Source organism: Bipolaris zeicola (genome assembly GCF_000523435.1).
Source record: "Bipolaris zeicola 26-R-13 unplaced genomic scaffold scaffold_78, whole genome shotgun sequence".
In the NCBI taxonomy this organism is placed as follows: domain Eukaryota; kingdom Fungi; phylum Ascomycota; class Dothideomycetes; order Pleosporales; family Pleosporaceae; genus Bipolaris; species Bipolaris zeicola.
Genome location: NW_006912127.1, coordinates 1 through 111,752, shown reverse-complemented (window position 1 = coordinate 111,752; position 111,752 = coordinate 1). Strand labels below are relative to the sequence as shown.

Here is a 111,752-nt window from a genome sequence, read left to right as displayed (position 1 = left end):
GTTCATAAAGGTGCGCAAACTTGGTGGGGTAGCCAACTCGCTTGCCTGGCCAACTCGCTTATCCAGCACGTTATTGAAAATGATGGTCAAAACATATGAAAATTGAGAGACAAGAACATAGGTAGTGAAATATCAAGAAGCACGTTTGAAGCTAATCACGCCCCCCTCTAGTTGAGCTGGGTATACCCTAGGATTAATAGTCAGCGCGGAATTATGGCTTGAGCTACACATTAAGAGACATATCTCAAATGGTAGCACATAGCATGCTTGTGAAATGTTTCTGCTTTCATGCCGATTATCAAAATTGTAAAACAACAGTGGTAGTGTATTGAGTACCTTTGTTACACCAGAAAGGGCAGGTAAAACTTCGGTGTACACCATCATCCACTCCTGGATCCTGATTGCATCCAAAAGAGAGTTACAGTGCACTCATCTAGCCAGTTGCTGTCTTAATACTAAGAAGGTATGAAGTATAGATCTCCCCAATGCTTTGGCAACAGCTAGCAGCTGGGACTTACCGCGGTTGATGCAGTTTATTTCGAGACACGCGATGCTGGAAACATAGAAAACAAATCTATCTGGAGACTGTGGAAGCAAGAATGTATCCTAGAAACGATCACAGGACTGAATACCCTGGAAGCGTTCTCTGACTCAGGTACCTTGGCGATATGAACATGCCGCACGGCACACGCGCAAAGTGCGGCTAGACCCGACCTATACTCAAGATCGTCCAACGGTCGCTTAGAGCTATCCGATACCGGTCATGCAGGGCATAATCAAGCGGAAGATCCTTTGGCAGGCTGTCAATGCGCGGAGTACTGAGGTTCGAGCCAATCACAGGGTAGTAAAGCTAGTACTTTTGGGCACATTTGGAGCCGATTCAAGTGAGGACTGCGCTGGGCGCATAGAATAACGTGGTCTGACGATGCAAACATGCGGAGGATGCAGAAAGGGGGAAGTCGTTACCTTCTCAAATGCGATTGAGACTAACCTGTGTGACGACAGATTGCGATACGCAGGCATAATCTCTTGATGTCAGATCCACAGAGCGTTCTACTCCCGCCTATTGAAGACAGTAATGATTAAAAGGTATGTTTTCGTAGGAGCAAGTGCCGATCTTTGCTCAATTGTTTGCAATCCGAAAAGTGGTTTTATGCGAGGTACTTCCCAGTCATGTTACACCCACTACGTGGTATTGATATGCGTTGCATAATAAGTCTGTAGTCTGGACTCAGGGAGACGAGTGCAGCAGCGAAATCTTGACCTGGAGATTTCATGAAAGAACTTAGTGCGCACTTCTCAGCCTTGATTAGTTGTGGGGTTGGTGTTCTGGAGGAACATAAAAATCACAGCGTGGGACTAGATTTTGCAATGGAGCAAGTATTACGGAAAATTTGGTGTTTCGCTTCGCTCTTGCAGCGAGCCAGTATCATCATCCAGATTTTTCTCGGCATCATGCGCATCCCGGCCTGTTCCTGTGGGCCAACGGGGCTAGAATCTGGGGGCTTTCTTATCACAATGGGATCATGGTCGGTGTTCAAGCCGCTTTGAACAGTCGCTTAACCTGACATCCAAGCCTTGAGAAGAAGACAAAGGCTAAGAATGGATAATCTTGGCCAAATGCTACGGGTAAACATGCATCTATGGTTGCTCTCCGATGTTAAAACATGGAATCTTAATAATATATGCAAGCATAAGTGGAGGGCACTCAAGAAACTGTAGATGATCATGCCTCGGATGATGAATATGACTCGACATCAATTCAAAGGATCGGTAACGGAGACGTACGGGGAAAATGTATATATACACGTAGACAGCAAGCTGAAAACAGGTTTCTTTTTACTCACCACTCGTCTGTGCTAATCATCCAAGCCAATAAGTAACCTCACTTACTTTCAAACGACATTACCAATCGTCATGAAAGCCTTCTTCGTTACTCTTGTTGCTCTACCTGCCGTTCTGGCTGCCACTCTGCCCTCCTCCCAGGCATCGTACGAAACATCCCTTAAACTCTATCAATTTTCTTTCAAAAACTAGCTAACAAAGCTAAAACAGAGAGTTCCCTATCCAGAGCCAAGAGTGTACCTGTCAGAATGCCGCTGGGGCAACCAGGGCTTCTGGACTCTGCCAGCTTATGAGAGGCTCACTCCGTGGCCCAGGCGAGTGGGTAAGTCTAAGTTTTCTGCTTGTCTATCATCATACCTTTTTCCTCTCTCTCTTTTCTACATGGACCCATATGATCATAGTACCTGTTCTAATCAAGAGTCTGTTTAGTGCTTCACAGGTACCTCAAGCACCCCTGCCATGAACACGATCTTCAACAACGAGAAGTGCGCGCAGCCGTGGGGTTCTGAGTGGAGCAAGGGTGTTTGCAGGTCTGTCTCGCTCTGCCAGGGCGCAGGTGGCCCCAGCTACTACAAGATTTGCTAAGAGAAACGACCGGATATGAGCGATTGGGTGTATAATCTGGGGTGTAAATAGTTATACTATCTAGTATTTCTCAATGTATATGAATACTCCGTGGCTAGTCATATCTTGGATGTTGAATGACGTTTGGTATTGTAGTAAGCCTTACTGTAGTGAGCCTAGCCTATGGACACACAGTCTGTCTATCAAGCTGCTCCTCATACAAGGGGCAAAGGTCCAGTAGAAAGATTGCCAGAAGGACTTTTGTTGGGAGGTATTTTTCTGCGCCGATACCTGTTAGAGATATATCTCAAAATGCATAAGTATTGATAGAGATTAGATGCATCAAACTCATTGACATGGATGCTTTACGAATTCAGTACTATATCAATATGTGGAAGAAATCGCCAGACAGAACGATGCAGTACCATAATGCCTCCTCCGGTATACCTGATTCCCATTGGTAATCTCGGGCACAAACTTCCAGCTATATCATGCGGTTGACGCTTGCTGTGAAAATTCCCCAACTCGAGTTCTGTTCTATCATATGCTCTGCATAGTTCTCTAAGGACTACAAACAATCTAGTAAATTTAAGTTAAAGTTACATGATCCATAAATGGAGTAATCTGGCAGAGGCTGGTTAAGAACAATAATATCCTCTAGCTCCTTTATTCAGCACTGTCAACAAGGCTGTTACAATGGCGGGACCGCATGATGACATTCCTTTGAACAGGATCTCGTGGCCTCGACACGTAATACTACGCTCTATGTTTCGATCGGTCAGATACTAAAAAGTGTTCGCTACCAGCCTTTGAGGCTGCAATGACCAAAGACCAATTAGGAGACAGAGCTGGACTCAGCCGCGCTTTCCGCCATGCATAGACACCAAGCTGGTAATTTGGGTTCGCACAATCGCAATCGCATTTGTCATAAGACAATGCAATCAGTTTTCTAGATAACAAGTCCGCAATTTCTATGATAGGTACGCGGAGTGTGTCATCCGCCGAACCCTGCATGCCGCCCGGTGTCTCCGTCTCTGTCGATTCCCACAAACGGCCATTTTCCATCTCACCAATCGGCCTTGGGAATCTAGCTAACTTGAATTTTGGTTCAAGCGGGGGTGCAGAAAGTCTTGGTAGATTGAAGACGAATGAGCTGGGCGATAAATACCAAGGCCTTTTCACATGCTTCTTTCATGCGCATAAGCCGCAAAACTAGATCCAACTCGCGATTGTGACTCCTCTTTTTCTCTAGCGCAGAGTGCTTACATGGCTGAACCGGTCAGACTCTTCAGTTCAGATAGCCGCCCGCTAGTGAAGTGCCCAGTCCTTGATATTGGAAACTGGTACACCGTAGAGGGCTGCCAACCGGTCAAGAGATGGTGATTGCAAAACGATGACGTTTGTCATGTATACGGTACATTCATTGACAAGGGTGTGATTGGAGAGATGAATGCGGCTTACAGTACACCCCGGCCTACTCACTTCAGACCTGCCGTAAACGCTCCAAGGCTCGGATCTGTCCGTTATCACCAACGTTCTTGTACCACAAAGCTACCAAGCTTTGCGACTGCCAAAAGCCCTTGGGTGATTCCATCAAACGTTATGCATAGAAAATGCATGGGCACCCCCGCTTTTGTAGCTGTCAAATCCGAGCGTTCGGTTCTTGAGCCTCCTGCCTGCATGACATGTCTCGGTCTTGCTACAGCCTTGCATGTCAATCACTAAGGGCCGCAGTAGCTGTTAGCGTGTACGGAATCACCGAAGCATGGTGTCAATGTGCCAAAGTCGTTCTCAACCAGTTAACTCCTTCATCACACGATTTAGATAATGCCGGCTTAACGGCTGTAATCAATGCTGACCCCCATCCCATTTGTCTTGCATCAGAGAAGCGGTTAAACCCATCAGTTATTGACCGCACCTCATGAACATTAAGCGGAGATTCAGTTGTTGGGAATATCTCTTAGTTTACCGAGAATAATACGTGCAGTATGTTTTGATGATGAGTAGCGAATCAGCTAACTTGCGATGGTGACGTACTGGGCTTGCGTAGTTGGGAATTGAATGCCTTCGCCGGCGCCAGGATTGCCACTCGGAGTTGGCCGTCTAGTAAGGCCCGTACCCGGCGGATTTATAGCTTTAGCGTAGCATCATCGCATCGCTGTTTGTGCCAGCGTGTCTTGCCATGCAGCTTCAAGGCGACCAAGGAGGCTAGGGGGGTCTGGCCCGAAGGTTTGGTTACGAGTAACGGCGAGTCCGAGTCTCTGTACTTTTTCTTTATCTTGATTCTTTGCAACAATGTCGGCGACGATGCGTATTGGTACATGTTGATACGGACACTGCGGCTATGCATGCGAATCATGGTCTTTTGGCGCACTGTGTAGACTCTACTTAGTATTTAGATCCTTGTGCTTGATCGTTCTTTCGGGGGATGTCAAAGAAAAATGCAATATTGTAATCCCATTCATTCTCAGAGACATATCTTCTGGGTCAGCGACTAGACCCTGGCCATCGCCTTACTCTTTTTGTCGGTTCTTCTTACCTTACACTTGACCACTACCGCATGTTCGCACCCAGTACCAGTATCACAATACAAAGTCTGCAGATATCATGCCCACCAGCAGTGAGGAGTCGGACTTGAGGTGGGACAGAGTTGAGGCACGTGAAGCTCACTATCGCCAAAGTAGTCAGGGGAACCCCCAGCCACCGAATGCAAAAAAACGCATCGACTCGATTGAGCTTGGCTTGATGGGTACTCACTTCGAGGTCGTTTCCGAGGATGAATCATTCCCTGCGAGAATTGATGATTTCACCGACAATGAAGCTGCAGGTCCTAGTTGCGGCGCTGAACTGAAAGTCCGCCGGGATTCCATTTACGATCAACCCGACTCGGATAGCAATGTCGCAAAAAAACCGATTGCGGAAACTGGGTTTACTCCTAAGTGGGGTCCATACCTTCCGCTGTCCGAGATGATAGAGACTCGACGGCAGTTGTTGAGTAGCAGTAAGTCTGCCGAAAAACTTTCAAGGGTGACGAATCAGGCCTTATAGCGCCTCGGTGTATTATCTAGGTACTAGTCAGAGTCAAGCCTCGCTGACTGCTCCACAGAAAAGCGACCACCGTCTCTGTCGACCACTATCGATCCCGGCGTACACGAGGAACAGAGTCCGACTCCTGAGCATGAAATCCACATACCTTTGGTGACTAACCCCACACCATCCAACCGCTCCATGTGTACAACACGTGAAGGGAGCTGCAAGGGAGAGAAGGAGTTTTTGCCCCCGTACTCGTGGTCGTATTACGACATCAAGCTTGGAAGGCTGAATGGGAAAGAAGCAAAATGAACACAGCTGCTACTCACTTCTTTGTGGGTACCAAGTTCGGTTGGTCTATTTAACTTGGCATGTAGGTGTAAAGTGGTAGGCGTGTACATCTTTGCCGTTTTTTGGGCCGCGGAAGAATCGACAGCGTCTATTAGAGTCTGCTAGTTGTCTCATTCTATATTTCTTTGCGTACGAAGACCTGTATGCAACCAAACAACCCTTCCTAGTTGCTTTTTTTGTATGGAAATCGTGTATCATTACTGAGTCCAATTTGTCAATCCGCTAGTATCTCTTTGAAATTTCCCCTCTTTGCTAATTTCCTTATTTTTTCCCTGCATCGGAGGCTGCTGCTCGTTTGATATCGATCGTCCTCAATAGAAGCAGGCGTACAAGCTTGAGACCTTCTTTTTCGATCGCCGTTGTGAACTGCCCTTCGCTCATGCTGTGGGCAAAAGAAATAGCTAGGTGGGCTTCCGTTGTAGGGGCTTGGGTGTCATGTGTTATACAGCCACTGATGTTTGCGGGGGGACCCTCCTCGGGCGCGAAATGCGGGGCCGTGGACTAGTGTTGAAACGACTTCTTCTACCACATGACACCAACTTAAGCCCCGATGAAAAAGGAAAGTATACTATTCCACCTCATCTGACCAGGCCATGATGGGAAAGTCAAATCGCATGGAAAATGCTTTTCTTTCCTGCAGTGGATATGTGGAGAAAGCAAAGGTTATAAACGCAAGCGTGGAAAAAGGACATCTTACGCGCGCAATAAATGCATGATCTACAGGGCAATACCCTCTTCGATGTCTTGCCGATTATGTGGGCCCAACAGGTTGCTTGAGCGGAACAGTTCGCCGAAGGGATGGCATGAGGTACGGCATTCGCGCTGATGACGGCTTCATTTCGGCAATACGGTACACATCGCACACCGATCAGGACCTCATGCTACAAATCCTGTGCAGGGACTTGTCCACAATATGCAGACTGCTGGATCGGGATTGAGTAAGTATGCGGCAGGATTTTCGGAATCGGCACACAGTTTGGGTGGCAGAAACAATTTTTTCAGAAATACAATCTTATGACACGTGTTCGGTGAGCGTAAGCCAAAGTCTATTGAATCATGTACAATCTAATGATCATATGCCATCGCATTCATGTCGGTCTCTCCGCTCAAACAAAATAGTCTCTTGAAGTAACCGTCGTCGTAACATGAATGTCCTTCGGCTCTCTTGTCCTTGAAAGCTGATCCCATGCGCTCGCATGATGTCTCGATTCGTTGCAATCTCTCAGAATCGTCTCCTCACTCGCAGCATCACTGCCCATATGGACAGTTGTCTGCAGAACGCTCTCACCAGGGCCCATGTATATCTTATTTCCAGGCTGACTCCCATCTCCACGGCTGCTTTTTGACTTCGAGTATTCCTTGAGGTGATACGAGTCCTTGTTTGACGAATCGCCGCGCGAGCCGTACTTGACGCGTACATATAAGGGACGGAGGACGGGGATACATGCGCAGACAATAGTCATGCAGACTTCTGAAGAGGACCAAAGAAGCATGCTGGCAGTGTCGTATACATAGTTCTCCATGGACGCAAGAGATTGCAGCTCAATGGTGCGAACAACAGAGCATGCACCAGCGAAGATGCCAAGTGAAAGACCGGATGCGATGGTAATCTTCTCCTTATGCTTCATGTTGAGGCCCATGAGAACGTGCCAGGCTGTGATGGATCATCAGTGTTCGAACTAGTGTTGTACTCGTTGTTGACTTACGAAGGATGGCAAGAACAAAGTCCATAGACGCGGACCAAGCACCCATGGTCAGACCGACTGGAGTGAAGTTGAGCCAACAGTGGCCACCTTCAATTGTGCGGTCCCATAGAAATGCTGTTGGTATACACTGGGCGTACAGGAGCGCCGTGGTAATAACGCACAATATGGTAGTGCTTATTATGCAAAACCAGAGGATGCCGACATGCCACTGCTTGACAACGATGCGTAAGAGAAAGAGCGCCACCGAACCTTTGGAGGCAGCGATTCCCATGATACATATTCCCTGGCCTATCGCCTCCCACATGATGGCTTTGGAGTAGTCAAGGTCGAGACGGATAATGTCAGCCGTTTTTTTTCCAACTCCGTAGTTGACCCCGATGGATATGCAGGCTACATAACCTATAAAGGTAGCCTAGAAAAGTTAGAAGGCGATCCTTGTAGACGGTGGGAGAATGCAGAAAAATTGACTTGCCAAGTTGACCAACATCAATACATCGTCCCATCCGAAATTTCGTACAATCCACTGTCGGGTATAGAGGCGCAGTGCAATGAAGACGGTAGCGAGAAAGACCTGAAACCACATGACTCCATTGAGTATGTCTGCAAAGTCTGCTGGTTTGCCCATGTTGGTCGCTAGTGGCTCAGTGGTCCTGCCCGCAAATGGGGCTGATTTGTCTTTGTCTAATGACCCACGGCTGGCGTGAGACACTGCCGTGTGACTCCAGTGATGGGTGAAAGGGTGTCCGTCTTGAAGTAAACGAGAAACTCGAGTAAACGCTATCTCGAAGCTATGGCGGTATATGCAAGAAAGGAGTGAGACAAGACGGAGAATTTAAAACCTGCGACTATGGGCTGTCTCGTCGAAAGCCGGTCCGTTTGGTGGGCAAAAAGCAGGAGTGCGTCGCTGTTTCTATGCCTCCTTTCAACGAATACGATGCCCACGCTGAAGAAGAAAATGCATCTGCAAACAATTCCGAGGGTCTGGTTGATCGCTGGGTCTCCAACACCCACTCCAGGCAGAAGAAGTGGCAGCCTCCAAAGCGAGACGAATAAATCTCACCCTGGGCTATTTTCGGGGCCCATACGCGGTGCTTTTCTTACTGCGCTATTCCTCTCACAGCCCTGTCGAAAACCATATGATGATGTGGCTCAAATCCTGCTGCACAAAGATTCAAAGACGGAATCGGTTACTTAATCCAAGCGTGGCTTGACATGGAAGAGATCAACCCTCTAGGCTTCTGACCAACCTTTTGGCAGCAGCCATGTGAGAGACGGACACCTGCAGCTTGGATCAAACCTAGCGCCGGATGTCTGTCCTGCTTCCCCGGGCGCTGCATCCAATCTCCATTTTCATGGAAGGCTTGGCGACAACTAGCTATGCCGTCTTTATGTAGCCAGTGCGCGTGGACGGTGAAGTGCCCTGAACAAGCGATGCGCTAGCAACCCCATCTGCATCGACTGCACCGTTTCCCAAAGCTGTTGTCAATCTTCTTTCCGCTTAACGCGAAGCTTGAAACAGCACCTTGCTCCGTACACACAACTGCTATGAACGGCGATTAACTGGGTAGGCTGCGCTGGCGTCGCCACCAGCTCTGTATATGATCCGTGTCGAGGGAGGGGGGCGGGCTGGAAGAAAAAGAATACGCGGACGAAGAGGATCCGACGCTCCGTACGGCAGATCTGTGACTACTTATGTATACCCTAGTGCCGCCGCAGTGATACAAAAGATAGCACCCACTGGTGAAGGCAATGACAAGCGTAAGCCTCCTGTCATATGTATGCGAATCGTAATCTCTAAGACTCGGTAATCGACATGTACTAAGCGAGCGTGGTACTAGATGGCGTAGTAGACAAGAGCCACGAGTGCATAGCTTCACATGTTGCTGATTCCGCGGGCCTGTCACTATTGGCCGATCAAGAGAGATGGAGGAGGGGGAGGTGGTGAGGGGGGAGCATGTCGATTTGCGCGAAACCTACTTACTGTGTACGAGTTATGGGTTAGCACGACAGGCGAAGCTCCCGCCTCGGGCCGTTGTACGCGCTTCATCGACTGGGGCCCGCGTCTCCATTTGGACGGATGCAGGTGGGGAGGGGCCAGCTTGTGTCAGTTCTCATTTGCTTTTTTTTGTGGCTTTTGGCCCCAGCTGTACTACGCGACCGCAGTAACGAGGCGTCGTCTAGTGGAGTCGCGCTCCCGTGTCGCTCAATGCCGCAGCAATTACAGATACCCTCTTCTTATCCCGGAAATGTGGCAGAGGATCTGCTATCTGGTCGGTTGGGAACACACTTGGCGACGTTGGTCAGATCCACTAATCACGGGATCCTGACGGAGAGACTGCCTCCCCCGTCCCGCAACGCCTAGGGTGTCGTCCGGGAGCACCGGCCAGCCTGACATAAGTCGGTAAACCCTGGCGTGTCAATCACCAAATGCACACTGGGATGGTGGGGTCCCATGCAAAAGTAATGCATCCTTTCAAGCGAGCGTGGCGACGTTTCCACCTCACAGCGGTATACGGCCCTTTGTAGTAGGAAGAATGTCATCCGGCCATGCGAAGAGACGGGATGCTAGCCCCACAGGATCACCTAGTTCGCCCGAGTTATAACATGTGCATAGTTAGCAGAGAGTGGCCATTCTTATGTAGAGCGTCTTGGTCCCGATTTCTCAGCTGCCCTTGCAAATCTGTTTCATCCCTTACCACGGTCCCGATCACACTACAGGATACATACATCGTGTACACAACAATGGGGTTAGTGGGGCTACTCGTAAAGGCAATTGGCCTGGGAACTGTCTTTCTCATCACCCAATACGTTCTGGCCTACCTTCAATCCCCACTAAAGAAGATTCCCGGGCCGTTCCTAGCCAAGTTCTCCAACATCTGGCGCTTCTTTAATCATTACGGCCAGACCCACATTGAGACGCAGAGGAAGCTCCACGACCAGTATGGTGACGTTGTCCGACTTGGCCCCAATACGGTCAGCATCGCAGATGCCAATCTAATCAAGACGATCTACAATACCCGTGGAACCTTTTTGAAGGTAAGCTCACAAAACCCTGTATAGTTGGGACGTGTACAACCGCTGACTTTTCCAAAAGAGTGATTATTATGTAAGACAAGCTCAATGATGTGCATGACATAACAATGGCAATAGTGTACTAACTGTGCTTCGGACCATCAATGATGCCCTTCAAGATGGCCACATTATCCAAAATATCTTCAGCACACGCAGCAATGAGTTCCACGCTAAGATGGTCAAGCCCGTCCAGAAGTTGTATAGTCTTCAGAATGCGCTTCAGCTCGAAAGCATCATGGACGAAAATCTCCGTGTCTTGTGTGCTCGTATGGAATCCCGCTTCACTGAAGGCGCCAACAAAGGCAAAACCTGTGACATTGCCGATTGGATCTCATTCTTCGCCTGGGATTTTCTCGGCGACATGACTTGGAGCAAGCGAATAGGCTTCATGGACGAAGGCAAAGACATTGGTGATATGTGAGTAGCTTTACGAGCCGAGGTATATGTGACATACATGCTGACTCGACATGCCAACCTCAAGCATAGCTACTGCTGAGCGCGTGATGCGTTATTTCTCCGTGGTACGTGAATGCCTAGACTCACAGTTACGAAATGATATTCGAGCCGATGCTGATCCCATCCAGGTCGGCCAAATTCCCGCTCTAGATAAATGGCTTGGAAAAAACCCATACTGGCCTCGTTCGCTGTACAAGTTCGATGACTTTTCCGTAGCTGCTGGCTTTTCTGTCGAGCGTTTCATGGAGCGCATGCAAAACCCTGGACTCGGTCAAGGCAGGAACGACTTACTCAATGGCTTTCTCGAAGCAAAAAAGGAGCATCCCGAGCTTGTTACCGATAACGAAGTCATCGGATATATGATTATCAATGTAAGTATCATGTCCCCTACCAGGTTGCAGTGGGAGTGCTCCTAGACGCCGAGCTTCCGCTTAGATCAAGTTACTGATATTAACGGTCCTTTGGCATAGGTGCTTGGTGGAGCTGACACACTCGCAATCGTTATGAAAGGCATATTCTATCATCTTCTCAAGACTCCTGCCTGCAAGACGCGTCTGGTACAGGAACTTCACTCTGCACGAATACCTTACCCAACCCCCTACAGCAGCATTGAGCAGCTTCCCTACCTTGATGCCTGTATTAAGGAAGGTCTTCGCATGCACCCCGTCGTCGGCCAACTCTTTGAGCGAGTTGTAGCTTCTACAGGTCTCGCCTTGGCTGATGGGACAGTCCTACCGCCGGGCACAATTGTTGGTGTGAATCCGTGGGTCATCCACTACAAAGAAGATGTGTATGGAGAGAAGCCGTACGAGTTCCGCCCAGAGCGCTGGCTGTGTGGCGAGAAGGAGGACGCGGCCAGCTACGAGGCTAGGATCCGGAGAATGAAAGATGCCGACATGGCATTTGGAGGCGGCAACCGTGTCTGCATTGGTAAGGCGCTCGCTCTTGTAGAGGTGTACAAAGTCGTTGCAACTCTATTTGGAAAATACCAGGTACGTCGCTTTGTAGCCGGCAATTTCAACTTTTTAGATGGAGTTTGTGCTAATGGTGTATCAGATTGACCTTGAGGATCCTAGCAAAGAGTGGGATTTGCACAAACAATGGTTTGTGTGGCCACACAACATCAAGGTCAAGCTGAACGCGTTCGATAGCGCCTAGTCTGATATTTTGGCCATATTAGTTTGGGAGGAATACTCTTTCAACGTGCGTTACCCTGAAATCTCTAGCGAATGGTTATGTTGCGACGCAGTTGGAGGTACCGATCACCTTGCCCAGTCGTGGCATTTGGCATTAGAGGAGCCAGTCGTTATTTTCTTAGTACTAGTTTGAATGACCTACATGTTTTGAAAGTAGTATACAACAATTGGATCTGCGGAGATTTATTCGAGTGCGATGCCTTCAGGAGTGTGTCTTGGTTTGAGGTGTTGGGGTTGCATGCATTCACAACAGCGATGCCTGCATCATGGATGTCAGCCTCAAGATCGCGTCTGTTGCACTAGCCGTATTAGGACTAGGTATTAATTCGCCACAGTCCTTCCAAAGGTTGTAAGTTCACAACCAACATCAATCTCTCTACAACCACAAACGTCGGATTACAAAATCATGGTGAGATTATCTGGACTTCAGAGAGATGTGTTGTCACTCTACCGGCAATGCTTGCGAGCCGTGAGACAAAAACCAATCGTATGTCAGCTGCGTTTTGAACATAGTACACATGCACCCTCCTAACGTAGATGCAGGAAACGCAAGCCAACTTTCGTGACTTTGCAAGGTGCGAGATTATGTGTCCAATGAAGCATCAATTGGCGACTGATGTCGAGTCTAGATCACAGTTCCACAAACACCGGGATGTTGGCAAGAAAGATTTTGGCACCATTGAGTATCTGCTGCGCCGCGGAAGGAATCAGCTGGAGTCGTGGTCAGAGCCGGGTATCCGGGATATCCACAGGTAGCAGTAGCAGCAAGATGTATTGATTCCGGGATGTCTGGCCAAGGAAGATGGGCGCTACCGCAGCAACAAGAGCAACAACGCGCCAAGCATGGAGACAATGGACCATGACACAGAACGATTGGCGTCTACTACTACTACTCACGTACTAGTATGTGCTTCTTTGGGAATCTGGTGATATGGCGTTTGAACAGAAATGCAGCAATGCTGGCTCATCCCCGCTCGAGTGTTGGCGTGGCTCGGTCACGTGACATGGGCTGATGTTAGAAGTTTCGAGCGGGTGCGCGTCCCTTCTGCGGGCGGGGTTGCTGAGGCACACAACACAGTCTTTCCTCTCTCCACACGATATCCCGCCTGCCACATATGCCCATGTGGTGTGATGGAGTTACGTCTTCATGACGGCAAACACGATGCTCGAAACCACTAGAAACGCCCTGAACCATCTCCGATGCTCCTCGCAACCTTGCGCTGGAGCAGTCTCGATACTTCGACGAAGCCATCTTTCACGTATAAAGGGCCCATGAATCCGCTCACATAGCTCGACATCAGAAACAAGCCACAACAACTCTCTTATGCAATCACTGCGCTCAACAATCTCACGAATTCCACGACAACTCAACCGTATCACAAAGCCTACAACCGTTCGACACTTCTCAAACACTCCAGCAATCATGTCTCTCTTCCCAAGGTTTACTCAGGAGTTTGCTCCCATGTTCCGTCTCTTTGACGAGTACGACCGTCAGGCTTTCCGCAACCTCGACCGCCAATTCGAGAGCGTGCGGTCCTTCACTCCCAAGTTCGATGTCAAGGAGACCAAGGATGCCTACGAACTTCACGGCGAGCTTCCTGGTGTTGAGCAAAAGGACGTCAACATCGAGTGGACCGACAACAACACGCTAACCATTTCTGGCCGCCACGAGCACGTCCGCGAGGAAGGCCAGCGCCCACAGGGCTTCATCGAGAGTGGCGAAAAGTCGGACCAGAAGAAGCTCGGCCACCAGCCCAAGGTCGAGGATGATCCATCCGAGTCCAACAACAAGGTCGCAAAGCAGTCGCAGGAGAAGGGAGTCACCAAGCACGACGACACGCAAGCCAAGTACTGGGTCAGCGAGCGCTCTGTTGGCGAGTTCCACCGCTCTTTCGCCTTCCCAGCGCGCGTCGACCAGGATAATGTCAAGGCCAGCCTCAAGAACGGCATCCTGAGTATCGTCGTCCCCAAGGCTCAGGCACCCCAGCCTCGCAAGATCAACATCGAGTAGGTGAAGCGGCATCTTCCGGATTCTTGCGAGCACGTACTTTATTCATCCTCGACACACGGCGTTTCAGTAACGAATAACGACTTTCACGTTCCTTTGCGACATGGAGATGGTGTCTGCTAGTCAGGGTCTAGCCAAGTACTATGGAGCGTCAGATTATGATAGTAATGTCTTTTAGCGCAAACACTCGTCTAGACTGGCAGCAGGAGGACTGTATCTAGCATGGTTAATGAATGAATATACATTTTTCAAATATACAAATAGGAGTAGTTTCCGTGCCTCGTGATGTGATGTTTTCCCATGTTTCGATATGTAATAAACATTCATGTCTGGAATAGATGGTGGCAGTAGTAGAAAGCGTCGAGTACCTGAAAAACTGTTTCTCGGTCCGCACAAGCGCGAGAATAGAGTTTCCGGTTATCAGACGTCGCCTGGGTGTTCCCTGCATGCTCCACCGGATGCGACAAGAGGCGGTGTCAGACCCGCCGCACCCGACGGATGGAACTTCGGACGTTGTGACTGGCGCGTGGTGCGAAGTGCGGGGGGGCAACCTTATCGTTCCTCATCTCCAATCTTTTGCCCGTCGTCGCGACGAATGCAGTGCATACCGTGGTAATGTCGCACAAACCGAGCAGTTGAGCGTGGAAATGATTTCTTCGCGTTAGCCATGCAATGATCAGCCCTAGTCGCCGAAATCACACGATTTGTGCAGCCAGCCTAGCAGTCGTATGCCGGATTCGGAAGCTTGGTGCATTCAGCGCTCGCCACTATTCGACCAGCGCCTTGGACTGTAGAGACAACCATCCATACTAGCCCTCTTTCGTGTCACGCGCATAACAAACACCTAGCATTCTACTACATACAGACGTCGCTTGTAGTGTCTTTGCTTTCTTTGTCCGACCCACGTCCAGCAAATTGACCTGTGGACACGATGCCTCGCCCGAAGAAACCAGGCGTCGAGCCGAAAAGGAGATCCCGAAACGGCTGCTGGTAATTCCATGACCCCCAAGTATGCGCGCGCATCCCCACTAATCATGCATAGGCCATGCAAGGCTCGAAAAGTAAAATGGTAAGTAGCTGTCCAGCCACTGTTTATCAGACAGCGACAGTAACCTTGCCTCAGTGGAGAAGAAAAGCCATCGTGTATAAATTGTGAACGGCAAGGTGAAGCATGCGACTACAGCATTCGACTCATTTGGGGAGGTCGTGCAAGAAGGGATAAAATTGATAGCTGTTTGGACGCGTCGAGCGCCACCGAGGACAGCCCATATGAAGCATGCTTTCAAGTCGAAGATACTTCCCGAATGTTCATGTCAACATCCGAATCACCGATGCAGTTGCAGCATGTAAGATCCCCTTCGATCATCGCCCCTCGTATCACTACCTAGGACATTGACCCAATCACGATGCAGGCCATGCTCCCTAGTGTCACCAGTGCAGGTTCGATTGAAGGCAGCTCTTTTTTCCAGAGCGATATGCCCTCACCAGCACCATATACACAGTCACATTTTCAGAACACTTTTGATGGTCAATCATCTACCACATCTGGTTTCGGCACGTTCAATACTAATGCTTCGGCCCTTACCCCCACAAATACTACAACACCGCCCCAGCAAATACCCACAGACGTCATGTTCAGACACCAGAGATATAGGGCCTTGAGCGGATCGCCTGGACCGACATACTCAGACTCGTATTCGCCAAACACAGCTTCGCCAACTCCGCATAGCCCTTATCGTAACTTTCCTCAAACACCCGCATCAGTCGGTTCTGAAGGAGTTATCTCACACGCAGCATCTGCATCACAAGACCCTGCTCTCTCACCTCCAAACCCGTGTCGTGTATCTGTGCAATCCCTCATCCACGATTTTCAAAACACTAACCAGGGCGAACGTGGAACACAGTATCCAATAGCTGATTCAGCTTCAACGACATACGGCTATGACCTGGGTCTTCCGGACTTGGATACTCCAAGGAACAACGACTCCGCAGCCATTGCCATGTACAGCCCGCAAAACAACACAGTCAGTTTCGACGGAGAAACTCTGTACGGCAGCGGAGAATCCGAAAGCAAAGTCATGGCGTTTGAAAAGGGAGGATACTACGCAAAACCCGTACCCATCAGGATTTCCAAGTCGCTAGAGCCCCTGCCGGCTCTCCTCATGGAGAACCAAATGAACCTCATCTATTTTCACCATTTCCTCAATCATACAGCTAGGGTTTTGATTCCACATCATTGCGAAAGGAATCCGTTCCAACAAATATTACCCCAAAGTGAGTATTCACGGACATGATGAACAAACCTGCTGATGTTTCGCAGTGGCTGTCAAGGATGAAAACCTATTAAGTCTTCTCCTCTCTTACAGTGCTTCGCATCGGGCGCGCATGCTCAACCATCCCGAGCCTTCAAATCGCATCGCAGTCTGGGTACAAGACGTATTTCCCAAATTGCGACAGACGCTTCAAGAAAACCCAAATGAAGTTTCTGACAACACTCTGGCGTCAGTCATTATGATGGCGAGCTTGGAAATCATCTCCCCGGGTACATTTGAAGTACCTATATCCTGGAAGGACCACCTCACTATGGCGCGCCGGATGATCAATCAGCGCGGTGGACCCAGGGGTATGAGGCGAAGAGATCTCGCAGCCTACTTTCTCTCGCGCTGGTTCGTCTATCTCGATGTTGTAGGCTCGCTGAGCGGACACAAGAACGACATGCCACTTGGATCTTTCTACTGGTCGAGTGAAAACGAATCCGCAGACGATGACCTCGAGATCGACTGCGTAATGGGTTTCACAACCCGTTGCGTTTGCAGTCTGGCGCGTATTTCCGAGCTGTCTAAACGCTGCGAACCGCATCGTATTGATGAACACGGTAATATCCGTGAAGATTGGGTACCGAGCCAGGACATTGTGGAGGAAGCGATCAGCATTCGACGCACGCTAGAAGATGGGCTGTCAGACCGGAATATTCGGACAGCATGTCTTCACGGCTCAGACGCCGTGTCGGAGCCTGAACAAGGGTGGGACACGACAGGGTTTCATGCTACCAACAAACTTTTCCATTGGGCTGGTCTGATCCAATTGCATCGTCGTGTGCTGGGGAAATCCGCGTCGGATCCAGAAGTGCAGCGTGCGGTTAGGGCGATTGTAGAGCTATTGTTCAAGATCAGGAAGGGCAGTTCGGCAGAAGCTTGCTTGCTATTTCCCATATTTACTGCGGGCTGCGATGCACAGGATGAGGAGCAGAGGGAGAAAATCCTGGATCGGCTTCGGGGGGTGGAGGGCTTTGGACTCAACCAGGTGAGTGGTTCCCAGATACATTTTTGGGTTTGGTCGTACTGACATTGATGGTAGGTGCCAAAAATGAGCATACTCATGAAGCGTGTGTGGGATACCGGAAAGCCATGGGAGTCCTTAGTATCTGGCGAGTTCGTCGGTTGAGACTTTTCGTGCCTGGAGGAATACGAAAATTTCCTGATATGCAATCGCCCACACCGTTGTGTACCACTTTCGGAGCGACACACTTGTCCTGGATTTTTGAAGCTTCAAGCAGCGGCATGTAGAAACCCCTGTTTTGTCGGTACGCACCAGAGAGTACTCAAAGCTACTGCCTTTGTTGAGTATGTGGAAGTAGCTGTATACACTCGAATTAGCAAAACTACGACAAAGATTGAGGCAGCCGAGACGGCATTTGCATGAAAGAGGACGATGCAAGAATGAAGAAAGAGAAGAAGATTGAAATGAGAGCGAGAACAGGCGATTCAAGAGAGTGTCGACACAAACAAAGGGAGCTCGAGGGAAGCGAAAGTTGGCAAGAGAATCGATAATATGTCCATGTACAACACAACCAAGGGTACTGTTGCAGAGAAGGAAGGGTATTGCCCATGCATCAATTACGCATCCTTATAATACTACACATCCATGCACCTCTCCACACGCCGACATCACCCCATCGTCACCCCATTACCAAGGCCACCAACCCCCACCCGCAACCTTCCCCACCGCCCTGGTCCCCCTCCCCACCTCATCCGCCCCCTCCCTCACCTCTTCGACCACGGCGTCCACCGCCTCCCCTAACTCATGCTTCTCCCTCTGCAACACCTCTGCTGCCCTGTCCCACTTTTCCTGCGCCGCCTGACTCTGCTTCTCGAGCGCTTGCTTTAGTTCTTGCTGCAACTCAGCAATTTCCAAGCGCGTTTCGTGCCGTTCTTCGACGGTTTCGAGCTTGTACCAGAGGTAGTAGGCGAGTTGGTATGTGAAGAGGGCGCCGAGGAAGCATTTGAGGAGTGGGGAACCGAAGGTGCCGTAGTATGCGCCCTATTTGAGCTTCGTCAGTACACAAGATTGAAGGGAGGAGGGGGATGTGGTGATGTTGAGAGGGCTTTTTTGGCCAACTTGCGGAAGGGGGGAGGGTTATGACGTACTACTCGCGATGGCTCTTTGCGTGGCGGCGGTGGCAGCGGAGGTTGTGTCTCAGTTGCGAGATTTCTTCGCGAAACTCGTACTGCTGGTCTTGTGTGCATCGCTGCTTGCCTCCATAGCGACCGGGTTACTCGAGCATTGTTCATTGCGCAGCTGGTGTCTTGTGTTGAGATTCCCCGCTTCGCACGCTCGGCGAAGGAAGTGGGATTGGGGCCCAGGAAATCGGCAAGAGAGATGCAGGGAAAAAAAAACGAAGTCGGGAATATCTTGCGAAGATGCAGTGTTTAGCGATTATGCGATGCGTAACTCTTACGCGAACGGCGATTTGATGTAGAAATGGGTTGTAAAGCTCTCGTAACCGTGCCTGACACAAAAATCACAAATAGTAAACCTCCGCGCTCCATCTCCGCAATACGCGAACCACGACGCCGCAACCCTGCCACGTCCTAGCGCCGCCGGCGGGAACGCGGTCCGTGCGTGGGTCTCATTCCAAACCGAACACCTTGCACAACCCGACCACCCTCTTGGACCCTGGAATTGCCGCCCACAGCCTCTCTCACTCACTCCTCCCTCTTCCCTCTCCTTCTCTCTGCCTCGCCACACTTTCCCCGCCTCTCTTCTTGCTGCATCACACCAACTTCGCCCCTTGGAACAACACCAACACCAACCACAATGGTACGCAACCGTCCCCTTCCCCTCCCCCTTGTCCTTAACCCAGTTTCCCCCCCGAATCCAAACTCCCTCGAGACCCTCGATTTCCCCTTATCCCTTTCCTTTCTTTTCGCAACACGCAAGTCAGATGATATGGAGGGAAATGGGCTAACAGAAGCGAAACTACCATAGGCGCAAACACCGCAGCAACGACAAGCAAACATGCGCTTTGCCAAAGCGCAGGAGAAGAAGATGGGCAAGCCCGAATCAAACGTGCCAGTCGTCAAGAAGCAAGGGCCCCAGAAGTCGCCTATTAGCAAGCCATGGATTAGTACGTTTTTTTTTCCTCTTGGAATTCCTCCTCCTCTATCTTTCCTTTTCGAGACGGGCGCGCGCGCAGAGTAGAGAGAGAGAGCATTGTGGCTAAAACATGTGTGTGTTTACAGTTGTACTGGCATTCGTACTTTGCGGCGGTTTGCTGTTCGAGGTTCTTCGACTCTTCTTTTAAGAGATAGAAAAGACTAGATACGGGTCGGGCGAACGCCACGCATACGAATTTCGGTATATCGATGAGACGGGAGTTCGATTGCGAAGGAGAAAGTGGAACGTACATATGTGGCAATAAGGGAGATGTGAAGAGGATTCAAGAAGAGGAGGAGGCCAATTGGCATATTCTTTGGTACAATTATCTAGGGTGACAATGGCGTTATTTTTATACAGGGAGGCATGCATGGTACACCCAAGATACCAAGTAGCATTTCAAGGCTTTGTTTAGTCAACAAGTAAAAAAGTCGCCTTTTCACGAGTTATTTGTTTGACAGTACTCTACTACTCGGCGGGCGCATCTCCGCCCTCATCCATGACTACCGTCCTCTTCTTCTTTTTCTTCTTCTTGACCTTGGTTTCGTCTTGGTCTCCAGCCTCGGGTTGCCCCTGACCATCCTTGTCCTGTCCATCACCGTCACCCTCAACAGCCTTGACCTTGTTCTTTTTCTTCTTCTTGACAGGCGTCGTCTTTGCCTCTTCTCCATCTCCTCCTTCACCGCCACCAACACCTATAGTAGTCTCCGGTGCCATTTCATCCGGCTCGTCTCCCTCAACAGCAACTTTTCTCACCTTTCTCTTCTTCTTCTTCTTGACTGCAACTTCCTCCTTGACCAATAGTCTCTCACTCGCGCGCTGCATCTCCAGTCGCAAGCGCTCCACCTCTTGTAGTGCTCGCTTCATCTCAGCATCTTCCTGCGCCTTGCGCTCCATCTCGAGCGCCGTAAGCTTGCGATTCGACGGGGCGTCGTCGTCGTCCAGACTCAGCGCACCGAGACCCGAACTGTCGACTTGGAGGAGCGACTTCTTCGCTTTACCCGGGCGCCCTTGCGTACTGTCTTCTCTGCTGATGGAAGGTTCTGGTGCAGCAGATCCAAGCGTCTCGTCGCCCATGATATCCACTTTGCGCACCGGTTTGCGAGGGCTCCGTGACCGCGGAAGGTGTTCAGAGGAAGAGCCTTTGCTGTCAAGGTTGAGCTCCATGATCGGGATGGAATCAATGTCCAGGTCGTTGTTCTCCCTGTTTCCATCGCGTACGATTCGACTCAGAGGTGTCACTGGTCCGCTGTTGTCCCCTTCAGGGTCAATATAGAAGGGGTCGTCTTTGTATCGTTCTCTACGTTCTGCTTTCCGGCGAGCAATGATATCGGGATCCAGATACTCGTCTTCTGTAGCATTTTGATAAGATGTTGACTCCTTTTGCGAGCCATCGAGGCGGTCTGCCGCTGGCGCTGAAACGGTTGGTGCTTCTGTCAATGCGGCAACTGGTTCAGAGTATGCGGCATAGACGTCATCTTCTTCTGTCTCAAAGCCTTCCGCATCGACTGCAGAAAGCAGGTGCTGCAGATTGGGGTTGATGGGCGTATCGAGATCCAAATCCTCGGGAATGGGAACCTTGCGTTGCGCGCCAGGGGCCACTGGATTCAACTCAGCTCCAGAGAAGAGGGCAGGGATGGCTTGTGTAAGCAGAAGAGGTGGATCAGTAAACTCGTTCTGATCTGCACTAGCAGCAGTACCCGACGCGGCTTCTGCGGCAAGGCGCATTAGTTCCAGGTACTCAACCGAACGTTCTTGCACCTCAAGGCTAGGGTGTGTAGACAGTGGCTCAAGAAAGTGGATGATTCGTGCCATGAGAAGAGACATTAGTGTCTTGCGTTCCGGAGTCCATGATATTTGATCGTTTCCAGCCATGCTGGAGAAGACTTTGGGTATTGCCTGCAGGTAAATGGCGAGGGTTTTTGAAGGCAGCTGAAGCGAAGTAGGATGCAAGAGGGAGGTCATGACAGGTTCCGGTCTAGTGAGATAGCGGGCATACTCGCCCACAAGCCAGCCAGCGTACTCGAGCACGCCTTGACCGCCATTACCTGAAGCAGGAAACATCTGGTCCCGACGATCAACAAGGACAAGTGACTGTGCAGCCTCGACAGCTTCTGGCCGAACGCTCTTCACCCGTATGGCGACATTTTGTAGCTCACGCCCAATGCCAGCACCAATCTCATCGGCATGTTCTGACTCTTCCTCCTCCTCTTCCATCACCGAAGTTGCCTTCGTAGCTGGTGACACGCGGACAAGCTGGGTGAGAACATCAATGTACCATTCAAAGTCGCTAATGTTGCTGTACGTATCACGCGAGCACATTTCCAGAATCCTCCGAATCACGCTTGTGCGGTAGTCATCCGGCAAGGGTGGTGGTTGGTCTGATTTTTGTTCGTGTTGTGGTAAACTATCTTCGGCATCTGAATCGTCATCGCCATAAGGTGTGACACCAGTCAATCTGCCTCGGTCGTTGTTTGGATCGTTTACTGCGGTCGCAATTGGCGCATTACGTAGTTGTCGCATCAATCGTCCTACAATGGCTGTTAAGTTATCGGCATTGACCATGCCAACTACAAGATCCAGGGCGCGCATCCGTATTGAAATGTCGGGATCGTCAATGCATTCAAGAATGACGTCTTGTTGCTGCGAGACAAGATAGGAATGGGACGTGACAATCTTTTCGAAAGCAAGCAATGCGACGTATTTTACTGCAGAATGATGAGAAGTCGAACCTTGTATTTCAGTATATCTTCGCTTACAATTTGCGTCACCCTCTATTATCATCATGCCGCGTAGTTTGCCAACGCACAGCTTTGCAACCTCTTCTCCTTCCGGGGTGCCTTCAACAGCTTCTAGAATGCCACCTTGGATGATGCCACTGATACATTCGTACAGCAAAGACATGGCAGATGTTTCCCGAATAATTTTGGTTAGAGGGGGAAGGAGCTTCTTGATCAATCGGGGTTCCAATGGAGTCAAAGTAGCAAACTGGACGCTTTTTAGCAACGAGTTGCACCGGTACTGTAATGGCACTTACAAGTTTGATAAGCTTAATGGCCATCCAGTTGTTTCCTCCTTCAACCAAGAGATCGAACAACCTAGGCGCCAGCGGCAGAAAGTCTTGGGGCCGCCTCCATCCCAACTCGCACACGACATTGACAATGGCAGCCGTCACGCTCGGATCCTCATTGTCGTCCAACAAACGTTCCTTGATCTTGGGCCATGCTGGTCGCAGTGTCTCGGGATATACCAGGGCTAGTCTGTACAGCGTAACGACAGTCTTCTTGCGTATCATTGCGTTAGAGTGGGTGAGTCGCGGTATCAAGTCCGACAGGACTGAATTGGCCATGCTGGGATTGATGACGTGCGGGATGGCGCCAAGCGGAAGCGCAATGTACTGGGGGCTCGAACTCATAATGTCCTTTTTAAGCTGGTTCTCTGCTAGCACCAGGACCTCGGTGTCCCTGCGGAAGCTCTGTACGGCAGCCAGATATCCTGTGCGCTTTTGCTTAAACTTTGAACTCGACATGACTTCCAAGACGTTGAAGCTGGCCCAAGACATGTCGTGGCCAAACATCTCGAGGTAAGTGAGCTTCATGAGGGCCGTGGCCTTGAGGTCCATGTCGTTTGTACGAATTTCCTTGCGGCATTCTTTTATGCTCTCGGCAATGTACTCGCGCTCGTTGCCCTTGTGGTTGCGCAGGCCTCGGATGAGGTCGAAGAGGGATTTCTCGAACCTGAGAATCGATTAGCGTGCGTAGTTGGAGGGAAGAGATTGGGGGGTGGTGAGTACATGTTTGCGGGCGCTCAAGGGAGCAGGCGCAGTCGTGTGTCGAGGTGTAGGAGGGCGCGAGGAGGGGTAGTTTGGCGGGAGGGTGTGAATGGTGGTGGGCCAGCCGGCATGATCATTGGGATGGGGCAGTCATGAAGGAAGAGGTGACTGATGGCATAGGCGACGGCGAGAAGTTGTAGTAGAGCAGCAGTTTTTTTTTGTGTGGAGGTAAAGGCCGCTTTCCTCTCTTTCTTTTTCTCTCTCCGGAAAGTCAAGGACGACGTACAGTCGTGAATGGCAGTGGAGACGCCGACGGCGGGCGGCAGGACGCTACCTAGTTTGGCCGAGCGGAGCTAGGACAGGGCGTCCAGCACAGCTCAACTCCACATTCCACCTTGCAGACCATCGCCGGACCCCAACCTTGACGACGCCGATTGCAGCCATGTCACACGCCAATCTGCTCTCGCCGCCCTCGCAAATACCGCCGCCCACTGCTCTGGCCCTCTCGCAGAAAGCGCCCCTCATCCTATCATCGAGTCCCACATCATCGCTACCCTGGCCGCTGTCACTGCTCTTCTCTCGGGAAACACCGGAGACATGGACCATCCACGAGAACCTGTTCCTCTCGACGCTGCGTACCGGTGACGAAAAGGCCGCTCTTGATATTCTACAACTGCTTGAGGCGCGCTTTGGCGACCACAACGAGCGCATCATAACGCTGCGCGGCATCTACAATGAGGCCACGTCCAAGACAGACGCCGACCTACAGAAGGTCTTTGATGCGTACGAGAAGATCCTCAAGGACGACCCCACCAACATGAGCATCCGCAAGCGACGGGTTGCTGTTCTCAAGGCGCTGGGCAGGACACAAGACGCCATTACGGCAGTAGCGGCACTCTTGCACAATAGCCCCACGGACGCCGAGGCCTGGGCCGAAGCAAGTGAGCTGTATGCCAGCACCAGTGCCTGGGGGCAGGCCATCTTCTGTGCAGAAGAGGTTCTGCTCATCACGCCCAATGCCTGGACTGTGAGTTGAATCCCATTTGTCTCCCATTGGCATTGTCCCCCCATTGCTGACCCTTGGATTGCCAGGCCCACGCCCACATTGCAACACTCCACTATCTCTCTACCGCCGCCAACAACCCACCCAACTTCTCCTCATATGCTCTAGCACTTAAGCACTTCTGTCGCTCCGTCGAGCTCAACGACTCGTACCTGCGCGGCTACTACGGCCTCAAGCTCCTCACCTCCAAACTCAACAACACCCTCCTCTCCGACCCCGCCACATCATCATCAGCAACGACGCGCCGCGACGACTCGGACGACGTGTCGCTACCCAGCCCCGAAATCATCCGCAAGCTCGAGGAAATCGCAACAAACAAGCTGGCCGAAATGATCCGGAATTACAAGTCCGGTAAGAAGGACTGGCAAGGGTTTGAGGAGGCAGAAATCATTGCTGCCCGGGAACTGTTGGATCGAGACGGTTAGATCCGACCCCGGTTGTGTCAAAGCAAAGCAGGACAGGAAGAGAGAGAAAAGAAAAGAAAAAGGAAACAAGATGATGAGGAAGAAAGAAGGAAGACGTCCTATTGATCATGACATGATTATGTAAAAGATATGATCACGAATCAAGGCGTTTCTACGCGGCGGCGGCGGCGTCTTGATTATTATTCTTTATTTTTTTTATTGTTGTTCTCTCTTGTTGAATTTGTAGATCCCCTCTCCCCCGGGATTCTACTTTTTCCACACCCTCCCCCATCTACGTGTGTGTGTGTATCTTCTCAATGAAGAGATGGGGTTAGATGAGACATGAGCGAGTACAGCAGCGGAAACATTAGAGCAGAGAGAGAGAGAGAGAGAATAATGAACTAGATATCCCCCCTTTTTTTCTCCTTCTTCTCTGTCCACTACATGATTCCCCTTCTCCCGCTCTTTTTTTTATAGTTAATACATGCTTGCATTGCTACGTGCTACGTGCATGCCTATACACAAAACTTTGCAAAACATGCACACATGCATCGTGTCTGCGATACTAATATCATGATTTATTCACTCCGGGAGTTTTCTTCACAACAACACCAACAACAACAACGTAACAACTAATACTGTATAACCCGACACGATAAAAAAAAACCCCACACATATTCATTTGAGAGACCAAAATCAAAAATAAAACGCATTTTTTATACATCTCTCTCTCTGTCTCATCAGCTAATTTCATTTTTTTTCTCGCTCTTTGGTCTCTCTGCACATTCACCTTTTTCTATTCCCAACTCGGGCACTCTCACTCGAAATAAGAAAAAAAAAAGGAATTTCCCCCATTACATACATGCCCAACGTCTATATGCAAAAGGATAGAATAATCCACATAAAGACCCTGTGCATATACAAGAGATGCGAATACAACAAGTAAAGAGAAGCCGTGTGCCAAAATGAAAACGACGAAGAAGAGGAAGAAGAAGAAGTGAGGTTTGGACCATGAAAAATGTGAGGTGCAAAACAACAAAGATCCCGCTACATGATTACATATTTTTTTTGTTCCCTCCCTCTCTCCATCTGTCTCTCCCCTCCCTGCTTCCTCTCCCCCGAACCTCTTCATCACCAAATTCCCAAAGTCCCCTTTTCCTTCTCTACTCTCATTTCTCCAAAGCAAAGAGAAACAAGAATTTCCCCTTAAAGAGAAAACCAGAGAGAACAAGAACCTTTGTAACAAGAGAGAGGAAAAAAAACAACCGAAATGAACAACAGATGTGTGTAAAGAAAAATAAACGCCAGGTGTAAATGCAACATTATCCAAATGTACAAAAGGTTTCAAGTCCTAGGGATTTTTTCCCCCATAAAAAATTCCCAGGACCCATGGGGACACAAAAAAAGGGCCCACGAAAAATCGCTTCCGTGTATTGTCAAAAGAGTAAAAGGTTTTCTTTAAAAAAAAAAGAAGAAGTGTTTCCTGGATCGCATTCTCTCCATGTCCATTACATCCGTATTATGTTGCTGCTTTTTGGTCTCTCTCTCTCTCTCGCTCTCTTCAAACATGCGTTGGGGGGGTTATGTGAGGGGGGTAAATAATCGAAATGCGTATATGTGCGTGAGCCGTGTACGTACGACGTCTATATGTTGAGTCCGCGGGTAAGATCCTCGAGGCCTGAACTGTTGTTCTCCTTGCCTCGCGACTTGTTCTTTCTCGCAGCCATCTTGCTCCAATCTTCGTCGCCTTCATCAACTTCGGCGACGCTGACCTGCGGCCCAGGGCTGCCCTTCTTCAGTATGCCTTTGATCGCACCGGCTCGACTCTGGTTGGCGCCTCCGCCGACTTGCAGGGTCATCGAGGTTCCGTTGGACATGGCGTCCGAGTGATTCGCGACCGGTCGATACCTAGCGGACAAACCAACGTTAGAACGCTCGGATGGTGCGATGGAGGGAGTGTACCCTGGATGAGGGCCCATAAGGGACATTGTACGCTGCTGCTGCTGCTGCGGCGGTGGTGGTGGGTTTCCGCTGCCTCCTACAAACGACATTGTTCGGCTTTGGTTACCGGGTACGTTGAGGTAGTTGGCGGTGGGGCCGCCACCAATGGTGCTGGCTGCATAGCCGTTGTTGGACATGGCCATGGATATGCGAGGATCTTGCTGGGGCTGCTGCATCATTTGAAGCTGCATCTGCTGCATGGCCATCATCTGCTGCATCTGCTGCATCTGTTGCATCTGCTGCATGTAGTCGCTCCCTTGTACCATTGGGTATCCCATCTGACCCATGCCCATGCCCATGCCGCCCATACCCATTCCCATTCCCATTCCCATGCCGCCCATGCCCATTTGGCCGCCCATCATGTTCATCATCGGGTTCATGCCGTTCATGCCATTCATGCCGTTCATGCCATTCATGCCGTTCATGCCGTTCATCATGGGCATGTGTGACATGCGCATGGGGTTCTGGGCTTGGCCGTTGGCATTCATCTGCTGGCCAAGCATACCAGTAAAAGGCCCAGCTTGAGGCTTCTTGGCCGAACCACCGCCCATGTACTTTTGCTTGGTCATATCCCGCATCTGAATCTGATCTACAAGCGAGGGCTGCGATAAGCCGGCCTCCTGGTATACCACGTTGTGAGGCATGGGCATGCCGCCGCCAACAACCGAGTCACCGGCAACCGATGCAGGGCCTTGAGCAAAGCCGTTGAAACCCATTGACTCGCGATTTGTCGGTCGGATCAAGCCACCACCAATGACGGAGTTGCTGTAGGGATCCTGGGGCAAGTGTCGGGCAAAGGCGGGAAGGCTCATGTTGTTGGCTCCACGCTGGCTCATGGCTCCAGCAGAGGCTGGACGATCTGGTATATAAGACGGCATGGCGTTTGTCGGCTGGCTTGGATGCCTGTTGCGGGCTTGGCTGGGAAAGCCGTGCTGAGCAAGGATACCCAAGGGCACGTCCTCGTCCTCCCACTCCTCTGCCTTCATGGATGTCTCGGATGGGAAACCCATGGCGTCGGGTCCAGACTCAGCGGGATTTCCCGAAGCGGTAGTTGAGCGTTTCATGGCCTCACGAGCAAAGTGCATCTGTTGGTTCTTCCGCCTCATGAGCTCCTCTTCCTCTCGCCGCTTGATGGCGTCCTCCTCGTCTTCGTAGTCTTCCTCTTCGGAGTCTTCCTCTGGCGGCGGTTGCGTCATGGCCTTTTGTTGATACTCGCGGAACTCAGCTTGTGACATGACGCGTCGACTGACATCTGAAGCAGGGGCAGACAAGGCCTTGTTTTGAGAGGGAAGAGCCGCAGGCTTCCGTATTGTGGGTACTTGGTGCGGTGCGGGTGCAGGTTTTGATTGCGAGAACAAGTCTTCATCCTGCTTGTCATCGGACGACGACGATGGTCCTGCGGGTGCCGGGGCAGCCTTTGGGGTGGCGTTGTTATTGTTGTTGTTGTTTGTGCTTGTGACGGATCGTGATGAGTATGGTGTCTCGTAAGAGTTTGCCGATGACGACGACATGGAGTTTGGCTTTGATTCAGGGGGTGTATCGTGGTACGAGTTTCTTTCCATGAAGGACTTGCGGACGGTTTGGGCGTCGGGGTCGTGGAAGGTAGAGCTGGGGTGGAAAGTAGGACTCTCGGAGGCGACAGGGGCGTAGGCCGAGTATTTGTGAGGCGGAGGCGGAGGCGGTGAGGCCTCGCGGTCCGAGTGTGACGAGGCCATGAGGTTGTCAGCGGAGTTGCGGCTGTCCCAGCTTTTCATCGGTGGTTCAACGTCAAACTGTGACTTGATCTTGATGGGCTCTGGCTGAACAGTGCGCTTCTCAGCGAGCAACGAGCGTCCCGTTGGCTCGCGTTGTGCTTCGGGTGAGCCCTTGCGTTGGAGATGGCTGAACATGTCGTCCTCGAAGCCACCAAAGCTGAGGTCTGCCTCGAGCTTAGGGGGAACAGCAGTGCTGGCATAGCTGGACGTAGTCATGGCCCTATTTCGGCCACTCCACCCTGTGTTGGATAGATCCTTGTATGACGACACGCCCGAGTTGGACTTTGGCTGTGGAGGGAGTTGCTTCTTGAGGGCGGCTACTGCGTGGGGGCCGGGAGAGCTGTTGTGTTGGTGGAGAGCAGGACGGGGAATGTTTGTAAAAAGGTTGTCGTCAGAACTGGCGTCGGTGGAAGAAGGGAGTGTAGATGTGGAGCCATGCTGCCCATTGGCATAGGGTCTCGATGTGGAAAATTGAGTCCCACTGCTTGACTTGCTGTCGCTAATTAAAGGGTCAGTCCGGCCGACGCTATGACTTAGCGGGTAGAGACTTACCGCTTAGACGAGCCTGGAGAATCGTCGTCAAAAGACTGGTTGCGATTCTTGCTACCCAAGCTGCTGAAGCGAGGGAACTTTGAAGAACGCTCCTTCTCTTGTGTTTTGCGCTGTTCTTTGGCTTTTTCCACTTCTGTCCTGCTCAACAGACGGAAGCCGCCAGAGTCTGCATGTGCCGGCTGGGGCGCAGGGGGAGCCGTCGTGTCGGGGCTGGTGGCAACGTCGACCTCTTCGAAAACATTGCCCTGCGACTTGCGGCGGGTGGTGAAGAGGCCGAGACCTGGCTTGACCATGGTGGTGCTGCTGCTTGTTGTGAATTTGCAGTGGAAGGAGCGCCCGCCACTGGCTACAGCGGCCTCTCTCAAGCGTGAAGCGACAGTATCATGCAACCAAAAGGCAACTCGGCGAAGGCGGATGCAGTTGGGGGCAGTCTGGGGCGGGTGCGATGGATGCGATCAGGAGCCGAGGTGGTGTAGCGGCGGCGGAGGATCAGCGGGCGGACGGGTGAGGGAGCGAGTGGATATCTTCTACAGAGTCGAATTAGTTGTGCATCAAACGAGTGTTGTCGCGTGGCGGCGTGGTATTGACCGATAGAGGTGACGGGGGGCGCAGGCGCATGCGGAGGGAGGCGCAGACGGTGAATGGTGGTGGATGAGCTGAGAGGGACTGGTGTCTTCGTATCGCCGTGTTTCAACGACGGGACCGTGCTGGCTAGGCACGAATGGCACCAGGGCCGGGTCGGCCATCGTCATCATCATCATGGCAACACGGGGGTTTGGATTGTGGCCAATTAAGCGGGAGGCTGTCAAGGCTGGAGGGGGGTGAATGCAAATGGATGATCCGCTCATGCCGACATGATGGAAGGGTTCCTGATGGATGGATGGATGAACGGCGACGGACTTACCGGGTAGGGGTGGTGAGGCGCAGGAAGCAGGAGCAGGAGCAGCGAGCGACAGTGTCTTGCAGCAACAGCAGTAGCAACAGCAACAAAAAACAGAAGGGTGGATGTCGACGAGGGCAGAGGCGGGCAGGTGGAGCAAACGACTGGCCAGCGAGCGAGTAGAGTATAAGAGAATGAGTGCACGGATGGCAGTAGCTGGCAATGGCTGGGGTAGGGCAGACAAGTGCAAGCAAGCAAGCCGGTAAGTAGTAGACAAGCGGGTGGGCAGGCAGACAGACAGATGGTGGTAGTAGCAGCAGTAGCAGCAGTAGCAGCAGCAGCAGTAGCAACAGCAGTAGTAGCAGCAGCAGCAGTAGTCAGGAGTGCGCCGCCGCCGTCAGCCAACCGAGCAACGAGCCTACTGTGTACTAGGGACAGATGGGGATCAAAAGGTACCGTTCTATAGCGGGGCGCCGTACGAGGCATAGTGCCGCTTGGACTCCATCGACGACTGCCCTTCTTGGGCACCGTCTGATGTTTCTCAACTCGACCTGCAGTCCATTGTGGCCCTGGCCCTGGCCCTGGCCCTGGCCATTGTTGTTGTTGTTGTTGTTGTTGTTGTTGTTGCTGTCGGGTTGCCATTCACCATCATCACCATCGTGGTCTGGTCGTGAGCGTGCGGCGTCAAGAGGGCCCGTCTGGCACGTTGCCGTGTTGGTGTTGGCGGGCGCTGTCACCCAGTTCCAGTCCCAAACGGCAAACTGCTGGTCGAGGGGTGGTGGGACACCAAGTGGGCGGCTGCTAGGATGTCAGGATGCCAGGATGCACATGCACACAGACACAGACTCCATGTCAGGGACCCTCCTGTGCACGCCAAAATTAGCCTGCACGCCTCCAGCCCGGCCAGCCTACCACACTCACGCCCCACGCCCTCAACGACAATCGTCGCATCGCCGCATCGCCGCATCGCCGCGTCGTCATCTGGCCTGCCCTTCTGCCGCCCGCAAGCCCATTGCCGAAGACTGGATAGCTCCCCAAGGAAACGATTGACACAGGCATGCCTCGTTGGCTGCACCTCATGCACCACCGCTCGCCGCCGGCCTGCTGGTATTCGCTACCCGGTGCCACTCCACCCCCAGCCACAAAGCAATTCCGATAATTCATAACAAAAACACGCCTTGGCACCCGCATGCCTGCAGCAGCCGGACTCACGGACTTTGCCTGCTTCTGCTTCTGCTTCTGCTTCCGCCCTGTACCCTCTCCTGCGTTACCTCAACTCCCTACATGCCCTCCCTACACACGTGTCGACATGGCCGGCTGCAACACGCCTCTTGTCAAGCCAGCCGAGCTCAGGGGGGAGCCGTCTACAGTGGCGTGCCCCATCCATGCCGCCATCATGGCCCGCACTGACGCTGCTGCTGCTAGCCCTTTTGTTCTCGACTGTATTGTACTTACGCCTGCGACACGCATCTGCTCTGCTGCTGCTGCTGCTCTGCATCCTCCCATCGCCGCCCTAAAACCTCCTGTCCCCTCTGCTTGGTACTACTCACTTGCTAGTACACTATTGTCTACTCCATTCCGCCATTTCTCCTCCAGGTGGCTGGCGCTGGCGCTGGCGCTGCATACACTACACACATACCACATACATACACCTACTACCACCACGTCCATCCACTCACACATATACGCGCACACGCACATACTTACAATGTCGCAGCCGCTTCTCTCCGCACGTCATGCTGACCACCACACTCTGGCCCTGCCCTCACCCAAACCCTGAACCTTAGCCTGTTCCTTGCTGCCAGCCACCCGTCACGCATGTTTTTGCCAAATTTCCTTTTGATTATGCCTCTCGATAGACTGCTTCCTCCCCAGCCCCAAACACGCCCTCTGGTTCGCTACTGCACCCGCCGCCCAACCCCGTTGCTCCGATGCATCGCATTGCTGCACAGCTCGCTGCAGGACATGACACCGTCATCCCTTAGCCCTCCCGCCCCTCGCTCCCTCAACACCCTCCAGCCTCTCTTGTCTCCCCGTCCATGTTTTGCTCCAGCCTCCACCCCGCTCACGAACGCGTAATCTACTGTGCCTACATAGATTTAGAATAATTCTCGCCAGGGGAGGCGGGGTGGGGCGGGCTGGCTGGCTAGCTAGCTGGGTCATGCCATCGTCACCTGCATCTCCTTCTCCGTGCGTCCCCCAACACACAACAGCATGGCCTTTGATCGATCTGCACTCTTCAGCCCTCGACCTCACCATCAGCCCTCGCAACTGTTGGGAAGGCCTGTCCGCACGTATTACAAGCGGATGATCGCCAATGCTTTTCCCCATTGTGCTTTGCTCTCCCTTCGGCCCTTTGTGCCCGTGATTACGTGTTCCGCCCTACCTAGTTTATTTTCAATCCCCCGATTCTTACAATTCCCACTCCCCCGCCCCGCTCCCTCTTGCCTAATCTCGCTTGATATCCGCATTCCATTTTATCGATACTTCCTTCCTGGTCCTTAACAACCTACGCACTGTCGACTTGCAAATTCTCTTCGCCAAAACCCCTCGACATCCACTCACGCTGCCCACGCTGCTAAACAACTGGTTACCTTTCCTTTCTTTTGCCTCTCTTGCAAAATAAGCAATCATCGGCTTCACCGTTGGCAGGATCATCATCCTCGTGCGCGACATTCACCATCCTGGTATTAATTCTTGTCCAACATGTCTTGCTTCTTTGCCTTGTTTTATCCTTTGCTGGCCCCATACAGTAAACATGCCGAAAATCTTCGGGCTGGAAAGAGCTACCCACTCAAAAACATATCCCTTCTGAATTGGGCAACTTGAACCATTCTTCACAGTTTTCCTTTAGTCTTTGCATGTTACTTGGACATGCAGCCTTGCTGTGCACACTTTCAAGCCAACGTCCTCACGTTGATGTTCATGTCCACACCCATATCTATATCATACCACCATCCATATCAACCAGCCCCGCCTGTCTATATCACTCAACCTCCTAAGCTTTCACATGAACAAAAATCAAGACTTATCCCATGCTTCCAACACGAGGCGCAACAGTATACACATGGATACAATCATACTCGCAAACCTTGCCAGACACAGAAGAAACAAAAAAGAAGTTCACTTTACTTAGCAGACATTGCGACATCAAGACAAACAGTAACTCCACTCAAACTATTCAATACCCATCACATGCCAGTAGAGAAATTAAAAACTATGCAACAACGCTTTAACCTCACCCCATGTCACGTGTCGTATATTAACCAGAATCACGTCATGACATCCCTCAATTTGTCGCATCAAGCGGTGAACATGGCGTGTTTCCCAGAAACAACAGCAGAGGTAGTAACACTTGACACTACATCTTTGTGTAACTATGCATAAAGAGAAAATTCCAGACATGTATATAGTAATACCTAGGTATAGAATCTTAGCTCTGAAATTAGTTTTGCAGTTAGGTGATTAAGGGAAGGAAATGTCAAGAAAACTTACTCAGCAATAAAACTTTATATGAAAATCTCTTCATGTGCTGAAAATTGAAAAGGGAATGGGATTTAACACTCCTTTGCGTTCAGATATCACGTGGTTTTTCTGGTTTTGGAGTGGGGAGGGATGATACAAGACGAACCATAATTATATTCACTACCATGTCAAAATGCAAAACCGTGGGTAATTTCAACGGTTGCGGAAATTATATCTTGGATAGATGGATTGCTGTAGTAAATGTGGGTATTTCTTGGGATACCACTGCTTTCAACAATCTGCCTTCGCGATACCCACTTTTCTAACCACGGATACAATCCGTCGCATTTCTACTATGCCCTCGAAAAACTCACAACCATGGTTACAATTTTTCGCATTTCTAACATATACTTTGAATTTTGACCCTCTCCCTTTATGCTTTATATACGCCTGTTTTCCTTGCCCAAAGGACTCCTATCATAACTTCAACATACTCTCCAATTTCCCCCCTTCCAAAGACGACTACTACACCAAACCAACTTGCAAAAAACAACAACAACAACAACAACAATAGAACAAATATGGCCTCAACAAAGGGTCTTCCAGTTGAAATCTTCCAGCAAATATATGGATACCTGGGACCAAAGGACTTCAACGCTGCTCGGCGCACATGCCGAGCATGGATGGAGGCCAGTCTGGATAGGAGTCTGCTGGCGGTAATGCTGGAGAGGGGTGGATGGACGGGCGAGGATACCAGCAAGGGATGGCAAATGCTCAGCTGCCAACTTGCCAGAGAATGTGCCTTGGCGCCAGGCCGGGCTGGGGTGGAAACAGAGGCAGTATTCACCAAGAGCTCAGAGGTGGATTTCAGCGGGCTGAGGGACAGCCAAGTCGGCGGTAGTAGTAGTGAACTAATATTCACCACAAGTACCTGCTCGCGGTTTCTGTGCGTAGCCCAGGGAGCGCTGATCCGGATTTACCAGCTCGACGCTGGCCGTCCGGTATACATGGCAAGCGTCGAATGCCCAGGACGAGTACTGGCCATGACCATGGGCCCATATGGCGGTAGTAGTAGATACGCCATTGCTGCCATCTTGGAAGGCCGGGTGGGTATGGTGCGAAAACTGGCAGAAGAGGTGTTTGGGCATGGCCCATAGGAGGAAGAGCAGGAGCGTACGCAGTTCAACACGATTGATATCGTGTCAAACAGCGAGAGGATAAGCATCACGGGCGCCAACAATAGTGCTCTGTATGAGCACAACCTGGTCAACCAGACGTGGAACTTGGTCGAAGACGACTCGACCATTTACAGCCATCTGGGCTCCGAGGATGACCCACCACGGAGCGTCGCTCTATGCCCCCAAGGCCAGTGTGTAGTTTTTGGCTGTTCAGAAGGGCTGGACGTACAATGGATCGACTCCCCTTCAGGCCAAAGTCTCCATCGCTGGGTTCCCTCCACAGCCCCAAACGACCACGTCTACGTGCGCCCACGACGACGACCAGCCCACGATTCGTCAAACATACTGCGTATCCTGTCCAGTCCCGCCCACCACGCCAACCGCCCTTGGCTAAAACGCAGACTCTTCCCCAACGCCCACTGGCACGGCTCCTCCAAATACGAAATTGCATCTCGCCAGCCAAACCCCACAGGCTACTACGACTACGACTACGACTACTACAACCGCATCCCCCTGGACGACAACGGCTCCCACGTCCTCTTCGTCGACCAGATCAGCAACCGCCTCGTCCTAGGCACCGACGAGCTCGTCCGTAAAATCGAATTCGTCCCCCCGACAAACGGGGAAGCACCACCAAAGCTCTACCGCGCTGCAGCAGACATGTCCCAGGGCGCACGCATAGTGGCCGTCTACGACGATACCATCATGCTATACTCCGTCCCACGCCGTGTATGCCGCTTTTCTCCCACCGAGGACCAACCAGATGGTTCGCTCCAACATGATACTAACCACTGGCTCAACTGGTGGGACGAACCGCGTGCGAATGGCGAGACTGGCGCGGTGCATCATCAGGAGGGACCCACGTGGCCGCTTTCTCTACGCGGTACCCGCATAACTACGCTGGCGAATATTTGTGAGATTTCCGTGCAGACAAGTCCGTGTCTTGTTATCTCGGCGGTTACGGATGCAGGCAAGTGCAAAGTTTGGAAGTTTTCCGAGGACGAGGGAGGCATTGGGGGTGGAGAAGATGGTCGTGTGTCAAAAGGGGCTCGTTGAATCAGGCTTTCCAAGGTAAAGATTGTTCATAAAAACTCATAACCAATTTGCGTTGCGTACGAGGGTATCAATTAAACACAAATGAGCGAAGGAACAAAATCACAAAATAAGCAAGCGAGTAAAAGCGTATTACAGGAAATTGACATCGTGACGTGATACACAAAGGGGCGTCGTGAGCGTAAACACCAAGCAAGGTGCAATCATGTTAGTTCCAGTTGCCGTCAGCACCATTGGCCGCCGAACTATCTGATCCACTTGGAGATGTTGCGGGTTTGTTGGTGATCCAAACATTGTCAAGCCTGGACAAGGTCAGCACCAGTAGTCAACAGTGAAGAAGAAATACATACGGCATAACCAGACTAGGATTCTCAAAACGTAGACCGCTCTCGCGGGCTTCGTCCAAGGTGAGTCTGCCCATGATCCTTCGGCCATTTCGCCCAGGGCCAAAGGATTCTTCTTGTACATCGCGACCCAGGTCAGATTGCTCTGGCCTTCGCAGGCTTTTGAGAGCAATAAATTTCATCAGTGGCCGATAGGTGCGTGCAAAAACAAACAAAAACCACAGAGTGCCAACCACGAGCGGGGCTATGAGCACTGCGCGCCTGAAAGCCTTTTTCAAAGCCAATTGACCAGCGACAGTGATCTGAAAGAGGACAACGCCGACAATGACGCGGTCACACATCATAGTCCAACCTTTTCCAGTTGAGTGCTGGCGGTGCTCCATAGCATACAAAAGCTGATATTTGTGAACGTAGTGGCCAATCATGAAGTAGACTAGGCCAGTAAGCAAAACCTGCCAAGAGTCCTTCAATACACTGTAGACCATGCAGATGATGAAGATGAGAATCGTCTGCGGCAGGTAAAAACCGTAGCTGAAGACTGGCGGCTGCACAAGCTCAGCGTAGTCCCGAGGTGTTTTAGCACCCATCAAGTAGACCGGGTACAGGGAAAGAGCGCCAAATTCCAGCAGTCGGAACGGAAAGACTCCGAACCCTTGCAACATGATGAAGTTGGTGTAGAAGCCTAACAAATTGGAAAGTGAGGTAGCCAGAGCATATGCAATCTCCGTGGCACTTGTGAGTTTTTCGGCAAAGCCCTCAAGGATAGCCAGGAACCCGGACGCTGTTCCTAGGATAGTGAAGAGTATGAAGAAGTTGAAGAAGGTGTAGAAGAAGTTTTTCGAAATGACTGATAGCTCAACATCACCCTGCGAGATCATGCCTTGCTTGTTTGCAAGCCCTGCAAATCGTTAGCGTAAGTGGTAATCACTGGTGAGAGCCAGTCTACTTACAGTCGTATAGAAAAGGAACAGCTACGTTGATAAGAGTCAATGCCAGCGTCGGAAGTTGGGTGTTGACAATTGATTCAAGAGTTTCATGCTTCTCCAACAGCTCCGCAAGCCCAGGGAGAACCCCAGCAATAGAACATGTGTTTAGAGCACCGGCAATGGGCACAAAAAGAACCGTCCAGAACACGCTCAGAATGCCGATGACGACTGTGATGGACCAAGACCTGAACGTCCTTTGAGAACGAGTCAGATACGTGTTTGACCAGACAACGTCTGACGGTGCTGGACAGTTTCTTGCCAAGAGTTGCAATGGTGAAGGGTCGAGTACGGCCTGAATCGCCATTTGAGCACTCGCAACGCTGTCCATTGTCACAAACGCCAGAGGCATTGGTTCAAACTCCTTCTTGCGCAAAGCTCTGATTTCATCGTCGATTCTTCGCAGCTTCTCTTCATAATAGTCGATGGCATCCACTTTCTTATATCTTAGCTTGAGAGGGCCGTACCATAGTTTGATTTTCGGGCGCTTCTTGGCATAGGGGACGATGTGGCTAGAGTCGCGCTCTGTGTCGCTCAGGAAATTGCTTCTCTCGTTGTCGTTGTTGCTGTCATCGGCCAAGGGCTCTGGTGGTTGTGGTTGGACTACCGGAAGAGTCTCGAGGCTGCGTTCCACCCTTCGGGTACCAAGATGAACAGTCCAGGCTTCCTCGAGCTTTCTGACGATGCCACGCCTCTCAATAACCTTGCTATCCAGCTCCTTCCAGTTCTTGCATAGCGTTACACTCTCCACCGTTCCGATACCAAGATCCATGATGAACGCCTTGATCTTGTCTTCCGAGCGAAGATCGACGGGAATACCGGAAAGCCGGATGGTTCGGTCGGTGATGGTCGTCTGGCCGCCAAGGTACTCTTGTCGAATCTCAATAATCCTTCTAGTTTCCGAGACAATCAAGTATAAGATAAGGGCGGTGAAGAGGTAGACGAAGACGAGATACATCCACAGATAGTCGGTGTAGCGTTCATATTCGGCGGCAAATGTAGTAAAGGTACTGCGAACCTCAATGTGCTCAGAGCCTGGGTCGATGTGGATTGGAGATTTCTTTCCCTCTTTGTCCTGGTGGGTATCATGTACTGGCTTGATGACGACGAGGGCGAAGAAGAGGGTGATGAGCAGAAACTTGATTGCCATTTTGAAGAATGCAAGGTATACGTAGGCATCGAGGCCAGCCGAGGCCAGCACCTGTTCGTCGGTGATGTTCCATAGTGGTATCATCCAGCCGAAAAAGCTGTCGGGGAGGTCGGGGAGCGCCGTTGCGAGGTTCTTCTGCTTCTTGCGCGCAGCGTAGAGGCCTTTCCATCGTGGGCGAAGAAACTGATGCAGCCAGTTAGCAGGCATGCAGCCGTTTGGAAGGTGCCAAAACATACGCAAAAGATAAGAAATGCGCCCACGCCTAGGCCTAGGGAGAGGTAGAGTTGGAGACGGACATCGCGTGGGCGCAAAGTGCCCCAGGGATCTCCAGTCTCGTCGGGACAAGTTTTGTTATGTTTACTTATAGGTAGCATTGCCAAGATGAAAGTTGAATCGCCATAAACAGCGATGGCGTCGCTGGTTGTGGGTTACACGTGAAGGAAGGAGCCCACCAGGGTTGGGCGATGTCATTATGCGCTAGCGGCCCAAGCGGCGCAAGCCTCAAAGCCATGCCGCCTCACTATCTTGGAGTTCTTTATCAAGTTAAGCCTTGACCCGACGCCTCCTAGCATTCCGTGAAGTGTGAACTGCTTGTTGCAGTCGATGCGACATGGTTTATTGTCATCAATGGACAAACCGCAAAAGAATCACGCGGGTAATTGCTTTTTCGGGCAGCATGTCAGCCCGAAGAGAGAGGCTCGGAAGGTCCCATTGATTGAGGACTCGCAGCTCGAAGCTGATTGGCTAGGACGTATATACTCTTTTCGTAAGCCACGTGATTAGCACCAGCACCAACCTGCACAACAGCTGCTATACCACCGCAACTGTCCGAACAGTAATATAAGCAGATGATTGGGCGATGTTGAAAGCGCCGAACTAACACTCGAATGGAAAATGGGATATATTGCCATGTTGCACTAACACTGAGCTGTATGTCCTGACATGGAGGGTTAACGCTATTGTGGATGCATTCTCCGCTTGCGTCTGTGTCCTTTCTGTTTCCGTCTGACAGATCTAGTACACAACGGTGAGATTTGGTTTGTAACGTCTATTGATCGAACCGCAAACCGTGCACCTACGGAACGTTCTGCGGTCTTACCCTAATACATGTGCGTGTAAGATTTCTATCGGCGGCCCTGCCGATCGGGTGCACGTGACTTAACGCAGCAAGTTGGGTGACGACGATCTTTATGTAACTATGAGTATGCAATGGCGCCCAATGTTTTGTCAGGATGTTCCCTCCTGAAGGAAGGATTCGAGTTTATCAGCTTAGTAAGAGTACGAGCATGAAGACCAGGATTTTGGTAAGGGATATATCACAAATGTCCCAGATGTGCCTCCAAATAGCCAACCGCATGCAGCAGGCGTAAGCGTAGCGGCATTACTGTTGTACAGCAGGATGGGTGCCGGGAACAGGACATCCGGTGGAACCCGTACAGACTCGGGACAACATGCCCCGTTGACGTGACGGCCCGAGAAACATGTTTGTGCTAGTACAAAAGAGCAGAGAAGAGGGTGTCTGTACACTGTATGGGTGGAGTCAGAGAGACAACGCAAAGGAGAGTCATGTGTCAAATGATTGAATGTGCATGATTGGGGACATATCCGACGGTCCCTAGCTGATGTCGAGTAGGTGGTGGAGGGGATGCTTGTAGCGCCTCGTCATCGACGGTGGTCCAGTCTCCGTCAAACATGCATAGCCAGTGTTCCGGAGCAAGAGTAGTATGGGTCGTCAGCAAAAAGTTTCAGCCCCTTTGTCCCCGTAATGGTATGTAATAGGACGAATCCAGGTGTCGCACTAACGTGCCACCAACAAGCCTTGCGGCCCAGCTTGGCACCGAAGCTTGGCTCAGATCGGTGCCAGGGTAGTAAGGGATCGCGATGGCAGACGGAAACAGGGCCGAAGGTATCACGACAAGCGCCCGGCTCGGACAAACAGTGGACGGAAGCGCCATGGTGGAGTTGGGCACAGTGTTGACAGTGTTTGCAATGCTGGCCATGGCAGCAAGACAAGGAGTGTAGCAGACGTCGTGGAGGGGGTTCAGCTGGCGGTGGTGCGAGGAGGCGTGAGGAGGGGAAACAGAGTTTGCAGACGCCCCTCCCATCAAGCGTGACAGGCGAGGGGAGGATGGGGTTCTCTCGCGGCGACAGCCAGTGGGAGCAGCGGTGCCGGGGGGGCGCAATGGACGGGGAAGCTGGGCCGGCGTATTTACAAATGCACAGGTGCAGGCATGGGATGGCGTGCAGGCTGAGGAGGGCGGCCTAGTTCAGTCTCGGGTAGAGGGCAGTGGGCAGTGGGTGGGTGTCTGGCATCAAATAACAGCTGGTAGCCGCCCCCAAACCGTCGAGAGCCCAAAGCCGTCCGCCTCCCCTCGCCCACCAAAGACGCCGCAGCACATGCTCCTTGGCACGCCGGCTCGACGACACTGTACTGCGCCAAGAGCGGTGCGGCTCTGAACAAGCCTTGTGCAGCGATCCAGGCGGTACGTAAGAGCGACGATCCGTCCAGTCTTCCTGCCAGTCGGCTACCCCACCTTGAGCTGGTGTGTGGATGTGTGTACTCCATGTTCAGTGTAGTATACATACACTTGGACATATGCATGCCATGTGGCCGCACCGTGCTCGTCGGGCTGGACTGCCCACAGCGACGCTAGAGAGCACTGCCACCATCCCTCTCCCTCCCCGCGTGGGTCCCGCGATGCCTCCGCAGCATACCGCTCCTCCTGCGCTTCACTGCTACCGTCCGCAATGCTGACCACACCCAAGCGCTATCCAGTCTGCCATCATAGTAGAGTACTACATCCCACCCGCAACAGGCCGCGCCACAGCCCCCAGTCTACCTGAGACGATTGCGCGTCGCCACCGTCGAGGGCGCCACTCCCCAAGCCACTGCTGCTCCTGCTCGCGCACGCATACGCATACGCATACGCCCTATGTCCTCGACCTGAGCGCGTCCCCTGTCGCTGCTGTAGTCCCTTTTTCTCTGCTGCCACCCTCGACCCCTCCAGCCCATTCTCGCGGCCGACTCCTGGCCTGTCGCCCTCCGCACCCCCCCTGGCCGGCTGCTACCGCCCATTAGACCGCAGACACACAGACTTCGCGGGCGGCCGCACAATGCGCGCACCACACGGAGTATGACTTCCAGCCAGACACGCTCCTCCGCCACGCCGTCCTCGCCAGTCTCCGCCAGGTCCTTTCTGTCCCGCTTCAAGTCGCCCTTGTCCTCCAAGTCGCGCAACTACACCGAATTCTACATCCAGTCCGACGACCCCCACCGCCACTACACGCCCGGCGATGTCATCAGCGGCACCGTCATCATCAAGATTGTCAAGCCGCTAAGGATCACCCATCTGGTCGTCTCCCTGCACGGCTATGCCCAGGTCTTCAAGAACCCAAACACCCCCGGCGACGCCTACAAAAACTACTGCTCCAGCGTCGGCAACGGCAGGGCGAATAAGGCAGGCAGCTACTTTGGCAATGGCTTCGTCTCCCTGTTCGAGGACGAGGTGGTCTTGTGCGGAGAAGGCAGGCTAGCCGAGGGTATATACCACTTCAACTTTGAACTGGAATTTCCCTCCAAGGGTTTGCCTAGCAGCATCGACGTAAGTCGTCCCTGACGTGCAGTAACTGACACGCTTGCTAACTGTAGACCGCAGTTTGAGCGTGGAACTATATCTTACATGCTTAATGCTACCCTGACCCGCCCCACCACAATTTCCCCAACCGCTTCATGCGACACCAAGGTCTACCTCACCGACACAATCGACATTGCGCCGGTTCCACAGCTCAAACCCCGAGTCATCTCACTTGAGCCTATATCCAGAAGAACACGCAACAAGCCCTCGCGAAAACGGCCAGCCGAAGGAGGAGTACCACAAACACCCGATGGTAGAAATCCTCCGCCAGCCGGATCCGTTCTGGACCGATCTACCACCGCCGATGAGACGGAAGGTGCACGGAGTCCTTCGCCAAGCGATGTAAGCTATGGGAGCCAAAGAAGCAGCGGAAACGCTTCTGGGACAGAGTATGGCGTTCGCTCAATCAACACTGTCACAGACGGATCGCCTTCGCAAGCTGGCAGTCGGACGAACCCCAAAGGCAAGACCATTACGGCAACGATTGACGTACTCAAGGGCGGTTTCCTGAGGGGTGATCAGATACCAATCAAAGTCACCGTCAATCACACAAAACACATCCGCAGTTTGAAGGGTATCATAATTACCTTGTATCGCCTTGCACAAGTCGACATGCATCCTGCACTTCCGGTTGTTGCTAATAGCAAAGGAGACAAGACCAAATCGGAGGATTACTATCCAAAATCCAGAACCGGCCTCGGCGGCTTGTCCCTCTCATCTGCCGGTTCGAGTCATACTTTCCGGAAAGACTTGTGTCAATCTTTTGCACCTCTTTTTGTTGATCCCAGGACCCTGACGGCCGAGATAAAATGCTCTGTGCGCGTACCCGACGAGGCTTTTCCGACGATATCAAACGTTCCAGGCGCGATGATCTCATTCAAGTACTACGTTGAAGTGGTTGTGGACATCCAGGGTAAGCTGACCGGTCTTGACCGAATGGTCGCAAACGCTGGCTTAGTCAATGTACCATCGACTGCTGGCGGTTCCGCTACGGCAGGTGACGATGCCTCTGGCAGCATGTTCTCAACCTGGGGTGGTGTCTTTGTGGATACGGACCAAATACGGCGTGAGAAGGGCATTGTATCCGCTTTGTTCGAGGTCATTATCGGTACAAAAGACAGCGATCGCAACGGGAAAAGGAAACAGACACAAAATTACTCAGGTCACAAAGACGCCTACAACGACTATCATCATGAAGGTTACGTTGATCCAAACGATGAGCAGGGATACGACCCATACTATTACGGCCACGACGAAAACGGTCAATATTATGACTACGGCTATGACCAGGCCTACGATAGTGTTCCTGGATACGAACAACACGGCGCAGGCGCAAGCACTGCTTTCTCGGTGCCAAGAAGCGTGCCGGAGGAAGAGCACGGGATATCGGAGAAGGAGCGATTACGGCGAGCCGAGGAACGCCTGTTACCTTCCCAACCACCGGATGCCGCTGGTCCATCCTGGCCTCTAGTTGGCGAGCAACAAGGCATACCAGCTTCGGCGCCCGTGTTACCTGAGGAAGATGATCCTCATCCCTCCTACGTAGCGAGTTCATCTTCGTCAACTCCAGCTCACCCTCCTCCGCCATTTCGGGCTACATCATCACCGGCAATGTCCTCGCACCTGCCAACAGCGCCTTCATTGCAACGCCGGGCTACGAACCTCGGTGACGACGGAACAAGAACTTCCGCGACCGGGTCTTCGCATACCTTACGCTTAGAGCATCAGGCACCTTCTGCCAATGGCAATGCAGACGACCCGTCCAAACCTCTTCCTCCTCTACCGCCACAACCACCTATCGAAGGACATAGCTCTGCGCCACAGTACATGCCCTCGTCGTCCTCACACCTGGAGCCCACAGACGACAAGCAGGAGTTGCAACGACGAAGACTGGAAATGGAGAGAAGTGCGCCGCCTACAGACCATGACGACGAAGGCGGCCCATCGAATGGTGCCTCTGCCCCGCCACCTCACACCCTGACGAGCTCGCATTTGGCTCCTTCAGCGCCTATGCTGAACGATGATGACGAGTACCTTGTTGAAGCAGTCCGTCCAGTCCGAAGTAGACAGGACCTACCCGAGAGTAGTAGAAGACAAAGCGAGGCGTTACCAGAGTACCGAAGGTGACATGCATGACACGGGCGTTTATGGGTTCACTGAAGACTCAATGTGCGCAAATCTTCTTTTTCTTTGCATGAAGTGTTGCATAGACTTGTTCTTTTTTTCCCTTCCTCTTGCTATCTACCCAAATCGGGGGTTTACATGGCGTTCTGTCTCACGTCTTTTTTCTTGTTCTCAAAAAGAGCGGTCATCATACACTTTCTTCCTTTTTCTGTTTTGTTTGTTGGGCAATTGTGGACAATACTGAAGTGTGGGGGAGTTTTTGGTTTCTATGATACCTTTTGAACGATATATTAGGCCAATACATTTTTAATCCCATATGTATATGTATATGTGTGTATGTTATATTGAGTGGAAGTGTTCACCCTTGTTCATGTTCTCTTCTGCATTTCAGTCTTTCGTTGGCTTCGTGGTTTCTTGAAGGGAGTCATCTTGCGTGCGAGTAGTGCTGTTCGATAGCCTTTTTACTTTTGGCAAAAACATGATTGACTGTTCAGGTGAGTACTAGCAAGTAGTGTGATGATCAGCAGTTGAAGACAGCTGGGTAGATTTTGTCAGGTAATCACGCCTATGAGTGCCTGTGTGACCTAAATAGGTTGAAGTTGAGCAGTTCAAGTGTGGGTGGATACAAAGGCCGGTGGTTGGCTTTCCCCACATGGTGCCGAGACTCGGCGCTAGCGTGCATCCACAAATTTTTGGCCTCCAGTTTGCGGACTCCCGCATTGTTCACCAGCAAAGTCACCCCGTGTTTTCTTCGCACCAGAACCTCTAAAATCAAGATGGGTCTCGCCGCGCCAAAGAAGTATGCACGCGATTTCGACTTTTGCCACCTTTACCCCCCAAACTGACGCTCCAGCAGCCGAACCAAAATCTCCAATGACCCGCAAAACACGACATGGGCGAACAACACCTCGCGCTTCGGTCATCGCATGTTGACTTCGCAGGGATGGCAACCTGGTAGCTCTCTGGGCGCAAAAGACGCATCCCACGCCGCTCATTATACCGCCGCCTCCCAATCGCACATCCGTGTCTTTCTCAAAGACGACAACCTAGGCCTGGGCGCAAAGCGAGGCAGTGAGCGACCGGAAAACTTTGGTCTTGCAGGGCTAGAAAGCATTCTGGGGCGATTGAACGGCAACGAGGCCGAAGTCAAGAAGGAAGAGGAGAGGCGCGAGGAGATTGAGAAGAGAGCGTTCGTGTACCGGAAGTACGGCATGATGAACTTTGTCAGTGGCGGCTTCCTGGTTGGCGATAAGATTACAAAGAAGTCAGACATCAAGAAGGAAATTGAGGTCAAGACGGAGACAGAAATCAAATCTGAGCCGCAGAGTGACAACGAAATGGCGAGCAGCAAGGACAAGAAGAGGAAACGCGAGGAGCACATCGAAGAGGAGCCAAAGTTGAAGCGCAAGAAGAAGAGCACAGATCTGCGCGATAACGGGAAGACAGAGAGCGACTCGTCAAAGTCGAAGAAGCACAAGAAGGAAAAGTCGAAAAAGTCCAAGCGGGCATCTTCTTCTGATGTGGAGGCTTCGGCTGATGCCGAACCGCTCACAGACAAGGCACGACGGAAGGCAGAGAAGAAGGCACGCAAGGAGGAGAAGAAAGCCAAAAAGGCGCTCAAGAAGGCTGCGAAGAAGGCAGCCAAGAAGGACAGTTCCGACGACTCGAGCTCTGAGAGCGAGACCGAAGAGAGTACGCCAAGTTCTTCGGTGCCTGTGTCGGGCGCGTCTACGCCTGCGCCTGCGGGATTAACATACAACCCACGAGGCATGCATGCTGTGCGACAGAGATGGATCCGCCAGAAAAAGGCAGCAACTATGGATGCACAGGCGATGAAAGAGGTATGTTTAACGTGGGACGCCTCTTAATCGACCAACCCCGACTAACACAAGGTGCAGATTTTCATGATTAAATCACAGTCGTAAGTCGGAGCTTGACTGGGCGTATGACCGTTATCAGCATAGCGAGGCGTTGGTGGGGTTTTGTTGTAGCATTGGATTGTTGGTCCCCAATATGGAAGCCGAATAGAAGACAACACCTAGCACACGTCATTTTTTCCAAGTTGAACTCAAATAAATTGCCCTGGCCGGGGATTGGACAGGATAAGGGTTTATATCGTGGCCATGCATCATGAGTATTACTTATGGTTCGAGACGTCCGCCATCCCATTGGGATGGTCATGCAGCGGTAGCAGTCAGCCAGCCAGGCTACGGGCTTTTGTGATTTTGCCGGTCGCGATTGTGGTTGGGTTGATTCAAGTTCAAGCTAGGCCTATAGCGGTAGAAGGCCGCCGGTGAATTCAACCAAAACGGAGGAGGGGTGTCCATGTACATATGTAGTTTCCATTACGAGTAGAAGCTGGTGGCGTTTTTAGTGGTATTCTGCGATGATTTACTCTTCTCCTCGTCTCGTCGCACGGCGCAAGTCGGTATAGTTTACTGCATCTTGGCAATCAGAGGCCCGAAATCCTACTCGAGATTTAAAGTCTTGTCATTCCCTCTGCGGCAGAAATCTAACCGCAACTACCACCAGCGAAGCCAGATAGGTGCTAAGCGAAGAACGCATACCGTTGCAGTGAAGGGATGATAAACGTCGAACCTACGATAGGGCGGTTCTAGAAACCAGGGATGGGCTGCAAGCCGCGTCAGTTCCTGCATGCCGACGCGCTAGACCGTGGTGGGATGAGGCCTATGTACAATGACCTCGTCCACCCTGGGTAACTATGGCGCGCTGCTCGACCCCGTGTACTACTACAGGACATGCGCATGTATGCACAGGGCCCCATTTAACCCTCGCAACGGCCAGCCCTATCTGCTTTCTTTTCTTCGGCACATTCTTATCTCACCTTCTGTCTCTCTTTCTCTCTTTCTTGACTGCATCGGCGAATAAACGCATGCGTAGTCGGCCCTTGGGCGTTTCCGGTAAGGTCCGCTGCAGCCGAATCCCCGAGTTGGTAGTATGGCATGGTTAACATTTGGCGCAGTCAGCCTTCACCCTCACCACACGGTGTTCCACGCATATGCCCCGCGCATCGTCCACAGAGTATATAGCCGCCCCCCCGCCCAGAGACTCGGTCCCCGACGCCCCCTCCCTACTCGACGCCTCGCCCCTCGACTCTATGCCCGCGCAATTGGCCCCTAACATGCCCTCTCTCGCGTCGAGAAATGGCGCCCCTAAGCCCACGAGGAAGGAGTCGTCGCCCATGATGCCTCCTTTCATGGTGTCTGCGCCAGGCAAAGTCATTGTATACGGAGAGCATGCTGTTGTCTATGGAAAGGTACAATTCGGTCGTTCCAAACACGTTCAGGAGTGCATATACTGATGTCTCTCAGGCTGCCATTGCGGCTGCCATATCCCTCCGCTCATATCTCCACGTCTCGTTTCTTTCAAAGTCGAACCGTACCGTGCAGCTGCGCTTTCCCGATATCCAGATGGAGCACACGTGGAACATTGACGAACTACCATGGGACGCGTTCAGCAAGCCGGGCAAGAAGAAGCACTACTACGAACTCGTAGAATCATTAGATCCCGATCTGATGGCCGCCATACAACCTTGCATAGACCAAGTGTCTCCCACTGCTCCTGAGTCGATACGAAAAATCCACCACGCATCGGCGACCTCCTTCCTATACCTCTTCCTCTCGCTTGCGTCGCGCAAAGTTCCTCCTTGTATTTATACATTACGTTCTACCATTCCAATCGGCGCCGGCCTGGGCAGCAGCGCCAGTATATCAGTGTGTCTCAGTACCGCATTGCTTCTACAGATTCGTGCTTTGAGCGGGCCCCATCAAGACCAACCTGCACAAGAATGTGAGCTTAACATAGAGCGCATCAACCGATGGGCATTTGTTGGTGAAATGTGCATACACGGAAACCCTTCCGGAGTTGATAACACAGTGTCTTCGGGCGGCAAGGCAGTCCTCTTCCAACGGAGAGATTACGGCCAGCCACCGCTCGTCCAACCACTACACAGTTTCCCAGAGCTACCTCTTTTGCTTGTCAACACGCGACAGTCGCGCAGCACAGCTACCGAAGTCGCCAAAGTCGCCAACCTCCGCAAAGCGCATCCTGTTCTCGCAGAGAGCATTCTCAACGCGATAGGCTCCGTCACCGAATCCGCACACAAGCTCCTCACATCCCCAGATTTTGATGCAGAATCAATTGAAGCGCTGAGGCATCTCGGTGAACTGGTAACCATCAACCATGGCTTGCTCGTTTCGCTAGGCGTTTCCCACCCAAAACTCGAACGTATCCGAGAGATCATTGATCACACAGGCATTGGCTGGACAAAGCTCACGGGAGCAGGAGGTGGAGGTTGTGCCATTACCATTCTCAAGCCGCAACTGCCCGCCCTAACAAACGACCACCAACCAGACACAAACTCTGACAAATCCGATACCGCATCTGAACCAGATGTAGATTGCAATGCCTCTGTCATTTCAACTAGCACCAAGATGAAATACAAGATTCTCGATTCGCTCGAGGTCAAGCTGGAGAATGAAGGATTCGAGAAGTTTGAGACGACACTGGCTGGCGATGGTGTTGGTATCCTCTGGCCAGCTGTTTTGCATAATGGGAACGAAGAGGAGGGTGGAGAGGAAATTGACCAGGAAAAGTTCCTCAATGCTGAAGGCAATGTTGGTATCGAGAGACTAGTTGGTGTTAACAGCTCACAACGGAAGGGCTATGGAGAAGTTAGAGAAGGATGGAAATTTTGGAGGCCGTGGGATGCTGGTGCGAGTTAGAACTTGCTCGAGTTGCTGGCTTTAATTTACGCTTCCAACCGCTGTCATACTTGTAACATTGATGCGCATCTTAATCTTCTATTTTCTTTTTCTCCACATGGGCTATATAGGGTTGTGTTACTTTGAGAAACTATGAAGGAGCTTGGTATATGCAGTGTCTGTCAAACGAGCCCTGGTGAACTTTGCTTTTTTGGCAACAAGACAGTGTGCCTCATGCATAACTGTCTGTAGCCGTTCCAATCACGCCGCGCATATTCAGCCACGCTCTTGGTCACCGAAACACACGTACTCGAGTAGAGTGTCTCGTACGTATGTGGCTTGTGCCGTTCTGATTGGGCGGTAAGCCATGTGGCTCAGATAATTTTTAGAAGCGAGCCACGCGCAGTGGCCGAGCCCAACCACTGTCTTGCGACGCAGTCAAACCTTGAGAGAGACTTCCCTCACCCACAACACTTTACTAGGATATCACTGCACAGTTGCAGGTAGAATTTATCGAATACGCTACTCATAAAACGCAAATCTCTCGTGATCTTATATACCAACCACAGTCATGGCGCCTGGAAAGTGGGGTACGTCATATTCGCTGCCTCTGCGCCTGCGCTTCAATATGGATATTTGCAGGACCCTTCGCTCACAACGTCCCAGATGATGAAGAAGAGAGCTCAGGCCCTCCATCTCCGACCGTAGCACCCATCGCCCGCCGCAGCAAATTTGAAGACGAAGAAGATGAAGATGTGTGTCATCCCTCTCTGCCCCGCGCTCGCATAATTTCCAACCCCGCCATACCACATCTTGCACATGCTGACTGCGTACCCAACAGGTGCTAGAATCATGGGACGCTGCGGAAGACTCTGAAGTCGAGCGTGAAAAGGCGAAGAAGGCCGCTGAGGCAAAGGCAAAGGCAGATGCAGAGGCAAAAGCAAACCACAAGTCCAAGGCGCAACGAATCGAGGAGCACAGACAGGCTGCCCTGCGCAGGCGGCAGATGGAGGATGAGGGAGAGAGTGAAGAAGAAGAAACTGAGGCTGAACGCCGTGCAAGACTACGCCAACAAGAAATTGACGGCTCGCGTGCCCAGGCCGAGGAACTCTTTGGTGACCTGACCGTCAGCAACAAGCGCAGCGGCAAGGCTGTCACAATCGCGGATGAGAGCGACCCAAACAACACCATCAACCTCTCCTCGCTCTCCATCTTCAACCCAAACACCAAGGACCAGTTCACCAAGCTACGCGAGACGCTCACTCCCCTGATCGCTGCCAACTCTAAGAAAGGACAGTACACTCTCTTCCTGCAAGAGTTCACCAAGCAGATTGCCAAGGATCTTCCCAGCGAACAAATCAAGAAGATTGCCTCTGGTCTGACTACGCTGAGTAACGAGAAGATGAAGGAGGAGAAGGCAGCCGAGAAGGGAGGAAAGAAGACGAAGGCGGCAAAAACGAAGACGACGCTCAACGCAAGTCGTGATGTTGGTTTGAAGGCGGATACCCGGGCGTATGACGATGATGACTTTGGCGAGTAAGTTTCTTCCTGGTTGTTTCCTTGCATGTGCGTATATGGATGGACTAACACATTTCTGCAGTGATGACTTTATGTGAGGCGTATTGCCGTTCTTCTACCTATACGCCTTTCCCGCATACAACATGCTTTGCGTTCAATGTAGGCGCTTACCACTTTGTCGCACCGTCCTTGCGGTTCGCACACGCGAGTCTACAGACAATGAGCGCAGCAAATTTCTTTGATCCCTCTGGCATTTTTCACTTTCACCTTGCTCTCTCTTTTCTTTGGTCTGGTATACAGTTTGCTTCAAAGGGTCTCAAAACAGCCTAGGTTGCACGCATGTAGACATGTTTTTTGGCTTTACCATATACACAGATTAACATGATTCTTCTTTACATTCCATTCATGAGTCCCCCCCCCCAAAAAAAAAGAAAGAGTGCTCCGCCCAAGATACTGTGATTGTCTCTTCCATACAAGAAGGGAAAGCAGCGAGCATGTGCTTTTTTTTCTCTATAATCCAGCTACAAAACTAGAAAAAAAAGGAAGGGAAATCGATGCGAAATTCGCTCAATCTCCCGTTCTCGAGTTCTCAATCTTTGTCACAATCAAGTCGGTTGCTCCGACCTCGGTCAGCTTATCCATGGCAATGGCAATGTCTTTGCGCAGCACCATGGCCTGAACTGCCACCCATCCATCTTCCTCGAGCGCATTTACCGTTGGGGCGCGACGACCCGGGGTAATTGTGCGGGCGGCATCGAGTTTCGACCTGGGAACATTGTATGTACAAAGCACATATTTTTGCGCCGCTGTGACATCGTTAGATCTTCCTCTTTTTTTCGAATATATTCTTTGTCTTTGGGGAGGGAATCAAAACTTACTAATAACACCCTTTATCCTAGCCGTGATGAGGTCCACAAGCTTAGGGTCTGAGGGGTGCTTCGACTTGATGAGGATGGCGCTCGAGGTAACAACTGTAGATATGGCTTTTAGACCCGCAGCACGCATCGTCTCGCCTGATTCTACGAGATCGACAATACCGTCTGCGACGCCCAATGCGCATGCTGCCTCGACACTGCCACCGACATACTTGATGACCGTCTTTAGCTTTGTGTCTCCGTTGGTCTCGCCGTTCGTGGCGTTACCAGCCTGCTCCGCTTCCAATTTCCTAAAGTATTGCTCTGCGAGGTTGGTAAAGCTCGTAACGACGTTCTTTCCAATCAGATCTTCTGGCTTGGTCAGGTCGCCTTTGGCAGGGACCTGGACTTGGAGACTGCACTTTCCGAAACCAAGGTCTAGCACTTCGTCGACGCCGGTCGTGGCGGTGGGTGGGGTGACGCATTCGTGCTCGGCGACTTGGTCGCGGCCGGTTATGCCAAGGTCTACACGGCCTTCACCAACGAAGGTGGGGATATCGGCGGCAGGAAGAAAGACGAGCGCAAGTGGGAGGTTCTTGACGAGCGCAATGTCGAGGCGCGAGTGGCGGTGGAATTGGATGTCTGAGCCGTGGAGGAGATCGAGACAGGCTTGGTGGAGGCGGCCCTCTACGAGGAGACGTCAGTATGTGCGCAATTGAGCGGAGTCTGATGAAACACAACAAAACGTACTCTTTGGCACAGCGAAGAGAAGGCGATCATTCAAACTGTTTCCCAAAAGGTCAGTCATAAAAGGAAGACTTCGACTACCCTGTCGCGGCCTCTGCGCGACTTCATCCAGTGAACCATTGATGCCGACTAAGAAGCCCATATTTGCGGCAAGCTAAACCAAGAGTAATTCTAAGATAGTAGCAACAGGGAAAGCAAAGGGAAAGAAGGGGGAAAACAAAAGTAGTAGGACCGACATACGAGTTAACGAGATCCATTCTTTTCCACTCTGAGTGTGCACAAGCACGCAATTGACCAGCAGGGATTCGTCGTAAGGGTAGTATGCAAATCCACGCGCAGTGTAATGCGTGATGCAAGCTATCGTGTTTAGGAACAAAAAAAATGGGGGACGCAGAAAGATGTGCTCTTGCTGGTAACAGTCTAGAGCACGCCCAGGATTCCCGCGTCGACGGCGAAGTGGGATTGGCGGATCGCTCGTGGGATATAGGACAGGTTTAGGGTGTAAGATGCACACGTCTTGCGTGGTTTTTTTCTCTCTCCGTGTTTTGTGTACAGCAAGTGTCGGTTGATGCGCGAAAACATGCGCCGTCCGCGGCTTGTTCGTGGGGGAGGCTAGGCAATTTGCAAAGTGACTCAATGAGGGGTACAATAAGCTACACGTGTGGCCCGCTGGCTAGTCTCCGCTCGTCAAATGAGGTTGCGAATGTATGTATGTATAATACATATTTGTTAGATGTTTGATAAGTCCAGACGCGTCAATGACTGCAGTCCCCGCTGTCGTGCCGACATGTGGCCTCGGAATGTTTTTTTCTGTCGCAGGATGACGTCCAACCATTGCCCCGCGTTGTGCTGCGGCTGGATGAGTGCGACAAAGGCGGTGTCGGCTGGCACGATTTTACTTTGGTATTGTCGACGTATCCTCTTCGCATGCACCACGGACATGCCATGAGTATGCAGAGTTACATATAACGCAGCGTGATATGTGTAGTTTGACGAGCATGCAGCTAATTGTTCTTAAGGTGTGAACAAGTTTTGAAATGGACATTTCAGACGATCTGTACGTGTACATTAATTGGATACAATGCTCCTAGTACAACCGTGAACATACTTTCTGTAACGACTTTATTTGTGACTTACTCGTGTTGCGTGAAATGAACTCAGCATAGCGCACGCGCAACAATCCACGAATTTGAGAATTGGAAAGCTGGCAACACGTCCTTGGCGTAAACTAAAACATGTCAGATCAACATGGTACAGCTGCATGTCTTATCGTACTCGAAATCATTGTACTTAGTGGCAGGAGGTGATGCGCAAGTACTCAATGATGGATTACGGGTACTCTACGAACAAATGGTTCACAAATCAACAAGAGTGATATGTATCAATGGCGCCTAGGTTTGAGTTTAAACTAGAGGAAAAAGAAGACGAACATCACCAACCCAGCTACTGAGTAGTTGACCCTACAAGATGGAAATAGAAGAAGGTCTAGCCCAGCACTGCCTTCACCGGACTCGTGTGTGCCTAGACAGGGGTTGAATGCACAACCACCGCCTGACGACGCGCTAGTGGAGAGTCTCCCGACGTGGCTAGGACCCACTATTGACAATTCACAAACGCGTTTTCGTTCGACTTAGGACGTTGGGTAACGGTGCGCCTTCTTGGGCCATATCAGTTTCGGTCTATATTTACGAATATATTTTGCTCTCTTCCATCAAGCATTCTTGGTCCAACGGTAGGATAATTGCCTTCCAAGCAATTGGCCCGGGTTCGACTCCCGGAGGATGCATAACATCCTTCTCTCGATTGCAACGTTATGACTTTTTTTGTTTTGCTGCGGGTTGGTCGAGGGAAGATCCGATTGACTAGCCCGCTCTCTTTTTGCGCTGCTGTATGTCACGCCTTAGGTTATCTCTCACTCTAAGAAACCCCCCCTAACACAAAAAAAGCTTGGTGAGTAGCTGTGATCTGTTGATTATTTAGCAAGTCCCCTTGTCAGAGACGTTTTCATTAACGACTGAGTGCTTGTGGTTCTACGAAAATCTTGGATGGATGCATAATTACGAAGGCGAATAAGAATATTTGAATAATAAGCTGATAGTAACAGCTGGAATATCGGAATGAAACTACATGCGTGTTTGCATACTCTACCCAGAGTGCACTTAACAGCAAGCTTGAGGACAGGGGATTGAGAAGGCTGGAATCATAGATCTGCTTGATCGGATCTTGTTCATTATTGAAAGCGTATTCATGTACTTTCGACATATGTGCATCCACCTGTTCAAGAACTCCCGCTCCCTTGGCTGAAATGTGACATATTTATACGCTGCGAATCATCCCGAAACGCTATTCAGTCCATGCTGATAGCACGACAGTGAAACTGAAGCCACGAACTTGCTCGTCTATCGCGGCCTTGAAACCCCAATAGCAGAAACTATTTCGCTAGCGTTCATTCTCTGAAACTGCACGTACAGTCGATGCCTCAGACATTGCTCGAACTGTAGACTCGGAGTCTGTCGACGTAACATGCGAATCGATCGATATGACCGACGGCTGCCTAGCATACGTGCTCGGTCGCTCCTCATCATATGCCTCTCCATCACTCATATTCTCATTCATATCCTCATTGCTCTCATCGTGTACGCTTGCGGCTTTGGCCTCCAGAGCTGTCATACGGTTCACAAACTCTTTTTGTAATTCACTGAGCCATGCAGAGAGGACCTCTCCTTCCAGTACGCCATTATACGCCTGAACCAGATGCTCTTTGAGATTGAGAATAAGCTTTCGACGCTTTTCTTTAAGTACTGTTTCCGACGCTTTCTTGTTTCGAATAGCATGAAGCTCAATTTTGCGCGCGACGTTTGTAGCATGCTCCACAATACCTGGAGGTAGTGGGACGACGCGAGCAAGCGCCAGACCGTAGTGTACTTCTTTGGCGACGCCCTGGGTTGCTTTGTAGAGCATAGTCATGCTGTGCTCGTCTTGAATCTGCAATGGTGAGCTGATGTTTCGATCAGGGCGTAAATACTTACATCAACCGCTAGGTGTAGATTCAAAACTCCAGCACGTTCACTCATGATAGTAGCGAGATCTTTGAAATGAGTCGCAAACCATACGAGAGCCTAAAAATGTTAATAGTGACAAGTGGTTATGTTTGAACGCCTACTTTGCTAGATAGAAGAGCTTCCGCAATAGCCAAGGCAATGGCTAGACCATCTCTTGTGCTTGTGCCACGACCTAGCTCATCAACTATGATTCTAAAATGGGATCAGCAATGCTGTAGCGTGATCATGGCTTATTTCATACAAGCTGCGTTGGTCGACATTGCGCATGATGAAAGCAATCTCTCTCATCTCAGCCGCGAATGTCGAAACATTGTTTTCAATGATGTCGTCGGTTCCGATCCTGGCAAATAGCTGGTGAAGTATTGGAAAGGATGCATAGTTCGCAGGAACACTGCATATAGTAAATGGCTGCAATGAGCGAATTGAAATGGTTATCACTTACTAGCAACCGATCTGAGCCATGATGGTCATGAGAGCCAGGGACCGAATGTAGGTACTTTTGCCACTCATGTTGCATCCGGTGATGATCTGAAATCGAGTCTGCTGTGTAGCATAGGCATCATTTGGAATGAACTTGGTTTGCATAATCTTTTCTTTGATAGGATGACGCCCAGACTCAATAGCGAATGTGTCAGTGAGCTGTGGTTGTGCTGAAAATCTATCAGTTTATATATCAAAGTAGGCTTGTCACCTACTGTAGTTATTCACTGTGACAAGGTGCGCAAATGCTCCAACCTATAATTAATAAGCTCCTTTATTGCGGTAAACCAGCGACTGAGACTTGCCATGTCCAGCATTGCTACAGCTTCACAAACCTTGAACAATATCGACATGTGGCTGCGTACTTGTTCGGTGAGATCTCCGACGGCTTTGTCGCCTGCACGATTTTAGTAGAGACATAGACGCATAGACAGATGACTATAGTCACTCATGAGAATCACTTCCTGGTGTGACACGTTGATCTTCCAATCGTTAGCATGCGCGAGTTTGGTATCCGTAACTGCCTGCCTTCTGGTTGCGCTTCATCAACTCCACAGTTTGACACTCAATATGATTGTGGCGACGAATTATGTTCGTGAAAACCGGCGGTAATGCCTTGCCTTCAAGCTCTGATAAGGCAATCTTCATGTAAAACTGACGGGCAGTTTCATACTTCAAATCTAGTTTGATATCGTATTTCTCTGCTTGAGATTAGCAAACAAATCTACGTCTTCGAAAATGCATTGGCATACGACTGAGTTCGGTCGAGTGTTGAAATGCGTCTTCAGTGGCCTCCTTATAAGTAATACGTGCAACATCGAGGAGCCCGTTGACACCGGATTTCACAGCATATGTTCGTTGGTTTCTGAGTTCGAGGGGTTGCCTCGCGTAAGTAGTGTCTTCGTTGATGACAAGATCAATCAATCCCTGTACAACGGCCACATTCTCTGGCGCACAGAGTTCACGGATGTTGTTGAGCATGACAGAGGCTGTTCCCGTGAGGGCTTCGTAGACAGGGTTCACAGAGTTGACAAATTGCTTGAGCATAATGATTTGGTTGATAGCTTGCTCTGTGGTGTGAAGAGTAATCTTCTTTGGCGTAATGATCAACGCTGCCAGTATCCGGTCGGCATCAAGAAAGTTCTTCAACGCTGCGCGGACAGCAAAAAACAACTCCTCTTTCTTGGTCATGTCATCCACAGCAGCGTATCGCATACTCAGCACCTCAGGGTCAGTGAGTGGCTGAAGGATGTTGCTCCGAAGCAGGCGTGCACCCATTGGTGTCAATGTCTCATTGATCAAACCGAATAAACAGCTTCTGGATTTGGGGTCGCGAAGATTCTGGACAAGTTCAAGCGAATGTATAGTTGACACATCAATCATCATAGATCCCTCAGAAGGCTCGTACCGCATTCTGAGTGAGTGCAAGGCGAATACCATACTTAAACCAAGGTCAATGTACTTGAGCGCCTACACGCTTGGTTATTCACGTAGTTAAAAGTACACCGAAGAACTTACGGCCGCAATGCAGCATACAGCATAATAGTTACCTGCGACGGAAATCTGGATAGCTTCGACATCTTCCTTGAACGCTAGAGTTTGAATATACTCGTATCCAGTTGATTCGGCCCAATAGCGCCGATCGAGTAATGTTAGCTTACTGCCAATATCCTCAAGGTTTTCCTCGATGATAGAGAAGAGCTTCGACTTTGGACTTGCCGCAGTCGACACAATCAAGATCTCTGAAGGGCCATATACTCTCAGCTTGTGAACTGTTCGAACAAAGGTCTGGCTGTCGCAGATCTGACAGAGCACTGCCTCTGCTGTGTCAAGGTTCACAAAGGCCAAGCCGACCGTAGGTGAGATGCCACGAGATTCGGCAACGGCGCAGACAACATGCTGGTTTTCGACCCTAGCAATAGTGGAAGCACCAGTCCTCGGCCTCGCAGTAGAGGGCCTGCCAGTATTCCTGCGAGTTCCTGGGCGTGACGCCGTAGTGGTATCGTAGCCAGCATAGCCATACGACGTGGATGCAGAGGTACTCTGAGAAGTTTGCGGCTTGGATCGCTGGATCATGGTGGTTAGTGTTGTGTAGTCAGCATTTAAGCATTGGTATGTGCAGATTGCTTGATTCACTGGACTTGAGTTGTAATGAATTGATGTGAATGGAGTAATGGTATTGGAGACGCGTCGAGAAGTGGGGGAATACTTAGCGCGTATTTTTGGTACCAACACCTACTAGCGCAGTCGTTATCGATAGCACCAGAAATTATTTTCGAGCGCTCTTCAGCCAGTGGGGCTTCTTCAAGTACATACAATTCGGGCAGATTGTGTTTATTACCTCTCCAATCACACCTGGAAAACTGCACAAGCTATGGCGACCCTATATCCACCTCCATCGAAGCGTCAGAAGCGAGCGCAAGCCGAAGTCGCGCGACAACAACAAGACATTGACACCTCCATACCCGATGGCACAGTGCGAGTGCGCTTCGTGGACCAGGCCACAGGCGAAAGCGGCAATCTCCCCGTTCTTACCGTCCCATTGTCGCAGGCGTCGACCAAGAATCTGGAGCTGCTTTTGAACAATCTAAAAGACCAGGCAGACGACCAAATACCGTATCGGTTCTTTCCCGACGGTACGACTGAAGCGCTTGCAGACAAGGATGATCTATACAACGCGCTAGTTAAGCCGGGAAAGGCATCAGCGGAAGCCGAGATAGTGCTCCAATATGCGCCACAAGCTGTTTTCCGTGTCAAAGCGGTCTCGCGGTGCTCAGCAGCTGTGTCAGGACATGGCGACAACATCTTGTCCATAAACTTCTCGCCAGTCAGCTCCAGCAGGATGGCGAGTGGAAGTGGAGACAAGACCGTCAGGGTATGGGATTGCGACACAGGCACACCAGTACATACGATGAAAGGACATTCGGGGTGGGTTCTGGCTGTCAGCTACTCACCCGATGGCTCCCTGCTGGCGTCCGGTGGGTACGACAGAGAGGTGAGGATATGGGACCCAAACACGGGAAAGCAGATTGGAGGCCCGCTCAAGGGCCATACTGGCTTCATCACATCCCTCTCCTGGGAACCATATCACTTGCAAGAGCCTGGCCGACCGCGAGTAGCATCGTCATCCAAGGACGGTACCGTAAGAGTGTGGGACGCAATAGGCAACAGAATTGATTTCGCACTGTCAGGTCACAAGGGTAACGTGACTTGCGTAAAATGGGGTGGTACTGGACGGATGTATACTGCCTCTCACGACAAGACCATCAAGGTATGGGACGCAGCAAAAGGCACATTGATCAACACGCTACAAGGCCACGCGCATTGGGTCAATCATCTTGCCCTCTCCACGGACTTTGTCTTGAGAACCTCGTATCACGATCATACGCGCAAGGTGCCAGCCACACAAGAAGAGAAGCTTGCCAAAGCGAAAGCACGATTCGAGAAAGCCGCCACAATCAACGGTGAAGTGATAGAGCGCTTGGCAACTGCATCTGAAGACTGCACAATCATACTATGGACGCCTTTGACAAGCACGAAACCAGTGAATAGGATGACCGGTCATCAGAAGCAGATCAACCAAGTAACTTTCTCGCCCGATGGTTCCATGTTGGCATCGGGAGCTTGGGACAATCATGTCAAGTTGTGGTCAGCTCGAGATGGAAAGTTCATCGACACCCTCAGGGGACATGTCGGTCCTGTATATATGACGTGCTTCTCTGCTGATAGCCGGCTACTGGCGAGCTGCAGCAAAGACACGACATTGAAGGTGTGGGACATGAGAACCAGGAAGCTGAAGGAAGATTTGCCAGGACACAAAGACCAGGTGTTTGCGCTGGACTGGAGCCCGGACGGAGAGAGAGTCGGGAGTGGTGGTGCAGACAAGCAAGTGCGGATTTGGAGCAACTGACAAGAGACTACTCACAGCGTGACGATAGTTTGCAATTGATACCCCTGGTGCGAATGTGATCATGCTATCCCATGCCTAATATGCTCGGTGCCGTTATACATATATAGCATATGTCGCTAAAACAGGGCATACCCGACAACTAGCTGGTAGAGTCGAAGGGCAGAGTGGGGCCGATCGGCAGAGGCTTGGCAGTCCCCGCAACAGGAGTGGCTTTACGTGGCGTGACAGATTGTGGCGACGTCATCGCTCTGCCACTCGCAAAAGCACGAACGGCTCTTCGGCGCTGCAGTCATGGGTAGTGTGGCGCTGGCGCACAAAGTGGAGCTACATGGGCGTGGTGTGGCCAATGTCATGGAAACTCAGGCGCGTACCTACGTCAACTGTGAAGAAAAGGGAAACTCTACCCTGTCGTGCACACGAATGCTGAGCTACTATTGTGGGTTTCAGGACATCAACACGTTCCTTGTTTCCTGGCAGTCAGATATACAGATGTGTTCGCGATAAATCCCTCTCATCTTTGCTCCCATCGCTTGAGCATACCGCCAACAGCACATATTATTGCCAAACGTCTCAACATGTCCGGCGTGGACGACGTAGATGCTCAACATAGAGACTACCGACGGCCACACAACGCACATAACCCAATTCCGACAGTCCAGAAGTATCGTGAGGAGAAGCAGAGAAGGCAACAAGCGTACGGGAACCCAGATGGTGAGAGCAATGAGCCGAGCAAACGCGATCGGTTCGGCGACGCTGTAGATGTCTTCAGGTTCGGAAGAGACGTGGAGCAGGCCAATGATGGAAACGGGCCGTACCCAGCTACAAACAAGAATCTCCCGCAAGACGATGAAATTGCCGAAGATCATGCTGGCAAGACAGTACCTAGCAACAGCCACAGAGATGCACCCCAGGATATGGATGACGAGCAAGAGGTGGAAGACACGACAGAAGGCGGGTTGAAATCAGCAGATCCTAGAAAAGCCCGCAAACAGATGAAGCATTTCAAAGCCGATGGTACAGAGCGCTTAGTCACCGACCCGATTACCCATCTGCCCATCAAAGTTCACGATTTTACCGATCGAGAGCTCAAGAGCACTGCAAAGAACCCATCACCGCCCGGCTCAGATCCTCGGACAGCGACCGGCACTAATGCTATTAACAAAGGTGACGAGCAATTGCAAGCCGAAAGCTATGAATCGCAAGAAGCCCATGCAGGCATGGAGGTCTTGTTTCCCCCTCCGTCCTTTGATCGGACGCGAGATGAGATTTCCACAGTCTACATGCATGCTGTGACTATTGGCGTGGGTGCTGCCGCTGTCAGTTTAATGTTGGTTAATGCCTTGTTCTGGCCAACGCGTCATTCCACAGGTTGGACAAGGCAGCTGCTCAAGCTCGTTGAGCTCAGTACAATGGCAACAGTGTCTGGAGCCATTATCCTATTCATGCGCCAATGGTCAGAGAACAAGATTAAGAATGTATGGGACGTGGAAGTTTGGAGAGCAGAGCGGGAACGCGGTCAAGAATTGGCCAAAACCCAGACAGCCGAAAGCACTCAATGGCTGAACTCACTCTTTGCATCAGTATGGCCGTTAATTAATCCCGATCTATTCACGAGCATCTCCGATACGCTTGAGGTGAGTACCAAAATACACATGGCGATTTCTCAAACTAACAGTCGCAGGATGTAATGCAAGCTTCTCTTCCTGGTATGGTTCGTATGGTCGCAGTCGAAGATATTGGTCAGGGTAGCGAGGCTCTTCGTATTCTCGGTGTTCGCTGGCTACCAACGGGAGCAGCAGCTCGATCAGTGGGCGCTGATGGAAATCTTAAATCTTCAGATGAAGAGAAGGACGACCGTACTGTGCCAGACGATGGAGAAGGCGAAGATGGAACGACAGGCCACGATACCATGGAGGCTGAAGATGGCGACTTTGTCAACTTGGAAATCGCATTCACGTACAGACCCTCGACAGGACAAGGTGTCAAGACACGCGCAAAGCACGCACATTTGCTGCTGGCTTTCTACCTTCCGGGAAACGTCAAGCTACGTAAGTTGAGTCATTACGCACTTTTGTAATTCACTAACATGGTAAAGCTGTCTGGGTTGACCTTGCGGGTATGGTTGGCGTTATGCGCTTTCGTCTACAGCTATGCCCAGATCCTCCATTCTTTTCTATTTGCACCATAGCCTTCATGGGCCAGCCGAAAGTGACTCTGTCTTGCGTCCCGCTCATCAAAAAAGGACCTAATCTTATGGACGTCCCTCTAATCTCGAAATTCGTTCAGTCATCCATGGACGCCGCCCTAGCCGAATATGTCGCGCCTAAGTCTTTGACACTGGATCTCAAAGACATGATGATGGGAGACGACTTTAAGAAAGATACGGTCGCACAGGGCGTGATCATGGTGCACGTCAAACATGCTTTCGACTTCAAGGAGGGAGACACAAAGATTGGTCCCTGGGGTGGTTCCGCGGATCCTTATGTCAGTGTCGGCTGGGCCAAATTTGGCAAGCCGCTCTGGTCCACACGTGTCTTGAAATCGAACATGGAGCCCCATTGGGATGAGTGGTGCTTTGTTTGTGTCACTCGGGACGAGCTGAATGTTGATGAAAAACTGAGACTTCAACTATGGGACTCCGATCGCATGACCGCCGACGACGACCTCGGACGCATTGAGCTGAATCTCAAAGACATAATGAAGAGTAATGAGACCAATGGCAGAATGCACGATCGCGAAGACGGCTTCCATGCTCTAAAGGCTGGGCAAGGTATGCCTGGAAAACTGAGCTGGAGTGTCGGCTACTTTTCGAAAACTAGAATTACCGACGACCAGCTGACTATGCAAGAAGAGGACCCGGACGTGAACTCTATACAACAGTTGAAAGAAAAGGTATATAAGGAAGCGGAGGGCAAGCTTCGGGAGGCAAGCGAGGATCACCGAAATGAGGTGGAACAGCAGAAGGCTGAAGATTTCAAAAGCCGCCAAGATGAACTCATCATTGCCTCCCCACCTTCTGAAGACTATCCGTCCGGTATCCTTAGCATCCAGATCCACCAGATTACCGGATTGGAGCTGGAAACTTTGAACAAGCACAAAGTTTCGGCGGAGGCTACTGACGAGGAAGAAGAGGGTGATGACCTCCCTTCGGCATATTGCAACATCATCCTCAACCACAAGAAAGTCTTCAAAACCCGGACCAAGCCAAAGAACTCGAAGCCCTTTTTCAACGCTGGATGCGAACGCTTCATTCGAGATGTGCGTAATACTGAAGTGCATATTGCCGTCCGCGATGCTCGCGTCCATGAAGATGATGCTTTGCTAGGCATTGTCTATCTCCCATTGGAGAGAGTGTTCAAAGAGCGCAGCCAGATTAACTCCATCTTCCCGCTTGCTGGGGGAAATGGCTATGGGCGCATGCGCGTCTCTATGGTTTTCCGAAGTGTGCAAGTCCAACTTCCCCGGGAACTGCGTGGCTGGGATTATGGAACTGTGGATATCAAACCCTATATCAAGGGTGTCGATGTTCCTAGCGACATAAGTCCTCTCAGGCTCAAGGTTCGCACTCCACTGGACCGTGGAAAGTTGCATTCACGCGGGCGTAAAGGTAACGTCCACTCAGAAGATGGCCACCCTGTTTGGACTACAAGGAAAAGCCGGCCGATTCGCTTGCCCGTACGCGCACGCTACTGTGCACCATTGATTTTTGAGTTCAGACAGGATGCCACGTTGAGAGATCGCACACATGCGTTTTGCATCTTCTGGCTCAAGGACATTCCAGACAACGAGGAGCAAACGAAATGTCTTACTATCTGGAAAGGCGATTTGAAACGCGCAGAAGGCAATGTACTCGACTCGTATGGTGAAAAGGTAGGCGAGATCGAGGTCACACTGACAATGTGGTCTGGTCTATCTGGATATCATGAGAAGCTGGCAAAGGGTGACAAGCATCTTACCAACGTCATGGAAGTGCTGGACACTTGTAATGACCAAGAATGGACCAACTGGGAGGAATCGGACGGCTCGGAGAAACCTGGTATCAACGACAACAAGGATACTGAAGAAGACAGCTCCGATAGCTCAGACAGCTCCGACTCATCTGACGACGAAGATGATGGACACGAGGAAGACGCCAAAGATGATAGTGGTAACATGGCGCCCGATTTTCTTAAAAAGCACAGGAAAACCGATTCAAAGATGAGTGAAGACCGCGGCAGGGGCCCAATCACACAATTGAAGGAGTATAAAACATCTCACAAAACGTTGCATCGCAAGAACAGAGGAATCATGCAATGGAAGGGGCCGCGGACGCTTGCCTGGATGAAGCACGTGGGCGATAGGGGAAAGAGGAAGGTGGAACACATCTTCCACCATCACGAAAGAAACGGAGACGAGATTGAGACAGAGGTCTAGACCATTTCATTAGCATAGCGGTGTGCGTTTGGCGTTATCTTCCCGGTTAGGAAATGTAACATTAATGTAGTTTGATTTCGGTTCAGTTACAATGAATAATTACTGAAAGCTATTCTCCGCCCACTCAAGTACTTCTGTGAAGTCCCTGACCCAGAAAACACCACTCCCTTTATGCTGCCCCCACTCTCTCAACTTTGGGCATGGTACTCCCAGTCTCGTGAGCGCATCAGCAAGCGTCTTCTGTGAGCTTCCCATGGGACCATCGCGGATGCAGATACCGAGGTCTGCACCTAGCAGACACTCGATATCCGTCCAACTATCACCAATGTACACCTTGGGCTCGTTTGCCTCCTTAATCTGTTCAAAAATTTGCAGTTTGTCACCACTGGATACAATGGGGTCCGGTTCTCCCGAAGCTGCAGCAACGATGCGACCAGACGAGGGCACCCCGGCGGATATACCGTCGAGCTCGTTGGACAGGATAGCGTTCGAGGCTACGCTGATGTTGGATGTGGCAAGGCTGGAATGAATGAAATGGCAAGACCAGTTCACACTCAGAATGGCAAAAGCGTCACCCTCACGTGACTGGATGTGCTTGAAGAATGAAGGGAAACCAGTGCGAAGTTGCACCTGGCCTAATTCTACGACCCGACTGGCTCCTAATTCGATGCCTCGACGGGTGAGATTAGTGAATATAGCGGATGAATGTACGCGGTCAAGACTGCGTTGCTCTACTTCTTTGAGTTTGGCTAGGAGCTGTTTTTCCTCGACTATTGTTGTTGGGAGAGCGCCGGTTGGAACGAGCTTTTTCATTGTGGCGGTGTAGTCGTCCATGTATGCCTGTGAGACGGATTTCCAGTGGTCCACGGTGGGGAGGTCGGGTTTTTCTGCTGCGGATATACTGACGAGGGCGTCCAGAGTGTCTTTTTTGGTGATTGTGCCGTCCCAGTCGAGGATCCAATGTATGGGCTGGTCTTTTTTGAAGAGGGGTTTTGTGGACATGGCGGCTGCTTTTGGAAGGCGTAACAACTTGTGAGGGCTATGTAGATAGTAATGGGGAGTATTTGGAGAGCATAGTTGGCGAGCCGCTGTGTAAAAAGTCATGTGACAGTACACTCTGAAACTCGCTCGCAATGCTGCCGGGATTGACGTTCCGACGTCAATGTCAGAGTACTAGACAGCCGAGAGGCAATCGCAGGTACATTTGTAGGAATTATTAACGGTCCCTGGTAGTAACTGTGATGCTCAGAAAAACAGGCTATCCGAACCGACAGCGTCACCGTCCAGCCGGAGCTCTGGAGGCTGTGATTGCACGAGCAGCCGGAGAAAATGGCGCACGCGTCACGACACCACTACGAACAGGTAACTTTTAGCGGACAAACGCGCCGACTTGATATCCATGGCCAAACTTCCGTTCACTCTCTCTCTGTAATTGTGTCTGCGCGCTCGTCGCCAGACTTCCCCTCAGCATGGTTTTGGCCACGTCCAGCCCAGCGTGCCTCCCGTGGTCACGAGCCAATGGCAGCGGCGCTATAGCGGTGACCCGCACGCAACCGAGGCGCTCGTTGGTCGCGTTCCTCTAAAGGCATCTTGAGGCGATGGCACCAGTTGTTCTTACGGAGGCTATCTCCTAAGTACAGTTGGAGGCGATTCACGGCACAGCAGTCAAACCACCGAGGAATAAGAAGTCTGCTTGGTCCGCTCTTTTCTTTTGCCCACAAACCCATTTGTTGCTTCCTCGACCCGTCCCAGGACATACTTCCCCACTACCCCACGTTCACACATACATCATTCACCATGGCTCCAGGCGCAGTGCAGAACGACACGACCAGTGCAAACAGTAATGGCACCGTCTTGAAGCCAACTGCCCGTTCCTTTCATCCTACCGGCACACCAGACCCCGCCAAGTACCACTCTGCGTCGTCACAGGCGGCCATCAAGTCCGAGTCCGACTTCGCAGCTCACAACTACCACCCTCTGCCCATCGGTATGTATTCGTGAGCCACAGACGACGTATCCTGAGCTGACCAAGTCCAGTATTTGCCAGAGCGAGTGGCTGCAGCGTCTGGGATCCTGAGGGCAAGCATTATCTCGACTTCCTCTCTGCATACAGCGCCGTCAACCAGGGTCACTGCCACCCGGAACTCGTCAAGGCCTTGACTGAGCAAGCATCGCGCTTGACGCTCAGCAGCCGCGCATTCTACAATGATGTCTTCCCCCGCTTTGCCGAGTATGCGACGAAACTGTTTGGCTTTGACATGATCCTACCTATGAACACAGGCGCCGAAGCCGTCGAGACAGCTGTTAAGATTGCCCGCAAATGGGGATACAAGGTCAAGGGTATTCCACAGAACGAGGCGTTGGTCTTCTCTGTGCAGGAAAACTTCCACGGTCGGACAGTGCGTATCGTTGGGTCCCTACACACCGCTTCAGCTAACGAAAGGTCAGTTTGCCGCTATTACCATGTCCACGGACCCCGAGTCTCGTGAGAACTATGGACCATACCTTCCTGGAATCGGAAGTGTCTGCCCTGTCACAGGCAAGCCGATTCGTTACAACAATGTCGACGATGTTCGTGAGACATTAGAGAAGCATGGAAAGAACACTGCTGCTTTCCTCGTCGAGCCCATCCAGGGCGAGGCCGGTATCGTGGTTCCAGATGACAGCTATCTGCGCGAAGTAAGGGCGCTTTGCGACAAGCACAACGTGCTTCTCATCTGCGATGAAATCCAGACGGGCATTGCGCGAACAGGCAAGATGCTCTGCCATGAGTGGAGTGGCATTAAGCCTGACTTGGTCCTTCTTGGCAAGGCTATTTCTGGCGGCATGTACCCTGTCTCGTGTGTTCTAGGTTCCAAGGAAGTTATGCTTACTATTGAGCCTGGTACCCACGGTTCAACCTATGGCGGTAATCCTCTCGGCTCCGCTGTCGCGATCCGGGCTCTTGAGCTCATCGAAGAAGAAAACATGATCGAGCGCGCAGAGACACTTGGTAACAAGTTCCGTCAAGGACTTCAAGACATCAACAACCCGATGATCAAGACGATTCGGGGCAAGGGCTTATTAAACGCCATCGTCATCGATGAGAGTAGGACGAACGGACACAGCGCTTGGGATCTCTGCATGCTCTTCAAAGAGAAGGGACTATTGGTAGGAAGAGCCCTCAAGATTATGCACCTAAAAGAGGTTGACGGTACTGACACTGATGGACAGGCGAAACCCACACACCAGAACATTATCCGCCTTGCCCCACCGTTGATCATCACTGAACAAGAGATTGAGTCGGCCCTGTCAATCATCAAGGAGGCCATGGAGGAGCTACCCACACTGAAGGGCAAAATGGAGGAATAGGTTTCCAGATGTCCGGTTGAGCCGGATACGAGCATTTACAGGGGAGTGAAGTAGTTAAAAGTGCGGCACCAAAGTTTAGGATACCCTTGGTGGAAGTTTGTGCGAGTGTAGTTGTTACAGTTTGTTGTACGCGAGCGCATACGTTGTATGTTTGGGTGTTTTTGAACCTAGTCACCATAGATGGTTGGGACTGAAACGGCTACTAGACGACATTGGGCAGTGACAGATTACAGCTAGCTTGCGGGTCATCGCCCGTTCGGGATTTATTCTTCAACCGAACTCTGTGCTTTAGCGATGTTGAGGAAAATGGGCCAAATCGCGACCATGATGACCTTCGCTTGACCGGAAATAGAGGAGCCAGCCGTGTTGTCCCACGTCATACAGGGCAGCAGGCAGCGGTCAAGCATGCCCATGTCCATGTCGATGCCTACCTAGTTTGGTTTGCATGCGGCTTACATAGACTTTGCATGGATCTCTGTCATTGGCTCCTGAAACAATTGGTCGGGTCTTTCTAAGTTTCCGTACATCTTTTTTTCCAACGACATGCAGACACCGGACTTGGGCAACCTCCGTCCGAGTCGATGGTGAACCGTTTTCTAGAAAAGCCAACATCACCACTGGCGATTGGAGCCCCATGAACCATGTTACACACGCGGCGCCATGGCCAAGGAAGGGCTGCTCGTTAGGACTGAGGGCGGGACGATACTTCCAGATGGAGACGGAATATAGGGGTCTTTGCGGGGCAGAGGCGCGTCTGCGACGAGTACTAGAAATGTACAAGGATATTCGGAACCACCCACACTGCGGGGATGACATGTATTCTTATTGTGTATACACATGTATGAACCTAGTACGTTTGTACGGGACATGAACCACTTACAGGCGGCTTCAGTAGATGATGGGGCATCGTTGTCAATTAAGACTATCGGCATCTCGGCGTTGGAGCCTTGGTAGGCATACTGCGACGGCTCCACCCAAAGGCGGTGGCGTCGCATCCTTGTTACCGGTCGATTCTAGCTTCGCGGAAAACAAAATATGCGAAAAGAAACTTCCGTGTCATGGCCAAAGGAAACTGCCCAGAGGACACACGAAGGAAGTAGACGAGACTGGTGCGCATGGACAAGGCGTTCACTCTGTCGTGGCACAGTGTCGAAAAAGCCAGCTCTCCGCGGACGCGAGGGCATATTGCGAGTGTTAATACGCAGCATTTCGGTTCGTCGGACAAGTTCAGACACCGAGCAGGCGTCGTATATTCTCTGATGCTTAGCAACCACCAGATCATGCAGCAGCGGACCTCGCCGCTCATTGGCGACTGCTAACTCCGTTTAAGGCCATACGCTAGTTGTGGAGCGCGGGCTCTGATTTCATGACTACTATGCCCGGGGCCCTTTATAGACTAGGCGTGACCTTGCGCTTGCAATCATGCCGTCTCGCGACTCCTCGTAGTCGTCGCTTTTTCCTCTCCAACTGTCAACCAGCCTTTTATACATCCCCTGGCACACGTCAACCATACATTTGGCCGATTACTACGCAAATCATCCGTCTTACGAGGCCCCACAACGCGATCTGCCTCCCGTCGCCGCAACGGAGTCCGAGATTGGGCCGGCGTTTGCGTCGACATGGCCAAATCCCAATCATCGTCGTCTCTAGACGAGACGGAAAAAGAAAAGGTTTTAGGCCTGGCAGATCCTCAAGCCGCAGCAGAAAATCCCACAGAGTATGAGCCAATACGGACAGAGCCTAGCGAAAAGGCAATTGAGAGTAATGGCGACGGTCATGGACCAAGAGGCAGCCTTTCCAGGTTACAGTCGAGTACCAGTGCTTACTCGGAAGCCAGCACCACAGAGTCCAACGTCACAAAATCCACACAAATGAAGAAGCCCTTTTACAAACGCCTGAACGTGCTCAAGAACAACCCGCCGCCTGTACCGAAAGAGCGTATCGTGAGCCCGGAATACACTGCTGGATTGCTCAGCAAACTCACATGGCAATGGATGCAACCGATTATGCGAGTGGGCTACAAGCGGCCGCTAGAAAAGAACGATATATGGGAAGTTAATCCGGACCGGAGCGCAGATGTCATGGCAGCCAAGTTGGAAGCGGCCTTTAACAGGCGGCGAGAACAAGGCGGCGAGAAGCCTCTGCTGGGTGCCATGTTCGACACGTTCAAGTGGGAGTTTATCATTGGCGGTCTATGCCAGCTTTCGGCATCCGTCATACAAGCAATTGCTCCCTTTGTACTGCGCTATCTCATCAGCTTTGCCGTCAAGGCATATGTTGCACAACGAACGGGCACTCCTGGACCACCTATCGGCGAAGGTATTGGCCTGGTCATTGCAATCACCGTGATGCAGTTCTTGCAGAGTTTGGCTACTAACCATTTCATGTACCGCGGTATGATGATTGGTGGAGAAGCTAGAGGCGTTTTGATTGCCCTCATTTTCAACAAGGCTATGAAGCTATCGGGCAGAGCAAAGGCCGGTGGCCAGGCTGTTCTCGAGGCACCGCCGCCAGACTTGCAACCGGGAAGTGAAGCGCAGCTGAAATGGTACAAGAAGATACTCAAGAAGAAGGAAAAGAAACAGGGCCCCAAGGCGAATGCAGGCGTGGCGGGTGACGGTGAGGGCTGGGGCAATGGACGAATTGTCAATCTCATGTCTACCGACACGTACCGTATTGACCAAGCTAGCGGCTTCTTCCACATGATCTGGACTGCTCCCATCGGTATTCTGATTACGACGGCTCTGCTTCTCGTTAATCTCACGTACAGTGCGCTACCCGGTCTCGGTCTCATTCTCATTGCCATGCCCCTGCTTGGTCGCGCAGTCAAGACTCTGTTCCGTCGAAGAGTTGTCATCAACAAGATTACCGATCAGCGTGTGAGCTTGACGCAAGAAATTCTCCAAGGTGTGCGGTTCGTCAAGTACTTTGGCTGGGAAACGAGCTTCCTAGAGCGCATCCAGGCGATTCGAAAGAAGGAGATTCACGGCATTCAAATCCTGCTAACCATTCGAAATGCCGTTCTTGCCGTGGGAATGTCGATGCCGGTCTTCGCCTCGATGATTTCCTTCATCACGTATTCTCAGTTCAACAGCAATCTCGATCCCGCGCCAATCTTCTCCTCGCTAGCTCTCTTCAACTCGATGCGTATCCCTCTCAACTTCCTCCCGCTAGTTATTGGCCAGGTCATTGATGCAAATGCCTCTGTCAAGCGTATCCAGGAATTCCTTCTTGCCGAAGAGGCGGAAGAGAGCGGCCGCTGGGACTACGATGCCAAGGATGCCGTGGTACTTAGGGATGCGGATTTCACCTGGGAGCGCCACCCAACTCAAGAAGCTGAAGACGGACCTGGTAAGAAGGGCGAGACGAAAAAGGAGAAGAAGGCAGCTGCAGAGGCGATGCGGGCGAGTGGAGCCACGACACCTTCGGACGTAACGGCTGTGGAAGAGGAGGAAAAGCCGTTTGAAATCAAAGGACTCAATCTTACGTTTGGACGAAACGAGTTGGTCGCCATTATTGGTGGCGTCGGCTCAGGTAAGAGTTCATTGCTCGCAGCCCTCGCAGGTGACATGCGCAAGACAAACGGCGAAGTCATTTTCGGAGCCTCGCGTGCTTTTTGCCCGCAGTACGCCTGGATCCAGAACGCAACGGTACGGGAGAACATCATCTTTGGCAAGGAATTCAACCGCAAATGGTACGACCAGGTGGTAGATGCTTGTGCGCTTCGTCCGGATCTCGACATGCTGCCTCACAACGATGCAACGGAGATTGGTGAGCGTGGTATTACTGTCTCGGGTGGCCAGAAGCAGCGTATGAACATCGCGCGTGCAATCTACTTTAACGCGGATATCATTCTCATGGACGACCCGCTGAGTGCCGTTGATGCCCACGTAGGCCGGCACATCATGGATAATGCTATTTGCGGACTGCTCAAAGACAAGTGCCGAATCCTAGCTACTCATCAGCTACACGTACTAAGCCGCTGTGATCGCATCATCTGGGTTGACCAAGGCCGAGTCAAAGCGGTAGACACCTTTGACAATCTCATGGCACAAAATACAGACTTTATCCAAGTCATGAGCACAACTGCAAAGGAAGAAGAGAAAGAAGAGGGGGAGGAGGAAGCAGAGGATGGCGAGGTAGCAGCCGAAGTCAAGAGCGTCAAGAAACAGAAAAAGTCAAAGAAGCAAGCGGCGCTCATGCAGCAGGAAGAACGCGCGACCAAGAGCGTCAGCTGGCAAGTATGGATCGAATACATCAAAGCGGGCGGCGGCATCTGGGTCGGTCCCCTCATCTTCCTTCTGCTCGTCCTCTCGCAAGGCGCAAACATTGTCACTTCGCTCTGGCTCTCGTACTGGACGTCTGACAAGTTTGGATACTCGCAGGGCGCCTACATTGGCGCCTACGCGGCCTTTGGCTTCAGCCAAGCCCTCTTCATGTTCTTCTTCTCGTTTGCAGTCTCGATTTTCGGAACGCGAGCGGGAAAAGTCATGTTGCATCGGGCAATTACGCGCGTGTTGCGGGCGCCCATGTCCTTCTTCGACACGACGCCTTTGGGGCGCATTACGAATCGGTTTAGCAAGGATATCGATGTTATGGATAATACCATTACGGATTCGATTCGTATGTATTTTTTGACGCTGGCTATGATCATCTCGTAAGTTTTCTGGGTGTGCCCCCTTCAAGTCAATGTTCTTTTTTGTTTGAGCTAACGGGGGATATTGCAGTGTTTTTATTCTCATCATCTCGTACTACTATTACTATGCGATTGCGCTAGGACCTCTATTCTTGCTGTTCATGTTTTCGGCGGCGTTTTACCGTTCTTCGGCTCGCGAGGTCAAGAGGCATGAAGCTGTTCTGCGCAGTACGGTCTTCTCACGGTTTGGTGAGGCTGTAATGGGAACGCCGACGATTCGTGCCTATGGGCTTCAAGCCCAGTTTTCCAAGTCGGTCCGAGATGCGGTTGACGACATGAACAGCGCATACTATCTCACGTTTGCGAATCAGCGGTGGCTGAGTGTGCGTCTGGACGTTGTTGGTATTGCACTGGTCTTCACGACGGGTATCTTGGTTGTGACTAGCCGCTTCTCTGTTGATCCCAGTATTGCTGGTTTGGTGCTTTCGTACATTCTTACCATTGTGCAGATGATTCAGTTTACTGTTCGTCAGCTTGCAGAGGTAGAGAACAACATGAACTCGACGGAACGTATTCATCACTATGGAAGCCAATTAGAGGAAGAAGCGCCCCTGCACATAGGCCAGGTGCGACCAACGTGGCCGGAGCATGGCGAGATTGTGTTTGACAAGGTCGAGATGCGGTATCGCGATGGACTTCCCTTGGTTCTCAAGGGGCTGAGCATGCACGTACGCGCAGGCGAGCGGATTGGAGTCGTGGGGCGCACGGGAGCGGGCAAGTCGTCCATCATGTCAGCACTTTTCCGGTTGCAGGAGTTGTCTGGGGGATCGATTGTTGTTGATGGCGTAGACATTGCCAAGATTGGTCTTCACGACCTGCGGTCCAAGTTGGCGATTATCCCCCAGGACCCAACGCTGTTCAAGGGAACGATCCGATCGAACCTGGATCCTTTCCACGAGCATTCCGATCTGGAGCTCTGGTCTGCGCTGCGACAGGCCGATCTCGTGTCGACGGAGCAGGCCATGGATGACCACTCTGGGCGAATTCATCTCGACAGTGTGGTTGAGGAGGAAGGACTCAACTTTTCGCTGGGGCAGCGGCAGCTCATGGCTCTAGCGCGTGCGCTGGTTCGCAACTCGCAAATCATTGTGTGTGACGAAGCGACTAGTTCGGTGGACTTTGAGACTGACGCGAAGATTCAACAAACGGTAAGCAAGAAGCAAACGTCATTGTTGGTGACGTTGGGACACCAGGCTAACGGTTGTGTGTGCGTGCGCAGATTGTGGAGGGGTTCAAGGGCAAGACACTATTGTGCATTGCTCACAGGTTGAAGACGAGTAAGTTTGACGTGTGCAGGGTAGAAAGCTAGGATAACGGGAGCTGAGACTGACGTGGTGGCCTAGTCATCAATTACGACCGCATTTGCGTCATGGACGCAGGGCAGATTGCGGAGCTGGATTCGCCACTGCGCTTGTACGACCAGGGCGGCATTTTCAAGGGCATGTGCGAGCGATCTGGTATCAAGAGAGAGGAAATCGCAGGTGCAGGTGCAGGTGCAGGTGCACGATAATAGATATGAACCAAGGAAAGGGAAAAAATAGAGGCAGCGGATATAGGCGCGTGATTGGCTGGGGGCGGGAAAGCGGCCTAAAAGGGTAGACTAAGGATGCAGCTGGGATTGCTAGCAAGGCTGCACACGCACAGTGATGGATAGGCGTGGGCATTGGCGTTGGCGTTTGGGGCGGCATTTTTTGGGAGGGGGGCTTGGGCAGCATGACAAAACGGCCTGTTGTTTTGGTTTGAGGGCGGAGAAGAAGAGAGAAAAAAGGCAGAGAGGGAGAGGGAGAGGGAGAGGGAGAGGGAAGGAGCGGGAGGGAGAGACGGCAGGCGAGGGGCGGAAGGCACGACACAGACAGCGGTTTCTAGATGTATGCCATGCAAATACCGTGATCGTCATGAGACAAGAACAACTGGGGTGGTGGAGACGGATGGGCGAGTGCGAGAGGGTGCCACGGCCAGCGTAGTGGGAGATGGAACAGGCCCAGGCGGGGCTGGCCAGACGAGTGCGACACGGGGAGAGCGGTTTGGGGGCGTGATGGGTGGCGAGTTTATACTGACTACTTAGTTAGGTGGGTGTTAGTGGTAGAGACGGACAAGTGCGATGGATAGCATCATGGTTCCAGGCTACTCTGGGGACGGAGCAGAGAGAGAAAGAGAGCGAGAGAGAACGAGAAGGCGCACAGAGAGACAGCAGTTTGCATTAGCGGGCTGGTGGGCTGGTGCACAGGCCTGGCGGAACCCTCAATCTGGCACCACGCCATGGTTTCCATGCATTAGCATTCTCAGCGTTATCTAATCTCTCGCCCGCCCCGGCCGCCGTTGAAGGAGGAGTAGTATACTCGGTACATACGTATCTCTGACCATCCATCTACCTAGGTACATGTGTATAGACCCAACTAAGGCACGTCTTTGTCTCTACGTATGCATGCAAGCGGCTATCGGCACCCATGCACGTCTTGGATCATTTTCCCACTGCTTTGGGCAGGCCAAAAGCTTCTTTTTGCGCCTTGTCTGCGTGCCCTCGCCGCCGTGCCGCTCGAGAGGTCTGGGCCAGTGGGCGGTGGGCAGATGGCGCGCCCCGCCAGAAAGGCGCCATGTGGTGGTGGCTATGGACTATGGACGATTTGGATAGCTGGGGAGCTTGTCCAACGCTGGTGCGGGTTCGGGTTTGCATGAGAAAGAGACAGGCAGAGGCAGAGGCAGAGACAGACAAGCAAAGCGCCCAAGCCTCTCGGCCAGGCGCTCCGCGTGCATCAAGCCGCACAGAGATTGGCCGGTCGCGCTATCCGCTCGGGCCTCGCTTGCACTTTTTGCTCAACGCCAAGCCAGAGCCAAACCCAAACCCCAGCTGCGCCGCACCCTCGCTGCTTGTACTGCACCACCAAAGCGGCCCTACAGCGGCCACCATCCAAACCACACGGCACACGCTCACGCGACGACAAGGGCAATGGCAACGCCTTGGACGTGGGCGTGGCCATGTGCGTGGGCGTGTGCGTCTTGTTTTGCTTGGGCCCAGCTAACCATCATCTGCGAGGCGGCGCCGTGGTTGAGCGAGGGCGAGGAGAAAACGCGGGTGAAGATCAGGGACGGGCAAACCAAACGCCCACCTGCAGTTTGCTTTCCCTCGTCAACTAATCGACTCAGACGTGCCTTGATGGCAGGGACATGGCTCCGAACGGCCTAGCGGGCCCGTATGATTGCCCCCAAGTCTGGAATCCCCGTTCACACGGGCCTTGTTCAGCCACTGGGGGGGGGGACACTGCTCCTTCATATCTTCTCGCGCACTGCCGCCCGCCCGTGACGCTCCTTGCACACAGGTCTCGCTCTCTCCACTGCCATCGAGCCCTTTCACTCATCCAGCCGCGCCCCAGTCCTTTGCAGCTTCAAAGTGCCCCTAGACGGACCTGCTGCTTCCACAACTGCATCGCCGCTCCCTCACTGTCCGCCGCCGCTCGTCTCACATCCGCTCTACTTGCCTACTCGCCTGTCCTTAACCCCCTACCTTGGCCCACTAACACACGACGCCGCCTCGTCACCGTGTCCGGCCCATGCTGCGCCTGCTGTGAAGCTTCCCCTCTCTCTCTCCTCTCCCTCGCGCCGCCGCAAGTAGTCGCCCCGCCGCTGTTCATTGCTTGTCGCCTCCACCTTTGTGCTACTCCATCCAACCCCCTGACGCCGCAATGGCTGCCAACGAGAAGAACGAGCCCGTCACCTTCGGCGCCAGCATCGAGCGCTCCTCCAGCCCCGCCATGCCCGCCGCCACACAGCAGCTGCTGCGCTCGCCGCATTCGCAAGATTCAACCATGACCACCGCCACTGCTACTGCCGACGCCGACCAGGCCAAGAAGGAGTGGACTGCCGATGCCTCCAACCCCTACTCGGCCTTTTACAAGCACCCAGAGGCCCTGCGCGAGACGCGCCCCTCCATCAATGACAGCATTCCCCCCTCAAAGGCACACCTTGGTGTCACCGAACACGATCTCGAAGGCGCCGTGCCCCTGTCGGTAGCCTCGACACAACAACAATCCAAGTCGTCTGTCGACGGTCGCGTCAAGGAGTGCACCATGTGGCCTACACGACAGGCGGTGCTCGAGAAGCGCAAGTCGTACCAGCGCAAGCGCGGCTGCGCCTTTTTCCGCAATCTGACCAACAAGCAACGGCTGTGGGCCAAGATTGTCATTGCTCTCCTCGTCATTGCTGCCGCCGTCGGCCTGGGCGTCGGTATCTCGCGAGCTGTTGGCGGTGGTGTATGGGCTGGCAATGGCCAGAGCAAGCAGATACCACACAACTGAGCTTCACGACCCATATATCACCCACCAGATATGCCATGGTGCGTCGGCTTCGGCGTCCACTGCACCCGTGTGCAACTGCCAACTCCCTCGGTCAGAGCTGCTTTCACGTCTCTTCGCTCACACTCACGACCTTGTCATGCTTCCTCTTCCTCTTCACAAAAACCTCTTTTTTCTTCTGGAATATCCTTTGCATCTATCATATTGTTTCTTATGGTAGAGTGCACATCACTTGATCATGTCTGCGCTTTTTCATCCCGGCTTGGAGCCTGCCCTTTTTCGGCGGATTCGGCTTTTCTCTCGGAGCGGAGTTTTTTTTTTCTATATTTGGGGGGGGGGGCGTACACATTGGTGTTCTTTCGTTGAATTGGTCGGCATTCTGTACCTTGCATTTGAAGCGGCGGAGTCCAATATTTGGGGCGTTTAGAAACATGTTTAGTCTGGCAAAAGACCTGTTGCCGGTTATATGCAATACGAATGAGCCGATTGAGCGATTACCTCCTCTTTATTGTCAAGAGAGGCTTTCAAAGTACCTGACGTTGGAAATCCTGTTGTGCTTTTTTTCTTGTTTGTCGTTTTGTTTTCTCGGTGCGATATTATTCCGAATATGCATCCCCTCCCGAGCCGACCCGCCTGTCATCGAAGACTCACACGAACCTATCATGTGTTTTTATGCAGAAGGGGGGTGTGCGGCGGGATTACATACGCCCCCGCTTAGTCGAGCCCGCCACAAAACAACCATACATGTGGGAGGATAGGGTAGGGTAGGGCATGTATACAATACATCAACGTGTCACTTGACTGTCTTGCAACAATAACCCCACTCTTCCTACTTCATCTCTTCTCTACATCCACATACTACTACTACACATCTTTCACACACACACACACACACACACACACACACACACACACACACACACACCCTTCTACCCATTGCTCACGCGGCACCCTCATCATCATCAATGTTATCAAAAAAACCCATACTAGTTTATTTATTTATTCATCTATACATTTATGTTTAACATGTATACCTAATGCTTACATGAACCCAGGACCCCTCCGTCCCAAGCTCCTCCCTTGCAACGCCCTAGCCGCATCGTCATTCGGCTGCGCATTTCCAAATCCACACCCGCCATCTCGCTCCTGCGCTACCACCGGTCCCGCACACTTGCCGCTCTTGAACCCGCAGCAGCTGGATGCGCAGTCGGCGTCGGATGTACACGCGCCCGTGATGAATTGTGTGCCTTTAGCTTGAGTCGGGGCTGCTGCTGCTGGTGCTGCTGGGGATGCTGCTTCTTCGCCTACCATGGTTTGTCCGGATGCCGGTGCTTGCGGTTGCCGTTGCGGTGGTTGAGTGCCGCCCGCGGCTTTGTTGCCGCCGTTCAACGCATTGTTGTTTGGTTGTGCGTCGCCGAAGCCACAGCCTTCGCCCCGCTCGTTGGCTACGAAGGGTGCGGCGCATTTGCCGGATGTGAAGCCGCAGCAGCCGGATGCGCAGGCGGCGTCGGAGGTACAGGCTCCCGTGATGAATTGCGTGCCTTGGGCTGAGGTGTAGAGGGAGACTTTGGGTTGATGGTGTTAGTTTGGGAGGGGGGTTGGAGTGTGATGGGTAGGAGGCGGGGGACATACGGGAGAGGAGAGTGAGGAGTTTAAAGATGGGTGCCATTTTTCTTGATATTATTTCTTCCAATGTCGAGACTGATGTGAATGAAACCTTGTGTTTTTCTTTTCTTCGCCTGGAAGAAGTAAATAGTATATTATAATAAGAATTGTAACTCGCAGAATGCTCGTGAAATGATGCCTCAGTCGTACCTTCCCTCCTCCCTTCCCCCTTTTATACGTCCCCTCTTCCCTTCCCTTCCTCCCTCTCTCTCATTTTCCCCACTTAAAAGAGCCTACAACTTCGCCACCTCCTCCCGTAAGAAATCCCAATGCCTAAGCACCTCCCCGGACCATACAAACCCAGCACCACGATACCCACCTTCCCCCTCCAACACACAAACTGCCCCAGGCCCCTTGACTTATCCTAGGGCAAAACCTCTCCCCCTCCGCGCGCTAACTTCCGACGCCTTTGTTTCGCGCCAAAGGGTGGGCTTTTCTTGGTACGGAAAGAGCCCTTTTTTTTTGTATGTGTACGAATTAGATGGGGGGGGAAGGGGGAGGCGCGGTTGCTTGCGAGGCAACGAGGGCATGGGCAAGGGAAGAAAGGTGGTAAGACGGTGTGTGTTTTGTGCATTCGAGGAAACATTATGCGTTTTGGGGATCGACCTTTGTAACGGTGTGTTTTTTTTTATTTTTGGAGGGTGGGGGGCCGGGGGGATTTTCGAAAGGGGAAGGAAGAAGAGATGCGGTGGATGTTTGGGTATGTATGATGAAGTGCAAGAACGAAGAAGAAGAAGAAGAAGAAGAAGAAGAAGAAAAAAAAGGCGATGTGATGGAAATCTTTTTTTTATATCTAGGTTGCGAAGTTCATTTAGATTTCTTCTCACTATTGTAAAGACTTATATGGATACGCCTTCTAAGTGAATCCCCTAAGTGTTGGCGATGAATAACACCATTTTTTTTCGTAGTGGCCTCCGACTACATGATTCGCTGCGGCACAGCTATCGTCTGACAAAACAAGTGTCGCATATGGACGCTTGGGGGATGCGTGTTTCGAAATGTTGGCGTTACTACCCCCTCATTTTTTTTTGCCACCTCAGCGCTAAAGTCTTGCTTAGGTAAACCAGATCATCTAGGATTATGATGAGAATGGGAGGGTGGTAAGTACATTGGACTGAGTAAATGGGAAGAAGGGGAAGATGGTGGAAAAAAAAGATAATACCAGATTGTGTATCTGTGAGCTGCGTTTGAGACTGATTTCTTTTTTTTTGATTCTTATTTCTTGCAAATGGTACTATCACAGGGGTAACAGCGCAGTGTTGTATCCTAAGCAGCATCATTCATTCCGTATCTCGGCGATGGCGTTGCCGTTTTTATTTCATTTTTATTTTTTTGTCGTGCTGGGTAAGTGTGAACCTAGCGTGGATATTCTTGTCTCACTAAAAAGCAGAAAAGTGGCTTTTATCTTGCTTTTATCCTTGCCGAGATAAAGTCAACGGTCGCTAAGAACAAAAAAAAGGAAGCTACTGATATGAAGATGGGCAGTGGATTTGCGCGGTAGATTGTTGTGGACATTGGTTTGGGTCGGAGAAGCGCTAATAGGGGTTAGTATCTGCAGTCGTGGTGTTGATGATCCACTGCGGGAGGATGGTGGGTTTGTGCATGTTGGATGAGTTGGCTAAGCTACACGTGGTGATTATGTGTATTGCGTTGCTTTTGGACGTGTGCAAGTACCGTTGGTGCAAAGTGAAGAGGGATCGTCGGTGCATGCAGAGTTGCAGAGCTATATGTCTCATCACTATTGCAGCACGTAGGAAGCGGCCCGGCTAGTGAGCAAACAAAACATCTTGATAGACTGCATGCCCATGCAAAACGAATCTCACCCCATGGTAGAATCATACACAACAACAACACAAGTGTATTGGTTTCGGTAGACTTGCCCTATTACCAATCTATTGTCAACAATGGACCAAACATGCTGAAACACTTGGTGACTCTGAAATGGAAAGCATAAATCATGCACGACATATCTGACATGAACCCTGTTATCTCACATTTTGATAGACAGTACTTGGACATGACAGTTCTGAAAGTAACAAAACACTGAAAAGCAGGTGTAACGGGTATTTTGCAGTATATTTCAACTATCCTATCTCAATTGACTATTCCAAACAAGAACCGAAAAATGACAGAAACAAAGTAGAAAACTCTCAACGCCTATGGAAGTTTCGCCAGAGTCTCTCAAGTGAAAATTTGAAAAAAGGGCCTTGGTCGAAGGCTACAGCGAGCGTAAATGGCACGTAGGGATGCCTGGATGGACGGCCCTTGGCTGGAGAATGGAACGAGCATTGTGCAAACAATAAAGGGTATAGAACCAGCTGGCAAGAAAGAGAAAAAGGAGACAGCTTTCAGTCAAAAAGTTTCAAAGAGAGAAGAAGAAGAAGAAGTCGTAGGCTCGAGTGATGCAATGGCCAAGTATCCAACAACGACAACATCAAAGTCGGCCAGAGTATCAACGTATCAAAGCATATCCCAGCAGTCCATAACCCCTGAGTATCTCGGTATGTGGTGTTGTAAGGGGGTGGGGGAGGGGAATCGAGCCATTATCGAGAGGACCCAAAGGAGCGATTGTATTGTGTCTGGTTTGCGTTGGTGGTTGCGGCGGCGGATTGAAGGGCCTTCCAGGCCACTTCAGCGGCTTCTTCTCGGGATTGCTCGAGGTAGCGGTAGTCTCGCCATAGCGCGGCTCGGTATTCACGGCCATGGACAAAGACACTGCTTGACCAGGCTGTGCGTATGCCTGTGGTTGCCAGTGCGTCAGCAAAATACTGGTAGCAAAGTGGGCGATATTGACAAGGTCTTGTTGAGACATGCATGGGGCTACAAACCTCGTGGGTCAGAGTAGTCCTGGAACTGGGGCTGGGCAATCTGGTTGGTAGCGCAGTAGTCTGCAACGTCTTTTTTAGCTAGGTTACACGGGCGAGAGCATCGGTCTGCGCACGCTGTAGCTTTTGCACGTAGCTCTCCTGTGTTGCCATTGTGCGAGATGGGGGGACTGCAAGCAAGAGACGAAGGCGTGATGCTTTTAACAAAGTTTGTGGTGGGGTAAAGGCTTCGCGAGTGGGGATCAGGGAAGATCAGGTATGTGTGAGCGAGGACTGGGTAGGAGCACGTTGCGTGGCCATTAGTTCTGCCTCTGTTTATAGTCGAGCAGTGCTTCGAGAGCCTCATTTTCGGTATCCTGTAGGAGCAAGAGGGCGGCTTTGCCACATAGACAGGTCAAAAAGGAAGCAGCCCGCAGCCGCCGCAACCCCCCCTATGTGCTTCGGAACAAAGCAGCTGGGTGATGGCATGCTGCGTTGGCAGGTTTTTCCCGCCATAATTGGCCGGCAGAAAGATAATCGAGCGAGGAACTGCGGGGGTAGCGAGACAGAGAAGGCGACCAAGCAGAAACTAAACCCGCCAGGACCCGGTACGGACACCATGACAGGACGTTGCGTGTGGTCGAAACCACAGGTCTGGGATGGCAAGGCCAATGAGGGGATACGGATAAATTTTGGTCTCTACTGTGTTACCGAGTTCAGCCTGGTTCGGCTATGAGCTGGCACTGAAGGACGAAAGAGAGTTGCTGCCATGGCTAGTTTCTCCATGCCGACGCAGTGCCAGAGGTGTCGGCAAATTGGGCCCTACCCTCGTCGGCGCTCGTCCCGCTTGCGGTTAGAAGGATAAAGGGCCGTGCCGTTTCCGTACCGTGGACATGCCATCTGAAAGCGCGTCATCTCAAAGGGAAACCATGCTTCCTTCACGTGTCGAGGCTGCAACGAGGGCAGACGAAGCAAAAGACGGCATTAAGCGAGAGCGAGTGGCATTGTATTGGGGCCGTGGCCTGTCTGCACCGCGAGACCCACCGAGATGAGGTGGCATGGGCAGCGTGGTCAGAGGCGGTCCGTCAATATCAAGCACTGTGTTCCTGGGGTGAACTGCTCAGCCCTGCGATCTCCAGGTTCGTGCGTAGAGATGCAGCCCGCGTCACATCCCAATACTGCAGCCTGTCCTGTTCCTGAATTCCTGTGCTATGGCCATAGGTTTGGTGTCCTGCCAGCCAGCCCGGCCGCCGTCAACGCTAGCCAGCTCTTCACGACGGCGCTTGCTCGGTCTTCGCTTGCTGCGGATGAAGCGAAAGTGGCAGCTGGACAAAGGCACCGCACAAGCCTCCCGGCGGGGTGAGCACACCCTCGTCCTCCGTCCACGCTGCGCTGGCAGACGTGTTGTTCAATCCAAAGCCCTCCACGGTTGCTCCAAAGCCTGGCGGTTGTGACGTGTCGTACAGGTTGCAGATATTGCGCTAACCCAAACGACGCCACGATGCACGTGCCTACGGCCACAGTTACTAAGTAACCTTTGCAGGATCCTCGGGAAGGCCCACAATATCGCGCCCTACAAACTCCTGCACCCAACGCGCAACGCATCCTGCTTGTTAATTTAGTCGTGCATGCACCTCCGCCACTCTTGGGACGACTGTGGAACCCGCCCTCACTTCTCGGCCTCTGCACCGACGGGTGCCGCCGGCCGCGCATGAACGGCCGCTACGTTCGGTCGATGCAACCGTCTTCTAGTGCCCATGGCAAGGTTGCGCATCCTCGAGCGTCAAAATCAGTGAAACCATGCGTCACGTGTCCACAGAGGAGCGTCGTCATGGTGGTGTGCACAGCCTTGGTTGCATGGTAAACATGACGTCTTCTTTTTGGCCTGGCCAGAGCTCATCATCAACCGCCAAGATTCCAGTCAACATGGCAGGCGTTGGCAAGACATGTCAATTCATGCCCCTCCAAATTACCATTACACGCTGATGTTGAAGCCTCCGCGGCCATGCACCAACCTGGCGTTTTCTAGACTGTCTGGCCATATTGCCTGCTGACGTGGAACTCATCTTTATCCAAGACGTGATGTGGTGCCAATCGATAAATCCTTTCCAGCAACAATATCGCTCGATAGATTGTTGTCTATCGCAGTGGCGCACCAACACAATACTGGAAATCTGCTAATCTGCCCTTGTTTGAGCTCCTGCAACTTCTCCAGAGTAAATATATTCTGCATAGTAGCCTGTCATCCACAAAGTCGCCATCGAGTTGCAACCCGACATGGCACTAAATTGCTCCTTCGACCAGCCAATATCCGCATCAGACACACCTACATATCACCATCTCTCCAATCCAAACAAGTCTGTGTTCGACAGCAGGCCATTACGTCGACAGGATATCCACTTGCCGACGATTAGTCCAACACGGGGCAGACGTACAGCGAACATCTTTGGCTTGTCTGCGAATTCATGTCGGCCTTACTTGTTAACAAGTCTTTCCGAACCGTGTACGTGGCAGAGTGATCCATGCTGTGAACAGGTCGCATAAAGGGCGTCAGCCCAGCCATGGACATGGAGCTCGTTGCCATTCAACCAACACGACTGCATACACTACACCGTCACTCAGAGTTACACGTGTTTACAGCAGGATATAGACACAGTCATACAGAGCTAAAGCTGCACCCCCTCTTTAACGCCACATACAGACTGCCACGATGATATGATCTTCTTTGTAGAGGTCTTTAGAGGTCTGATTTTCAAGGCCGTCTCGCCTCTTCATGCGCCTCACTACCTCAAAATGGATATTACAAGCGATCTGCACGGGTCCATGCTCTGCAAGAATGCGTGTTCAGCTCAGTGTTTGACCCTATACCTCATCCATAGCAGGCTTGACTTCGCCGTAAAGCAGGAATTGGGCGAAAATCGCCCCATCAAGAAGCATTGTGCCTAGACCATCAACCAACCAGGGAAGGTTTACCAGTATATGGCTACCATAGATTTCTCGCGCTTCGCAGGACTCAAGGCAGCTATTTGAAACAGCGCTAGTCGAGTCAAACGCGAGAATCGATAAGACATAGTATGTAGAATTCCCCAAGCAAGCGAAAAGGAAAAACAACACAGACAGTCCCTCCACAGACTTTCGGTGCCAGTTCAGGATCAGTTGGGGGGAAGCGTGAACCAAAGTAAAGTGCGGCGCAAAATCAACCGAATATTTGACCCCAAATGTCGAACTCAGGGATCTCCCGACCAGGTGCTAGACCGTCATGGTTTGCGGACTCTTGACTCATATACCAGCAAACTATGCCTGTTGTACAGACCAAAAAACCATCGCCATGTTTCTTACATACATGCATAAGTAGGTATGTGTAGTGGGATTTGCAGGCTCTCTGAATGCATTAGTCCAGTTGTTTTTATTGTTTTTGTTTGCGCTTCACCTCTCGTTAGTTATCATGTGCCCATCGAGTAGTGTTGTCCTTTCGTTCGGATTTTCTGTTTCGCTTGGCCTCAGCGTGGGTGGTGGCGCACTATCATCCTTCCATGTAAAGCCTCTGTAGAAGAAGCATTGAGCCAACAATACTACGTCGGCCACAGTAAAATATATGGCAAGGATGATCATGGTCGGCCGGACGCCTTGGAGTACAGCACCAACGACATTAAAAATGTCGCCTAGTAGCCATACCACGAGGAAGTGAAGTGATAGACCATGGTATGAACCTCGACGGAAATTTTTGTAAACCTGTGGGTTGAATACCACAACCCACGTCACAATGGAAATGGTTCTATTTGATTAGAAAAAAAAGTTAGCATAGATAGAACTGAAGATAGTGCCATGATGGAATGTATGTGCCTAATTCTACATCGCCGATGAAAACCACATACCCACATATGCCAGAAAAGGCATCGGTATTTACATCCGGTAACGATGCAAGAGCTGCCATCTTCAACGGTAACGTGGAGAGAGGTACAAGAGTTGCCAGTTGGTAAGAAACAAGGCTTGTGAGTGGGTAGCCCCTAGGAGTATATATTCAACAACGCCACTAAGAACAAAGCAGACCCACATCTATCAAAGCTGAAATTAAATTATATAAGGAAATCCGCATCATCTCTTTGCAGAAAGGGCGAAAAAAGGTATTGCGATGCTTACCGAGGGGCAGATGGGTGCCAAACCGCTGTTTTAAATCAATGCAGCCTCTTTCGCCGAGAAGGACGCATTCCCACTCCCTGGATTACTACACATCCAGCACCAAGCGACATAAGTAAGTCAGAGGTTTTCATCTACGAATTATCCATGATATAGCGACAAATAATGCAACGCTATAACGAAACGACTTAACAAGGTTGGAGGAGGGGAAATTGGCTTGTAAGCGGGTTTGGTGGTGAGAATCATACCTAGCAAGCTCTGTGTGTATTTTTCATGCATGTCTGACTACATCGGGATGTGTCTTACCAGTTTACTACAGAAATCGTCGTAGAGGTTGAACAAGGTATATCTGAAGTCACTAGTCATCCTATCGAGCGTATCAGAATGTAGTCTAGGAGATCTCTTAATAATAGATGGGCAGAACTTAAATAGTCTTTTGTATACTCTACTATGCTATAGAAATTGTATCAAGAGACAAATCAAACTAAGATAACGATATCTTTGTGGTGAGATTTGATAGTGAACGATAAGCTATGTTCATGATATTTTAACAACCACGTTGAATAAAGAGGTCAATAGAAATTGAAATCAAAATTGACTACAGAGTATTTACTGGCGAAATTACTCCGTTCCATTACACTCATTTCTTCCAGTTCTGCCATTCGCTGGATACTTAGTGTTAATGGGATAGCCTATCACGTGACTTTCTTGCTCCGCGATAATTATTACTTTATAACATTGACCCCTATAGATCGATGGCCCTCAATTGTGCGTCCTCTGTTTCCTTGTATAAATTATTAAGGAAGGTGCTTAATGCTGAGGTGTATTCAATGTCCGTGGTTTATCAAGTCCACTATATAGCGCATATTGTGCCGTTACCAATCGACAGAGAATTAGATCCAAACACAACCAGGAGAGCAAGCAAGATTCGCCCGTGATTTTGCTGCTGAGACAAGCAGAGAGATATTCTCGTGTCAGATTCGTATGTAGATCTTTGCTTCCCCTACCCCTCCCACGTAAGACTCCAAATTTGTCCATTTGCAGTATACGACCACAATGTTGACATCGAGTGGTAAGATCATCATGTATGCAGACGATCGCTAGCTCGGACACTTAGTGGTGCTAGGTCGGTTCAGATTCAATGTCTGCAGTATGACACATCGATGCCTAATTTGGGAGATTGTATGCTTGTCGTGCTCAATCCATCAGGCTGTCATAGACTTGCCCTCTCTGACCCCCTTTGGCCCGCATTGGCCAACCTTACCTGTCAAGTTCTATTCAACTATGTAGATATAGTCCCTTCAAACCCTAATCTAGGTTCGTAGCGGTTTAACCACCGTGAATATAGACTTTTTGGCTCTGTTTATTCTTGTTGCCAACTACTCGTGTCTATTACCTAGATATTGTCTGACAATAGCCTCTCAACGAGCTGTTGTTTTCAAGTGGGGGTTCAAACTAACTAAAGATACTGTGTTGATTACACTAGCGAATCTACTAAGATTCTACTACAAGAGTTTTGCAGTTTTCTGATTACAATCGTAAAAGTTGTACCGCTACAATTATAACCAAACTCTCGTTTGGTTAAGACAACAGCTTGACCAATCATCTGCGCAGGAGTCTTGTAACTGAGAGCTCGCTAATAGGTGACAATGGATTGAGCGCAACAGGTAGAATATTGCGGTCAAGTACCGGTAAATGAGACTTTGAGGAAACTACCAGCAAGGCAGTTGGCACAACGCCACAGATTGCAGCTAGGCTTTCGCCCATCAGAGAAAAGCAACAGCAGCGTTTGTTCAACTGGCGGACCAGGCGTTACGAGAACACTGTGCTTTAGAAGACAACCCCGCGAATAGGTAAGACTAGGTGGTGTAGTAGCACTATAAATCCTAGGCCTCACCCGTCCGTATACCCTAGGGGAGGCTTTTAGATAGGACGTTAAATCTGAACACACACACACACACACACACCAGCAAGGCAGTCTTAGTAGTGTGTATGATCACGTGATATAGCTGGTTGGAACCTATCATTCGGCTTTATAGTCTTCTTAGAAAAATAATGTATCGGGGTAATTTCGCTGCTTATTTCCATTAATTTGTTGAGGTTGCTAAATTGCTTTTGCTCGGGTACGAATACATGTGCAGTCTTGAGAGTGCAGATGCAACGATTCCCCTGGTCAGCAGTTCGGAAACTGCTTGCAACTTTACGTAGTACTACCCAAGCTTCGGTGGCTTTCGGCGCCAACGTTGCATCGCGGCGGCAGGGGGCGGACATGAATAGCGGGCCTACAGGCAAGACAGCCAACGCAATCGAAATGAGTTTCAAGAGTTGCGTAAGCAGTAGCAGGAGAGGTATTGATTGTTTCGCGAAACGGAACATAGGGTTTGGTCAAGTCAGTGGGCCGTCAATACGGAGTAGTTTTCTAGGACAATGGCCACGCAAGCCCAGCCATCTTGCAATCTATCGCCTCGGAATATTTTTCTATCGTGACAGTAACGAGATCTGCATGGTGAGCGATAAGAAGAACCCGTATTGATAGGTTATCGACAAAATGCAAACAGCAGCGAATGAGATGAATTGAGTGCCAATATAGGAGGCGGTGTATGTGGCTGGGGATGCTAAAATTAGCCACCAGCCTCCTCCGGACACCTTCGGACCAGCCGCTTTGTGACGCCCGCCACGCTTAGCAATGTGCAATTCCTGTTATAGCCCTCGCCATCATATTTCCAGCCTCGTGTGACGGGCTTCCGACAAGCTCCCGAGTGGTTGTCTCCTGGTTTCGGTGGGGCCGAGGCTTTCGTAGGGCTGGGTGGCCGATGGCTGGGATGTGGGCTGTAGTACGTACGTGTGTGGGGATGGCTAGAATGTGCTCTAGGGGATGTTTGTATATTTGGATTGAGCTATAAGGGATATAAGAGTTGCCGTCGTCAACACATAAATTAAAGTCTCCCCATTCACATCAAGTCTACAAACACATCCTTCAGCTACTAAATCCCAATACCCTCATCCTCGACAATCTACCACCGAATACTCACCACTCCAACCAAAGCCACCATGCAATTCTCTATCATCTCCGTCGTTGCCGCCCTCGCCGCTACTACCTCTGCCTTGAATCTTCCCACAAATGGCACGGCCACCTCGGCACCCTACCCTACCGGCACTGGCGCTGGCTCTCCTAGCAACGCCAAGCCTACTTCATCGACCCTCCCCTTCACTGGAGGCGCCTCGCACATGGCCGGTTCCGCTCTCGGTCTCATTGTTGCTGGTGGTGTTGCTCTGGTACGTTTACGCTATCCCACATATATCAGAGATCCTGGCTAACAATCCTTTAGATGATCTAAAAACCATGAAAGATATGTCCTGTTTTATCATCAATGTTTAATAGTTATAGCGGGTTACAATTTGGCGCATGGTTATGATATTTGGCGTTTCTACGACTTTCGGGATTACACAAGACGCAATAACAAGCATGGAGGCGCATTACAACCTGCATGCAACGAAGAATAGATATATAGAGAAGCGATATCCCAAGAAGAGAGGTGAGGCCTGGAACTTGTTAATGGTCCAAAAGCCTACTGAGAAGGAAGTCGATGGGGTTGGATCTACTATGGTCGATAAGGCCGAAACAATCAAATCAAGTTAAATCCACATCATATCAAGATTATATGACTTCAAAATTTGATGTGAACCTATTCTATTCTTACACTGATGTTAAATTTATTGTGAAAAATACACACGTTTTTTTGGTAGGATGGGGCCCTTTGAATTTCCTGTTTGGGATGGCGCGGAATGACGCGCGACGCGACTTTCGCAATACGCAACTTTCCAACTTCAAATGGTTGTAATTCTTCCCATTTCACTACGCCACAGCTCCAATGGCCAAACTACATGATAGCCTACTCCAGGGCGAGCCTTTGTAAGACCACCTCTCTCCTAGAGGATAATTGCTAATAGCAACACCAGTGAGGATGCACCGCTCCCACCGTCCCGAAATGCATCTGCATACAACCCGCTTCACAATTTCGTATTACCGCAAGGCACCGATAGACATTACTCACAACAATTCGCTGATATGTACTTTCTGCGTCTAATGCAACTAAAAAAGACGGTGAAGGAGAGAGCTGAGGAAGCCTGGCACAACTTTGAGGTATGCTTTGCTCGACTGCGGGGCTATACAGGATTGCCAGTCTTGCATGGCTGACATACATTTAGTTAGGTGGACAGAAAGCAAGCTTCGTTGACCGTGTGCTTGATGTACGACAAGGCGAACTGTGCTGGGTAGTAGGGACGGTGTACATGGAAATGGCACAGAAGCCAAATGTGTTGGACGATATTGGTAAAGACGTACGATCCTCCCCCAAGACTCGAGAAATGAGAATCTAATAGCCTTCAGCACTGGATAGCCGATCCTCCTCAACGCGATACCTACATATCTCCCTCTGGCGGCGACGAGATGATGCTCGAGGATGAGTCGGGACGCCTTCGAGTCACGGGCGAACCTCTGCACGGCCACTTTGTCACAGGGTGTATACTTGCAGCGTTAGGTACGGAGGAGGCTGATGGCACATTCAAGGTCATTGCAACACAATGCGCTGACCTACCGAGACAACCACTGCGCTGGGAGCGTGACGACATAGCGCTCTCAAAGGAAAAGCAAAGCATACCAAAACGCGAGCCCGCCGGAAAGCTAGCCATTGTGTCTGGGCTGGAACTTACAGGCGCAGATGACGATGAGGTAGCGCTGGATCTACTCGTGGAGTACTTGACAGGAGAAGCGGCAGACCCATCAACACAAGAAGATGCCTCGAAAATAACACGCCTAATGATAGCAGGAGGCTCGTTAGCACGCGGCTCACCAATTCTATCACGAGAAGACTTTGCTGCGAAGAAGAGCGCAGCCAGACACTACGGATACGATGCCTCATCATACAATGCAGCACCAACTGGACGCCTCGACGAGTTTCTCTGCGAGATACTGCCTACCCTCCCTATCACCATGCTCCCAGGCGCATCAGACCCCTCAAATGTCGCCCTCCCCCAACAGCCCCTCCACCCCGCGCTCTTCCCCAACACCAGACTCTACGCCGAGCCCCGTATCGCCAGCAACGAAACCCTCAATGGCTTCGACGCCGTAACAAACCCCTGGACCGGCGACATTGATGGCTACCGCGTCCTCAGCACGGGCGGCCAAACCGTCCAAGACCTACTAAAATACTTTGAGCACGTCAAGTCCGTCGACGCAATGGAAATGATGCTCCGCTGGCGTTGTGTGGCCCCTACCGCTCCGGACACCCTATGGTGCTACCCCTTTCAAGACCATGATCCTCTCATGTTGACCGAATGCCCACACATGTATATTGCTGGCTGCCAAAAGAAGTTTGAAAAGAAAATCATAACGGACCCAGCGGGCCAGAAGGTGCTGATTGTTAGTGTACCAAAGTTCCAGACCACTGGCAAGATCGTACTTGTTGATATGGAGAGTTGGGATGTCGAGGTTGTCAAGGTTGGAGTGAAGGGGCAAAAGAAGAGCAAAAGGGAGGGGTACGCGGCAACGGAGGAGGAGGAGGAGGAGAATGGGTATACCAAGGTAGAAGAAAATGGGGATACCAAGATGGAAGAGTTGGAAGAGTAGTTGTACACATGTATGCGAATTGATACCCAAGTCCTTGGTGCATGCACAACAAATCTAGACCACTACTTCAATTTGCGCACTGCGGTTATCATTGTGTTAATGGATGTCCAAGCTCTTTGCCTGTTAAAATCAGGGTCCTAAGCTGCATCAAAGGATTCCGTCCTAACCCCAAAGTAGACGCCGAAGAAAAACAAAAGCCTTGGACAATGTCATGCGCGAAAGCTTAGCCCTCCCCCTTCCCGCCCCGTCATGTTGGGCATTGCGTAGAAATGATGTTATCAGCCGTGTGATCTGCAGCCATCAATCTTGGGCGGGGGCTTACGTAGCCATGTTTGAGACATTCCCTCCTCAAAAAACACAGAGATACCGCGCGTCTGATTAGTGTGATGTCACATATCACTTTCGCGCTGCAAAAAGACTGGGAAAGCCAAAACGATGAAACGTGGATATTCTAGTGTACATACGCATGCGCAAAAAAAAAGAAGTGGTATCTCGCTGTTTCTTGCATCGACGTTCCTAACCCAAAAAGAAGAAAAAAGGCATTAATCCAATGATGTGCCTACAACGCCTGTAATACTCATGTAAAAAATTACCAATCTTCTTGTTTTGAAGTGATACACGGAATTATTTTCCATGGATTAGTCGAACAACAAAAAAGGGGGGGTGTTCGAAAAGAGAAAAAAAATTCTCTAAAGCTTGTATTGAGCCGTGGTCCATTCTTCGTATTCGCGCTTGAGTTCGTGCTGGACCCATTTGATGGTAATGGCGGCCCAGATACCTGCCCAGAGGAATGGTACGACCCAGCCGACCTAAGTTAATTAGCAAAAGCATATCACAAGAGTGTTGGAGGGATATTAGAACATACCACGTAAGCAGCGTCACGCTGAATGGTAAAGATGATGGCTGTGCAGACAGCAGAAGTGACAATGGCGCCAATGGCCCAGAAGAGTGTTAAGCGGTGAAGCATCTCACGGAACGCCTTGCTGGCCTGGTATCGGAGGTTCAATCGCTGACGGAACTCGGTGCCACCGGATCCGTCCACTGCGCAGATATCCTCGATGTAGGCATAGATACCGGGACGGAGAGGGGCACCCTGTGGCAGCGACGAGATACGGCAAGGGGCAGGGATGTTCATGATGCGTAGGATGTCAACAAGGAGAAGTTCAACACCAATTGCAAACATCATGGTTGGTGCTGGCATGGCGAGGACACGGATCGGTGGGTCGTGGGGACATGTGCCGCTGCGAAGATTTAGTATCATCCCATGGAACATAGCAACATGGAAAACTTACGCAATCAGTTCAATCATGACGAAAAACCATCCCACCGACAAATTCCAGTGAAACCAGTCGAGATACCATCTCTTAGCTCCGATGACGCGGCAGCTGGAATTCTTCTTCCACAGTCTGTGGAAGCGGATGAAATACTCAACAATCGACACGGTTCCCAGCAAGGCGGTGCTGATACTGAAGACGGCATTGGCGGACAATTGGTCGCGAGTGAGGCCGTACCACATGCCAAAGTAGAGGCCAATGGGCATGCAGACGCAGTCGAGAATAATGAGGGTCCAGAACCAGAAAATAGCCTTCTTGCGGGTTCGCAGTGAGTAGTTGAGCGGTGGTGGACGCGTAAAGTCGGGGTCATCGTATGTGACTTGGGTATGGGGGAAGAGAGCGTGTCGGTTTGGCGATGGAGCGCGACTTGGCTGTGCGCTTGGGTTGAGGCTTGTTGTATTATTGGCAGCGGTCATGTCTGATGCTTGTTCCTTGTCGTCGCTTACACCGTCAATCTGAACGGTTGGTACTGGCGTCGTGTCTATTCGGTCTGCAGTGATAGGGCGAGCGTCGTCGGCCGCCCTCAAGGCGTCTGTCGACCTTTGTTCAGAAACCATTGTTGCGGTAGCAATAAGGTGTCGGTGATAGTGCGGTAGTATTTGGGCCTCGACAAAGAAAAAAATCGGAAGTGCCGGCAGTGAGGATTACTTAAGAAACGGGGAGAGTCTTGTCCGGAAGCCAACGGGTGGGACGGAGCCTTGGATGGATAGGCGGAGTTTAGTATAAAGTAAGGGTGAGGGATTGTGTCGTGTGTCAGCAGCGGGCAGCCCGCGTGGCCCAGATATGGAACCAGCAGAAGGCTCTCGTTCAGCGGCGCTCGTGATGTCATAGGCTGCTTTTTCAGGGTCCATGGCTTGGCGCTGTCTAGGCGCCTCGGCGGTGACGCGACCAACTGCTGATTGATCCTGATCACGTCCGCATTCGTCCTCTGACCTCACCACCAAGCCTACGCCCACCCTCCATCGCCGCTCCACGTACGGGATATGTGAAGCATCTTACTGATGGGCTCTCTACGCAGCCTTCTTTTATGCTATTTTACTCTCGCTACGTCCTGGGCTGCTAGCCCCCAGGCTGATGCGACACAGCAACCGCTGGTCCGCGGAACAGCAAAAGCCACTGGCAGTAATGCCACCATAATTCCCCAGGATCTCTTCTGGGAGCTCGAAGAACTCGCGCGCATTGTCGACATCTCCTACTGTGTCGGAACCGCAGGACTGGGCATAAAGAAGCCCTTTACATGTGCGAGCCGCTGTGCGGATCGCGACTTTGAGACTTTTGATCTAGTCAAGGTGAGTCGCTGCACGTCAGCATGCGTCGCATTACTTATGTGCTGATATATGTATGTACACGTAGGCATGGAATACTGGTCCTTTCCTTTCCGACTCGTGTGGCTATATTGCGCTCTCGCACCACCCTGCTGAACCGCGATTGATTATCGCGTTCCGTGGCACCTATTCCATCGCAAACACTATTGCAGACTTGTCGACCATACCCCAGGAATACATTCCTTATCCAGGCGACGACGATTCAGATAGCGGCGGTTCGGACTTTTTTACCCCCCGAGTCGGTGTCCCGGAGAGTGTTGCGGACGGTAACGCTCCTCCGGCAGAACCGCCGAAATGCGAGAATTGCACCGTCCATACAGGCTTCTACTCGTCCTGGCTCAACACGCGCAAGGTTATCCTACCGTATGTCTCCGAAGCACTAGAAAAGTACCCGGAGTATAAGCTGGTCTTGGTAGGACACTCGTTGGGCGGCGCTGTAGCAACTCTGGCTGGCCTGGACTTCAAAGCACGTGGCTGGGATCCTCATGTGACAACGTTTGGAGAACCTAGGCTAGGGAACAAGGAGTTCAACGCATACATTGATGAGCGCTTCAACGTTACGGCAAACCACCGGCATAATAAGATTCACCGCGTTACTCACGTTGGCGACCCCGTGCCTCTGTTACCCCTGGCCGAATGGGGCTTCAGCATGCACAGCGAGGAAATCTTCATTTCAGAGTCTAGCCTACCCTTTTCCGCCACTGATGTTCACTTCTGCGATGGAGATGAAGACATGCACTGCATTGCTGGCAGCGACGAAGAAAAACCCGCATGGGGAGTCCCTACTCGCTTTAAGTTCTGGCAGCTCTTCTTTGCCCACCGCGACTACTTCTGGCGACTGGGACTATGCATGCCTGGCGGCAACCCAGGAGATTGGTACGACAAGTATCCAGGACACACCATGGGTGACGATCCGGAGGAACGAGAACCCGAGATTGAAGAGTTGTGATCTGTGGCATAACTTTTTTTTCTCTCTCTGTTTTAGCAACTTTTAATTTAGGTAGTATCGTAATAATTCATCTTTTTCGCCATTAATCCAAACGGCTTTTGAACAGCAAAGGGGAAACGCCATGCACCATGCCTAGTATAACCACGCCTGCCGTGTCCTTTTTTTCTTCTCCACGGAGAGACTGGCGGCTTTTTTAGTTTGCGCCATTCTGGCCGAGAAGCGTCCTCCTCTTTGACACAGCTGAAGCAAGGTCCTCAAGCACCGTCTCAGTAGTCTCCCAGTCGATGCACGCATCCGTAATCGACATGCCGTACTCGAGACCAGCCTTTCCTTCCTTGGGCACCTTTTGCGTACCAGCCTTGATGTTGCTCTCAATCATCACACCCATGATGGCCGTCTCGCCAGCCTCGATCTGCTCGGCGACAGCGCGGGCGACCTTGGGCTGGTTCATGTGGTTCTTCTCCGAATTGCCGTGGCTGCAGTCAACCATGAGGCGCGAGTTCATACCCTTTGACTCGAGCTTCTCGCGCGCCTCTTTGACGCTCTTTGCATCGTAGTTTGTTCCCTTCTTGCCGCCGCGCAGGATGATGAAGCAGTCGTCATTGCCAATTGTGCCGACAATGGCGACGACGCCGGGTTTGGTGACGGAGAGGAAGTGATGGGGGTGCTTGGCTGAGCCGATGGCGTCGATAGCAACGTCAAGGGTGCCGTCTGTACCGTTCTTGAAGCCTACAGGGAAAGACAGACCAGAGGCGAGCTCGCGGTGCAGTTGCGACTCAGTGGTTCTGGCGCCAATGGCTCCCACACTGAACATGTCGGCCAAGAACTGGGGCGAGATGGTGTCCAGCATCTCGCTCGCCAGCGGCATGCCCTTCTCCGTCAAGTCAGCAAAGAGTTGTCGCGAGATGCGCAGACCCTTGTTGATCTTGAAGCTGTTGTCGATGTCGGGGTCGTTGATCAGGCCCTTCCAGCCGACCGTGGTGCGGGGTTTCTCGAGGTACGAGCGCATGACGATGAGAAGGTCATCCTGGTACTTCTCCTTGAGCTTCAGCAGGCGGTCGCAGTAGTCGAGGGCAGCGGCGGGATCGTGGATAGAGCACGGGCCGATGACGACGAGCAGTCGCTTCTGAGCATCTTTGCCCTGGACAATGGCGACGGCTTCGTCGCGGGCCTTGAGCACGGTGTCGCGGGACTTTGCTGTCTGAGGGATCTCGCTCTGCAGCAGATCAGGCGGGGTGAGGGGGTTATAGCCACGAATGCGCCAGTCTTCTGAGTTGTGGGGGTCGCCGACGGCTGCGTTCTCAATGTGGAACTACAGTGAGGTGTTAGTAGAGGAAGACAGTGAATGACGACTAGGGCAGGTGGCGCGGGGTGCTAGACTTACAGACATGCTGGCGGTTGAACTGGACTGCGAGAAACCACGACTTGATGTCTCAAAGTGAGAGATTTGGAGCAGTGACTTTTGAAATTGTCTGTCTTTTTTCTTTCCTGCAGCCGCCACGGCCTCTTTATGAGTCGAATGTTTTGGTGATGACAGCGGAGTCGGACCGTCTCTCATTGGTCAGTCCCCGGCGTGCTCAAACTGTTTTCATGGCTGTGGCGGCCGCTCTCGGAATAGCCAACCAAACCTGTCCATCAATACCACACATCAGTAGCATAGAGATCGCCATCAATCCTGACGTCGAGTTTCAGGAAAGCTGCTTTTGAGTGTGCGCAACGATGGTGATTTCGCCGTGGTTGAGGTCGTTTTGCACAGTCATCGGGCAAACAAGTGCCCTGTTAATCCAACTCTCGAGTCTCAACCATATGGAGGCGGCCACATTGCTCCGACTACGGGGCTGGCACCTCCGGTCATCATTCAGCGCTAGTTTTGGAGCAGTGCTGGCCGTTGATGCTTCATGTCCATAATATACGCGACAACTTAGCACACACAGCGATTTCGCTCAGTCGCACTTTGTAGGACCAGTCGAGCCTAGGCTGTTGAGTGCCGTCATCGCTACTCCACAGCCTCTACGTCACAACTGTTGCATACCGGAAGAGCCGTGTCGCACCACTATCCATTTCATAAGTAACCATGGCTTTTCAAACTAAACAGTCAATAGCCATTTTCATGTTATCAAGATTATTCAGATACACACAATGAGCGGGCTCGACTACTCTTCCCTAGTTTCTATTCCCATCAGCTATGCGACATGCTCGCTCGGTAGCCCATCAAACCCTCCGCCTCTGCTTGACCGACTACAGGCAATCTCTGATGCAGGCTTCTCTGCCGTTGAGCTTTCGTTCCCTGATATCCTTTCGTTCGGTCAAACCTTGCTCGGTCACGAGGTACAGCCATCGAACTACGATGAACTTTGCACAGTAGCAACTGAGATCAAGAAAGAATGCGACAAGAGAAACCTAGGAATCATGATGCTACAGCCATTTTCCAATTACGAAGGTTGGCCTGAAGATTCCCCTGGCCGTAAAGATGCCATGGACAGAGCACGCGGCTGGATCCGCATCATGCAAGCGTGCGGAACAGACATGCTCCAAGTTGGATCAACCGATACGCCGCTTGAAAAACTAGAAAAGAGGAAAATGGTATCGGACCTTCAGGTGCTATGCGACATACTGAACGAGCACGGCTTCCGACTCGCCTACGAAAACTGGTGCTGGTCGACACATGCCCCGGACTGGAAAAACGTCTGGAATGTTGTTCAGCAAGTCGACCGACCAAACATTGGTCTCTGCCTTGATACTTTCCAGACTGCCGGCGGTGAATGGGGAGACCCTAGAACCGCATCTGGCATGCGTGAAGATGTTTCCAAGGACGAGCTAGAGAAGCGCTTCCAAAAGAGCCTTGAGGAACTCAGCACTAGTATCCCAAAGGAGAAGATTTATCTTCTGCAAATTAGCGATGCGTATAAGGTACCGCAGCCGATGAATGTTGAGCGTGATGAGTCCGGTCTGCTGCCTCGCGGACGCTGGAGCCACGACTTTAGGCCGCTTCCATACAATGGCGGTTACCTACCCGTTGTCGATGTTGCAAGAGCAGTGCTCAAGACGGGGTTCCGGGGTTGGTTTAGCTACGAGGTGTTTGACGGTGGATCGGATGGCAAGAAGACAGATGTGGATATCGTCGCCTACGCGCGGGCTGCTAAGAATGTGCAAGAGCGGTTGCTGCAAGAGTGCGCGGGACAAAAGGTTGAGGAGGAGATGGCGACGAGATGATATTACTGGGGAGTATTCTGATTTTCCAAGTTATGATCGCTTCGATAATGTATCATAGCTGGATTCGTAGTTAAGAGGAAGGTATGCAGTACGCATACAATCTGCCAGCCTGAAGTACATAGCAAGAATGAAAGATGACCATGAACGAGATTTAGACTTCGATGTTTCCCACGAAAAGGACACATGACAGAAATCCACCAGACTTCATATGTAGATGTTCAATAAAGCATGATAGGCAAAAATGCTCACTTTACCCTCGGTAAAACTCCCATTCCTCTCATCGTCAAACCCAAAGTATACCATCAAGACATGACAATAAGGTCGCAGCGGAACATAGCTATGCACGATAAGCGGGCCAGGCAAGCGACCAGATATCCCGTCCCCGCACACCACCAACTCCAGTGAGACAACTGCATCCTTCCAACGGCTCGCCTGTCCGAACTCCGCACGTCTCTCAAGCGCTCTCCGCACTTCAATCATCGCTTAGTATCCAGGTCCGCCTTTCCATCGGAACATTTGTCAATCTATTTCATTTGCATTCATGAGGAAGTGGGAAGCGGATGCGCGGGCCTGCTTCCAAGGCGTACCAGACTAGGACCTCGATGCAGGACGTTCCCGAACAACCCCCCAGGGCTAATGTATGCATACACCAAACGTTCCCGTTATACTCCACCACGCTACATGCGCGGCTGGAAGAGCAAAATAGCCTGAAAGGGCGAATTCCGCACACACAATATCAACGGCTAGCACATGCGCCACCAACAAGCGGGCGTTCTGGAGACATGTACATACATATAAGAAGCTTGCATGTGCTTTTTGCCAACTGCAACGAGGTCTAGATAGTAGTAGTATCTGATCCCTGGGGTTTTCGCTATACCAGCAAGTCATATACACATATACACACAAGATGCCTGCTTCAAAATCCAAAAACATCATCATAACCGGCGGCGCGCGCGGCATAGGTCGCTGCACCGCACGTCACCTTCTCTCCCTCCCCGCCTCGCACCGCGTCTTCATCCTCGACTTCGACGCCGAAGAACTCGACTACGCCGTCTCTACTCACCTCTCCGCCTACGCCCCCCGCGTAAGCTCCCACGTCACAGATCTCGCCAAGCCAGACGAAATCCGCACTGCCGTCGCGCAAGCCGCCGAGTTCTTCGGCGGCCGCATCGATGTACTGATCAACAACGCGGGCATCGCCCGCGGCTTTTTCAACGCCGGAAACGGCACAATGGAAGATGAAGCAACGGGCGCGCAATGGGAAGCGTATATCGCTACGAATCTCAGTGCACCATTCTACATGAGTCAAGCGGTGATTCCGTTCATGAAGAGTAAGAATACGCAAAAGGAGGGCGCCAAGGGTGTGGATAGGAGGAAAGATCTCAAGCGGACCGAGGAGTTTAATCAATTACCCACAAACCTGCATGGAGAAGACAAGCTGGATGAGGGCGGTTGTATAATCAACGTTGCGTCGTTTCGTGCGCACCAGTCTGATCCGGATTGTGAGGGGTATGCGGCGAGTAAAGGAGGGGTGTTGGCGTTGACGCAGGCCATGTCGATTTCGTGTCAGAGATGGGGAATCCGTGTTGTGGCTATCTCGCCAGGGTGGGTCAGCGTGCAGCATGAGTGCAAGGCACGGGATTTGGAGATCAAGGAGCAGCAGAATGGCGCGTACAAAGAGGTTGCGCCGCATGAGGAGTCTGCGCAGAAGCTGAGGATGATGGCGTGGGCCGAGGATTTGGATGAGTTGTATCATAAGCAGCATCCCGCTGGTCGGGTGGGAAGAGGAGAGGATCTTGCCGAGATGGTCGAGTATGTCATGGGAGCTGGCTTTTTGAGCGGTCAAGAGTTGATTCTTGATGGAGGTGCGAACAGGAGGAAGAATCCCAATATCTGAGTTGTTGAATCAAAAGACAAATGGTTATATTGACAGCCATGATTGCTCCACAATGCGTTGAAAATGCTCCAGGTCCATTTCAGGGAATTTTTAGATCAAATTGCCAAAGGACATGTGGTTCGAATGTCGATGCGCCCCCAACGCCACGCTATCATTCATATCAAGAAATCAAACAACGACAATGCGAGTACAGACCAGAAGGCCGCTGTTGTAAACAAAACTTGGAGACATGTTCACTTGAATAGGACTTCAATACCATCCCTGTCTTCCATCTCGTAGTCGGCCACGGTGTCCAAGGGCATAAGCCGGTCACCGTCAAACATGAGTGTGATTGGTTGGTTTTTGTCAACGCCAGTTTGGGATTTGTACGCGCTTGCAATATGAGCAATTGTAGTGTGCTATAGCTATTGTTAATATACATGACCTGCCTTGCCTTGAAGACATCTGTACATACCGGGTTCACTGTCAAGCCAAAGTCCGCCTTGCCCTTGGCACGCAAGATGACGCGGAGTTTCGTGGACACGGGAGTAGGTTCCGGAGTAGGAGTCCTTTCTTCGACCACAACAGGGGCTTCGGCAGCAAGCATTTTAGCTGCTGCTGCTGCAGCCTCCTCCTTCTTGTACTCTTTGTAAAGTTCATTGGTCCAGGCTTCGACATGGATCTTGGGGAGGTTGACGTCATCGTAAATGTTGGTGTCCCCTTCGACTGTCACATTTCCGCCGTCATCAACTGTGATGCCCAAGCGTGTGATAGACGTGCTGTCATATATACGTGTGCCCTTCCATGTGAAGAAAACATTGTCTGTATCTCTTGGGGAAAGGCCTTGTTTCGCGCACCATGCCTTGCGTGGCTTCTCGATAAAAGTGTCGACTCTGATCTTGACCATGAGGGGGTTTGTGTTTGGTATGCGCGAAGTAATGAGAAGTTGGGTGATTGGGGCTTTGGGGGCGTCACTGCCTTGTGCCGATGAGGCAGCGGCCTTTGCTGCAATGCGCGCTCGTGCTCTTGCCCTCAATGCAGCAAACATAGAGTCTTCTTCCTCTGCCTCGTCTTCGTCATCGTCGTCTAGAATGATCACTGGCGACGGTCCTGACTTGCGAACGGTCACGTCTTGTGTATGGCTGGCAGTGACCGGTGTGGGAGCCTTGTGAATACTATGCGACTCATTGTCCGAATCATCCAGCTCAACAACAGGCGAGTCCTTATGTGGCAGCGAGGCGGCTGAGGAATTGGACGTTGCTAGTGAGTCATATCGGGCAGAGAGCGAGGCCGGCGGCGATTGTACTGGAAGAGGAGAGAGGGGAGTTTTGCTGCGTCCGGGGGATGTCTTCAGTGTCGAGCTTGCGATGGCCTTCTTGTCGTCTGAATCTGACGTCCGCCGACGTTTACTGTCTCGTGGCTGCGAGTGCTTGCGTGCGCGGCGGGTCTCTTCCTGCTTCTTTTCCTCTGCGCGCCGCCTGGCCTCGTCGGCGATGATGTCGGCAAACTCATTCGAGTGGCTGAAGATGTCGGCGTCGTCGTCTTTCGGAGAGTCTTGCCAGGCTGGGCGCTTGAAGAGGGAGCGCTTTTTGGGCGGTGCCGCGCTCGGGGTGGCTTGTGTCATGGCTGTGAGAGAGGCATCGATTGTGAATGGGTTGCCTTGAACGGTGTTGACTCAGCAGTACCCGCATGGAAGGGGTAGGCGGACAGACGTGGAAGGCGGGACGGTGGGGCTTTCCCAAACGCGCAGTCACGTTGCTCGCGATTGCCATGTCCGAGTAGTAGCGACAGAAAGAGCGGGTCCGTGCGCCACCTGCTCAGTCCATTCACTCGTCACCCACCAGCACATCGCCAGCTCAAGCCAGGAACGCACCGCTTCTTACGTAAGCTCCCTCGTCCCGGCATCATCTATGCTACTACGACCATGTCGCTGAACACATGTCCAGGAACTCTCATCTAACCAGCCACGACACCATGTCCACAAACGGCGAAAGCCCAGCACCAGAGGCTGCCGCCGACTCTAGAGACCCCAGCGGCTTTCTCAGCGAGATTATTGGCGCCCCCGTCACCGTCAAGCTCAACTCTGGCATCATCTACAAAGGTGTATATGCCGCTGTCCTCGTCTCCATTGTGTGCTAACACCGTTACAGGCGACCTTCAGTCAGTCGATGGCTACATGAACATTGCCCTTGAGCGCTGCAAGGAAGTCTCAGACGGCAAGGTCACGCGCAACTGGGGCGATGCCTTTGTCCGTGGAAACAATGGTACCTTTTTACTTGCCTTGGTTCTGCCTTTTTGTTTTACTAACCTTTCATGCAGTCACATATATTTGCGCAGACAACGCATGAATATACTGGGTGTAAACCTTGAATCACCAAGCAGCCATCTGTCCATGCCTGCGTGCACGCTAGCACAATGGATGAGCTATGATGCACGCTCCCATCAGTGTCAATCGGAGCTCAGCCAAGTGTCATTGTATCAACGCCTATAGCTCAAGCCTGTGCTACACTGTCTCCATGCTCACCTGGCGGCATGCAGCTGTAATCGTACATCACACTTAAGAGACCAAAGATTCTCAACCAGTCATTGTTTACCATCTATTCCAGTGACGTTTTCAGCATCAGAAAATGCTCTACATTTTTGCCTGCTTTCGTGTAATCCACTTCTCTCAGTTTTACCTTCACCGTGATATCGCCATGTACCACCATCACCATTACCATCACATCGCTTCACCGCAATCACTCGGAAAGCAGTGAATCTTCCATGCAATGATTAACACCTGCACATGCAATGGGAAATCCACTTTGTGACTCTCCACAAACTTGAGCAGTTTTCGACTTTACTTCAACAACCAGTTTCTCTCAACACCTGTCTCTTACCACTTCCTCCCACAAACTTACTCAGCTCATTCATCCAATCCATCCCAACCAATAGTTGCAATATCACTGGACCGCGCATAATCATGTTGCGCGTTCGATTGCATGGCGAAAGCAAACAGCGTCTGCAAGAAAACAACAAGCATCACATGAATATGGCCAAACCACCACCGACAAACGACATCATGGACGACCCAGATATAGTCAAAAGAGGCATCTATTTGGCTGTTATACCCATTTATCTAGAACGCTTGCTAACTAAGCTAAGTATATATAACTCCGATTGATTCAGACCGGGCAATATACGAAGAGGATATTGGTACACATGGAAGAAAAGGAGGGTGTTTCTCCCAAATGCGGGCTTCCGCTTCAGCAGTTGATGAGATGGGTCACACTATGAAGAGCGACATCTTCCCTACGGCAGAAACCCCGATCTCGTCATTGGATTCAAGGAGTCTGTCTAGTTTCTGCAGTTCCGTGGACGATGACACCGACCCAAGCGACTCACTCCTGCTGCTCGCGCCCCTGTATATACCTGGATCCGAGAATGATGAAGCGGTCACACGAGAAATACCTGATTGCAAAACAGAACAACCCAATCCAGACGCGTCGTCAAGAACGTGGCGTGGCTGGCTCATAACGCTGTTCGCAGGACGCAAGCAAACCTTGAGCTCACACAATGCCCACAAACGAACTGACAGCTTCATCTGCGACTCTATACGCACTGAGTCGGCTTCCCACCCTCTGAAGGCTCCCAAGAAGCAGGCCACCACGACAACGCCCATAAAGAAGCAGAAGCCTACCGATTCATGCAATCACGCACCTCGACTCTTCCCAACCGTCATCCTATCCGTCTGCACACCTGCATCCTATTTCCTCACACACTTTCTATCCTACACGGAGATCTCGCCCGCCCCTCCCACCGCATACACCGGCTATGCCGTCGTGGCGCGCGACGACTACGTACCGGAAACTGTAGTCCGCGGCTTTGACGTACCCGGCAGCTCAGCAATCGTCGTGCCGTTGTCCAAACGATACAACACCGCTGCAAATCTCCTGGATCATGATAGAGACGCATGGTCGAGTTGGAATAGAAATGTCAGGTGCGCGGCGGACCTGCCTTTTGGGAAGATGCGTCCGGGATATGTGGTGATTCCTCGACGATCGGGAGTGAGTTTGAGGGACGAAACTGAGGGGTGCGAAGGGGATTGGTTGAGGTGTTGGGATACGAGTCGAGGCTTGGATGTTGGGGTGGAGGAGTGGCCGTTTAGCCAGTGTTGTTATTGGCGAGAGAGACTTGGGAGAAGCTGAAGAGAGGGAATGTGAACAACGCGATATACCATGGAAAGGGAGCATGCTATGGTAGGGTAATTCGGGTAAATTCAGGTGACTCATAAGTAATGTAATGTGTAATGCAAGATCTAAACACCCACTCTCTCACAGCGCCTACAATGTCACGAGCAGCGTGCTTGATAATATGGTCATATCTTCATTCGGTACTAACAACAAAAAAAGGAGCGTGGATATCATCGTGTTGTATCGTAATTCGTATGTCCCCAAACGCCAAAGCAAGAAACGCTAATTGCATGAACTCGTCCATCAAAACTCCCCCCAGGAATCAAACAAGCAAACAAAGACAGGTCATCACACTGTATGCAAAGCGTGAATCTCACACCTTGAGTGGCGTAAAGATGACCTTAGCACTAGGCTTGGGTAGAATGGTTGAGCGCCATGTGAAGAGGCGTTTAGCATTCGGCTCTAGGAGCTCGCAGTCGTAGTTGAGAATAACTTGGCCGAGGATGACTTTCATGACTGCTGATGCGTAGAAGCGGCCGGGACTGTAATTACGTTAGCTCATTTCTTTCACCATCATACAAGCATAAAGAAAAAAAAGGAGGCGGGAAAGTAGAGAGAAGGGGAAGTACTCACCAAGCCATGCGTCCGGTTCCCCAAACATGAAACGTCATATCCACATCCGTCAACTTAGTCGGTTTCTTCTGGAGAATCTCAAACGATCCCTTGGAATCCTCCAGAGCCTGGACAAGCGCCGGGTCCGCAAAGCGGAATCCACTGAACGTGTTGGGGGTGGGGAAGTCAACGGGGTTAGTCATTATCGCGCGGACAGGGGTACAGAACCAGTCGCCGACATTGACGTGGGTGCCGTCCTTGAGTGAGAAGGGCTGGAGGGCTGAGCGACGGGTGCTTTCTATTCTTTTGCATTAGCAACAATAGAGAAGAAAGAGAGAGAAACAACTTACGCGACTCGACAGGCGTCAACCGCGCAGACTCCTTGATAAAGCTATCCAACAGCGGCAGGCCCGTTCCCTTGCGTTCGAAATCCGCATATTGTGCCTGGCACTCTGCACGAAGAGGGGCAACGTATTCAGGGTGGAGGCAGAGATCGTGAATAGCGAAAGTGACGGTTGTAGAGACAGCGTGGACAGAGCCGAACCAGATGGCCATTAGCTCGTGGACTACGCGCTGAGGCGTCCATGGGGCGTTTTTGGGCGAGGTCTCCATGATCCATTGGATGCAGTCAGCCTTTGAGGTCACGGGTTAGTTAAGTTCAGGTACATTGAGATATACTTGTAGCACGTACATGTTGAGGCACTTTTTGGCCGAGCATGGCGGCATCGCGTTCGATGCAGCGTTCTTGGGCGATGGGGAGGAGTCGGTTGAAGATCACGGCATGGGATTTGAGGGTGCGAGCAATGATGTTGCCAACGATGCTGGGAGGTTGATGTTAGTGAGTGGATGTGCATGGGAAAACCAATCAGAGTGGTTCTAAGAGGTTACTTACGGGCTCAGGAAGCTGGGTAGCAGACGCACGATTTCGGCGCAAACCAGAGTCTCCTCAATGTATTGCAGGGCTGAGACCATGAACTGCTCATCTTTGGCTAAATAAGATGTAAGCTTGTGTATGAATAGGCTATTCGAATACTCGTTTCAGCATACCTAGATCCTTTCCGAAGAACGACACGGCGTTGGACAATACGACGAGCTTCACAGTCATGTGATAGACATCCGAATGCCTCTTGCCTACATCATTCTATTAGCTGCATTCACACATGTATGTAACTTGTACAATACCATTGATGACTGGGTGAGTAGCATGTAGCTCCTCAAACCTTGTGCGGATGATACAAGTAAGATCAGGCAGGATCTTAGGCAGATTGTTGGTCAAGAGCGTGCGAAGAGCGCGGATAAAGCCGACTCCTTCGGTGCCGCGCCTATCGAACCAATTGAAGCCATGCCTGTTGTGTGTCAGTAAGCCGCATAAGACGAAAGACTTGCATCCTTGGTTAAAACGTGGAATGGAAGTCATGTGATTTGTACGACGATAAGAAACGTCGAGCTATACTCACATTGTGTATACGGGTTGCAACATCTGAAGATTCATTAGCATTAATAGAGAATAGACGGGGCAAATTGGCTTACCTGCTTGGAAGCCGCTTGAAGTGACAAGACAGTGTCGGGAGCATTGTCAATCTCCTTGATTTGCTGAGGGTCGGATACATAGACGTAGCGGTTGTCTGGAGCAAACAGCTCGAAGGGCTTGCCACCTGCCTCATCGAATGCCTTTTGAATAATCTCTGGACCCCAGAAGAGGTACGCCCATGCCTTGTAGCGAGTTACGAAGGGGCTGAAGACATAGTTGAGAAGCTGTTGTAGTGATGGCTAGAATGATAAGGTCAGCTTTGAACTCAAAGAGATTGATATGCAGAGAGACTGAAGACGCACCAACTTCCTAGCTACGAGTGCTCTGTAGCAAAGAAAAATTGACAAGAAACCAAAGACACTGCTTGCAGCGTTGACTGTCAAAGGACTCAACGTAGGCAAGTGTACTGTTGGCAATACTAGAGAGTCCATTGTGACTATGTGAAGCGTACAATGGAAAAGGTTAAAAATGGACCGGACCTGCTGCTCGGGAGCCAGGTACATGGGCTATGTTTTGGTACATATACAAGGCCGGCCCAAGGAATCAAGACTGTCAAAGCCTGATGCCGCAGAAACCTCGGTCGTAGTGTCCCGTCGCAGCGTCCCCGTCACGCATGCTAGCAAAAGCCATCATTAGTTTTACTGTGCCGTTATCATGCAGCTCGAGGCAAGCGGCATCAGCCCACGTTACCCTCAGGTCTGTGTCAGTTTATGTAAATGCACAGCTACCATCCGGCATTGTGGAGGCGGCCGTCTATACGTGCAGGTGACGATTGGTGGACTCCATCCATAATACAGGCCATCCTAGAAGGTAGGCATGGCCGATGCAAGCAATGAAAGCGCCTACGCCCATGCACTTTCTGCACTGCGTGCTTGCTAGTAACGGCCCGATGTCAAGTAGCGTAGGATTCGGGGAATACGGTTGGACAGCGTCGGAAATGCGGCTCTACTGTATGGTCCATGCAGTGGGTGCGTAAGTGATACATGGTGTACATACAATACACGGGCGACTCTGGGTACATGGGGGTAGTTCCGCTTGTGTAGAAGCTCCGAGGACCCCCATGTCGAGCGGTGGCGCAATGCGGGACAATGTACCCGCACTGCAGGGTGGATTAAAGTGTCAAAAACGTGGAGTGAGGCCACTATCCCGGCTAATGAGCAAGCGTGTGGATAGCTTATGAATATTTAGATGTTGTGAAGGTGTGCTTGTGTCCATGTTCTTGGCATTATGTGGCGCATTGATGTTGTATCCGATTGCTCATTGTAGAGCTAGTTGCGGCGTCGGTCGTGAGTCGTGTCTGTGCATTTTACTAGTACTATGCCGCAACTAAAGCAGTCATGGATACCACAGCAAGTATATCTTTTTTTTCTCACTAAAAGATGATTTAACGACCAATCGGTGTGAGAAATTGACACATGGGTGCACCTCATATCTTGGATATCTTATCCCCATGGCCAGGGCATGGCAGATATTGCCTGGCAGAGCGTAAAGTCATAGCTTCCTAGAGTACCAGGTGAAACCCCTGCTTCTTGGTAAGTAGACTAAGACGGTGATTTGAGACCGTCCAAGTATCCAGCCGTCGAAACGATGCCACAACTCAAGGTACCTCAGGCTCACCGAACACATGTGAAATTCCGGTGAGGCACTAATTTTTCGTGCAGACTAATGCATCAGAGACCCCACCGTGGAAGGGGAATCCTGTTACGAAGCTGGGTCAACAACTCTGAGCTTCTGGAGCTGGCCCAGTGAGAAGGCGGGACTGATGTGACTGAGAATGCGGCCGGTCCATGGAGAGGGCTACTAAATGTTTGATCGGTCCGACGTTGAGTGATGACGATGGCAGACAGATGTTGCTCAAAAGTATTACCCAATCCGGCCTTACGGAAAACGCCATGATTGCTCCATCAGCCCGGGCTTGTACATGATCTAGATTGCAGCCAACATGCAGCAAGGCCGGGATACATTGCTAGCGAGGCCTCAAGGTCGCATGCTCGCCCACATAGTACGCGTGTTTTTTTTGCATGCGCATTAATTTGGCGGTTCTTGATAGGCGAGTATTCTGGGCGATTAAGCCAGCAGCGAAGCCGATAGCGCACCTCAATCTTGAGTTGACGTCTTGGAAGATTTGGCAAATGGCTCAATTGGCCGGCGGCATGTGCCGAGGTGGACTAACTCCATCTGCACCGCAACGTCGACTGCCGGCACCTACGAAAGAGGCGGTTGCCTGCATGCTCGAGGCACTGCTCTTGATAGCTGACACTCGAGCGTGCATTGGACAATACCAGTTGTGCTGATAATCGACCGGGTTTTTCGCCGTTGCATGGGACTTGGGGCAGTTCGTCCGGGCGGAGAGCGCACAGGTGCGTCACGACAACCATCCAGAGGAGGGGAACCATGACCATGTGGAGGCGCTGAGCAGAGGGCGGCAGCCGAGGCGAGTACTGTAGGAGCATGTACATGCGTATCCACACAATGGCGTTTGGCGTTCGGCTGAGCTGTAGGTATGGGAAAAGACAACCAAGACGTCTCCTCCCAGCTGGCAGGCAAGTGAACCCATAGTGGGCAGCCCCACGCCGTTCTTGTTCCAGAAGCGGCGGTCAGCCGACCCGAGCCGTGTGTAGAGCCGCGCGGTTGGCGCGCTGTCAATGTGGCCTCTACTCGTGGATGGTCAATGGCCAGATGGACTGCTGCTCCCGTCTGCGTGGGTGCATCAAGCGGTATGGACCAAGTACGTACACATCTTGTACTTGCTTACTTACTACTAGTTATGCGACCTCCTGCGCGGCTCGGATCATGGCCACTCCATTGTCCCGCCTCGAGGGGTGCGTGTGCCGCCGTCGATTAATCCCTCTCCTACTCCGCCCACATCAATGTCCATCAGTTTTGCTTTTGCCGCAATTCCAGTGCTGGATTTACAGGGTGCAACGGCTTGAACTTTGTTTTTTGCGGGCAGCGGGTTCGGGGCCCCCCGCAATCGACGTCCAACTTGATGCAATCGTCGGCCTACGACTACTCGTCTCATTCGCCAATCCCCACCCAAGGACAGAGGCTGGGATGCCAAGTCGAACAAGCGTCTTGGGCCGTCTCTGGCTGCAGGCACCCTGGTCCGGCGGATACGACTGTATCGATTGGCTTTAGCGCTGTCGGCGCATGGTAGGACTCGCACGCCATCCCATGTGTTGCTGCTATCGCCTAGAAGCGTGCATGAAAGATGGAACCTCTTAAAGGGTTTTTTGGAACCCAGCAGTCTCTGCTCTGCTGTTGTGCTTCAGTGATTTGTGCATAGAGCCATGGAGCTCATCATCACGCCCACACAGGCCCTCGTGCCTTTGTCTATCCTCTTCGTTGTCTACCATGCTATTCGCGCTTTGTTTTTTGGGCCTCCGGAATCAAAGCACTGGAAAGAGCTGCCAACTGTAGGCCTAGGAAAAGGATGGCTCGCCTGGGTATGGGCTACTCTAAAGTCTGTTCGCAAGACGCAGGATTGGGCCTTTGAAGGTTATCGCAAGGTATGGCCCGCTACAATGTTTGCGTGCCAATTACTCAACACCTTGTTATCAGTTTGCCGGCTTAAACAGTCCCTTCATCTTGCCCAGCATTGACAGAGGTGCTATGATCATTTTGCCACCCCGTCTCATCAAGAAGGTCTACTCGCTTCCAGAGTCTACGCTCGACATCCATGCCACGCAGAGCGAGACTATCCAAACAAAATGGACCGTCTGGGACAAGGAGGTAGCAGACAACGACTTTCAAATCAATGTTGTGCGCCACCAGATTACCAGAAATCTTGAACATCTGACTCCACTCATGGCCGACGAGCTCGACAGAGGCTTCGATCGATGGTGGGGCGAGAAAGGCGACACGACATGGAAAGAAGTCAAAGTCTGGGACGCCTGCTTAAAACTCATCGCTGGTGCCAGTAATGGAGCTTTCTGTGGCGCGCCGCTATGTAAGTTTGCAGCGACGAGATCCAGACACTACCATACTGATGCTTTTCTCTAGGCCGTGATGAAACTTTCCTGAATGATCTCCGAGACCACGCCATGAGCATCTTCGCAGGTGCTATGCTTATCAATGCGTCGCCTAAGCCATTGAAGCCCATCACGGGTTTCTTGGTCGGCTCAAACTGCTGGTACCTGCGACGTAAGGCTCTGCGAGGCTGTCTGCCATTTGTAACAGAACGATTGGAAGCAACGGCTCGTTACAAGGCTGACCCAAAATGCGGTTGGACACCACCGGTACGAAATTTTCTTTCTGACATTTGTAAAATTGTACGCTGACTCCAAATCCAGAAAGATGGACTCCAATGGCTTATCGACGAGTGCTACCTTGCTGCCGCCAAAGGCGATGTCGGTCAACTGGAGCCTAAACGCGTAGCCCACCGTCTCTTGCTCGTCAACGACATCTCCCTGCACTCCACCAGCTTCACCGTCCAAAATGTAATTCTCGACCTCTTCAGCTCCGACCCCTCTCTCGGCTACGTCGACGCTCTCCGCAACGAAGCCAGCACCGTCCTCGCAAAATCCGGCGGCGTCTGGACCCGCGACGCAGTCCGCGACCTCAAGCTCATCGACTCCATGATCCGTGAATCCATGCGTCTAAACCCCTTTGCAATCTGCGGACTCCCCAGAACCGTAAGTTCTTCCTCCTCAACCCTCCCAAGCACGCGTGTTTCTAAACAACCCCCCACAGGTCGTCCACCCAGAAGGCATCCGCCTCCCCGTCTCAAACATTCACGTCCCTCAAGGAACCATGATCGCCGTCCCCATGGAGCCCATCCACTACGATGAGCAAATCTATCCCCAAGCCCGCACTTTCAACCCCTTCCGCTTCGCCGACCCCACAAATGTAAGCAACATCATCGACAGCTTCACCACCAAAGAGGATCTCGAGGCCGCCGCCAAAGAAGATTCGACGGACCGCAAGGCCAAGTCTACTGCTACCCTCGACGATGCTTTCCTTGGATTCGGCTTCGGCAGGCATGCGTGTCCAGGCCGCTTTTTCGCGCTAAACGAGATGAAGGTATTTATCGCGCATATGCTGCTGAATTACGATGTTGAGCACATGGCCGTGAGGCCGAAGCCGCTGGATACCGTGTGGCTCAAGTTGCCGCTGCACGGCGGAAAGATTCGCGTCAGAAGACGGAACTAAGTATATGTAGTTATGACTTTAACGAAATAATGATTTTTTTTTAAAATTTGCACAATCGTCATCTTCCATAAGCCTTCTGTATGTCATTACAATTGTTTTCGCAAGCACAAGTGAGTCGTATACAACGCTCGCATGTGGGTAGAGTGATGAAAGACGCATTTAGCTCCCAGCACCTCGCCAAGCCCCGTCCAAGCCCCGTCTCCATACATATTATTGACAAGCTTTCTTCTGCTATATAGGTTCGCATTTGAACGGGGTAGCGGTTAGGAAGAAAAAAGTTAGTCGGCTGTACTTATGCACGTGGGAGCCAGGTATATCTATGTAAACCTTAAAAAGCTACAAGAGGTAGACCCGGACTAGCTGCGTTGCGCAAACAAGTGGGTCGGGGGAACAGGGGGAAGGGAAATATCCTGTTTTGGGATCAGTTTATCCGGGGAAAATAACCTTTCTTGGTTTTTTTTTCTGCGTATTGAAGAGTGGCTGTGGGTGTTTGTTGATGGAGTGAATTGTTGAAGTGCGCGGGATGAAGTGATTTGGTCTCGGTGTGTTCACGCTTGGATACATATTCACGCTCATTGTTGGGGAGTGAGTTGGCAATGGTTATTACTTTTGACTATAATTCGAGTAGCAAGGGGGCTTGTAATCTTTCTGGAAGGAATAGGCAAATATCACGAGTCCAGATTGGACCAAAAATAACCCCACCGACGAAATCACCAACACTAGCAAAGATGAAGGCCGAAGCGATTAAGATATGGTAGCTAAAGAAGCGGAATTATTGGCCATTCAAAACAGGTACAAAGCAGTGAGTTTTTGGTTACAATCTGACCTTGAATCGTACATATAAGAACATCATAGAGAGTGATGTTCCGCACCACCTGCTCATCTGTTCACTCGCCACTGACACTTTATCTCCTCTGGCTCCTCGATTTTAAACCCACATATGAGGTCGACCACAGATACGACCGCTTACCATATCCCAAGCACATAGTCACACACTTCACAATGCTGGTATCCCAACTTTTGCGGGGTTTATCGCATGTATATATACTTGTGCAGAAGTTCTTCGAGCATCAATCACATAACAAGAAGTCTCATCAGCACACTAGACTTGCTATTTCATTTGCACTGGATTGAGATGTTTGCCAACCATCATCCATGCAGCACATCTAACCATACAGGATCCTTGATTCGAAACCACAAAGACTGTAGTGCTGCATGAGTCGCGAGACGGTGCTCGCGCATGCAGGACGTCGAAGAGAGTAGAAGACACAATCCCTTCCCCCCCCCC

At 51.3% G+C, this 111,752-nt stretch overlaps 45 protein-coding genes across 45 annotated transcripts; 28 read left to right on the top strand and 17 right to left on the bottom strand.

The window, feature by feature from the left end:
* Positions 1-1,917: 1,917 nt before the first annotated feature.
* Positions 1,918-2,430, top strand: COCCADRAFT_26452 (uncharacterized protein; the record flags this gene model as incomplete). The annotated part of the gene is made up of 3 exons (XM_007714297.1): positions 1,918-1,991; positions 2,056-2,167; positions 2,275-2,430. The coding sequence occupies 3 exons, from the start codon at positions 1,918-1,920 to the stop codon at positions 2,428-2,430; spliced, it is 342 nt and encodes a 113-aa protein (XP_007712487.1).
* A 2,586-nt stretch (positions 2,431-5,016) lies between these two features.
* COCCADRAFT_96719 (uncharacterized protein) lies at positions 5,017-5,585 on the top strand (the record flags this gene model as incomplete). The annotated part of the gene is made up of 2 exons (XM_007714327.1): positions 5,017-5,414; positions 5,516-5,585. 2 exons carry the CDS (start codon positions 5,017-5,019, stop codon positions 5,583-5,585), a joined length of 468 nt encoding a protein of 155 aa, XP_007712517.1.
* Positions 5,586-6,896: 1,311 nt separating this feature from the next.
* On the bottom strand, positions 6,897-8,121 carry COCCADRAFT_36978 (uncharacterized protein; the record flags this gene model as incomplete). The annotated part of the gene is made up of 3 exons (XM_007714326.1): positions 6,897-7,444; positions 7,497-7,908; positions 7,969-8,121. 3 exons carry the CDS (start codon positions 8,119-8,121, stop codon positions 6,897-6,899), a joined length of 1,113 nt encoding a protein of 370 aa, XP_007712516.1.
* A 2,117-nt stretch (positions 8,122-10,238) lies between these two features.
* On the top strand, positions 10,239-12,182 carry COCCADRAFT_36977 (uncharacterized protein; the record flags this gene model as incomplete). The annotated part of the gene is made up of 7 exons (XM_007714325.1): positions 10,239-10,532; position 10,647; positions 10,688-10,985; positions 11,050-11,089; positions 11,153-11,395; positions 11,495-12,016; positions 12,081-12,182. 7 exons carry the CDS (start codon positions 10,239-10,241, stop codon positions 12,180-12,182), a joined length of 1,500 nt encoding a protein of 499 aa, XP_007712515.1.
* A 444-nt stretch (positions 12,183-12,626) lies between these two features.
* Positions 12,627-12,976, top strand: COCCADRAFT_96709 (uncharacterized protein; the record flags this gene model as incomplete). The annotated part of the gene is made up of 3 exons (XM_007714324.1): positions 12,627-12,707; positions 12,764-12,795; positions 12,850-12,976. The coding sequence occupies 3 exons, from the start codon at positions 12,627-12,629 to the stop codon at positions 12,974-12,976; spliced, it is 240 nt and encodes a 79-aa protein (XP_007712514.1).
* Positions 12,977-13,643: 667 nt separating this feature from the next.
* On the top strand, positions 13,644-14,231 carry COCCADRAFT_5239 (uncharacterized protein; the record flags this gene model as incomplete). The annotated part of the gene is made up of 1 exon (XM_007714288.1): positions 13,644-14,231. One exon carries the CDS (start codon positions 13,644-13,646, stop codon positions 14,229-14,231), a length of 588 nt encoding a protein of 195 aa, XP_007712478.1.
* Positions 14,232-15,159: 928 nt separating this feature from the next.
* Positions 15,160-17,672, top strand: COCCADRAFT_96684 (uncharacterized protein; the record flags this gene model as incomplete). The annotated part of the gene is made up of 6 exons (XM_007714323.1): positions 15,160-15,218; positions 15,271-15,297; positions 15,352-15,574; positions 15,617-16,502; positions 16,549-17,531; positions 17,586-17,672. 6 exons carry the CDS (start codon positions 15,160-15,162, stop codon positions 17,670-17,672), a joined length of 2,265 nt encoding a protein of 754 aa, XP_007712513.1.
* A 522-nt stretch (positions 17,673-18,194) lies between these two features.
* COCCADRAFT_36973 (uncharacterized protein) lies at positions 18,195-18,799 on the bottom strand (the record flags this gene model as incomplete). The annotated part of the gene is made up of 2 exons (XM_007714322.1): positions 18,195-18,548; positions 18,656-18,799. 2 exons carry the CDS (start codon positions 18,797-18,799, stop codon positions 18,195-18,197), a joined length of 498 nt encoding a protein of 165 aa, XP_007712512.1.
* Positions 18,800-19,325: 526 nt separating this feature from the next.
* Positions 19,326-19,812, top strand: COCCADRAFT_36972 (uncharacterized protein; the record flags this gene model as incomplete). The annotated part of the gene is made up of 3 exons (XM_007714321.1): positions 19,326-19,328; positions 19,497-19,635; positions 19,751-19,812. The coding sequence occupies 3 exons, from the start codon at positions 19,326-19,328 to the stop codon at positions 19,810-19,812; spliced, it is 204 nt and encodes a 67-aa protein (XP_007712511.1).
* A 320-nt stretch (positions 19,813-20,132) lies between these two features.
* On the bottom strand, positions 20,133-23,842 carry COCCADRAFT_5236 (uncharacterized protein; the record flags this gene model as incomplete). The annotated part of the gene is made up of 4 exons (XM_007714287.1): positions 20,133-22,372; positions 22,424-22,652; positions 22,702-23,401; positions 23,811-23,842. 4 exons carry the CDS (start codon positions 23,840-23,842, stop codon positions 20,133-20,135), a joined length of 3,201 nt encoding a protein of 1,066 aa, XP_007712477.1.
* A 36-nt stretch (positions 23,843-23,878) lies between these two features.
* Positions 23,879-24,924, top strand: COCCADRAFT_36969 (uncharacterized protein; the record flags this gene model as incomplete). The annotated part of the gene is made up of 2 exons (XM_007714320.1): positions 23,879-24,463; positions 24,529-24,924. The coding sequence occupies 2 exons, from the start codon at positions 23,879-23,881 to the stop codon at positions 24,922-24,924; spliced, it is 981 nt and encodes a 326-aa protein (XP_007712510.1).
* Positions 24,925-26,546: 1,622 nt separating this feature from the next.
* COCCADRAFT_26443 (uncharacterized protein) lies at positions 26,547-29,503 on the bottom strand (the record flags this gene model as incomplete). Its single annotated transcript, XM_007714296.1, has 2 exons — positions 26,547-29,157; positions 29,211-29,503. 2 exons carry the CDS (start codon positions 29,501-29,503, stop codon positions 26,547-26,549), a joined length of 2,904 nt encoding a protein of 967 aa, XP_007712486.1.
* An 809-nt stretch (positions 29,504-30,312) lies between these two features.
* COCCADRAFT_26442 (uncharacterized protein) lies at positions 30,313-31,140 on the top strand (the record flags this gene model as incomplete). The annotated part of the gene is made up of 2 exons (XM_007714295.1): positions 30,313-30,352; positions 30,557-31,140. 2 exons carry the CDS (start codon positions 30,313-30,315, stop codon positions 31,138-31,140), a joined length of 624 nt encoding a protein of 207 aa, XP_007712485.1.
* A 2,996-nt stretch (positions 31,141-34,136) lies between these two features.
* COCCADRAFT_26441 (uncharacterized protein) lies at positions 34,137-35,789 on the top strand (the record flags this gene model as incomplete). Its single annotated transcript, XM_007714294.1, has 2 exons — positions 34,137-34,661; positions 34,830-35,789. 2 exons carry the CDS (start codon positions 34,137-34,139, stop codon positions 35,787-35,789), a joined length of 1,485 nt encoding a protein of 494 aa, XP_007712484.1.
* A 293-nt stretch (positions 35,790-36,082) lies between these two features.
* COCCADRAFT_26440 (uncharacterized protein) lies at positions 36,083-38,637 on the bottom strand (the record flags this gene model as incomplete). Its single annotated transcript, XM_007714293.1, has 4 exons — positions 36,083-36,088; positions 36,133-37,028; positions 37,081-38,446; positions 38,500-38,637. 4 exons carry the CDS (start codon positions 38,635-38,637, stop codon positions 36,083-36,085), a joined length of 2,406 nt encoding a protein of 801 aa, XP_007712483.1.
* A 2,760-nt stretch (positions 38,638-41,397) lies between these two features.
* On the top strand, positions 41,398-44,025 carry COCCADRAFT_36965 (uncharacterized protein; the record flags this gene model as incomplete). Its single annotated transcript, XM_007714319.1, has 2 exons — positions 41,398-41,865; positions 41,920-44,025. The coding sequence occupies 2 exons, from the start codon at positions 41,398-41,400 to the stop codon at positions 44,023-44,025; spliced, it is 2,574 nt and encodes an 857-aa protein (XP_007712509.1).
* Positions 44,026-44,798: 773 nt separating this feature from the next.
* On the top strand, positions 44,799-45,947 carry COCCADRAFT_96686 (uncharacterized protein; the record flags this gene model as incomplete). Its single annotated transcript, XM_007714318.1, has 3 exons — positions 44,799-44,821; positions 44,879-45,863; positions 45,921-45,947. The coding sequence occupies 3 exons, from the start codon at positions 44,799-44,801 to the stop codon at positions 45,945-45,947; spliced, it is 1,035 nt and encodes a 344-aa protein (XP_007712508.1).
* Positions 45,948-47,140: 1,193 nt separating this feature from the next.
* COCCADRAFT_96681 (uncharacterized protein) lies at positions 47,141-48,767 on the top strand (the record flags this gene model as incomplete). The annotated part of the gene is made up of 2 exons (XM_007714317.1): positions 47,141-47,299; positions 47,355-48,767. The coding sequence occupies 2 exons, from the start codon at positions 47,141-47,143 to the stop codon at positions 48,765-48,767; spliced, it is 1,572 nt and encodes a 523-aa protein (XP_007712507.1).
* A 550-nt stretch (positions 48,768-49,317) lies between these two features.
* COCCADRAFT_36962 (uncharacterized protein) lies at positions 49,318-50,286 on the top strand (the record flags this gene model as incomplete). Its single annotated transcript, XM_007714316.1, has 3 exons — positions 49,318-49,336; positions 49,413-49,501; positions 49,588-50,286. The coding sequence occupies 3 exons, from the start codon at positions 49,318-49,320 to the stop codon at positions 50,284-50,286; spliced, it is 807 nt and encodes a 268-aa protein (XP_007712506.1).
* Positions 50,287-50,831: 545 nt separating this feature from the next.
* On the bottom strand, positions 50,832-52,007 carry COCCADRAFT_96673 (uncharacterized protein; the record flags this gene model as incomplete). Its single annotated transcript, XM_007714315.1, has 3 exons — positions 50,832-51,070; positions 51,143-51,805; positions 51,869-52,007. 3 exons carry the CDS (start codon positions 52,005-52,007, stop codon positions 50,832-50,834), a joined length of 1,041 nt encoding a protein of 346 aa, XP_007712505.1.
* Positions 52,008-54,304: 2,297 nt separating this feature from the next.
* COCCADRAFT_36960 (uncharacterized protein) lies at positions 54,305-57,483 on the bottom strand (the record flags this gene model as incomplete). Its single annotated transcript, XM_007714314.1, has 10 exons — positions 54,305-54,850; positions 54,895-54,984; positions 55,029-55,119; positions 55,169-55,318; positions 55,370-55,577; positions 55,623-55,662; positions 55,713-55,804; positions 55,932-56,108; positions 56,160-56,877; positions 56,926-57,483. 10 exons carry the CDS (start codon positions 57,481-57,483, stop codon positions 54,305-54,307), a joined length of 2,670 nt encoding a protein of 889 aa, XP_007712504.1.
* A 298-nt stretch (positions 57,484-57,781) lies between these two features.
* Positions 57,782-59,317, top strand: COCCADRAFT_96732 (uncharacterized protein; the record flags this gene model as incomplete). Its single annotated transcript, XM_007714313.1, has 1 exon — positions 57,782-59,317. The coding sequence occupies one exon, from the start codon at positions 57,782-57,784 to the stop codon at positions 59,315-59,317; it is 1,536 nt and encodes a 511-aa protein (XP_007712503.1).
* Positions 59,318-59,892: 575 nt separating this feature from the next.
* On the top strand, positions 59,893-63,730 carry COCCADRAFT_5223 (uncharacterized protein; the record flags this gene model as incomplete). Its single annotated transcript, XM_007714286.1, has 3 exons — positions 59,893-60,951; positions 60,999-61,365; positions 61,413-63,730. The coding sequence occupies 3 exons, from the start codon at positions 59,893-59,895 to the stop codon at positions 63,728-63,730; spliced, it is 3,744 nt and encodes a 1,247-aa protein (XP_007712476.1).
* Positions 63,731-63,829: 99 nt separating this feature from the next.
* On the bottom strand, positions 63,830-64,732 carry COCCADRAFT_96683 (uncharacterized protein; the record flags this gene model as incomplete). Its single annotated transcript, XM_007714312.1, has 1 exon — positions 63,830-64,732. The coding sequence occupies one exon, from the start codon at positions 64,730-64,732 to the stop codon at positions 63,830-63,832; it is 903 nt and encodes a 300-aa protein (XP_007712502.1).
* Positions 64,733-65,527: 795 nt separating this feature from the next.
* On the top strand, positions 65,528-67,081 carry COCCADRAFT_26430 (uncharacterized protein; the record flags this gene model as incomplete). Its single annotated transcript, XM_007714292.1, has 3 exons — positions 65,528-65,717; positions 65,768-66,129; positions 66,179-67,081. 3 exons carry the CDS (start codon positions 65,528-65,530, stop codon positions 67,079-67,081), a joined length of 1,455 nt encoding a protein of 484 aa, XP_007712482.1.
* A 1,619-nt stretch (positions 67,082-68,700) lies between these two features.
* Positions 68,701-73,287, top strand: COCCADRAFT_96645 (uncharacterized protein; the record flags this gene model as incomplete). The annotated part of the gene is made up of 4 exons (XM_007714311.1): positions 68,701-71,738; positions 71,809-72,925; positions 72,997-73,054; positions 73,121-73,287. 4 exons carry the CDS (start codon positions 68,701-68,703, stop codon positions 73,285-73,287), a joined length of 4,380 nt encoding a protein of 1,459 aa, XP_007712501.1.
* A 2,170-nt stretch (positions 73,288-75,457) lies between these two features.
* Positions 75,458-76,069, top strand: COCCADRAFT_96697 (uncharacterized protein; the record flags this gene model as incomplete). The annotated part of the gene is made up of 1 exon (XM_007714310.1): positions 75,458-76,069. The coding sequence occupies one exon, from the start codon at positions 75,458-75,460 to the stop codon at positions 76,067-76,069; it is 612 nt and encodes a 203-aa protein (XP_007712500.1).
* A 1,038-nt stretch (positions 76,070-77,107) lies between these two features.
* On the bottom strand, positions 77,108-77,735 carry COCCADRAFT_5218 (uncharacterized protein; the record flags this gene model as incomplete). Its single annotated transcript, XM_007714285.1, has 2 exons — positions 77,108-77,631; positions 77,699-77,735. 2 exons carry the CDS (start codon positions 77,733-77,735, stop codon positions 77,108-77,110), a joined length of 561 nt encoding a protein of 186 aa, XP_007712475.1.
* Positions 77,736-78,741: 1,006 nt separating this feature from the next.
* On the bottom strand, positions 78,742-79,008 carry COCCADRAFT_96725 (uncharacterized protein; the record flags this gene model as incomplete). The annotated part of the gene is made up of 1 exon (XM_007714309.1): positions 78,742-79,008. The coding sequence occupies one exon, from the start codon at positions 79,006-79,008 to the stop codon at positions 78,742-78,744; it is 267 nt and encodes an 88-aa protein (XP_007712499.1).
* Positions 79,009-80,274: 1,266 nt separating this feature from the next.
* On the bottom strand, positions 80,275-80,709 carry COCCADRAFT_36952 (uncharacterized protein; the record flags this gene model as incomplete). Its single annotated transcript, XM_007714308.1, has 3 exons — positions 80,275-80,471; positions 80,560-80,637; positions 80,673-80,709. 3 exons carry the CDS (start codon positions 80,707-80,709, stop codon positions 80,275-80,277), a joined length of 312 nt encoding a protein of 103 aa, XP_007712498.1.
* Positions 80,710-81,744: 1,035 nt separating this feature from the next.
* Positions 81,745-82,248, bottom strand: COCCADRAFT_96653 (uncharacterized protein; the record flags this gene model as incomplete). The annotated part of the gene is made up of 1 exon (XM_007714307.1): positions 81,745-82,248. One exon carries the CDS (start codon positions 82,246-82,248, stop codon positions 81,745-81,747), a length of 504 nt encoding a protein of 167 aa, XP_007712497.1.
* A 1,149-nt stretch (positions 82,249-83,397) lies between these two features.
* On the bottom strand, positions 83,398-84,469 carry COCCADRAFT_36951 (uncharacterized protein; the record flags this gene model as incomplete). The annotated part of the gene is made up of 4 exons (XM_007714306.1): positions 83,398-83,667; positions 83,857-83,917; positions 83,966-84,310; positions 84,411-84,469. 4 exons carry the CDS (start codon positions 84,467-84,469, stop codon positions 83,398-83,400), a joined length of 735 nt encoding a protein of 244 aa, XP_007712496.1.
* Positions 84,470-87,723: 3,254 nt separating this feature from the next.
* Positions 87,724-88,010, top strand: COCCADRAFT_5216 (uncharacterized protein; the record flags this gene model as incomplete). The annotated part of the gene is made up of 2 exons (XM_007714284.1): positions 87,724-87,948; positions 88,002-88,010. The coding sequence occupies 2 exons, from the start codon at positions 87,724-87,726 to the stop codon at positions 88,008-88,010; spliced, it is 234 nt and encodes a 77-aa protein (XP_007712474.1).
* Positions 88,011-88,060: 50 nt separating this feature from the next.
* Positions 88,061-88,312, top strand: COCCADRAFT_96751 (uncharacterized protein; the record flags this gene model as incomplete). The annotated part of the gene is made up of 1 exon (XM_007714305.1): positions 88,061-88,312. A coding segment is annotated over one exon (252 nt), but the record flags the coding sequence as incomplete, so codon positions are not given.
* A 232-nt stretch (positions 88,313-88,544) lies between these two features.
* On the top strand, positions 88,545-90,301 carry COCCADRAFT_36950 (uncharacterized protein; the record flags this gene model as incomplete). The annotated part of the gene is made up of 4 exons (XM_007714304.1): positions 88,545-88,585; positions 88,633-88,816; positions 88,882-89,013; positions 89,063-90,301. 4 exons carry the CDS (start codon positions 88,545-88,547, stop codon positions 90,299-90,301), a joined length of 1,596 nt encoding a protein of 531 aa, XP_007712494.1.
* Positions 90,302-90,990: 689 nt separating this feature from the next.
* Positions 90,991-92,192, bottom strand: COCCADRAFT_96721 (uncharacterized protein; the record flags this gene model as incomplete). Its single annotated transcript, XM_007714303.1, has 3 exons — positions 90,991-91,110; positions 91,167-91,542; positions 91,594-92,192. 3 exons carry the CDS (start codon positions 92,190-92,192, stop codon positions 90,991-90,993), a joined length of 1,095 nt encoding a protein of 364 aa, XP_007712493.1.
* Positions 92,193-92,636: 444 nt separating this feature from the next.
* Positions 92,637-93,909, top strand: COCCADRAFT_96675 (uncharacterized protein; the record flags this gene model as incomplete). The annotated part of the gene is made up of 2 exons (XM_007714302.1): positions 92,637-92,924; positions 92,989-93,909. 2 exons carry the CDS (start codon positions 92,637-92,639, stop codon positions 93,907-93,909), a joined length of 1,209 nt encoding a protein of 402 aa, XP_007712492.1.
* A 193-nt stretch (positions 93,910-94,102) lies between these two features.
* On the bottom strand, positions 94,103-95,299 carry COCCADRAFT_26422 (uncharacterized protein; the record flags this gene model as incomplete). Its single annotated transcript, XM_007714291.1, has 2 exons — positions 94,103-95,221; positions 95,294-95,299. 2 exons carry the CDS (start codon positions 95,297-95,299, stop codon positions 94,103-94,105), a joined length of 1,125 nt encoding a protein of 374 aa, XP_007712481.1.
* A 749-nt stretch (positions 95,300-96,048) lies between these two features.
* COCCADRAFT_26421 (uncharacterized protein) lies at positions 96,049-97,122 on the top strand (the record flags this gene model as incomplete). Its single annotated transcript, XM_007714290.1, has 1 exon — positions 96,049-97,122. The coding sequence occupies one exon, from the start codon at positions 96,049-96,051 to the stop codon at positions 97,120-97,122; it is 1,074 nt and encodes a 357-aa protein (XP_007712480.1).
* Positions 97,123-98,029: 907 nt separating this feature from the next.
* Positions 98,030-99,019, top strand: COCCADRAFT_96743 (uncharacterized protein; the record flags this gene model as incomplete). The annotated part of the gene is made up of 1 exon (XM_007714301.1): positions 98,030-99,019. One exon carries the CDS (start codon positions 98,030-98,032, stop codon positions 99,017-99,019), a length of 990 nt encoding a protein of 329 aa, XP_007712491.1.
* Positions 99,020-99,252: 233 nt separating this feature from the next.
* Positions 99,253-100,622, bottom strand: COCCADRAFT_96722 (uncharacterized protein; the record flags this gene model as incomplete). The annotated part of the gene is made up of 2 exons (XM_007714300.1): positions 99,253-99,417; positions 99,474-100,622. 2 exons carry the CDS (start codon positions 100,620-100,622, stop codon positions 99,253-99,255), a joined length of 1,314 nt encoding a protein of 437 aa, XP_007712490.1.
* A 350-nt stretch (positions 100,623-100,972) lies between these two features.
* Positions 100,973-101,346, top strand: COCCADRAFT_5208 (uncharacterized protein; the record flags this gene model as incomplete). Its single annotated transcript, XM_007714283.1, has 3 exons — positions 100,973-101,099; positions 101,149-101,262; positions 101,318-101,346. 3 exons carry the CDS (start codon positions 100,973-100,975, stop codon positions 101,344-101,346), a joined length of 270 nt encoding a protein of 89 aa, XP_007712473.1.
* Positions 101,347-102,228: 882 nt separating this feature from the next.
* On the top strand, positions 102,229-103,185 carry COCCADRAFT_26418 (uncharacterized protein; the record flags this gene model as incomplete). Its single annotated transcript, XM_007714289.1, has 1 exon — positions 102,229-103,185. One exon carries the CDS (start codon positions 102,229-102,231, stop codon positions 103,183-103,185), a length of 957 nt encoding a protein of 318 aa, XP_007712479.1.
* Positions 103,186-103,543: 358 nt separating this feature from the next.
* Positions 103,544-105,744, bottom strand: COCCADRAFT_96747 (uncharacterized protein; the record flags this gene model as incomplete). The annotated part of the gene is made up of 10 exons (XM_007714299.1): positions 103,544-103,712; positions 103,804-104,080; positions 104,133-104,415; positions 104,474-104,603; positions 104,675-104,771; positions 104,830-104,913; positions 104,965-105,128; positions 105,240-105,262; positions 105,313-105,552; positions 105,616-105,744. The coding sequence occupies 10 exons, from the start codon at positions 105,742-105,744 to the stop codon at positions 103,544-103,546; spliced, it is 1,596 nt and encodes a 531-aa protein (XP_007712489.1).
* Positions 105,745-108,603: 2,859 nt separating this feature from the next.
* On the top strand, positions 108,604-110,464 carry COCCADRAFT_96688 (uncharacterized protein; the record flags this gene model as incomplete). Its single annotated transcript, XM_007714298.1, has 5 exons — positions 108,604-108,822; positions 108,875-109,262; positions 109,316-109,551; positions 109,606-109,947; positions 110,006-110,464. 5 exons carry the CDS (start codon positions 108,604-108,606, stop codon positions 110,462-110,464), a joined length of 1,644 nt encoding a protein of 547 aa, XP_007712488.1.
* Positions 110,465-111,752: the final 1,288 nt, after the last annotated feature.